The sequence below is a fragment of the Stegostoma tigrinum genome, chromosome 47 (genome assembly GCF_030684315.1).
Source record: "Stegostoma tigrinum isolate sSteTig4 chromosome 47, sSteTig4.hap1, whole genome shotgun sequence".
Classification (NCBI taxonomy): Eukaryota; Metazoa; Chordata; class Chondrichthyes; order Orectolobiformes; family Stegostomatidae; genus Stegostoma; species Stegostoma tigrinum.
In genome coordinates, this window is record NC_081400.1 from 5,592,463 (window position 1) to 5,726,160 (window position 133,698).

At 50.8% G+C, this 133,698-nt stretch overlaps 2 protein-coding genes across 2 annotated transcripts; both read left to right on the top strand.

Moving 5' to 3' along the window:
- The first annotated feature begins 20,888 nt into the window (after positions 1–20,888).
- LOC125449778 (aryl hydrocarbon receptor nuclear translocator-like) lies at positions 20,889–63,477 on the top strand. The gene is made up of 20 exons (XM_048525670.2): positions 20,889–21,264; positions 29,405–29,522; positions 30,338–30,388; positions 30,839–30,883; positions 31,441–31,654; positions 34,060–34,273; positions 35,119–35,221; positions 38,598–38,663; positions 40,137–40,222; positions 40,382–40,455; positions 42,916–43,050; positions 44,155–44,229; positions 45,606–45,757; positions 48,663–48,723; positions 49,416–49,521; positions 50,318–50,420; positions 51,461–51,602; positions 54,332–54,497; positions 55,092–55,231; positions 56,659–63,477. The coding sequence occupies exons 1-20, from the start codon at positions 21,243–21,245 to the stop codon at positions 56,746–56,748; spliced, it is 2,163 nt and encodes a 720-aa protein (XP_048381627.1). The 5' UTR covers positions 20,889–21,242; the 3' UTR covers positions 56,749–63,477.
- Positions 63,478–67,420: 3,943 nt separating this feature from the next.
- On the top strand, positions 67,421–116,749 carry hormad1 (HORMA domain containing 1). Its single transcript, XM_059643033.1, has 15 exons — positions 67,421–67,456; positions 70,060–70,127; positions 76,382–76,526; positions 79,229–79,292; positions 83,743–83,779; positions 88,766–88,786; positions 88,894–88,920; positions 90,383–90,450; positions 96,965–97,116; positions 100,754–100,998; positions 103,107–103,185; positions 103,288–103,361; positions 113,322–113,405; positions 115,250–115,351; positions 116,660–116,749. The coding sequence occupies exons 2-15, from the start codon at positions 70,095–70,097 to the stop codon at positions 116,747–116,749; spliced, it is 1,221 nt and encodes a 406-aa protein (XP_059499016.1). The 5' UTR covers positions 67,421–67,456; positions 70,060–70,094.
- The last annotated feature ends 16,949 nt before the right edge of the window (positions 116,750–133,698 follow it).

Sequence of the window (133,698 nt, forward strand, 5' to 3'; positions counted from 1 at the left end):
CCCTCATCAGTGACACACCCCGACAGTGCCCGCACCCTCATCAGTGACCCGCCCCCGACAGTGCCCGCTCCCTCATCAGTGACCCGCCCCCGACAGTGCCCGCTCCCTCATCAGTGACACACCCCGACAGTGCCCGCTCCCTCATCAGTGACACACCCCGACAGTGCCCGCACCCTCATCAGTGACACACCCCCGACAGTGCCCGCTCCCTCATCACTGACCCCACCCCGACAGTGCCCGCTCCCTCATCAGTGACACACCCCCGACAGTGCCCGCTCCCTCATCACTGACCCCCCCCCGACAGTGCCCGCTCCCTCATCACTGACCCGCCCCCGACAGTGCCCGCTCCCTCATCACTGACCCGCCCCCGACAGTGCCCGCTCCCTCATCACTGACCCGCCCCCGACAGTGCCCGCTCCCTCATCAGTGACACACCCCGACAGTGCCCGCTCCCTCATCAGTGACACACCCCGACAGTGCCCGCACCCTCATCAGTGACACACCCCCGACAGTGCCCGCTCCCTCATCACTGACCCCACCCCGACAGTGCCCGCTCCCTCATCACTGACCCCCCCCCGACAGTGCCCGCTCCCTCATCACTGACCCGCCCCCGACAGTGCCCGCTCCCTCATCAGTGACACACCCCGACAGTGCCCGCTCCCTCATCAGTGACACACCCCGACAGTGCCCGCACCCTCATCAGTGACCCGCCCCCGACAGTGCCCGCTCCCTCATCAGTGACCCGCCCCCGACAGTGCCCGCTCCCTCATCAGTGACACACCCCGACAGTGCCCGCTCCCTCATCAGTGACCCGCCCCCGACAGTGCCCGCTCCCTCATCAGTGACACACCCCGACAGTGCCCGCTCCCTCATCACTGACCCGCCCCCGACAGTGCCCGCTCCCTCATCAGTGACACACCCCCGACAGTGCCCGCTCCCTCATCAGTGACACACCCCGACAGTGCCCGCTCCCTCATCAGTGACACACCCCCGACAGTGCCCGCTCCCTCATCACTGACCCCCCCCGACAGTGCCCGCTCCCTCATCACTGACACACCCCGACAGTGCCCGCTCCCTCATCAGTGACACACCCCGACAGTGCCCGCTCCCTCATCACTGACCCCCCCCCGACAGTGCCCGCTCCCTCATCACTGACCCCCCCCCGACAGTGCCCGCTCCCTCATCACTGACCCCCCCCGACAGTGCCCGCTCCCTCATCACTGACACACCCCGACAGTGCCCGCTCCCTCATCAGTGACACACCCCGACAGTGCCCGCTCCCTCATCACTGACCCCCCCCCGACAGTGCCCGCTCCCTCATCAGTGACACACCCCCGACAGTGCCCGCTCCCTCATCACTGACCCCCCCCCGACAGTGCCCGCTCCCTCATCACTGACCCCCCCCCGACAGTGCCCGCTCCCTCATCACTGACCCACCCCTGACAGTGCCCACTCCCTCATCACTGACCCCCCCCGACAGTGCCCGCTCCCTCATCACTGACCCCCCCCGACAGTGCCCGCTCCCTCATCAGTGACACACCCCGACAGTGCCCGCTCCCTCATCAGTGACACACCCCGACAGTGCCCGCTCCCTCATCAGTGACCCCCCCCCGACAGTGCCCGCTCCCTCATCACTGACCCACCCCGACAGTGCCCGCTCCCTCATCACTGACCCCCCCCCGACAGTGCCCGCTCCCTCATCACTGACCCACCCCCGACAGTGCCCGCTCCCTCATCAGTGACACACCCCGACAGTGCCCGCTCCCTCATCACTGACACACCCCGACAGTGCCCGCTCCCTCATCACTGACCCCCCCCCGACAGTGCCCGCTCCCTCATCAGTGACACACCCCGACAGTGCCCGCTCCCTCATCACTGACCCCCCCCCGACAGTGCCCGCTCCCTCATCACTGACCCCCCCCGACAGTGCCCGCTCCCTCATCAGTGACACACCCCGACAGTGCCCGCTCCCTCATCAGTGACACACCCCGACAGTGCCCGCTCCCTCATCACTGACCCCCCCCCGACAGTGCCCGCTCCCTCATCAGTGACACACCCCGACAGTGCCCACTCCCTCATCACTGACCCCCCCCGACAGTGCCCGCTCCCTCATCACTGACCCCCCCCCGACAGTGCCCACTCCCTCATCACTGACCCCCCCACTGACAGTGCCCGCTCCCTCATCACTGACCCCCCCCACTGACAGCGCCCGCTCCCTCATCACTGACCCCCCCCCGACAGTGCCCGCTCCCTCAGCGCTGACCCCCCGACAGTGCCCGCTCCCTCAGCACTGACCCCCCGACAGTGCCCGCTCCCTCAGCACTGACCCCCCCCCGACAGTGCCCACTCCCTCATCACTGACCCCCCCCCGACAGTGCCCGCTCCCTCAGCACTGACCCCCCGACAGTGCCCGCTCCCTCATCACTGACCCCCCCCCCGACAGTGCCCACTCCCTCATCACTGACCCCCCCCCGACAGTGCCCACTCCCTCATCACTGACCCACCCCCGACAGTGCCCGCTCCCTCATCAGTGACACACCCCGACAGTGCCCGCTCCCTCATCACTGACACACCCCGACAGTGCCCGCTCCCTCATCACTGACCCCCCCCCGACAGTGCCCGCTCCCTCATCAGTGACACACCCCGACAGTGCCCGCTCCCTCATCACTGACCCCCCCCCGACAGTGCCCGCTCCCTCATCACTGACCCCCCCCGACAGTGCCCGCTCCCTCATCAGTGACACACCCCGACAGTGCCCGCTCCCTCATCAGTGACACACCCCGACAGTGCCCGCTCCCTCATCACTGACCCCCCCCCGACAGTGCCCGCTCCCTCATCAGTGACACACCCCGACAGTGCCCACTCCCTCATCACTGACCCCCCCCGACAGTGCCCGCTCCCTCATCACTGACCCCCCCCCGACAGTGCCCACTCCCTCATCACTGACCCCCCCACTGACAGTGCCCGCTCCCTCATCACTGACCCCCCCCACTGACAGCGCCCGCTCCCTCATCACTGACCCCCCCCCGACAGTGCCCGCTCCCTCAGCGCTGACCCCCCGACAGTGCCCGCTCCCTCAGCACTGACCCCCCGACAGTGCCCGCTCCCTCAGCACTGACCCCCCCCCGACAGTGCCCACTCCCTCATCACTGACCCCCCCCCGACAGTGCCCGCTCCCTCAGCACTGACCCCCCGACAGTGCCCCGCTCCCTCATCACTGACCCCCCCCCCGACAGTGCCCACTCCCTCATCACTGACCCCCCCCCGACAGTGCCCACTCCCTCATCACTGACCCCCCCCCGACAGTGCCCACTCCCTCATCACTGACCCCCCCACTGACAGTGCCCACTCCCTCATCACTGACCCCCCCCAGACAGTGCCCACTCCCTCATCACTGACCCCCCCAGACAGTGCCCACTCCCTCATCACTGACCCCCCCCCGACAGTGCCCACTCCCTCATCACTGACCCCCCCCCGACAGTGCCCACTCCCTCATCACTGACCCCCCCCCCACTGACAGCGCCCGCTCCCTCATCACTGACCCCCCCACTGACAGCGCCCGCTCCCTCATCACTGACCCCCCCCCCGACAGTGCCCGCTCCCTCAGCGCTGACCCCCCGACAGTGCCCGCTCCCTCAGCGCTGACCCTCCGACAGTGCCTGCTCCCTCGACACTGACCCTCTGACAGTGCCCGCTCCCTCAGCACTGACCACCCGACAGTGCCCGCTCCCTCATCACTGACCCTCCGACAGTGCCCACTCCCTCAGCACTGACCCTCCGACAGTGCCCACTCCCTCAGCGCTGACCCTCCGACAGCGCCCGCTCCCTCAGCACTGACCCTCCGACAGCGCCCACTCCCTCAGCACTGACCCTCCGACAGTGCCCGCTCCCTCAGCACTGACCCTCCGACAGCGCCCGCTCCCTCAGCACTGACCCTCCGACAGCGCCCGCTCCCTCAGCACTGACCCTCCGACAGCGCCCGCTCCCTCAGCACTGACCCTCCGACAGCGCCCGCTCCCTCAGCACTGACCCTCCGACAGCGCCCGCTCCCTCAGCGCTGACCCTCCGACAGCGCCCGCTCCCTCAGCACTGACCCTCCGACAGCGCCCGCTCCCTCAGCGCTGACCCTCCGACAGCGCCCGCTCCCTCAGCACTGACCCTCCGACAGCGCCCGCTCCCTCAGCGCTGACCCTCCGACAGCGCCCGCTCCCTCAGCACTGACCCTCCGACAGCGCCCGCTCCCTCCGACAGCGCCCGCTCCCTCAACACTGACCCTCCGACAGCGCCCGCTCCCTCAGCAATGCCGAGGCAAGTAGGACACGGACCTGGGGAATGGGCGCGCGCTGCGCTGTTGTCAGGCAGTGAGTACCTTGTGGTGATGCACAACCCAGTCGAATTGCCAGTTGTGCTGCTCAAGTGAGATGGAGATCACACGGAACGATAGAGGCATTGGCGGGAGCAAGGACAACGGCTAGTCAGTGGAAAAGGACTGGGCCATGCAAAATATTGTCATCGATGGGGAGAGAGAGTGTGCACAATAATCTCTGCTTCACTTGACACCCCCTGAACTCATGAAAGTCTGAATTTTGTTCGATTTAGTTTTTAAAAATTTATGGGGCTCATCTATTGTCTCCGTGTGCATTAGCCGGGAGTTCGATAAATAATTCAGCCTCACATTGTGCGGCTAAAATGTTACCGAGCACCGGATCACCATCTCCTCATTAGGAGATTAGCCTCAGATCAGATCCTTACCCTGGGCCCAGGAGGGAGAGTGGGTGTAGGGGGCTGGAGGGGGTGACAGAGATAGGGAGGGGGTGTAGGGGGCTGGAGGGGGTGACAGAGATAGGGAGGGGGTGTAGGGGGATGGAGGGGGTGACAGAGATAGGGAGGGGGTGTAGGGGGATGGAGGGGGTGACAGAGATAGGGAGGGGGTGTAGGGGGCTGGAGGGGGTGACAGAGATAGGGAGGGGGTGTAGGGGGCTGTGGGGGGTGACAGGGATAGGGAGGGGGTGTAGGGGGCTGGAGGAGGTGACAGAGATAGGGAGGGGGTGTAGGGGGCTGGGGGGGGGTGACAGAGATAGGGAGGGGGTGGAGGGGGCTGGGGGGGGTGACAGAGATAGGGAGGGGGTGGAGGGGGCTGGGGGGGGTGACACAAATAGGGAGGGGGTGTAGGGGGCTGGGGGGGGTGACAGGGATAGGGAGGGGGTGTAGGGGGCTGGGGGGGGTGACAGAGATAGGGAGGGGGTGTAGGGGGCTGGAGAGGGTGACACAGATAGGGAGGGGGTGTAGGGGGATGGAGGGGGTGACACAGATAGGGAGGGGGTGTAGGGGGCTGGAGAGGGTGACACAGATAGGGAGGGGGTGTAGGGGGCTGTGGGGGGTGACAGGGATAGGGAGGGGGCGTAGGGGGCTGGGGGGGGTGACAGAGATAGGGAGGGGGTGTAGGGGGCTGGAGAGGGTGACACAGATAGGGAGGGGGTGTAGGGGGATGGAGGGGGTGACACAGATAGGGAGGGGGTGTAGGGGGCTGGAGAGGGTGACAGAGATAGGGAGGGGGTGTAGGGGGCTGGGGGGGGTGACAGAGATAGGGAGGGGGTGTAGGGGGCTGGAGGGGGTGACAGAGATAGGGAGGGGGTGTAGGGGGCTGGAGGAGGTGACAGAGATAGGGAGGGGGTGTAGGGGGCTGGGGGGGGGTGACAGAGATAGGGAGGGGGTGTAGGGGGCTGGGGGGGGTGACAGAGATAGGGAGGGGGTGGAGGGGGCTGGGGGGGGTGACACAAATAGGGAGGGGGTGTAGGGGGCTGGGGGGGGTGACAGGGATAGGGAGGGGGTGTAGGGGGCTGGGGGGGGTGACAGAGATAGGGAGGGGGTGTAGGGGGCTGGAGAGGGTGACACAGATAGGGAGGGGGTGTAGGGGGATGGAGGGGGTGACACAGATAGGGAGGGGGTGTAGGGGGCTGGAGAGGGTGACACAGATAGGGAGGGGGTGTAGGGGGCTGTGGGGGGTGACAGGGATAGGGAGGGGGTGTAGGGGGCTGGGGGGGGTGACAGAGATAGGGAGGGGGTGTAGGGGGCTGGAGAGGGTGACACAGATAGGGAGGGGGTGTAGGGGGATGGAGGGGGTGACACAGATAGGGAGGGGGTGTAGGGGGCTGGAGAGGGTGACAGAGATAGGGAGGGGGTGTAGGGGGCTGGGGGGGGTGACACAGATAGGGAGGGGGTGTAGGGGGCTGGGGGGGGTGACACAGATAGGGAGGGGGTGGAGGGGGCTGGGGGGGGTGACACAGATAGGGAGGGGATGTAGGGGGCTGGAGAGGGTGACACAGATAGGGAGGGGGTGTAGGGGGCTGGAGAGGGTGACACAGATAGGGAGGGGGTGTAGGGGGCTGGGGGGGGTGACACAAATAGGGAGGGGGTGTAGGGGGCTGGGGGGGGTGACACAAATAGGGAGGGGGTGTAGGGGGCTGGGGGGGGTGACACAGATAGGGAGGGGGTGTAGGGGGCTGGGGGGGGTGACAGAGATAGGGAGGGGGTGTAGGGGGATGGAGGGGGTGACACAGATAGGGAGGGGGTGTAGGGGGCTGGGGGGGGGTGACAGAGATAGGGAGGGGGTGTAGGGGGATGGAGGGGGTGACAGGGATAGGGAGGGGGTGTAGGGGGATGGAGGGGGTGACACAGATAGGGAGGGGGTGTAGGGGGATGGAGGGGGTGACAGAGATAGGGAGGGGGTGTAGGGGGCTGGAGGGGGTGACAGAGATAGGGAGGGGGTGTAGGGGGATGGAGGGGGTGACAGGGATAGGGAGGGGGTGTAGGGGGCTGGAGGGGGTGACACAGATAGGGAGGGGGTGTAGGGGGCTGGAGAGGGTGACAGGTTGAGGACCTGCATTTCTTTAGCACCGGCCCGACCCCTATGTGGCACACTGTCAAAGTTGGGGGGGGTGGCACTGAGCTGGTGGGGGTACAGGCAGTGTCGGAGGGTCAGGGCTGAGGGAGCAGGCACTGTCAGAGGGTCAGTGCTGAGGGAGCGGGCGCTGTTGGAGGCTCAGGGCTGAAGGAGCAGGCGCTGTCAGAGGGTCAGTGCTGAGGGAGCGGGCATTGTCGGAGGGTCCGTGCCAAGGGAGCGGGCACTGTTGGAGGGTCAGCGCTGAGGGAGCGGGCACTGTCGGAGGGTCTGCGCCAAGGGAGCGGGCACTGTTGGAGGGTCAGCGCTGAGGGAGCAGATGCTGTCGGAGGGTCAGCGCTGAGGGGGCGGGCACTGACGGAGGGTCAGTGCTGAGGGAGTGGGCACTGTCGGAGGGTCAGTGCTGAGGGAGTGGGCACTGTCGTAGGGTCAGTGCTGAGGGAGCGGGCACTGTCAGAGGGTCAGAGCTGAAGGAGCGGGCGCTGTCGGAGGGTCAGTGCCGAGGGACCGGGGGCTGTCGGAGGGTCAGCGCTGAAGCACCGGGGGCTGTCTGAGGGTCAGCACTGAGGGAGTGGGCACTGTCAGAGGGTCAGTGCTGAAGGAGCGGGCACTGTCGGAGGGTCAGTGCTGAGGGAGCGGGCGCTGTCGGAGGGTCAGTGCTGAAGGAGCGGGCACTGTCGGAGGGTCAGTGCTGAAGGAGCGGGCACTGTCGGAGGGTCAGTGCTGAGGGACCGGGGGCTGTCGGAGGGTCAGCGCTGAAGGACCGGGGGCTGTCGGAGGGTCAGTGCTGAGGGAGTGGGCACTGTCAGAGGGTCAGTGCTGAAGGAGTGGGCACTGTCAGAGGGTCAGCTCTGAGGGAGCAGGGCACTGATGGAGGGTCAGTGCCGAGGGACTGGGCGGTGTTGGAGGGTCAGTGCCGAGGGACCGGGGGCGGTCGGAGGGTCAGCGCTGAAGGACCGGGGGCTGTCGGAGGGTCAGTGCTGAGGGAGTGGGCACTGTCAGAGGGTCAGTGCTGAAGGAGTGGGCACTGTCAGAGGGTCAGCTCTGAGGGAGCAGGGCACTGATGGAGGGTCAGTGCCGAGGGACTGGGCGGTGTTGGAGGGTCAGTGCCGAGGGATCGGGGGCGGTCGGAGGGTCAGCGCCAAGGGAGCGGGCGCTGTCGGAGGGTCAGCGCTGAGGGAGCGGGTGCTGTCGGAGGGTCAGTGCTGAGGGACTGGGTGCTGTCAGAGGGTCAGCGCTGAGGGAGCAGGGCACTGTCGGAGAGTCAGGGCTGAGGGAGCGGGCGCTGTCGGAGCGTCAGCGCTGAGGGAGCGGGCGCTGTCGGAGGGTCAGTGCTGAGGGAGCGGGCGCTGTCGGAGGGTCAGTGCTGAGGGAGCGGGCGCTGTTGGAGGGTCAGTGCTGAGGGAGCGGGCGCTGTCGGAGGGTCAATGCTGAGGGAGCGGGTGCTGTCGGAGGGTCAGGGCTGAGGGAGCGGGCGCATGGGAGCAGTGCACTTTCGCCATGAGGAGCTCACGTTTGATAATGTGCCGTGATGTGCCCTGGAAGCGTTGGCCTCTTGAGTTGCGTTGCCAATGATCCCATCGCCTGGTCCTGTGCGGGGAGCGGCAGCAAATGTGATTCACATGTGATCCAAGCCTCACGTTCCCCTGTGCTGCCTGCCACAGATAAACAGTTGTCCCTTGTGGGAGTACAGGTGGAAATGTCCCAGTCAGCGAGTGACCGAGCAAATAAACTGAGACAGAGGTGGAGCGGAAGCAGCCGCCCCACAGGAGAGTTGGCGGAACTTTCTGGAAGTTCTGCAATGATGCCTGGGGCACAAAGGGAGCTGGGCATTGCAACTGGCACTGGGAGGGGGTGGAGGGGGCTGGAGGGGGTGACAGAGATAGGGAGGGGGTGTAGGGGGATGGAGGGGGTGACACAGATAGGGAGGGGGTGTAGGGGGATTTAGGGGGTGACACAGATAGGGAGGGGGTGTAGGGGGATGGAGGGGGTGACAGAGATAGGGAGGGCGTGTAGGGGGCTGGAGGGGGTGACAGAGATAGGGAGAGGGTGTAGGGGGCTAGAGGGGGTGACGGAGATAGGCAGGGGGGTGTAGGCGGCTACAGGAGGTGACAGAGATAGGGAGGGTGTGTAAAGGGTTGGAGGGGGTGACAGAGATAGGGAGGGGGTGTAGGGGCTGGATGGGGTGACAGAGAAGGGAAGGGGGTGTAGGGGGCTGGAGGAGGTGGCAGAGATAGGGAGGGGGCGTAGGGGACTCGAGGGGGTGACGGAGATAGTGAGGGGGTGTAGGGGCTGGAGGGGGTGATAGAGATAGGGAGGGGGTGTAGGGGGGTGGAGGGGGTGACAGAGATAGGGAGGGGTGTAGGGAGCTGGAGGGGGTGACAGAGATAGGGACGGGGTTCAGTGGGCTGGAGGGGTGACCGAGATAGGGAGGGGGGGTAGGGGACTTGGGGGTGACAGAGACAGGGAGGGGGTGTAGGGGCCTGGAGGGCGTGACAGAGATTGGGAGGGGGCGTAGTGGGATGGGGTGGTGACAGAGATAGGGAGAGCTGCAGGGGGATGGGGTGGTGACAGAGATGGGGGAGTATAGAGTTCAGGATGAGGTGACAGAGATAGCGTGGGGTATAGGGGATGGAGGGGGTGATAGATATAGTGAGGGGATGTATAGGGCTGGAGCGGGTGACAGAGTTAGAGAGGGGGTGTAGGGGGCTGGAGTGGTGATGGATATTGGGAGGGAGTGCAGGGGGCGGGGAGGTGACAGAGATAGGGAGAGGGTGTAGAGGACAGGAGAGCGTTGTGGAGATGGGGAGGGGGTGTAGGCAGCTGGAGGGTGTGACAGAGTAAGGCTGGGGTTGTCAGGGACTGGAGGGGGTGACAGATAGGGAGTGGGTGTAGGGGGATGAAGGGGGTGATAGAGATAGGGAGGGAGTGTTGGCGGATGGAGGGTGTGACAGAGATGGGGAGAGGGCGTGAGTGGATGGAGGAGGTAACGGAGTTAGAGAGGGGGTGTAGGGGGCTGGAGGGGGTGACAGAGATAGGGAGGGGGTGTAGGGGGCTGGAGGGGTGACAGAGATAGGGAGGGTGTAGGGGGCTGGAAGGGGTGACAGAGATAGGGAGGGGTGCAGGGGGATGGGGTGGTGACAGAGATGGGGGAGTATAGAGTTCAGGATGAGGTGACAGAGATAGCGTGGGGTATAGGGGATGGAGGGGTGATAGATATAGTGAGGGGATGTATAGGGCTGGAGTGGGTGACGGAGTTAGAGAGGGTGTGTAGGGGGCTGGAGTGGTGACGGGTAGAGGGAGGGGGTGTAGGGGACTGGGGAGGTGTCAGAGATAGGGAGAGGGTGTAGAGGACAGGAGAGCGTTGTGGAGATGGGGAGGGGGTGAGGGTAGCTGGAGGGGAGATGGAGATAGGGAGCAGGGTGTAGTGGGCAGGAGGGGATGACAGAGATAGGGATGGGGTGTAGGGGACTGGAGGGGGTGACAGAGATAGGGAGGGGGTGTAGGGGGCTGGAGGGGGTGTAGGGGGCTGGAGGTTGTGACAGAGATAGGGAAGGGGTGCAGTGGGCTGGAGGGGGTGTCAGAGATAGGGAGGGGGTATTGGGGCTGGAGGGGGTGACAGGGATGGGGGGGTGTAGGGGGCTGGGAGGGGTGGCAGAGATTGGGAGGGGTGTCAGGGGATGGAGGGTGTGACAGAGATGGAGGTGTATAGAGGGCAGGAGGGTTTGACAGAGATAGGAAGGGGTGTAGGAGGCTGGAGGGGGTGACAGGCTTGGGAGGGGTCATAGTGGGCAGGGTGGTGACAGAGATAGGGAGGGGGTGTAGGGGGCTGGAGGTGGTGACAGAGAAAGGGAGGGGGTGACAGAGATAGGGAGGGGGTGTAGGGGGCTGGAGGTGGTGACAGAGAAAGGGAGGGGGTGTAGAGGGCTGGAGGGGATGACAGAGATAGGGAGGGGGTGTAGGGGGATGGAGGGGGTGACAGAGATAGGGAGGGGGTATAGGGGGCTGGAGGTGGTGACAGAGATAGGGAGGGGGTGTAGGGGATTGGAGGGTGTGACAGAGATAGGGAGGGGGTGTAGGGGCTGGAGGGGGTGACAGGGATAGTGGGAGGGAGTAGGGCCTGGAGATGGTGTCAGAAATAGGGAGGGGGTGTAGGGGCTGGAGGGGGTTACAGGGATAGGGAGGGGTTGTAGGGGGCTGGAGCGGGTTACAGAGATAGGGAGGGGGTGTAGGGGCTGGAGGGGGTTACAGGGATAGGGAGGGGGTGTAGGTGGCTGGAGGGTGTGACAGAGATAGGGAGGGGGTGTAGGGGCTGGAGGGGGTTACAGGGATAGGGAGGGGTTGTAGGGGGCTGGAGCGGGTTACAGAGATAGGGAGGGGGTGTAGGGGCTGGAGGGGGTTACAGAGATAGGGAGGGGGTGTAGGGGGCTGGAGGGTGTGACAGAGATAGGGAGGGGGTGTAGGGGCTGGAGGGGGTTACAGGGATAGGGAGGGGGTGTAGGTGGCTGGAGCAGGTGGCAGAGATAGGGAGGGGGTGTAGGGGGCTGGAGGGGACGACAAGGATAGGGAGGGTGTGTCAGGGGCTGGAGGGCATGCTAGAGATAGTGAGGGAGTGACCCGGAAGTTGTGTACATGTTTATTTCATTGTACATAGCATGGCTTACGTTTATAGAATTAGGGCACGACCATCCGGGAGAGACCTTGCTGTGTTCCCATGTGTCCGTGCCGATGGACACACTGGGGTGGTTTTCCTCAGAGCCGCGGGAGCTGAGGGGTGGAGGGCACATGACTGACGTGTGTAAAATGATGAGGGGAAACAGGAGGAAGCATTTCCCCCTTGTCAGGGGGACCTGTGCCTGGGGGCGTCAATTTAACAGAAGGAGCAGGAGGTGAGGATCGACTTTGGTGAAGGGGGATCTGTTTCTGCCTGTAGGCGTGGGAGAGTCAGAAACTGCCAATGCATCGAAGAGGGATTTGGATGGTCACTTGCGATGCCAAGGCTACAGGCGAAGTGCTGGGAAAATGGGAATTAAGGAACAGTTAAACAGTCACTTGTGATATGTCTGTACTCGATGGACTGCGTTCCTTTTGCCTGTGCTGCAGATCTCCATGAGTACATGTCAGAAATTGATAGTCATGGGGATTTCAATTGTGTGTGTGCCAGCCTGTGCATTGCGGGGCGAGAAATGTGCCAATTTTATTTCAAAAAATGTGGCGTCCCAGCAGAGAGAGATTGACAAAATTGTAGGAGCAGCAGAAGGCTTCGATGAGATCTTGGCTGACCTGCGGCCTAACTTCACGGGCCTGCCTTCAGGTGGATGGAGATGGGTGAGAACGACACATTCATCGAAACACACAAGATAAGAGAAAAAGGAGGCCATTCGGCCCCACTCTGCCATTCATCACGATCATGGCTGATGGTCCAACTCCATAGCCCTAATCCTGATTTCTCCCTGTAACCTTAGATCCCATTCGCCCCAAGTGCTAGCCCATAGAATAGAATTAGAAAATCCCTACAGTGTGGAAGGATTCAGCCCAACTCGTCCACACTGCCCCTCTGAAGAGCATCCAACACAGGTCCATTCCCCTAAGCTTGCATTTTCCCACATCTAACCCACGCATCCCTGGGCACTACGGGACAATTTCCCACGGCTAATCCACCCCAACCCGCACATCCCTGGGCACTACGGGACAATTTCCCACGGCCAATCCACCCCAACCCGCACATCCCTGGGCACTACGGGACAATTTAGCACGGCCAGTCTCACCCCAACCCGCACATCCCTGGGCACGAGGGGACAATTTAGCACGGCCAATCCACCCTAACCCGCACATCCCTGGGCACTACGGGACAATTTAGCACGGCCAATTCACCCTAACCCGCACATCCCTGGGCACTACGGGACAATTTAGCACGGCCAATCCACCCTAACCCACACATCCCTGGGCACTACGGGACAATTTAGCACGGCCAATCCCACCCTAACCCGCACATCCCTGGACACTACGGGACAATTTAGCACGGCCAATCCTACCCTAACCCGCACATCCCTGGGCACTAGGGGACAATTTAGCACGGCCAATCCACCCTAACCCGCACATCCCTGGGCACTACGGGACAATTTAGCACGGCCAATCCACCCTAACCCGCACATCCCTGGGCACTACGGGACAATTTAGCACGGCCAATCCACCCTAACCCGCACATCCCTGGGCACTACGGGACAATTTAGCACGGCCAATCCACCCTAACCCGCACATCCCTGGGCACTGCGGGGCAATTTAGCACGGCCAATCCACCCTAACCCGCACATCCCTGGGCACTGCAGGGCAATTTAGCACGGCCAATCCACCCTAACCCGCACATCCCTGGGCACTGCAGGGCAATTTAGCACGGCCAATCCACCCTAACCCGCACATCCCTGGGCACTGCAGGGCAATTTAGCACGGCCAATCCACCCTAACCCGCACATCCCTGGGCACTGCAGGGCAATTTAGCATGGCCAATCCTACCCTAACCCGCACATCCCTGGGCACTAGGGGACAATTTAGCACGGCCAACCCACCCTAACCCGCACATCCCTGGGCACGACAGGACAATTTAGCACGGCCAATCCACCCTAACCCGCACATCCCTGGGTACTAAGGGACAATTTAGCACGGCCAATCCACCCTAACCCGCACATCCCTGGGCACTACGGGACAATTTAGCACAGCCAATCCTACCCTAACCCGCACATCCCTGGGCACTAGGGGACAATTTAGCACGGCCAATCCACCCTAACCCGCACATCCCTGGGCACTACGGGACAATTTAGCACGGCCAATCCCACTCTAACCAGCACATCCCTAGGCACTACGGGACAATTTAGCACGGCCAATCCACCCTAACCCGCACATCCCTGGGCACTGCGGGACAATTTAGCACGGCCAGTCCACCCTAACCCGCACATCCCTGGGCCCTACGGGACAATTTAGAACGGCCAACCCACCCTAACCCGCACATCCCTGGGCACAACGGGACAATTTAGCACGGCCAATCCACCCTAACCCGCACATCCCTGGGCACTACGGGACAATTTAGCACGGCCAATCCACCCTAACCCGCACATCCCTGGGCACAACGGGACAATTTCCCACGGCCAATCCACCCAAACCCGCACATCCCTGGGCACTACGGGACACTTTAGCACGGCCAATCCACCCTAACCCGCACATCCCTGGGCACTACGGGACAATTTAGCACGGCCAATCCACCCGAACCCGCACATCCCTGGGCACTACGGGACAATTTAGCACGGCCAATCCCACCCTAACCCGCACATCCCTGGACACTACGGGACAATTTAGCACGGCCAATCCTACCCTAACCCGCACATCCCTGGGCACTAGGGGACAATTTAGCACGGCCAATCCACCCTAACCCGCACATCCCTGGGCACTACGGGACAATTTAGCACGGCCAATCCACCCTAACCCGCACATCCCTGGGCACTACGGGACAACTTAGCACGGCCAATCCACCCTAACCCGCACATCCCTGGGCACTACGGGACAATTTAGCACGGCCAATCCACCCTAACCCGCACATCCCTGCGCACTACGGGACAATTTAGCACGGCCAATCCACCCTAACCCGCACATCCCTGGGCACTACGGGACAATTTAGCACGGCCAATCCACCCTAACCCGCACATCCCTGGGCACTGCGGGGCAATTTAGCACGGCCAATCCATCCTAACCCGCACATCCCTGGGCACTGCAGGGCAATTTAGCACGGCCAATCCACCCTAACCCGCACATCCCTGGGCACTGCAGGGCAATTTAGCACGGCCAATCCACCCTAACCCGCACATCCCTGGGCACTGCAGGGCAATTTAGCACGGCCAATCCACCCTAACCCGCACATCCCTGGGCACTGCAGGGCAATTTAGCATGGCCAATCCTACCCTAACCCGCACATCCCTGGGCACTAGGGGACAATTTAGCACGGCCAACCCACCCTAACCCGCACATCCCTGGGCACGACAGGACAATTTAGCACGGCCAATCCACCCTAACCCGCACATCCCTGGGTACTACGGGACAATTTAGCACGGCCAATCCACCCTAACCCGCACATCCCTGGGCACTACGGGACAATTTAGCACGGCCAATCCCACTCTAACCCGCACATCCCTCGGCACTACGGGACAATTTATCACGGTCAATCCCACCCTAACCCGCACATCCCTGGGCACTACGGGACAACTTAGCACAGCCAATCCCACCCTAACCCACACATCCCTGGGCACTACAGGACAATTTAGCACAGCCAATCCCACCCTAACCCACACATCCCTGGGCACTACGGGACAATTTAGCACGGCCAATCCACCCTAACCCGCACATCCCTGGGCACTACGGGACAATTTAGCACGGCCACTCCACCCTAACCCGCACACCCCTGGGCACTACGGGACAATTTAGCACGGCCAATCCACCCTAACCCGCACATCCCTGGGTAGTATGGGACAATTTAACACGGCCAATCCACCCCAACCCGCACATCCCTAGGCACTGCGGGACAATTTAGCACGGCCAATCCACCCTAACCTGCACATCCCTGGGCACTACGGGATAATTTCGCACGGCCAATCCACCCTAACCCACACATCCCTAGGCACTGCGGGACAATTTAGCACGGCCAATCCACCCTAACCCGCACATCCCTGGGCACTACGGGACAATTTAGCACGGCCAATCCACCCTAACCCACACATCCCTGCGCACTATGGGACAATTTAGCACGGCCAATCCTACCCTAACCCGCACATCCCTGGGCACTAGGGGACAATTTAGCTCGGCCAATCCACCCTAACCCGCACATCCCTGGGCACTACGGGACAATTTAGTACGGCCAATCCACCCTATCCCGCACATCCCTGGGCACTACGGGACAATTTAGCACGGCCAATCCACCCTAACCCACACATTCCTAGGCACTGCGGGACAATTTAGCACGGCCAATCCACCCTAACCCGCACATCCCTGGGCACTACGGGATAATTTAGCACAGCCAATCCTACCCTAACCCGCACATCCCTGGGCACTAGGGGACAATTTAGCACGGCCAATCCACCCTAACCCGCACATCCCTGGGCACTACGGGACAATTTAGCACGGCCAATCCACCCTAACCCGCACCTCCCTGGGCGCTACGGGACAATTTAGCTCGGCCAATCCCACTCTAACCCGCACATCCCTAGGCACTACGGGACAATTTATCACGGTCAATCCCACCCTAACCCGCACATCCCTGGGCACTACGGGACAACTTAGCACAGCCAATCCCACCCTAACCCACACATCCCTGGGCACTACAGGACAATTTAGCACAGCCAATCCCACCCTAACCCGCACATCCCTGGGCACTACGGGACAATTTAGCACGGCCAATCCACCCTAACCCGCACATCCCTGGGCACTACGGGACAATTTAGCACGGCCACTCCACCCTAACCCGCACACCCCTGGGCACTACGGGACAATTTAGCACGGCCAATCCACCCTAACCCGCACATCCCTGGGTACTACGGGACAATTTAGCACGGCCAATCCACCCTAACCCGCACATCCCTGGGCACTACGGGACAATTTAGCACGGCCAGTCCACCCTAACCCGCACATCCCTGGGCACTACGGGACAATTTAGCACGGCCAATCCCACCCTAACCCGCACATCCCTGGGCACTACGGGACAATTTAGCACGGCCAATCCCACCCTAACCCTTGCAGCGTCACATCCCTGCTCCCTTTCCTATGAGTGACAATCACTTCCTGGTCCATACATGTGGACACTATGGTTAAGGAAAGCACAAAAATGCCTCTACGTCCTCATGAGGCTAAGGAAATTCAGCAGGTCCACAAAGATTCATACCAATTTTTATAAGTGCACTGTCGAAAGCATTGTATCCAGATGCAGCATGACTTGGTCCAGCTCTTACAGCTCTGTGTAAGAAACTACAGAGAGTTGTGAATGCAGCCCAGTCCATCACAGAAGCCAACCTCCAATCCATTGACTCCACCTACACCTCTCACCACCTCAGCAAGTCAGCCAACATCACCCGCTCCGGTCATAATCTCTTCCAAATTTTTCCCTCAGGCAGAAGGTACAGAAGCTTAAACACACCGACCAACAGATTGCAGAACAGCTTCTTCCCCGCTGTTATTAGACATCTGAGTGGACCGCTCAAATTTCAAATTTAATGTTGATCTTGCACTTTGTAGCTGTAAATTTGTACTCTTGCTCTGTTAGATAATGCTGATGCACTTTCTCTGTGGTGATCTGGCCATACTGCAAGCAAATTCTTCACCGCACCTCGCTGCATGTGACAATAATAAATCGAATCAAATCAGATAAGTAACAAGGGTTTATCCACATATTAGAACGGGACGAGGCCATTCAGCGCCTCAAGCCTGTTCCATCTTTCAATGAGATGTACTTTGAACTGTGGAATTTGATGGCTTTTCTTAATAAAAAATTTATCTACTGCAGATTTTAAATCAACAACCGATCCAGCATCCAACGGTGGTTGTGGAAGATAATTGCAAATTTCCACAACCATTTGTGTGTAGAAATGCTAAGAGGACATTCAGGCCCTCATCTTCCCTCTCCTTCTCCTCCCTCAGTTCCAGAATTTCCAACCATTGGAAACAGTTTATCTTTAACTCCCCAGTCTTTTCCTGTTCATATCTTGAAGGTTTTAATCTGCTCGGCCTTTAACACAGAATCACAGCGTATGGAAAGAGACCCTTCAATCCAAACACACCACGCCCACCATGTTCGCAAACTAAACCAGTCCCACCTGCCTGCTCCTGGCCCATCTCCCTCCAAACCTTTCCTGTTCATGTACTTAGCCAAATGTCTTTTAAATGTTGTAACAACACCCCCATCCATCCTCCCTCTGGCAGTTCATTCCACATATGAGCCACTCTATGTGTAAAATATTTTTCTCCTTATGTTCTTTTTAAATCTACTTCCTCTCACCTTAAAACTATGTCCCTCGGTTTCGAACTCCCCCTCCGCCCCCACTTTAGGGAAAAACATACTTGTCATTCACATTATCTATAGTCCATCACACAAGCCAACCTCCCAGTGGATGGCACGGTGGCTCATTGGTTGGCACTGCAGCCTCACAGCACCAGGGGCCCAGGTTCGATTCCAGCCTCGGGTGACTGCCTGTGTGGAGTTTACACATTCTCCCCGTGTCTGCGTGGGTTTCCTCCCACAGTCCAAAGATGTGCAGGCTAGGTGGATTAGCCATGGTAGATTGCCCGTAGTGTTCAGGGGTATGTGGGTTACAGGGGGATAGTTCTGGGTGGGATGCTCCAAGGGTCAGTGTGGACTTGTTGGGCTGAAGGGCCTGTTTCCACACTGTAGGGAATCTAATCTATGCTCCTATGATTTTGTAAGGTAACCCCTCATCTTCCTGTGAACGAAGTCCCAGCCTATCCAGCCTCTCCTTATAATTCAAGCCCTACCTTCCTGGCAACATCTGAATCCCCCATAGCTTAATAATATCCTTCCTATAGCTGGGCGACCAGAACTGGGCACACTACTGAAGGAGAGGATATAGTCTCATGGTATTATCTCTGCACTGATAACCCAGAGACTTAGGTAATGTTCTGGGGACACAGGTTCAAATCCCACCACAACAGATGGTGGAATTTGAATTCAATAGATATCTGGACCTGAGAGTCTACTGTCAATTGTTGGAAAACCCCTTCTGTTTCACTATTATCCTTTGGGGAAGGAAATCTGCCATCCTTCCTTCGTCTGGTCTACATGTGACTCCAGACGCACAGCAATGTGGTTGACTCTTAACTGCCCTGTGGGCAATTAGGGATGGGAAATAAATGCTGCCTGGCCAGTGATGCCCTCATCCCGTGAATGAATAAAGAATATGCCAGAAGAGGCCTCACCAATATCCTGTACAACCTCAACATGTCATCCCAACTGCTACACTCCAAGGTCTGAGCAAAGAAGGCAAGTGTGCCAAACGCATTCTTAACCCCTCAACGTCTACCTGTGATGCAAACTTCAAAGAATTATGTAGCTGAACCCCTAGGTCTTTCTGTTCTACAACACTACCCATTAATTGTATAAGTCCTGCTTGTGTTCATGTTCCCAAAATGCAACACCTTGAACTTAACCAAATTAAGGCCAATGCCCCTCCTCATTCCATTGGCCCAACTGATCAAGATCTCTGTCATCTGAGATAAACCATCTTCACTGCTGGCTATACGACCAATTTTTAACTGGCCCAATTCTCGTTAAAATTGGCAATTTCTAGTTCTGGTGGAGAGAAGATTAAATCTTTGGTTGGGATAAAGCAAGGAGGTTGGAGCAGAGAGGAGAGATAATGGGTTGGGATGGAGGTGAGCAGGAGACAGGCAGCAGGTCTGGTTGTGGCGTCCGGATGAGCAAGTTGGGGAGACGGAAAAAAAGGGCGTTCACCAACGGGGACGTCAATCAGATTGGGCGTAACCGCCGAACGCGTGAAGGGGTGTCTCTATCTGGATTGGTGCGCCCGGCCGTCCATCAAAAAAATAGGCCCCCGCCTCCCCTTGCAATACACCGTTGTGGGAGAAGAGGGCGGGATCCACTGCGTACGTCAATCAGACTAAGCGTCATCCCGAATGGACAGATGGCGCAAGGTAGTGGGCGGGTCTATAATTACCATTGGTCACAAGTTACGTCTATCAAACTGTACACCCGCCTATCTCCTTATAGAAACACGCTTGGAGGGATACCTGGGTAACAACGTGTGGAGCTGGATGAACACAGCAGGCCAAGCAGCTTCTCAGGAGCACAAAAGCTGACGTTTCGGGCCTAGACCCTTCATCAGAGAGAGGGATGGGGAGAGGGAACTGGAATAAATAGGGAGAGAGGGGGAGGCGGACCGAAGATGGATAGAAAAGAAGATAGGTGGAGAGAGTATAGGTGGGGAGGTAGGGAGGGGACAGGTCAGTCCAGGGGGGACAGGTCAGTCCAGGGAAGACGGACAGGTCAGGGAGGTGGGATGAGGTTAGTGGGTAGGAAATGGAGCTGCGGCTTGGGGTGGGAGGAAGAACAGGTTAGGGAGGCAGAGACAGGCTGGACTGGTTTTGCGATGCAGTGGGGAGAGGGGACGAGCTGGGCTGGTTTTGGGATGCAGTGGGGGGGGGAAGGGGAGATTTTGAAGCTTGTGAAGTCCACATTGATACCATTGGGCTGTAGGGTTCCCAGGCGGAATAGGAGTTGCTGCAATAACTGCACCTCCCAGTCGCGAACCATTTTAACTCCCCCCTCCCATTCTTTAGATGACGCGTCCATCATGGGCCTCCTGCACTGCCACAATGATGCCACCCGAAGGTTGCAGGAACAGCAACTCATATTCCGCCTGGGAACCCTGCAGCCATATGGTATCAATGTGGACTTCACCAGTTTCAAAATCTCCCCTTCCCCTACTGCATCCCTCAACCAGCCCAGTTCGTCCCCTCCCCCCACTGCACCACACAACCAGCCCAGCTCTTCCCCTCTACCCACTGCATCCCAAAACCAGTCCAACCTGTCTCTGCCTCCCTAACCGGTTCTTCCTCTCACCCATCCCTTCCTCCCACCCCAAGCCGCACCCCCAGCTACCTACTAACCTCATCCCACCTCCTTGACCTGTCCGTCTTCCCTGGACTGACCTATCCCCTCCCTACCTCCCCATCTATACTCTCCTCTCCACCTATCTTCTTTACTCTCCATCTTCGGTCCGCCTCCCCCTCTCTCCCTATTTATTCCAGTTCCCTCCCCCCATCCCCCTCTCTGATGAAGGGTCTAGGCCCGAAACGTCAGCTTTTGTGCTCCTGAGATGCTGCTTGGCCTGCTGTGTTCATCCAGCCTCACATTTTATGATCTTGTGTAGATCTTGTTTCTGATTGGAGAAGGTAGACGCAGGATGGGGCGGGCTCTTCTCCTGATCGGTTAGCGGAGGTGTCCATCGAGCGACAGCCCCGCCTCTCTTCACCGAATATGGAGGAGCGGACAGCAAGTTTGGTCGGAATGGGCGATTTAAAGAGGAGGAGGAGGGCCGCGAATTAGGTTGCATCGCGAGGGGCGGGGCGGGGGAGGAAAGAAGTTGAGGGCCGCCATCTTGTGGAGGGTTGGCGGCGCTTCCTCGGGGACCACCTTTTAAAAAACATTATCTTCTCGGCGTCATCTCACGTTATTTTATTCTTATTGCTCTGGGGAGGCCTGAGGAAAGAAAGGGGCCGTCCTCGGGTTTCGGATGCTCACCTCCGGAGCGGGGGAGCGAAGCGCACCCAACCCATGACCGCCGCCGTTAACGCAGGTGAGGTCGGCCGCCCCCGAAAATCGAGGCCCAGGCTCCGGGCAGGACGGCTAGGCCGCGCTCGCTTTGACTTTTAGGTTTTTGTTTGCCGTGATATGCGCCGGGACGCAGTGGGAAGTGTCATTTTCGCGTCCACACCGTTACCATACGAGTGAGCCAGGGTAACGAATTATATAATATTATGCTTGCAGACAGAGATGTCAACACTTGAGGAATTTGGTCATTCCTTGATTCCTTGCCCCCCTTCTCTCTTCCCTTATTTCTCCTGTTTAACTTTTACTGATGATCTCCCTGCTTTTTGTTTAATCTAGTTTGTTATAACTTTACAATTTTTTTTGGATGCCCCTCTTTCCTTAAGACAACTTAATTTGTACATAAGGATATCCTATGTCAACATGTCACGCTGCAGTCACTTCATCTACTCCTCTAGGAGGTGCTGTGGGCCCCAGGCCAACTTGCATTGTCCCCCTGACCTGTTGACATGGGTGCTGATGTGGATGGTGAAAGTGAGCATTTCACACTGGGGGGGGTGCCCCCTGTGGTTATCAAGCCCCCAGCTATTTCTGAGATAGTGGGAACTGCAGATGTCGGAGAGTCTGCGATAACAAAGTGTGGAGCTGGATGAACACAGCAGGCCAAGCAGCATCTCAAGAGCACGAAAGCTGACGTTTCGGGCCGAGACCCATCCGAGAGGGGGATCGGGAAAGGATTCTGGAATATGCCTAACCTGAAGAAATTACCCTCCTCCCTCCAGACCAACCTCGGGGAATCTCTCTCCTACTGCAACTCTCTTGTAATCTCTTCGGCCACCTATCATCTCCTCTATCCATCTTCGGTCTGCCTCCCCCTCTATCCCTATTTATTTCAGAACCCTCTCCCCATCCCCCTCTCTGAAGGGTCTAGGCCTGAAACGTCAGCTTTTGTGCTCCTGAGATGCTGCTTGGCCTGCTGTGTTCATCCAGCCCCACACTGTGTTATCCCAGCTATTTCTGATCCTGCTTTCCAGCACTTGACCCCGGTACTATTGAGATAATAGAAACTGCAGATGTTGAGAGTCTGCGATAATAACGTGTGGAGCTGGATGAACACAGCAGGCCAAGCAGCATCTCAGGAGCACAAAAGCTGACGTTTCAGGCCTAGACCCATCCGAGAGGGGGATGGGGAAAGGATTCTAGAATATGCCTAACCTGAAGAAATTACCCTCCTCCCTCCAGACCAACCTCGGGGAATCTCTCTCCTACTGCAACTCTCTTGTAATCTCTTCGGCCACCTATCATCTCCTCTATCCATCTTCGGTCTGCCTCCCCCTCTGTCCCTATTTATTTCAGAACCCTCTCCCCATCCCCCTCTCTGAAGGGTCTAGGCCTGAAACGTCAGCTTTTGTGCTCCTGAGATGCTGCTTGGCTTGCTGTGTTCATCCAGCCCCACACTGTGTTATCCCAGCTATTTCTGATCCTGCTTTCCAGCACTTGACCCCGGTACTATTGAGATAATAGAAACTGCAGATGTTGAGAGTCTGCGATAATAACGTGTGGAGCTGGATGAACACAGCAGGCCAAGCAGCATCTCAGGAGCACAAAAGCTGACGTTTCAGGCCTAGACCCTTCATCAGAAATCTGTGCTCCTAAGATGCTGCTTTGCCTGCTGTGTTCATCTATCCCTACACTTTGTTATCCCTGTACTATTGAACTGGTTTTATTGTTTCATGAGTGCAGTGAAAAGTTTATATGTTGCCTCTTACAGTGCCATTTTACCACAAAAGAATGTGGGCACAAGTTTTTTTAGTTAGATCTTGATGACTAGAGAAATAAAATGTCCAGTGTTTGCAGAAGTAAAAGTCTGGAACAGCGGTTTTCCAACCCAGACCATGCTGGCACCTAGCCTCCAGTCAGCACCAGGCCCCTGCCCCAGGCAATGTAGGACCTCACCTCGGTTCATGTGGCAGGCTGGGAGGCAGCCAGGCCAGGAGTTGCTGGGAGAGAAGTGTTTGGGGGGGGAAGGGTGGGGACATGGGAACACAAGGAAAGAAGAATGGGTGCGGTGGAGGAGCTTGGCTGAAGCATCCTATTCTGCCGCCTTGGTGTCCAGTGTCTGTTGTCTATTATGGTGTTTCAAGCATGCATCAAATGCAGCTTGATGTCTTTACGGTTTCCTGCATCTTTCAGGCAAATAAGTTTCAGGAGCTGAATGGGGTGGGGAGGATAGTGAGACTGAAATAGAGGGGTGGGGCAGGTAGGGAGTGGTGGGGATTGCTCAGTGAGGTGGGAGGGGTGGATAGATGGGAAAGAAGATAGACAGGTTGTCAGGTCAAGGTGGGTGTGAGAGTGAGGGTTGGACACAGGATGGGGCCCCGGGTGGGGAGACTTTAAAACTGGGAAAATCAATGAAGCTGTAGGCTTCTGAGGTGGAATAAGGTGTTGCTTAAATCATAGAAACTGCTGCAGTGTGGAACCAGGACACTTGGCCCAACAAGCCCATGCTGCCCGTCTGAAGAGGACCCTGCCTAGACCCATTTCCCTGCACTTCCCATGTCTAATCCACCTAACACACCCTGAGCACGATGGGCAATTTAGCCTGGCCAATCCACCTAACCTGCACATCTTTTTATTGATGGAAGGGGTAACTTTTCTCCCTCTGTGCCACTCTGAACTTTGTGCACTGCATTCAGATCCTCCTCCTCCTCCTCCTCCTCCAGCCGCAGCTAATTTAATCTGTTTTATAGGTGTACAAAGTAATGAGAGGCATGGATAGAGTCGATAGCCAGACACTTTTCCCCAGGGCAGGATTGACTGCCACGAGGGGTCATAGTTTTAAGGTGTTAAGAGGAAGGTGTAGAGGAGACGTCAGAGGGAGGTTCTTCACCCAGAGAGTTGTGAGCGCATGGAATAGTTTGCCAGTGGTAGTCGTGGAAGCAGAATCATTAGTGACATTTAAGCGACTGCTGGACATGCACATGGACAGCAGTGAATTGAGGGGAATGTAGGTTAGGTTATTTTAATTTTGGATTAGGAATATTCCACGGCACAACATCGTGGGCCGAAGGGCCTGTACTGTGCTGTGCTTTTCTATGTTCTACATTCTAATAGCTGAATCACTCCCGTCCTGGTCAAACTCGTCTGCACTCTATATTTTTCTTGTCGTTTTTAGGCCTGTGATGGCACAGCCATAGAGGCTGTTTTTGAGGTCAGTCCATCCATGAGATGGAGGAACTGGAGTCACCCATTCAGTGAGATCTAATTGCCTTAACCTACACTCTCCTCTCCACCTATCTTCTCCTCTATCCATCTTCGGTCCGCCTCCCCCTCTCTCCCTATTTATTTCAAATCCCTCTTCCCCATCCCCCTCTCTGATGAAGGGTCTCGGCCTGAAACGTCAGCTTCTGTGCTCCTGAGATGCTGTTTGGCCTGCTGTGTTCATCCAGCTCCACACTTTGTTATCTGAGATCCTGCCTGACAGTTTCAGTGGCTCCATACAATGCTGTAGCCATTAGTACCATTTGGGAAGAGTGGAGTTCTCAATCTCTTGAACAGTATTAAATCAAGCATCACAAGCATCATTACTGATGATGAGAGCAAACTACTTAAAAATCTGACTGCCGCACTTTTCTACATAATGACAGTCACTGCCTTCTCGAATATTCCATTACACATGAAGAGTATTGAAGCCTGGCCACCAAGATACCATGATATGTGCTACTATGGCCCATAAAGTCAAGAAGCCAATCAGAAAGCTTTGCTAAATTCAACCACCCTAAACATTATTCCAAAGCTGTAGCTCTCTGATGAAGGGTCTAGGCTGGAAACGTCAGCTTCTGTGCTCCTGAGATGCTGCTTGGCCTGCTGTGTTCATCCAGCTCCACACTTTGTTATCTTGGATTCTCCAGCATCTGCAGTTCCCATTATCTCTAATCGTCTTCAGTGGTATTTTCCTGCCTTTTCTCCACGGCCCTTGATTGCCTTACACTTTTTTAAAAATAAACTCCCTCCCTCCCTCCACCTTGAATAAATGCAATGACACAGCCTCCATAGCTCTGTGGTAAAGAACACCACCACTGCACTCAGGGAAGAAATTCCTGTATAGGTCTTGTAATGGGCACCCCCTTATTCTCAGATTATGCCCTCCTAGACTTGCCCACTCCCTCCCCATGTCTTCTACTTCGCAGTTACACCATTCAGTTTATCTTGTCTTTTGCTTGTTCTGCCTATATTGTCCTTCAGTCTGCCACTTTCTTCACTGCATTTTGAGTCTTGAATCATTGACAGACTTTGAAACTAGGCTTAAGTCCAGGTTAATATTGTTATAGAGATAGTAGCAACTGCCGACACTGGAGAATCTGAAGCAAAAAGGTGTACAGCTGGATGAACACAGCAGGCTAAGTAGCATGAGAGGAGCAGGAAAGCTTGATGTTTTGGGTCGGCGTTCATCTAGCGCAACACCTTTTTGTCTTAAGTCCAGGTTGTTGGTTTACTAAAGGAGTGATGGCCATAGCACTGATTGCTGGAGTGTTGTTCCCACAAAACTCTGCAGGCCATTCAGTGTGCCATTAATCACACTGATGTATGGACTTCAAACGTTGGGAGAATTTAGGGCATCGTTTGAGAACAGTACTAGGCGTAATCTCTCTGCCAGTTGAAGCAGTGATGGAGAGCTATTTCTTCCTCAGGATATTGGATCTGTGGAATACCTTCTAACAGGCTTAGAGACCTAGGTTGCTCAGTATTCTCAAGGCTGAGATAGACAGATTTGTATTCAGGAAGGGAATTGAAGTTTATTGTGGCGGGGGGAGGGGAGGGAAGAGAGCAGGAAAGTTGAATTGATGATCAGATCAGCAATGGTGGGCAGACTCAAAAGGCTGAATGGTCAACATCTAAGATTGGCCCTCATCCTTTCCTTCCCAGAGCTGAGGGGTGACTTTTTAGTTTTCTAAAGTCAGCATTGTGATTAGTTGATGTCTTTTTCCCCAAGGTAGGGGAGTCTAAAACTGGAGGACATAGGTTCCAGGTAAGAGGGGAAAAATTTTAAAAGGGGCAACTTTTTTACACAGGGTGGTGCCCGTGTGGAATAAGCTGCCAGAGGAAGTGGTGGAGGCTGGTATAGTAACATTTAAAAGGCATCCAGATAGGTAGATGGCTAGGCAGGTTTTAGAGGGATATGGGCCAAATGCTGGCAGATGGGACTGGATTAATTTAGGGTATCCACTTGGCATGGACAATTTGGACTGCAGGGTATGTTTCCATGCTGTATATGTATGATTCTCTGCTGTCAGAGCACGCCAGATCAGCCTGTCCTAACTGACTAAGCATTCAAATTCTGGTGTCATCCTTGAGTAGGTGGTAAATGGGAATGTTGTTGGACTGGTAATCCATAACCCACCCTCCCCCTGCCTGCTGGTTGATGCCTGGGGACGTGGGTTCAAAACTCACTGCAGGCCGCAGTGGAGTTTAAATTTCAGAGCAGCCATGATCTCATTGGATGGTAGAATAGGCTGAAGGGACCGAATGGCCATCTGCTGTTCCTTATGAACAAAGTAAGAAATTTAACGTTCATCTTGGTGGTGATGACCAGGACTGCCATTACCAACTGTTGTAAAAACGCTACCTCCTACATTTAGGAGAAGGCAGTCTGCCTTCCTTATCTGGTCTGGCCTGTGTGCAACTCCAGAATCTTAGCTAGCTGTCATTGGTTCTTGACTGACCCTCTAATTACATCACTGGGTTAAGGTCTGGGTAACACATGCTGGCCTTACCCATTTACCCACACTGTTTCAGAATGATAAATTTTTCATAATTTTTTGACCTGGTGTTCCTAGTTGCATGTTGCTGCTTATCCTGAGTCATTCATTTCTTATCTTGACTAACTGACATGAGTAATAACTGGAAGCAGAATTCCTTGTGCCTTCACTGTAAATGGAGATGCGAGTTAACAGTCTGTGTGGGCAGGAGGACCCGGTCATCAGAGGGACAGGTCAAAGAATCGGCTGAAGAACAGCGAAGGGAAAACTTGTTCTCTTTTATGTTGCAATCTAGCGTGTGCTGTCTGCAAGGCTGGTGGGAGTAGATTTAACAGGGACTTCCAAAGTGTGTTGATGGTAATAGTAGTAGTGCGAAGGACTGCTCAGTGGAGTGAGGAAGGGCTCAGGCTGGAGAAGCAGAATGGTGATGTCCTAAGCTGTAATGTCATATAACTTGCTTGACATATTCCCCATGGGCAGTGATTTGGTTTATATTCAGAGGGTGTTGGGAAGCTTCAGCCAGCTGCACTGCAGACCTTTTGAGTGGACTCAGATTTGTAACTGCCATGAGAGTTAATTTGGAGCAGTGAGTTTGGAATCACCAGTGATTTCATTGTGATTTATTGTCCAAAATAAATGTTGTACGGTGTTCCCACACTCCAGCCCCAGCTTAAAACACAAAAATAAATCAAAAAAAGAATATAAAAGCAGAAGAATAATGTGTCGAACTTCACAGTCCTCAAGTTCTTTGCCATGGGCCTGGTGCTGAGGCATGAGTTCCTTTGTTACACAGCTACTGCTGGCCTGGAAGCCACTACTCTTTGGCAAGGATGGCTAAAGACCTATAAAAATCAAAAAATTCTGGGCAAGATTTGTAATGTTTTGTTTTGAGCTTTAGTTGTGCATTAAAAGTAAATAGTCTCATGAGTGAGAGGATGGTTGATTGTGATGTCAAAGCATCCAGACACAGGTCTCAGACCAGTACCTATAGCGCATACTTGTCTGGTAGGTTCAGAAAGTGAACTCATCTTTCCCCTTAAGACAATTTTGTATCTGGAGCCCATGTGACCTAACCTTACTAACCAGTCTCCCATGCAGAAATTTGGTGACCACCTTGCTGAAGTTCATATCGACAACATTTACCACTTTGCCTTCCTCCATCATCTTTGTCACTTCAAAAAAAACTCAACTCATTCAAGTTGGTGAGACCTGATTTCCCACACAATGAAGCCATGTTGACTTTCCTTAATCAGTCCTTGCCTTTCCAAATGTATGTAAATACTATCTCTCAGAATCCCACACAACACCTTATTTGCCACTGTCAGTCTCACTGGTCAGTAGTTCCCTGTTTCTGCCTTACAGCCTATCTTAAGTAATGGCACCGCATTAGCTAACCTCCAGTGTTCTGGCACCTCACCTGTGGCTTTCAATGATGCAGATATCTCAACAAGGAGCCCAGTAATCACTTACCTCGCTTCCCACAAAGTTCTGGAAAAACCTGATCAGGTCTTAGGAATTATCAACCTTTTTAAGCATTTTAAGGCCTCGAGCATTTCCTGTTCTGTAATGACTTTTTTCTTTCAAACTATGACTGTTTGTTTATTTCCCCATGTTCTCTAGCTTCTGTCGTTCTCCATAGTAGATATTGACACACCATATTTGTTTCGTATCTCAGTCTCCTCCTGTGGTTCCAACATAGAGTCCCATGTTGATCTTTAAAAGGGTTTATTCTATCCATTGTTACTTTTTTGTCCTTATTGTATTTGTAGAATCTCTTTGGATTCTCCTGAATTCTTTTTGCCAAAGCTATTTCATGACCCAGTTTTTCCCTCCTGATTTCCCTCTTAAGTATACTCCAACTGCCCTCATCCTCCTGTAGGGATTTGCTCCGTACCAGCTTTCTATAGCTGATATATGTCACCTCCTTTTTCTTGACCAGAACCTTAATTTCTCTAGTTATCCAGCATTCCCTACAACTACCGTCCTTGCTCATCATATGGAGAGGAACATACCACCTCTGATCTCATTTTTAAAGGCCTCCCACTTCACAACCATCCCTTAACCTGCAAATACCTTTCTCAATCAATTTGAAAGTTCCTGCCTAATGCTCCAATTTAGAACTTTAACTTTTATTTTAATCCTTTTCCATAACTCCCTTAAAATGAATAGAATTACGCTAACTTGCCCCAAAGTGTCCCCCCCACCCCGACACCTCAATCACTTGCCCTGCCTTCTTTCCAAATAGAAGGTCAAGTCTTACCTCTTCTCTAGTAGGTGCATCCACATATTGAATAAGAAAGTTTTCTTCCTGTATATTTGGCAGACTGGGTCACTCAATAGTGCTGTTGAGTCAGTGGTTCTTTTTCTTTCTCTCTCTCTCTTTCCCCCTCTCCTGCCCAAACATTGCAGAAATGGCTTCGGACATCAGTGGACAGCTGGGCGTACCGGTGACTGGAAGAACTGGAGCAGGAACACAGCCACAGTCCAGTGGGGGCATAGTGTCCCGAGCACCGAAAAGGCATCCAGGGTAAGGATGATTGGATGTGCTGCTAGATTTAAGAGTGGGAGCTTTTATATGGGGGCATCTGGGCATGGGTTGCAGTCGGGAATCTAATTGAGGGGTTCTTGGTGGTTTATATATACAATGACATACCTAGGAGTGAATTATAGTCTGGAATCCAATCAAGGTGTTTGCAAGTGTATGTAAGTAGAATAACAGATACCTGGGAGTGAGTGCAGACTGGAATCTAATGGAGGGGTTCGGGGTAGTTTATATACAGAGTAACAGATACCTGAGAGTCATTTCTAAGCCTCCTAGCATCTAAGTGAAAGAATGGGTGCAGAGTATTACCAGGCTTTGGGAATGTTGTGTTCTGCAGCAGAAGTTTGCATTGAATACCCATCTTATTTTACTGAAAAATTTTAAAATTGGCTGTTTATTGGGGAATTTCTGTCTGAGGTGAACTGGAAGTTTTGAAAATTTGAATATTTCTTGGGATTGCATCTTGTGGCTGGTTGATCCTTGATGAGTTTGTAACAGATGCCGTGTGAGATTGAAGGTGGCAATGAGATTCATTCCCAGACATGGTTAATACAAGTGATTTTTCTGTCTGGTAGGTTGACCTGTAAAATTCTTTACTAAACAAGGTGTTAAACAGTCGATTTAAAACTCTGTTTAAATCTCGTCTTGCCTTTCTTTACTCTCTACAGCTTCTCCATCAGTGCAAGAAGGGGTTTCATGTTCTATGTCATGGTCCCCTTTCTGGAGGCCATTTTTCAGTGTGTTGGTGCGGTGTGTGCAATCTTTTGCTTACCAGTTGTTTATGCTTCATCCCTTTCTAGACTCGACTTTGATGACGATGATGACGGTGAGGGTAGCAGCAAGTTTCCAAGGTACGTGTGACCCTGCTTTGTTAGTCGTTTACAAGCTGTGATCAAGACTGGTGAGATTTAGTGTCTTTATCACTGCGCTGTTTTCTTTTAAGCCATTATCCTCTGCCATCCCATTCTCCTTAGTACTATCCCTACTGTGTCTTCCTTCTTTCCTTTTATACCCCTCATACCATGCCCATCATGCCCCTCTTCCTGTTCCGTCCCTTACTATGCCACCCCATTCCTTGCATTTCCCCCTCTACTCTTCTTTGTCCCCACTGGTAAAATAATTAATGTGACTAATATTGGGGGTCATATGCACTGTTTAAATGTCCCAAACACTCATTAAGAGAGGCTGTTGGATTGCAGGCTGGATTGGCTGGTAGGGGAGCAGACTTCCATTGTACTATATTCTGTGAATCTCCATCATGGTGGATTCATGAGACATTAACCCTTAATCTTTCTGTCTAGGTGTGATGAAGAGCAAGGGCCCAATGACAAAGAGAGATTTGCCAGGTAACAATGTTCAACTCGTGGAGTTAGTTCTTAGCAATCCTTGTGGTGTTGTCCTACTACAGACAAATTCCATCAAAGCATAGGCAGAGCTCCAACCAGCCAGACAACCTCATTTGAGTGGGTCAACCTGGTTCAGAAAGCAGCTTTCCCAGTAGGATGGGGAGAGTGGGCACGGTATCCCCATTCGTAATCAATGGCTGTGAAGAAGTGCACAGAACAAAGGAAAAGGAGATGGCTCTTTAGATGTTGCTTGGGGCCACTACATGCTGGGGTTAAAATCCAGGCCGGCAAAGGTTCACCTCATTGTCTCGGTTCCAGTGAGGTTCCTTCAAGTAGCCTTGGTGAAGGGGATGCAGTCTTGACCACGTTGGTCTGCTGGCATAGTCTTGCCTCACTTCTAGCAATGGCCGAACCTCTTTGGACATATGGCGCTTTGAGACATCCCAAGGTGATGGAAGCATAGGATCATCTTCTTTCTCACTGAGTTTGTGCTCCTCCCTTTATGATGGAAGCTGATTGTTCTTCCTCCTTCCACCCTCTCCCCCCCAACCCCCCAGAGAGAACCACAGCGAGATTGAACGGCGCCGGCGGAACAAGATGACGGCGTACATCACAGAGCTGTCAGACATGGTGCCAACCTGCAGTGCCCTGGCCCGCAAGCCGGACAAACTGACCATCCTGCGCATGGCAGTGTCTCACATGAAGTCACTTCGGGGCACGGGTAACACTTCGGCGGATGGAACATATAAACCATCCTTTTTGACTGACCAGGTGAGTGATGGAGGGGGTGATGTGACTGACAAAACACAATGGTTTCTTAATGTCATCGCTATGATTTAAGTGAAACTGGCAATGAGTGTTAAGGCGTTTGAACATAATTGAAAGCAGGGACTTGAGATTTTTGGATGAGAGCTGAGAGACTGAGCAAGTTAATAAACTTGCAGCATTGATCAGCTGGTTTGGAATTTGACACTGGGCTCGTGGATCATTGTCATGGGCTGAATAGGAAGCTGAGATGCATTTTTTTTTGGGATGCCATGGTGGCTCATTGGTTAGCACTGCTGCCTCACAGCACCAGGGACCTAGGTTCGATTGCAGCTTTGGGCAGCTGTGTCTGTGGATTTTGCACGTTCTCCCTGCATCTGCATGGGTTTCCTCCAGGTTCTCGTCTCTTCCCACATTCCGAAGGTATGCAGGTTAGGGTGGATTAGCCATGCTAACCTGCCAATAGTGCCAAGGAGTAGGCAATCTTAGGTGAATTAGCCATAGGAAAATGCAAGGTTACAGGGATAGGATAGCGGGCTGTGTCTGGATGGGATGCTTGTCGGAGGGTTGGTTTGGACTCAATGGGCTGAATAGCCTGCTCCCACACTTGTAGGTATTCTGTGAAAGATGAGCATTGTTAGCAAGGACGGCTAATTGATCCCTAATTGCCCCTCAGCAAGGTGATCCAGCAACACTGATAGAACAGCCAAATATATTTCCAAGTCACGGTGTGGCTTGGAGGGCAACTTGATGTTCTCATGTGTGCTTCACTTGTCTTTCTAGATGTTAGATATTATGGGTTTAGAAGGTGGTGTTGATGGCCTGTTGGTGGGATACAGCTGTGACCTGGAGATGGTACACACCTAGCTGTGGATATGTGTGGGTGTGATGCTCTTCAAATGGGTTGTGTTGTCTTGGATGGTCTGGAATTTTGGAACTCATCCTGATGAATGTGGCTAAGACCAGTTGATTATGTTCTTGACTTGTGTCTTTTCAATGGTGGACAGGCTTAGAACATAGCACAGTACAGGCCCTTCAGCCCACGATGTTGTGCCGAACTTTTACCCTAAACCTAAAGTCTATCTCTCCACCCCTACTTTATACTATCATCCATATGCGTATCTAATAGCCACTTAAATGCCCCAACGAGGCCGACTCCACTACCTTCTCTGACAGTGCACTCCACACACTGACCACTCTCTGAGCAAAGAACCTATCTCTGATGTCTCCCCTATATCTACCTCCACTCACTTTAAAACTATGCCCCCTTGTAATAGCTACCCCCACCCTAGGAGAAAGTCTCTGGCCGTCCACTCTATCTATACCTCTGATCATTTTGTACATCTCTATCAAGTCACCTCTCATTCTTCGTTGTTCTAAAGAGAAAAGCCCTAGTGCCTTCAACCTTTCCTTGTAAGACCTTCCCTTCATTCCCCAGGCAACATCCTGGTAAATCTCCGCTGTACCTTTTCCAACACTTCCGCATCTTTCCTGTAATGAGGTGATCAGAACTGGACACAATACTCCAGATGTGGCCAAACCAGGCTTTTGTATAGCCGGACCATAACTTCACGGCTCTTGAACTCAATCCCTCTATTAATAAAAGCTAACACACCATATGCCGCCTTAACAACTCTATCCACCTGGGTGGCAGCTTTCAGGGAACTGTGGACATGAACCCCAAGATCCTGCTGCTCCTCCACACTGCCAAGAATCTTTGTTAACGCTGTATCCTGCTTTCAGTTTGTCTTTCCAGAATGAATCACCTCACACTTTTCAGGGTTAAACTCCATCTGCCCCTTCTCAGCCCAGCTCTGTATCCTATCAATGTCCCTTTGTAACCGAGAACAGCCCCCCACACTATCCACAATGCGACCCACCTTCATATCGTCCACGAACTTACTAATTCACCCTTCCACTCCTACATCCAAATCATTTACAAAAATCACACTTAGAAGAGGACCCAGAACAGATCCTTGTGGCACACTACTCGTAACTGAACACCATGTTGAATATTTTCCATCCACTACCACCCTTTGTCTTCTAAGGGTCAGCCAATTCTTAGGTGTGGCATCGGGAGAGGAGAGGGGTCAGGCGATGAGTTACTAGCAGCAGGTTTTCCAGCTTTCAAACTGCCGCCTCAGACACAGTATTTCAGTGGCTTTGCTTCCTCTGTGCTGACGTTCCAGGTGCTAACCCCGAGAGTGTTGGCTTTGATGTTAGTGTTGATCGAGAGGTGAAAGCGCCACCCACGGGTTTGGCTGGTAAACCTACAAACAACAGCACTGCCGCTCTCGGTATTGCCTGCAGTGGGAGCTGAACCCTCGAGTGTTGGGGTGTGGGGGTTGGGGGGTGGGGTGTTGTTGTGGCGGTTAAAGGAGTTGACGGTGTTTTCTTTCTTGTGACCCAAGGAACTGAAGCACCTGATCCTAGAAGCAGCGGACGGCTTCCTCTTTGTGGTGGCCTGTGAGACAGGCAAAATAATCTACGTGTCTGACTCTGTTACTCCAGTCCTCAACCAGCCACAGACTGAGTGGTTTGGCAGCACACTGTATGACCAGGTCCATCCAGATGATGTGGACAAGCTGCGGGAGCAGCTCTCCACCTCTGAGAACGCCATGACAGGTAGAGGAGACCGTTCGGGTTTTAAGTTGCACATCTGACTCTGTTGCGGGGGTTGACCTGCCTTTGCTGGCATTGACAGAAGGGGCAGCACGGTGGCTCAGTGGTCAGCACTGCTACCCCTCGCGGCCAGAGACCCTGGTTTGATTCCAGCCTCGTGGCAACTGTCTGTTGTGTGGAGTTTGCATATTCTCCGTGTCTGCGTGGGTTTCCTCTGGGTGCTCTGATTTCCTCCCACAGTCTAGAGATGTGCAGGCTAGGGTGGATTGGCCATGCTAAATTGCCCATAGTGCCGAGGGATGTGCGGTCTACCTAACTTAGCCATGGGAAGTGCAGGATTGGGTGGGGGTACCAGCTGGGTGGGGTCTGGATGGGATGCTGTTCATAGGGTTGTTATGGGCTTGATGGACTAAACGGCCTGCTTCCAGACCATAGGGATTCTGTGACTTCTATGAGATGGTCACGTACCATGAACAAATGTCAGTCCAGCATTGACCCCTCTGAGTGTGTTGAACGGCAATTAGTCGCAAGTGCTTTGAAGGAGATGGCAGGTGGTGGTGAGGACTGCAGGACACAATAGGGAAGGAATACCAAAGAGGAGCTGGAGGTGGTGATCGAGAGATTTGAAAATGAGGATTAGAATTGTGGAACAGAAGCATAAATGGATGGGATTGGGGGTAGGTGTCGGTCAGCCGGCACAAAAGTTGGATGGAAATGACTGGAATTTGGGTACAGGAGTTGGTGGTGGGGCCACGGAGATTTGGATGACCTGTGACCTGAGGCGAAAGTGAAGTTCAAACCACCTCGGTCCTGCGTTAAATTTTATTTCTTTTCCTATTTTTGGCTAGGTCGGATTTTGGACTTGAAGACCGGGACAGTGAAGAAAGAAGGACAGCAGTCCTCGATGAGAATGTGCATGGGTTCGCGGAGGTCGTTCATCTGCAGAGTGAGGTGATTCACATAGATGTATTTGGCCCCTGAGTGCCCACCCTATTTGTACGACGTGCTGTTAATGGTTTTGCTGCCATTGCAAGTGTAGTCATTTTCTTTCTTGATCGGTGTGAATACATTGGGAAGGGCTGGATGTGTCTAGGTGGAAGAATAGTGTTTTCTTGTGAGAGAAGATGCTGCATGTGATGATGCTGTGGCTTTGAGGTCATTTTGTCCTTTATTTGGAGAGGGGTTGTGGTGACGAGCAGTCTACCAAAACCACTTGAGTAAATAACTTGCAAAGCCTTGGATTTTTCTTGGGAACAATAGAAGCAGCTTGAATGGGTGTGGTCAGCTCTCTCAGACCAGGATTTCTAGATTTCTTTTCGTTGCTATATTTTGCTTTGAAAAGTTGCTGTTTGGGGTTAAAGAAGCTACAGCTGTCTTTTCTTTCTCCCCCCCCCCTCCCCCCTGCCGATTGGTTATACCTGGGGTTTCGCTCTACTGCTGGGTTCAATGTGAGACAAATCTGTTTATTTGAATTTGTCTTTTTGCCAAGGGGTGTATTTATGGGCTGTTAACATATTGGAACAGTTCATTTGTAATAGGCACTATATCTGGTATTTGATTAAATTTTCCTATTGTTAGATTATTCTAAATTCCGTTCTTTTTAGTGGTATTTTAACTCCAGTGTATGAATTGTGTTTGGCTTAATATCGAGAACTTTGACCAGTCACATCGCATCTGGAACGTGGCACTTCACATTTGCACTTAACTTTTCCCTCGTTTTAAGGTCTAGGCTTCTTAAAATATTTTGAGAAGGGATCTGGCCTGGTCCATAACAAATATTGTTTTGTCTGAGTTAGGAGGGGTGTGCGTATTCCCTTCTGTGTCCTACTCCTCCACTGACCGTCACAAGGGTTGAATTTAAGAAGGGCAGTATGACTCAGTGCCAGAGATAAGTCAGCTAGTTTTCTTATTCTTACCAAAGTAAATATGCAAAGATAATGAGTAAAGGGTATAAACTGTGCAAATAAATGCAGCTGTTCTCTTGAAAAACTGACGTGCATCAGTCTCTGAGAGAAAGAAAATACAAAAACTTAAGTGTCACCCTAAAAGCACTATGACCAGATTGCGCTTAATGTCAGGGGGTTTAAAAAAAGGTTATTCCCGGATCGTCCAAAAGTGATCTACAGCCAAAGTCACTTCACACACAGGCTGTTGACCCTCTGGTGGCTTTCTGGATCAGTTATAGCTAGCAGAATTCCCTTGTCTGGAGACAGATGGAGATTTCAAAACCTCTTTGAGACTAAGTTGCGAAGAGATTTTATGGTGTGTTTACAACATGTAGACTTTGACGAGATTATTTTAAACCCTGAAAGTGTAAGGTATAGGTATATGTCCACTAAATGATGTTCTGAAGTGATGTTTACTTCTCTGGAAACGATGTATCTTCATAATATAAACAAATTGGCATTTTTGACCCTGACTTTTTTTGTATGCTGATAATGTGATTGATGAGTTGTTTGGTTTTAGGCCCAGATTGCTATTAATAGGAGTTTGATATACGTACGTTGGCTGGCTGCCATGTTTCCTCCATTACAACAATGTCCACCTTTCAGAAAGTGTTTATTTGACGTGTTATGGACCAGACCAAACCCTGTCAAAATATTCAGGAGAGAGTCTAGATCCTGACCTTTTATTTTCAAGGTAAATGTAAAGTGTTGCATTCCGGATGTAATTCGATTGGTCAAACTACCATATTTCAAGCAAACACACACTTTATTTGTACACTATACTAAAATTATAGGAAAAAGAAATTGGGTAACCTTAACTCTGTTGGAAAACTTAATAGTATAGTAGATTATTGAACTATTAAATAGCAACTACAGTCATTCTGCTTTAAAACGTGTTCTGGCAACGTGAATTGGCTATAACGTGACAGACAATGAGGCTAATGCTATTTCTAAAATGCAAACTTGTGTTCGCTTCTACGCAATTCCATCAGTGTACAGAGGAGTACGTGTTCACGTCACACGATTGTTTTGTGGGCTTTGTCTTGAGCCGGTGCATTGTTAGTGCCAGAAGTGTCTCCAGGCCAGCATCACATGATCCTGAGGGAAATTGAGAAGTGGTTGCAGCTCTTGGATAACAATTGCAATGCAGAACGCATCAGGGTAGCAGTTTGTGGAATAAGATCTTATTTGGCACCCTATGAACAGCTTCTTCATGAAAGAAGACAAAGGGCAAAGCAGCAAAAACTAGATTATTTTTAAGCCAAACCCCCCCGAGAAACAGTCAGAAGACAGTGAACCACAAGCATCCACTTCTGGATGAAGTATTTTTTGGCTTAACCTTGCAGCCACAATTGCACCTGAAAGTGGTGGTAATGATGATGATGAGCTTCAGCCCCTGCATTAACAACAGAGCAACCTCAAAACTATCACTTCTGAAGAAGGGTCTAGGTCCAAAATGTCAGCGTTCCTGCTCCTCTGCTGCTTGGCCTGCTGTGTTCATCCAGTTCTACACCTTGTTATCTCAGATTCTCCAGCATCTGCAGTTACCACTATCTCTCAAAACCATCAATTCATTTTGACACCTTTTCAAGTAAGGTGTTAAATTTACTTTTATTTCATTATTGGATATGAATTAAACATTTATTCAAACTGTGGTGTCCTTTATGTTCGGCTTCTAAGTGATGTTGTTTGGTGGCTTGCCTCTAACCCTGCTTTTCCCTTAGGCCCTGTTAATTCTGTAGCACAGTTTTCTCTAACATGATGTTGTCCAGGAATGCAACTAACGTATTACAGCAAAACCAACTGTTATTAATTAACTGTTCCAATATAGTAACATTCCATAAACACACACTTGGCAAATGGCAAATTCAGTAAATTGTCTCACATACAATTATAGCAGCAGGAGGAGAAACATCGAGAAAACTCTGAAAGAGTAGCAGGGAGAGATGTACTGCAGCTTCCAAACGCAGCCTCAAGATCCAGCAACAACAATGACTGAAAAACTAGAAGGCTTGGTTCTGTGGGAACTTGCCCCACCCATTCAAGCTGCTTCTATCGTTCAACCTCATTTTAAAAAAAAGCCTCAAGGTCTCTCAAACTGTTTACTGTACTGACTCTGAGTAGACAGCTTGGTACCTCTGCCTTAAAACTCTGTTCCAAAAAAAACCAGGACAAAATACATATCTTAAAGCCAGAGTATTGTCAAAGACAATTTGAGGACTGTTGAGGTTGTGGAAGGCAGTAAATTGCAGAGTTACATTTCTGGCTGGGGAAAGGTATTGTGGGAGATGATGGACAAAGTAGATTTGAGTTTTTCAGGCGAGAGAGAACTTTTTCAGGCTCCTCCTGAGTTTGCTTTCTAACAATTTCCTGTTTTCAAGGTGTGGGAATGCGACAGAAGATGCAGCATCCATAAGCAGACTCAGCTTCCTGAGGACCAGATACAGGTGATCCTGGCAGCAGCAGACTGGTCCCCGTGCTCCGTGCCTATGCTTCTACGCCACGCAAGCCTCCTGCCCCTTTTATCCCCACTTCATCTCACCCCATCACCATCTCCTTCTGTTCCTTTTTCCCTCGTGTTTATCCAGCTTCCCACTTCTCAATTCGTCACAACCTGTGGGTGGGAGGGAGTACCCCGTTCTCCTTGCACTTTCCAGACAAAGAGATTGGAATGATTAATTAGTCTTGTGCGGAATTTTTAAGCTCAAGTCTGGCTGAACTAAGATTGAGCACAACTTCTGTTTTGTTTTTCATAATGAAAGAATTAGAGACGTAGCAAAAGAAAGAGGCCACTTGATCTGTCAAGCCCATTCTGCCATTGAACTAGATTCTGTCTGATCTGATGGCAGTCATGAATACCGATCCTAAATTATTGGAAGTCCCAGCACTGGTTCCTTCGTGGTTAGTTTAGCTATCTCTCCACTGTAGTTTAGCATTCTAAGCATCATGAGCTCTTAGCTGGAGCAGTAACTTGTTTATACGGTGCCACATTAAATGCCTTTTGTGAATCTAAATATACTCCATCCACTGATTTTTTTCCTCTTTTATCCACTCAGCTTGTTCAATTTTCAGTAGAGCCCTGATAAATTAATCAAACGCTAAGTTCCTTCCACTAAACTGTGTTGACTCTGCCTGGATATCCCATGACCTTCTAGGTATCTTTGCTAGTATTTCCTTAAAAATGGATTCCAGCAATTTTCCAATTAAACCAAATGACCTAGAATTTCCCGCTTTCTGTCTCCCTTCTTTCTGCAGCCACACTGCAATATTTGTAGTTTTTCGATTCACAGGGACCTTTGCCAGAATGTATAGAATTTGTGATTCCAACAAATATGTCCAACCCCTTCTTTTAAGGGTAGAGACCATCAGGTTTTGGAAGTTTTGCCAGCCAGTTTTCCTTCCACCGCCAAACCTCAGTCACAGCAGTGTGTACCATCTACAAAATGAACCGTGGCAACTCGCCAAGGTTCCTCTTCGAACTTTTGGAGCCCATGACCTCTGACCCCCATAGAAGGGCGAGGGTGCAGCTAGACCGATACGCCACCCCCTGCGTGTTCCCCTCCGAGCCACTCACTTTCCTGACTTGTAAGTGTTGCTGGGGCCAGAATCCTCCCTAACTGCATTCTGGGTGTCCCTACAGCAGCAGTTCCAGATGATGGCTTGCCATCACCACCTCGAGGGGCAATTTATGGGAAGGGCAACATTCCCATAAGGACTTGCGTTTAAAGTTGTCACCACTGCCATCCTGGGTCGCCCTGAAGGATTTGAGAGAGCCTTCATCCCTTGGAGGTGGAATTGCCAGCTGTATCCTCGTCTTCGAGGTGTTGGATGTGCCACCCTGAAGTTGCTTGGTTTATTTTTGGTGGGGGTTTTCTACCATCCTCATTTCCTCACACTCCTGTCTTTCATCCTGTTCCCAGAAACGGACTAGGTCCAGTCAAGGAAGGAGAGACTCAGTATGTGGTCGTGCACTGCACAGGTTACATAAAAGCCTGGCCTCCCGCAGGTGAGCTTATGTTTGGCTTGTGTGGATGTTCCATTTGGCACCAAGGGAGCAGATTACGGGAGAGTGAGCTGGGGGATGGGGGTGGTTCGGGAGCAGGTTGTAGTGGGGAGCGGGTGTAGAAAGTGGATTTTGAACGTGACTGTTGTCGCCATTTCCCAGGTGTGACGCTTCCTGATGATGAACCAGACGGTCAAGGGAACAAGTTTTGCCTGGTAGCTATCGGACGTCTGCAGGTAAGACAAGAGCTGGCCTTGGACTTCTGTTGAAATTGGCTGAGGGCAATGTCTGCCAGTACTACAGAGCCATACGGCGCAGAAATAGACCTTTTGGTCCAACTCGCTCATTTGAACTGACATCCTAAATTGATCTGGACCCATTTGTCAGCTTGTGATCCACCTCCCTCTAAACCCGTCCTATTCATGTACCCGTGCGGATGCCTCTTAAATTGTACTGGTCTCTACCATTTCTTGCAGCTTGTCCCTTCTGTGCACCACTGTTTCTGTGAAAAGTTTGCCCCTCATGTCCCCTTTAAATATTTTCGTTGTCACTTTAAAACTAGTTTTGGACTCCCGTACGTAGGGGAAAAGACCTTGCCTATTCACCTTATCCATGCCCCTCATGATTTTGTAAACCTCTATACGGTCACCCCTCAGCCTCTGATGCTCCAGGGAAAATAGCACAGCCTATTCAGCCTCTCTCTGTAGCTCAAACTCTGCAAGGCCTTGTAAGATTCTTGTAAATATTCTCTGAACCCTTTCACGTTTAATAACATCTTTCCTAAGCAGTGTTTCTCGCAAACATGCAGGGAGCTGGAGTAGGTCATTTGTCTCCTTGACCCCGCTCCGCCATTCAATAAGATCACGGCTGGTTTGATTGTGACCTCTGTACTTCCGGTCGATCCTTCCTTAGACTCTTAGTAGTCAAGAACCTGTTTAATTCAGCCTTCAGGGAAGAGAATTCCACACTGTCTCAACTGGCAAAGTGAATTTCTCCTCTCCTTGCTCACCAGAAGACCCCTTTATTCTTAAACACAGTGGCGATAAGAGTCATTCCGGGACTAGGAATGCTGCAGCGAATAACTCCCCTCCTGACTCCTCCCAAATCCTGTCCACCATCAACAAGGCAAAAATCAAGAGTGTGTTGGAGTGCTCCCCACGAAGTTTGAGACTATCTAGGGCAAGGCAGCCCACTTGATTGGCACCACACCCACAAGCATCTACTCCCCTCCCCACCATTGATGCTCAGTCACAGCAGTGTGTAACGTCAACAAGACGCGCTGCAGTGACTGACCAAGGCTCCTTACACAGCACCTTCCAAACTGACAGCCTCTTATATCTAGATGGGCAACGGCAGCAGATGTGGACGACCATCCCCTGCGAAGCCCCCTCCAAGCCACTCCCTGTCCTGACTTGGAAAGATAGTGGCCATTCCTTCAGTGTTGCTGGATCAAAATCCTGGGACTCCTGCAGTCCCTGCACCTGTCAAATGGTAGCGGTTTAAGAAGGCAGCTGTTGACCACCACCTTCTCCAGGGCAGCTAAGTAGGAACAATAAATTCCAGCCCAGCCAGTAACTCTGATGAGTTGATTTAAAAAAAAATTTAAACCTGTGCCCCCGGTTCCAGATGCCCTGACGAGGGGGACCTGCCCTCTCAGCATCGACCCTGTCTTGTCATGTTCCAAAAGGATCATCTCCTCTTCATGGAAATGCCCAACCAGTCCATGCTGAACATAATCCCAAACTAAGCCAGTCCCAGCTTCCAGCTTCTGGCCTATATCCCTCCAAATGTATTTTAAATGTAACTGTAACCACAGGCATCACTTCCTCCGAACGTTCATTCCACATACAAACCACAGTGTTTTTTTTAAAAAAAATCACCCTTGTGTCTTTTTTAAATCTCTGTCCTCTCTCACCTCTTTAAAAATATGACCCATTGCCTTCAAGCCTCCCCAGATGTTTCATGGAAAAGAAACAATTGCTATTGGTTTGTTAGCACTTCTGTTTCTTTCAGGTGTTCCAATTGCTGCTGTGGCAAATTTGGTGGCTATTTTACGTGCAGTAAGATCCCATAAAATGGGGGGAAGGTGATGACCTAGTGATATTATTGCTGGACTGTCAATCCAGAATCCTAGGTAATGTTCTGGGAACCCGGATTCAAATCCCCCTGCAGAAGCTGGTGGAAGCCGAATTCAATAAAAACCTGGAATATCGAGTCTAATGATAACCATGAATCCATTACCGATTGTCAGAAAAACCCATCTGGTTCACTAATGTCTGTTTAGGGAATGAAACTGCCATCCTTACCTGGTCTGGCCATGGGACTCCAGACCCACAGCAATGTGGCAGACTCTTACCTGTCCTCTGGGAAATTAGGGATAGGCAATAAAGTGCAGGCTTGTCCAGTGATGCTGTCATCCCGTGAATGAATTTTAAAAAAAAATGTACACGGGAGTGTAGGTAGGTTTGGGGATCAACATTGGAATGTGGGATTTAGTGAGAGTTCAATGCAACGTGTCCCTCAGTAGCAACCTTCCCATAGCGCCACCTCTGCATTGATGACAGTGGGGTTGTGTTGGTTTCCAGGATTTTGGGCCTTTTGGCACTTGTGTCCAAAGTAATTATTGATGGGCAGTGCGTATGCGGGCTATGTCTAATCTCGCTTTTTGTACTTCTGCTCCCTGTCATGTTGGCAAGGTGACAAGTTCGCCCAACTGTTTGGACATGAAGAGCAACAGTGTGCCCATTGAGTTCCTCTCCAGGCACAACCCCAATGGCGTCTTCACCTTTGTCGATTGCCGGTGCCTGGGCACTGTCGGGTACCAGCCTCAGGTAGGTCCTTGCTGACCAGTAGCGCGTGCTGTTGAGGTGCTTGTTGTTGGGCAGTCTCTTGCCCCTTGGTTGAGAGGTCAGGCAGAGCAGGTGGAGGGAGGGGCACTCCTGGTAAAGATGGTAAACTGGCCTACTAATGCCAACAACACTCCCTGCCCCCACCGTCCCCTGTGGTCACTTCTGAGAGGCAGCAAGAAAGGATGGATGTGCATTACTGTAGTACCTTGCAGGTGTCTTGCAGCCAGTGAACTACAACTTGAAGTGTAGTCACTGTGTGTCAGTAAAGACTCTTCCCAGTTTTTCACTCCGGTTGCAGCATGGCTTTGTACGGCAACTGCTCTGCCCAGGAGCATGAGAAACTGTAGAGAGTTGTGAACACAGCCCAGTCCATCCATCCATTGACTCCATCTATACTTGGCACTGCCTCAGAAAGGCAGCCAACATCACCAAAGACTCCTCCGATTCTGGTTATACTCTCTTGCAAACTCTTCCTGTTGGGTAGAAGATACAGAAGCTTAAACACATGTGCCAACAGATTCCAGAACAGCTGCTACCCCGCTGTTTTCAGACTTATGAATAGGTCTCTCAGAATCTCAATTTAAATGTTCATTTTGCTATTTGTGCACATCCTTTGCAGCTGTAATGTCTCTTGACTCTGTATTGCCCTTAGGCAGTCTGTGTGTTATGATCTGCCTGTACTGCATTCAAAACACACTATTCACTATATCGAGGTACGTGTGACAATATTACATCAAATCAAATGGCAGCCAGCTTGGGCATAGGAGGATCCCGCAAACCGCAATGTTGCGATGACCCAGGGTGGATTTTTGTTTCTTTACCCCCTCTTCTTTCTCAATGTTGATAGAAGAATAAAGCTTGGCTCTACGGCAACAGGGAGAAGCCTCCTCCTCCCACCTGCAATGTCTGCCCTCCAGGCTAGCACACTGGGCTTGGCAGTGGTGGGACAGGAACTCTGCCCTCTTGGTTCTATGCCAGGAGGAATGGGAGCCCAACTCTTGCTGCCATTTCCTTTTTGTGATCACCTTGCAGTCTCATTGAACAAAAGTCCTTATGTATCTCTGTTTCCATTCCTGTATTTAAAAGGAGCTGCTGGGGAAAGATATTGTGGATTTTGCCCACCCAGAGGATAAGGGACTTCTACGAGACAGCTTTCAGCAGGTAATGTCTCCCTCTGGTTTCAAACGGTTCAGGCATGTGTCCATATGAGAACAAGTATTAAGTTGCAGAAGGAGGCTGTGTCCCCCTTCGGGTCCGTGCTGGCCAATGTATATCAATCAGTCAGCCTCATTTTCTCCTTCGCGCACGTGCTCCCTCTTGCCCCTGAGAGTTTATTACGCTAGAGTGCCTGTTTGATTTCATTGAATCTCTGTAATGCAGATAGAGGCCATTCATCCCATCGAGTCTGCACCAACCCTCAGAGCATTCCACCCAGACCCACCCTATCCCTGTAACCCTGCACATGCCATGGCTAATCTGCCTAGCCTGCACATCCCTGGATGCGGAGGGACAATTTCCACTCTAACCTGCACATCTTTGGCCTCTGGGAGGAAACCGGATAACTCAGAGGAAACCCACGCAGACAAGGAGAGAACGTGCAGTCTGTATCCTGAGGGTGGAATTCAGCCCAGGTCCCTGGTGCCGTGCGGCAGCAGTGCTAATCGCTTATTCTCTCTATCTCACTTGCCCCTGAGACTCTGCCAATGTTTGCAGAGCTGCCCCTTTGGCTGTGTTGATGGGTGGCGTGTGGTGGCATTCATAAGCATCGACTCTGAGCCCTACCAACATTTGCTTGGTCTCCTGCCGGCTGTGTTCTCTGCAGGTTTTCCTTCCAAGATCTGCGCGTGGTGACAGTTTCCAGAGCAAGAAGCCCTTCAGCCCACGGGTCAGTGGGCATGCACAGACCCTTCAAGCAGTTGAGGAAGTGTCTCCTGGTGTTTCCAGGCCAATGACTTTGACAAACTTAGTTGTTGAGGTTCATAGCATGGAAACGGGCCCATCAGCCCAACTTGTTCCTGCCACTCAGTTTTTACAATTGATCTCGTCCCAATTTGCCTGTGTTTGGCCTGTATCCCTCCGTGTGAATCCTGTCCATGTATCTGAATAAATGTTTCTTAAATGAAGAAAATATGCTATCCTTCTCCGCTACCTCTAGCAGCCCGTTCCAGAAACTCATCGCCCTCTGTGTGAGGGGGCAAAAAACATCCCTGTTGGACCCTATTGTATCTCTCTGCTCTCACCTTAAGCCTGTAATTTGACCCCTATCCTGGGGAACAGCTGTTGGTTGTCTATCTTATCTATGCCTCCCATGATTTTATAAACCTCTATAAGGCCAACCTACCATCTCCTACCCTCCAGGGGAATAAAGTCCGAGCCTCCGCTTTATGACTCAAACTCTCTAGTCCAGGTAGCATCCTGGCAAACCTTTCCTGCCTTCTTTCTAGTTTAATAATGTCCTGCCTATAGTAGGGTGACCTCCTTGCAGACCATGCCAGTACCTCTGACTGACCGGGCTGTCTCCTCTTTATGGTTTGCAGGTGGTCTCGCTGAAGGGCCAGGTGCTGTCAGTCATGTTCCGGTTCCAGACCAAGAGCCGAGAGTGGGCGGTGATCAGGACGAGCAGCTTCTCCTTCCAGAACCCGTACTCTGATGACATTGAGTATATTGTCTGCACCAACACCAATGTCAAGTACGTCCTGCTGCTTAACCTCTGAAAGCCAAGAGAATTCTCCACTTGGGTGCTAAATATCAAGTGTGAAAGCTCCAGGAGTCAGTATTTCAGCCTGAACAGCTTGTCCTTGTGATTTATCCATCTGTGAGCTGTGGGTGGAGTCTGTTTGCAAGGGCAATTTTTTTTTGCCCTTTCCTAATTGCCCTTTGAACTGAGTGCCATTTCAGAGGGTGATTGAGCTGAGCCCATTGCTTTGGGGCCTGGAGTCACATGTAGGCTTAAACCCTCCTTTTCCAGTAGTGGACCAAATGAGGGCCCCCCCCCCCCCCCCGGGTCTGGCCCTCTGTATTACCAATATATCGTTGGTCAAGTCTTTTCTGACCTGTGTCTCTGCCTGCTGGGAGGTGAGATTGGGGCATTATTCAGAAGAAGGCAGTCTGGCTAATCTTATTCGTCAAAAAACGGATGACCACTAAGAAGTGGAAGCATTTGGAAATCAGTGTGCACTGACAGAGGAACTAATTCAGCAATTGGGGTTGAACGAAAAGTAGATTAGCATTAGTTCAGATCTTCTGCCTCCTTTGCTGAACTTGCATCCCATGCTCGCTGTTTTGAAGAGTGGTGGGCACTTGAGAGTGGAAAGCAGTAGTTCTCCCTGGGGTCACTCTTCCTCAACCAACATTGCTTCAAAAAACACATGAAACGGGAACAGTAGCAAGCTGTTCAGCCCCTTGAGCCTGCGCCACCATTCAGTAGGATTATGGCTGATCAAACGTTCCTCATGTCCAGAATTTGCTGGAAAAGCCCAGCAGGCCTGGCAGCATCTGCAGGGCGAAATCCGTTAACATTTTGGGTCGAGTGACCCTTCCTCATCTGTTCTGCTGAAGGGTCACTGGACTGAATATCTTAACTCTGATTTTTCTTCACAGATGCAGCCAGATGTGCTGAGCATTTCCAGCAGTTTCTGATCTCCAGCATCTGCAGTTCTTTTGGCTCTTCATGTCCATTTGCCTCCCCTTTCCTTTGATTCCCTAACTGATCAAAAATCTATCTTGGTCCTAATAACGCGAGGACTCTGTTCCCACAGCTGTCTGTGCAAAGAGTTCCAAAGATTCTCAACCTCATCTTAGCCTTAAATTGGCATTTCTTTATTCTGAGACTGTGTGCCCTTTGGGCTCCACGAGGAGAAGCACCCCCTCAGCATTAACGCTGCCAGGTTCCTTAGGAATCCTCTCTCTTTCAATGAGAGCACTTCTCATTTTTAACTCCAGTGAGTAGAATCCCAGACTGGTTAACCTTTGCTTATAATATAGTCCCTCTGTACCAGGGATCATCCTGGTGGCCTGAGTCGTCTTGTTTATTGTTTGTTGAGCTTTCTTTGAACAAAATGGCTACTGCCTCTTCTCCATTATAATGGCGAGTACACTTCAAAAAGTTTCCTCCCTATCTAACCCTGTGCAGTCCCTGTCCCCTGGGAGTGTTTGATGGGTCTGATCCCTTTGTGGTCTCTGGCCTGAGGATATTTGATGTGGGGGACAGTGTAGAGGGAGTTTCACTCTTCACTCTGTACCCAACCCCGTGCTATCCCTGCCCTGGGCGTGCTTGATCACTTCAGTGGACAGGGAATGTGTACAGGAAGCTTATTGCAGTGAGGGGATTTAATCCTGAAGTGAGACCCATTGTGCACCCTAGCTTTCCTTCCCCAGCTCAACACAGCACAGAGGCACGGGATTGAGGGAGATTTAGCAGTTTGGATTAGAAATTGGCTTTCTGTAAGAAGGCAACGAGTGGTGGTTGATGGAAAATATTTAGCCTGGAGTCTGGTTCTAGTGGTGTGCCTCAAGGATCTGTTTTGGGATCACTGCTGTTTGTCACTTCTTATAAATGACTTGGGCGCAGGCATAGGTGGATGGGTTAGTAAGTTTGCAGATGACACTGAAGTCGGTGGAGGGATGAACAGTGTGGAAGAATGTTGCAAGTTGAAGGGAGACTTGGATAAACTGCAGAATTGGGCCGAAAGGTGGCAAATGGAGTTGAATGCGGATAAATGTGGGGTGATTCACTTCGGGAGGAATAATAGGAAGGCAGAATACCGGGTCGGTGGAAAGATCCTTGGTAGTGTGGATGTGCAGAGGGACCTTGGTGTCCATGTACATAGATCCCTGAAAGTTGCCACCCAGGTTGATAGTGACGTTAAGAAGGCTTACGGGGTGTTAGGTTTTATTGGTAGAGGGATTGAGTCCCGGAGCCATGATGTCATGCTGCAACTGTACAAAACACTAGTGCGGCCTCACTTGGAATATTGTGTGCAGTTCTGGTCGCCCCATTACAGGAAGGGTGTGGAAGCACTGGAAAAGGTGCAGAGGAGATTTACCAGAATGTTGCCTGGTCTGGAGCGCAGGCCCTATGAAGAAAGGCTGAGGGACTTGGGTCTGTTCTCATTGGAGAGAAGGAGGCTAAGAGGAGATTTAATAGAGACGTACAAGATGATCTGTGGATTAGATAGGGTGGGCAGTGAGAGTATTTTTCCGAGGATGATGACTTCAGCTTGTACGAGGGGGTATAGCTACAAATTGAGGGGTGATAGATTTAAGACAGATGTCAGAGGCAGGTTCTTTACTCAGAGTGGTAAAGGCATGGAACACCCTGCCTGCCAGTGTAGTGAACTCAGCCACATTAGGGGCATTTAAACAGTCCTTGGATAAGCATATGGATAATGATGGAATAGTGTAGGGGGAGAGGCTTAGATTAGTTCACAGTTCGGCGCAACATTGAGGGCTGAAGGGCCTGTTCTGCGCTGTATTGTTCTATGTTCTAACGCCAACTGGGAGGTTCTGGTGTTCTCGTGAATGTCCTCCACGTAAGCAATTCTGTCCTTTATTGAAGTAAGCGTTGTGTAACGGACGTGAACTTGTTCCCACAGGCATCTGCAGCAACTTCCTGCCATCACTGGGCAAGAAGACCTCTCCTATGACCATTCTCAGGTTTGTGAATACCGATGTAAATCTTAAATGTGCCATGCTGTGATTAAACCCTGGTCATCTCAGACTGCTTATTTTCCAGCTCTCCCACCTTCCCAGTGCATGCTGGTAGCTAAGTGCTCCCTCCCTTCCTGATTTGCGTGAGGTGGTAGGGTAAACCAGGCACATCGGAGCCTGGCCCACGCTCGCTTTGGGTCAGCCTCTGAACTGTTCTCTCCCCTTTGACCTGGGTAGCTGGCTGTGACTCTCGTCGTGGAATTGTAGTTGCTTGGGAAGGCCCCATTCAGCCCATCGCACCTGTGCCAGACCCCCTAGCGAGCGCTTCCCTGAGTGCGGTTCCCTATAATGTCTTCCCCGCTCCCCCAACCTCTCAAAGCAACCTTCCCTTTCTGTTCACACATTCTCTTGCTCGCTTGCGCGCTCTGAATGTTCCTAGCAGTTGACGGTGAAAAGCTGACAGGAGGGGTGGAGGTGGGGAGAGCAGGACGTGCGTTGATTTCCCCATTTCTCTCTACGGCAGATACACAAGAGGGGCGCCTGGGAGGGTTGGCATGATAAAGGCCCATCCATCTGTGTCCGACCCATCCCTAGTGACATCTCCCTCCCTCTTGTTAGCAGGTAGGTGTGTCAACCACGCTGGTATCACTTTGAGCCGGCTGTGATTTAATCTGATTCTCCATCCATTGGTGCTCTAGGTCGCTGCAGCATCGGAACACACAAAACCGATCAGCAAAGCAGAACCCCTGTACAGTCAGGAAACCGAACCGCGCTACACTGAAATCTACTCGGCCCTTCCCACAGGCAAGCAAGCTGTTCAGTGGCCTTTTCTTTTTGTCCTGTTACATTTTTTTTTAGAACAGGGCGTTGTCATTGCGGGAGGTGTATCGGTGTGGCTTTGGGAGTGAGGCATTAAACCAGGCCTGAGCCTCTGGCGATTGTTAAACCGCCTGCATTTGAGATAAGAGTGGAGTGGGCATGTGTCGGGGGCATTGGTTGTTCTCGCCAATGCACTTGGGGCAGATATTTGTCCTTGACCCATGTCAGATGATCTGCAGTTGTTTTTGCACTGCTCCTTGCAGGAGTTTCCTGTCTGCAAATTAGCTGCTGCACCGCCTTCACACAGCCAATTTCTTTTCATTCACCCTCGACTCGTGGGTGTCTGTGGCTCGGCCAGCATTAACTTAGAGGGCAGTCCAAGAGTCAACCCCATTGCTGTGGGTCTGGAGTCACGTGTAGGCCAGACCAGGTAAGGATGGCAGTTTCCCTCCCTAAAGGGGTGTTGGTGACCCAGATGGGTTTTTCCAACAGTTGGCAATGGATTCACGGTCGTCATTAGATTCCTAATTCTGGATTCTTTATTGAATTCAAGTTCCACCATCTGCCATGGCAGGATTTGAACCCGGAACCCTTGAACGTTTGCTGAGTTTCTGGATTAATAGTCTAGTGATGATACCACTAAGTCATTACTTCCCTCTTTTTATTCCACTCTGTGGAGTGCCTCAGGAAGTCAGATGGCCCTCAAAGTGCTTGTTTCCTTTCTGCTGTAGTCACTCAATCGTTGTGTGTCTTTGACGATTGTTTCCTTGCCTTGATGCAGCCGACCAGAGTAAGGTGATTCCCTCGACGCCGGGTACCGGGACTCAGCAGATCTTCCAGCAGGGCACCTCCTTCCCGTCAACACGACCGGCACAGAACTTCAGGTACCTGTTGCGCTCTGCGATAGATAGAAGTACTCTGTGGTGCTCCAGATAGAACATGCTGTCACAGAATTGTAGAATTTCTACAGTGTGGAAGCAGGCCATGTGGTGCAGCGAGTCCACGCCGACCCTCCAAAGAGCATCCCACTCAGCATCACCCTGCAACCTTGCATTTCTATGGCTAATCCCCCTAGCCTACACATTCCTGGATACTGTGGACAATTTAGGATGGCCAATCCACCCTAACCGACACATCTTTGGACTCTGGGAGGAAACCGGAGCACCAACGTAGAACAGGGAAAGTGCGCAGATGGGTAGTCATCCAAAGCTGGAATCAAACTGGGGTCCCTGGCAACAGTTAGGCCAGTGCTAACCACTATGCCCCCTGGTGTTGTCCTCAATAAGACAACTCTGCTTCTCCCTCATCAGACCTGACCTGACCTGCCCTGTCCTGCGTGCCGCGCTCTCGTCTGTTACCACTTGCCCTGTTTGACTCAGCAACAAATCCCAATGGCAGCCACATCCTTGACTTGATTCAGACAGCATTTGGAGACGAGTGCCCCCCTCCTCCGCACACCCTACTTTAGAACATCCCAGGAGTCCGACAAATGGAGAATCCAGTGGAAGAGAGTCCTTTAAAATATGTTAATGCAACGTGTTGAAACGCCAGCTGTTTAGTTTGCTGACCTTGCAATATTGCAGAAGGCCATTCAGTCCACCATATGTACCATCCCTTTCAAAGGGCAATACAGTTTTTCTGGCTCCTTCATCTGCCTTTCCCTTGTGACGGCAACTGTGTTGAATCAGTATGAATCACCCTGCTGACAAATTTTAACCGCTGATTGCATGATGTCTTCCGTGTGAACATCTCTGGTGCTTCTGGCTGATCTTGTATTTGTGTTCCTCTGCTGTCCGATCCTCCATATCCTCTCGTCCGTCCTAAAATGCGGGGCACTGGCCAACGTCGCGTTTTGCCTCGCTCGGTGCGGTGCAATGCTGTGGTGTCTCGCCCTGCTTCTGACCACTTCTTTCTTCCATGCCAGCTCTGCCATGGCTCCTCCTGTGAACATTGTCCAGCAGCCAGCGTCAGCAGGGCAGATCTTGGCTCAGATCTCACGGCAATCCGTCAACGGTCAGGTTACCGGAAATGCCTGGAGTGGAAGCCGGCCACCGTTCCCAGCACAGGTTAGGATGCCTTTTCTATTTCCCTTTCAAATTTCCTAATTGGCTTGCTTGCTGTCTTCTGCCGCGACCCCCAACCGCCCCAACAATTTGTGTTTGAATCATAGGCCATGTTCTTTTGGGATCATGGAAAGTAATCCCAAAAGGATCGATTGCAAGTTTGTTTGAAGGTGCAGGAGAGGCTGGGGCTGTTTTCCTTGGAGCGTAGGAGGCTGAAGAGACGACCATTATAGAGATTTATAAAATCCTGAGGGACATGGATAGGGTGAATAGCCAAGGTCTTTTTCTCCCAGGACGGGGGATGTCCAAAACTAAAGGGCATGCGTTTAAGGTGGGAGGAGGAGGAAGATTTAAAAGGGGCCTGAGGGGTAATTTTTTCACGCAGAGGGTGGCGCATGTGTGGAGCGAGCTGCCAGAGGAAGTGGCGGAGGCTGGTGCAATCACGAGGCATTTATAGGACATTTGGACAGGTACGTAGATAGGAAGGGTTTAGAGAGATATGGGCCAAATGCTGGCAAATGGGACTGGATTAATACAGAATATCTTGTCAGCACGGACTAGTTGGACCAAAGGGTCTGTGCTATATGTCTCGATGACTGACTCTGGGCATGACTAGTTAGACTGGCAAGTGTTGCCTGTTCCCTAGAGAACATGGTGGCGTGTTACTCCCTTGAACTGTATGAGTTGTCGATGCACCAGTCCCAACAACTGTGCAGGACTTCCTGGATTTTTCCTCAGCAACAATTGAGGAGCAGCTGATTTTATTTCCAAGTCCAGGCATGTTTGGCTGAGATGGGAACTTGCTGGGATGTATTTGTTGCCCTTGCCTTGCTCGAGGGTACAGGTCCAGGATTTGGAAGGTGCTGCCAAAGCAGTCTTGGCATGGCAGTGTGTCCTTAGACCATAAGACCATAAGACATAGGAGTGGAAGTAAGGCCCTTCAGCCCATCAAGCCCACTCCGCCATTTAAATCATGGCTGATGGGCATTTCAACACCACTTCCCTGCACTCTTCCCCATAGCCCTTGATTCCTTCTGAGATCAAGAATTTGTCGATCTCTGCCTTGAAGGCATCCAACGTCCCGGCCTCCACTGCACTCTGCGGCAATGAATTCCACAAGCCCACCACTCTCTGGCTGAAGAAATGTCGTCTCGTTTCAGTTTTAAATTTACCCCCTTCTTGTGGCGAGCACATGCCTGCTGCAGTGTCAGTGATGGAGAGAATGGATGTTGAGGGTGGCGCAGTGCACTTCCAGAGGTGTGGGCTGCTTTGCCCTGGACGGTGCAGAGCTTCTTGAGTGTTGGAGTCATATCCGTTCAGGCTCGCGGGCAGTATTCCATCACACTGGTGACTGCTGACAAGGCGAATTCTGCATCAACAAAGTCAAAGGCCTTCACTTGGTGTTGGAGCCCGAGGGAAGGGCCTAGAAACAAGAAATCTTAGAATCCATACAGTGCCGCAAGAGACTCTTCTGCCCGTCACGTCTGCACCAATCCTCTGAAGGGCATCCCAACCTGTCTGTATAATGGGTTTTAATCATGGCCAGCCCACCTGACCTGCACATCTTTGGATCGTGGGAGGAAACCAGAGCATCCGAAGGAAACCCCCTTAGATACAGGGAGAACACGCCAACTCTGCACCGACACATCGCCCGAGGCTGGAATCGAACCTGGATCCCTGCTGCTGTGAGGCAGCGGTGCTAACCTCTGAGCCACTGAAACACATCTGTTCTGTTCAGAGCCTGGTTCTGTGTCATTTGCAGTAGTTTTGCTTCTGAATTAGCCAGTTAAGGAGACACAGACATGAGTGAACAGTGAAGGAGTTTATCTAAGGTTACAAAGACACCTTGATCGATTGGGTCAATAGACTGAGGAATGGCAGATGCAGTTTAATTTGGATAAATGTGAGGTATTGCATTTTTGTTATACAAACAAGCTCCGGACTTGTACAGTTAATGAGTAGTGTTGTACAGCAGGGATACCTTGGCATGTAGGAATTAATTTTTTGAAGTTTGCATGGCAGTTAGCCAGGGTGATTAAAAAGGCATTTAGCATGGCTGCCTTTGCTCAGACCTTTCAGAATAGGAGTTGGGACGTTGTGCTGAGGTTGTACAGGATGTTGGTGAGGTCTCCTCTGAAGCACTGTATCCAGTTCTGGTTGCTCTGCTAAAGGAAGGATATTATTAAATGGAGAGGGTTCAGCAAAGATCCACCAGGATGTTGCTGGGGATGAAGGGCTTGAGTTATAAAACTTGGGCTGGAAAGGCTGGCACTTGTTTCACTGGAGTTTGAGGTTAAGGGGAGACCTTTTATAGAAGTGTAGATAAGCTGGCTGACGACGGTCTTTTCCTTAGGGTTGGGCGGGGGAGGTGGCGGGGAGTGGAGTTCAAAACTAGGGGCTGAGAGGAGAAAGATTTTAGAAAAGACATGAGGGGCAAGTTTTTTTAAGAGTGGTTTGTGTGTGGTTTGAACTTTCAGAGGAAGTGGTGGATTTGGGTACAATTACAACATTTAAAAGACATTTGGATAAGTTCATGAATAGGAAAGGTTTGGAGGGATGTGGGCCAGGAACAGGCAGGTGGGACTAGTTTTAGTTTGGGATTATGATTCCGTGCTGTGTGACTGTATGACATGAGCTGGCAGCGGTGTTTCCCATGACGACGTTGTGTGGCGTGTGACTGTCCTAGTCCTTGCTTTCCCCCTAACCTCTTCTGTTGTGTGTTCTTTGAGCAGATGGCAACCCAGGGGCCAAAGACACAGTCGCCCCAGTTTGGCATTGCAGCCAGCCGGAATTTCACGGCCAATACCGCTTCCTTCAGCCCCCTTGCCAGCCCGGTGGCCACGTCAACGGCGGGAGGCACTGCCTACCCGTCGCTCGTGAATCGAACCTCTGCTTTCGGTAGGTAGCCAACCTGTTCTTGCTCCAGTCACCGGTTCCGAGTTGCAGACAGAGGCTGAGTTCTTCCTGAATGAAAATCGCTGTCTGTATGTTTCTCCATCCTGACCAGAAAGCGTGGATTAGCCCTGACTAATTTCGTATTTCACATTCTTGCATTCTAGCCTGATGAGTTGGAGATGGAAAGCTATGCATCTTTGTCTTTACCCATCTCCCTGGTGTGTTCATGCCTGTGTCTGTCTGTGCCTCCCCAGTTCACACCATGTGGATTGTGGAATAAAGAGCCTGGAGTAGAGCATTAAGGCTGGCATGGACTCATTGGGCCGAATGGCCCATTTCTGCCCAGTCAACATGATTTGACTATGGAGTGGGCCGATAGTTTGGGATTTCTTTTACTCTTCCATTATGTTGGTATGTGCTGTTAACTCATTGTCAGTTGTCTGTCTCTAACGAGCCCTGCAGTCCTTAGGAGATTGTGTGCACGGTGACGTTGCCTTTATTTTTTTTTAAATTCTGCTGTGTGAATTGAAATGCCTTCTTTTCCTTAATAAAAAGCAAACTTTATTCCTCCCCCTCCCACCCCCAAACTTGCGGAAGCTGAAGCAGGACAGACTGGCTCGCAGTTCCAGAGTCGGCCCGCGGACGGAGGATCTGTGTGGCCTCAGTGGCAGGGTCAGCATCATTCGCAGGCCTCCAGCGAGCAGCACACGCAACAGAACCAGCCTGAGGTGTTTCCGGTGAGCAGCCCTTGCCGAGTGTAGCTGGGAGGTTGAACTGGTGTTCGAAATCGCAGGAGCGTGTTGTGGCAGGATGCGTGGTTTGATTGGAGGAGGAAACATTCCTGCCAGTCACCAGCAGGGGTGCTCTCATCCACAAGAACGGCGGCGGGGGGGGAATGCACCCTGAAAGGGTGGTGGGAGCAGATTCAGCAGGAGCTTGCAGGGGGCCGTGGGAGTGTGGACCTCTGATAAATAATTGTTGATGAGATTTGTTGAGGCTGTGGATTGATCGGAAAAGTGGTTGTGGGATGAAGCTTTTTTCATGGATGTGGGCGTTGCTGCTGAGGGCTTCTGTTGTTGCCTGTCTGCCCCTTAATTGCCCGGTGGATAATGTCTGGCTGGGGGCCATTTCAGAGGACAGTGAAGAGTCAATCTATTGGGCTGAACGGCTTGACTCTATGTAGTTGACATGCTTTAACCTTGAATTGGATTGGCCTGGAGTCACGTGTAGCTTGGACTGGGTAAAGATGGCAACTTTCTTTCCCCTGTTAGCGATGCTCCCCCACCCCTGCCACCATTAGGGTTTTTTTTACTACAGCTGATGACACCTGTTGGTGTCACCATCCTCGCCACCGCGAGACTAACTTCCAGTTCTGGTTTGATTTATTGAATTTAAATTCCACCAAGGGCCGTGGTGGGATTTGAACCTGTGTTGCCTCAATCCCTGAATGTTAACCTAACAGCTTCCATCACCAGCTCAGTGACATTACCGCACAAGTTGCGGTTTCCTCCCTGGAATTGAAGGGCTGGTACAGCTGCAGTGCGCCAAATGGACACCCGTAAGCTGAGACAGTCTGTCTACAATGTACCAGCTTGGCTGCAGCTGACCATTATCGTCAGAGCCATTGTTACAACCAATTGGTATGACAGGTCGGCACAACATCGAGGGCCAAAGGGCCTGTACTGTGCTGTAATGTTCTATGTTCTATCTAAATATAATCTATCCCTGTGTGCTTTCAAAATGCATGGGAGATTTTTCCAGCCACAGCCAGAGTTTAGGGTAGAGGGGCAGGGTGCAGCGACAAGGAGTGTCATGTCTTTAGCTGTACGCAAATCAGCTGCCATGGCTCCGAAGCAATAGCTTTGCTAGTGGAGTGCTTTGGGCTCTCCCGGTGCTATGGAAATACAGGTCCTTCTTCTCTGGTGTTGGTCAAAGTGGGAGTCTTTGGAAGGATGCCTGTGGTTGCGTGTGCAGCTATTGGAGGAGCGGGTGATAATCTGAGTGGCGCAGAATAGACTTGAGGGGCAGCATGGCTGCTTGCTCCTCTTGTTGATTCATTGAGGGGAAGTGGTGGGTACTTGAACGCAGAAGGGTTTGAGTGCATGAACGAGCAATGTGTAACATTTTCTTCCCCCCCCCCCTGTTTTTTGCTTAACCCATTTAGGACATGCTGTCAATCTACGAGGAGCAGGGAACCAGTTACAACAGCGATGAATTCTCGGAGCTCCCAATATTCCCGTCGTTCTCTGAGTAACAGAGAAAAGGAAGGCATTACCAAGTCATATCCAGTCTTCCCCCATCACATCACCCACCCCCAACCCCACCCCAAACCCCCGTGAGCATTTCATTTGTAAACTGTGCCGCGGCCGTGTTATTTCCACAACCCACCCAGACGGTGCTGAGCAGAGAAAGTGAAGGACATTTCACCAGCCGAGAGACAGCCATCCTGTCCCGTTAACTCCACCCTCTTTCTGAATTTGGGTAATCTTCATCTTTAGTGTCCAGTGCTGAGCTTGGTCAGAATTCCACTGGAGGTGGGGGCATGGTACATTTGTGTGCATCTGGGGGCCTCTACCTCCCTATGCTCAAAGCAGTGCTTGGTGCTTGCTCTATGCCTGTGATCAAAGCTTTAAGTGTGACGCTTTGGAGCACTTGTGCTGATCTAGGTATCAGTGCTCCTGCTTATTCTTCTGCTTTGATAGTGTTTTGAAGCTTTTCATTTTGTTTTTGGCGGGGTTGGGTGTTTGATTTAAGAGTAGGAAAGCAAGATCACGTCCATTTTATTTTTTAGAATGTCTGCCTGGTCTGTGCTGTTCACCATGTGCGCTGGACGACTCCTGCCGTGGCCCAGGGTGGTGACCCTGCCACCTGGCCTCTCCTCGGCTCCTGCAAAGGAGACTGCTTGTGAGACTGTAAGAGCGTGCGTCGTGCATTCTCTCGCCCTCGTCCCTGACGGGGAGTGGTCACCCGACAGTGTTTGTGTACTCTTTCCTTCTGTCAGGGTACAAGATGCCATGCTGCCCACTGACAATGTGTGTGTGTGTGTGCGCGCGCGCGCATGCCCATCAAGGTGTATTGCAGCTGAGTGACCTTCGACAGCACCTTCCAGACCCCCAGGTTTGAACTGCTCCTCCCCTGCCCAAGCACAGAGGAATGGGGATCCACTCTGCACAGTTTCCCTCTGAGCCCCACGCATCATCCTGCCATGGAACTATGCTGGCGTTTGCTTAGTTGTAGCTGGATGAAAACTCTGGCACTCTCTCCCTCCCTGGTGGTAGCACCCTGTGCAGCTTACCTCCCTCTCCACCTTCTCAACGGGGTGAGAATGAATCTTTTATAGCTCAGCATTACTTTGCAGGACCCTTGAGCTCTTGGACACTCCACAAGAGGGAGTTGACCTTTCTCTTGGGCCGAGCAGGCAGGGGCATCTGGCCTGAGCCCTGTGTTTGGGGAGAAGCCACCCTCATTAATTTGCACTGACAAAGTCTGTCTTATCTAGTGGTGGGTAGTGACTGTCACCTCGGGGATTTTGTGTGCTCGTTCATCTCTCTTCCCCCCCCCCCCCCCCCCAGCAAACCCCTCTCTCTGACAAAATACAGGCACTTCCACACTTCTCACTGGCCCGGTCAGTATGTAGTGTGCCTTCCCCTGTGGTTGTAAAGGATGGACCAGCCAACGTGTCCCTGTCTGTCTCACCTTTGGAGGTCAAGAGGTAATGTGGACCATTGGCAGCTACAGGTGGATTTCCCATCTCAGGATCCCAAGAGAGCAGAATTGGTGTAAACTATATATATTTTTTTCTCTCCCAACAAAAGAAAATGCAATACTGGGGATTTAAGGGATCCCTGAATTTTGCCCGATCCCTGACCCCAAGTGAGTGCATGACCCTTTAGAGCTGCAAGGGTCTCGAGCTGTTGAGGAGGAGTGATCGTCAGTTTTATTTTTTAAATTTCTCACGCGACGGAACTTTCTAAATAGTTTCTCTTTGTAAAAAATAATGGATGTGTAATCTGTTGTAACCTCTGTGCCAGACTCAGGTTTTCATTTATTGGAATCTGATGCGGTTTTTACAGACTGACCTGGTGCACATGTGTCTGTATTTTTTTCATGCTGTAACATAGATTTGTATCAAACTCATGACTAGTTCAGGAGCAATCATGTTAATTGTCTGTCTCAAACAAAACATTGTGTCTCTCACCGTTTCTTCGTTTGTAAATATGTAAAATCAGTTTTTGGGGGGTTGGGTTAGGAAATGGACAGTTTAAATATTTCTGTGAAAATATGCAAAAAAGATATAGTTAAGGGGTTGCAGCAGCAAAGAAGGAACTGATGCTGGTGTATGCAAATACTGCTCTCTCTCGCGCGCTCTCTCTCTCCCTCTCCCCCAACATCGAGACCCGTTTATGCTGGCCTACTGACCTCTCTACAGTATTGTCTGCCCTGCCAAGCTTGCTACAGTCCTTCTGTTGCTGCATATCCTTGACTGAGAGAAAATCTGTTTTTGAGAAAATGGTGCAGGCACAGCTATTGCCTGGAGCAAGGTGACATGGAAAAGTTGGATTGGATGATCTATGACCCTGTTTAGTTGGTGGAATTTTTGACATCTAAGGAGAGAGGTGCCATTTTAATTAAGTCTCCCCTCACCCTGCCCCATCGGTTAGTTTTTTTCCCCAGAAGTGCATGCTCCTGTTATCTCTCAAACCTATGCCTGTTGCAGGGGGGAGCAGCCCCTCTGTTTACCTTGAGGCCGTGGCCTACAGTGGGCAGCATGGTGGCTCTGTGGTTGGGCGAGCTGCCTCACAGCACCAGGGACCAGGGTTCGATTCCACCCTCTGGCACCTGTCTGTGTGGAGTTTGCAAATTGTTCCCGTGTCTGTGTGTGTTTCCTCTGGGTGCTTCGATTTCCTCCCAGACTCCAAAGATTTGCAGGTTAGGGTGGGATTGGCCGTGCTAAATTTACCCTACTGCCCAGGGATGTGTGGGTTAGGGTGGATGGGCCATGCTAAATTGCCCTGTTGCGCCTAGGCAAGTGCGGATTAGGGTGGATTGGCCGTGCTAAATTGTCTCGTAGTGCCCAGGGATAGAACATAGAACAGTACAGCACAGAACAGGCCCTTCGGCCCACGATGTCGTGCCGACCATTGATCCTCATGTATGCACCCTCAAATTTCTGTGACCATATGCATGTCCAGCAGTCTCTTAAATGACCCCAATGACCTTGCTTCCACAACTGCTGCTGGCAACGCATTCCATGCTCTCTCAACTCTCTGTGTAAAGAACCCGCCTCTGACATCCCCTCTATACTTTCCTCCAACCAACTTCAAACTATGACCCCTCATGTTAGCCATTTCTGCCTGGGAAATAGTCTCTGGCTATCAACTCTATCTATGCCTCTCATTATCCTGTATATCTCAATAGGTCCACTCTCCTCCTCCTTTTCTCCAATGAAAAAAGTCCAAGCTCAGTCAACCTCTCTTCGTAAGATAAGCCCTCCAGGCAGCATCCTGGTAAACCTCCTCTGAACCCTCTCCAAAGCATCCACATCTTTCCTATAATAGGGCGACCAGAACTGGACGCAGTATTCCAAGTGCGGTCTAACCAAAGTTTTATAGAGCTGCAACAAGATCTCACGACTCTTAAACTCAATCCCCCTGTTAATGAAAGCCAAAACACCATATGCTTTCTTAACAACCCTGTCCACTTGGGTGGCCATTTTAAGGGATCTATGTATCTGCGCACAAAGATGCCTCTGTTCCTCCACGCTGCCAAGAATCCTATCCTTAATCCTGTACTCAGCTTTCAAATTCGACCTTCCAAAATGCATCACCTTGCATTTATCCAGGTTGAACTCCATCTGCCACCTCTCAGCCCATCTCTGCATCCTGTCAATGTCCCGCTGCAGCCTACAACAGCCCTCAATACTGTCAACGACACCTCTGACCTTCATGTCGTCTGCAAACTTGCTGACCCATCCTTCAATCCCCTCATCCAAGTCATTAATGAAAATTACAAACAGTAGAGGCTCAAGGACAGAGCCCTGTGGAACACCACTCACCACTGACTTCCAGGCAGAATATTTTCCTTCTACTATCACTCGCTGTCTTCTGTTGGCCAGCCAATTCTGTATCCAGACAGCTAAGTTCTCCTGTATCCCATTCCTCCTAACCTTCTGAATGAGCCTACCATGGGGAACCTTATCAAATGCCTTACTGAAGTCCATATACACCACATCCACAGCTCGACCCTCATCAACTTTTCTAGTCACATCCTGCGGGTTAGGGTGGATTGGCCGTGCTAAATTGTCCCCTACTGCCCAGGGCTGTGCAGGTTAGGGTGGATTGGCCATGGGAACTACAGGGTTACAGGGATAGCGTAAGTGGGTGTGTCTGGTTGGGATGCTCTTCATAGGGGTCAGTGTGGACTCAATGGGCTAAATGGCCTGTTTTCACACTAGGGATTTTTATAAATATTTGAGCCTTTCGCAGTGTTTAGAGCTGAAAAATTTGTCGGCAGAATAGATGTTATGGTTAAAGCGACCACAATCTGTTGGTGTGCCGTTTTCTAAAAGAAGACAAACAAACTGGCTCTCTCACACCTTTCTGTTTTAAAAAGGTAAAGACTAAGGAATTTTGGGGATGCTGGTGGCAATTCTGAACAGCAGCTTGATGTGAAGGATGTATAGTTAGAGTTGTACAGTGTGGAAACAGACCCTTTGGTCCAACCAGTCCACGCCATGTTCCCAAACCAAACTAGTCCAATTTACCTGTATTTGGTCCATATCGCCCAAACCTTTCCTATTCGCTTATTTATCCAAATGTCTTTTTAAACATTGTAACTGTGCTGCCATCCGCCACTTCCTCTGGAAGTTCATTCCACAGACGAACCATCTTCTGTGTTTTTTTTAAAAAAAAAGTTGCCCCTCATGTCCTTGCGAAGGTGAGAGGAGGGAAAAAAAATTAAAAATATGCCCCCCAGTCTTGAAAAGCCCTAGGAAAAAGACCTGCTATTCGCCTTACCCTTGCCCCTCATGATTTTATAGACCTCTGTAACGTCATCCCTCAACCTCCTACTCTTCGGGGGAAATGTGGTAAATCTTTTCAGAACCCTGGCCAATTTTAATAATATCCTTCCTATGGCAATGAAAGTTGGTTTTCTGTCTCTGTTTTAATCGTGGGGTCATCAGTGAGAAATGTGTTGCCAGGGAAGAGGCCATTCAGCACCTGAGCCATTCTACTGTCCAAATTGCCAGTCGCTCCCATTTATCCACCTTGGTTCCATATCCTTTCATCCTCTTCCCCCAACAAAAGAAATACATCAATCATAAAATTAAACCCTTAAAACATCTATTCATCTTGGTCTTGCCATTTTTAAAAAATTGATCTCCAGCATCTGCAGTATTTTTAAGAGTTGGCCAGGTCTCCACTCAACTCCTTTATATTTTGTGTGGGGAAGTTGTCATGACATTACCCCCTTTTGAAAGCCACCACCCCTTGTTCTGGACTCCATCCGAGCAAGTGTCCCTCTTTTGGCCTGCCAAATCCTTTCCTCACCCCTTTTACTGGCACCTCAATCACATCACCTATTCATCTACGTATCAGGGAAGAGCCAGCCTGATCCTTTTCTCCTCCTCTTTGTGCCTGCAAACAGGGTCTGTATAACTCCTCAGTGAATGGTCTGTCCTAGCTCGGAGCCAGACCCTCAAGAGGAGATTCTCTCAGTCTCTGATTTATTTTTTTTAAACGAATTCCCCCACGCTAAGCCTGCCCCCAAAGGCAGGAGCGGTTACAGATAACAAAGTGTGGCGCTGGATGAAGTCAACAGGCCAAGCAGCATCTTCGGAGCAGGAAGGCTTCCATTTCGGGCCTCGACCCTGCACTAGTGGTTAATCACTTGGGGTTGGGGGCGTGTGTGTGTGTCCCCACAGTAAAAAGACACCATTGTGCTAAAAGTTCATACTTTCCACCATCAGGAAAGTACCCCTGTGGCTGGTGAAACATTAACAAAGCCTGATGAGGAATAAAAACAGAAGTTACTCAAAGTTCAACAGGTCAGGCAGCATCTGTGGAGAGAAATCAGTGTTATCGTTTTGGGTCCGGCAGTGGTAGCTTGGAATTTCCACATGCAATTTCTGGTTCAGAGCATCTGCAGTTGTTTAGGTTTTTATAAACCCTGATGAGGACAATGTTTACTTGATAAATGTGAAAGGGGGGGTGTTAGGGAGAGAGGGACGGGGACTAAATCAAAATAGAGTTGGAAGGAGAAAATCATAGTTTTTTCATCTGCCTCAGTGGGATTTAATTCTGTGGCCCCCACGATTACTCTTTCAGTGACGTTACCACTAGGCTGGTGCCTCCCCCAACCTGATCTATGCAACCCATCCCCAACCCCATCCCTTTTGTAGCTCCTGGCATTTTGAATACTGGCAAATCCTCCACCTTGACCTTCCAATCTGCCGGTGTTGCAGGTCAATAAGTACGAAGGAAGTGTGCAGCTCCGTTTTGGATGTGGGGGTGTGCAGTGTGAGGTGTCATGCGACAGGCAGGCTGGGCAGCCATCTCTGAAGTCAGGTCAAAGGCCTCTGTCACATTCGTCCCCTGCTGAGCCCAGGCCATTCCTGTCGATCTGTCCTTGCGGATATTTGGCGGTGACACCCCTGTAATTACGGGACAAGCCCCTCGCCGAATCCCCCCCTCAGGCACACAGAGTCTTAATATTTTGGACAATTCTGGAAGTGTACGTTCATGGTACGGGGGTAGCTGTCTGAATCTTTGTTTGGGCATCATTTAAAGTTTCACATCAAGGGTTCAAAGTTGATTATTTGGATGTTGCTCTTGTTAGGAACAAAATGAACTTCTGTTTCCTCCTTTAACGTTTATGTATTGTCTCCCCTTACTACCTGCACATGTTTTTAATTTCATTTTTATTTATTCAGATTAACGTTGTTAATCTCTCCATCGTGTATTAATAAAGAAGCGAGATCTTCCTTTGCTTGTGTTTCCCATTTTGTGAATTTTGAAGCATACTGGTCTGCCCCAGGACGTAGCAATGGTGGTCTTGGATTCAGAGAATCGTGGGCTTTATCCCCTATTCCGTAGATGTGAGCTTGTAAATGTGGGGAGGTGCTGCACTGCCAGGAATATGAGATGTTGAATGAAATGGGACACAGAGTGTGCAGGCAGTGGTGTGATATTAATGGCTTGCGCAACACGTGACTATTCTGTTCACCTGTCCTTAGAAGAAACAAATGATGTGTATGCTGTAATGACTTCCAGTTACATAGAAGAATGGGGTCAGTAGAAGACCATTTGGCCCTGTTTTTGGACGCAACTCTGCCCACAGCCAATGCCACGTGGCCCATCACCAACGCCGACCTTGCTCTGCACGTCGCTTCCATAGCCAGCAGCTCTAAAGGAGACAGTAACACCCAACCCTGCTGAGTCTTTACCATCCCCCCCGCCCCCTGACCTCCCCCTTACTGAGGACGAACGGTCAGTCCTCAGTAAAAGGCTCACCTTTGTTCCCCCTCCACCCACATAGCAATGAATACCACTCATGCTAGGCCGCTGAGCAGATTTTCTGCCGCTTCCACCTCTGCACTTTCTACTTTAATTGTGAGTCTAACCCTCCCTCTACTGACCCCTTCTGCCTCCAACACACCACCTCCTCCTGGACACCACCCCAAGGTCTCCTACCCTCCCTCGAACTCTTCATCTCCAACTGCCGTCGTGACATCAAAAGCCGCAACCTCTCCACCCCTCCTACCCACTCCGTCCTCTTCCCCCGCAGAACGTGCAGCCCTCCGCTCTAATCCCAACCTCACCATAATACCGACGGCCAAGGGACGTGCAGTTGTAGTATGGCACGCTGACCTCTACATCACTGAGGTCAGGTGCCAACTCTCTGACATCACCTCCTCCTGCCCCCTTGATCGTGACCCCCAACCACAAAACCATCATCTCCCAAACCATCCACAACCTCATCACCTCAGGTGACCTCCCACCCACAGCCTCCAACCTCATCGTTGCCCAACCCCGCACGGCCCGCTTCTATCTCCTTCCCAAAATCCACAAACCTGACTGCCCCGGTTGACCCATTATCTCCACCTACTCCTGCCCCACAAAACCTATCTCCACCTATCTGGACTCATTTTCTCCCCCTTGGTCCAGGAACTCCCTACCTACCTCTGTGACACCACCCACGCTCTCCACCTCCTCCAGAACTTCCAATTCCCCAGTCCCCAACACCATCTTTACCATGGACGTGCAGTCCCTGTACACCTGAATTCCCCATGCAGATGGCCTAAAGCCCTCCGCTTCTTCCTGTCCCGCAGTTCTGACCAGTCCCCCTCCACCAACACCCTCATCCGCCTAGCCGAACTCGTCCTCACCCTCAACAACACTTTCAATTTCTCCCACTTCCTACAGACAGAGGGGGTGGCCATGGGTACCCGCATGGGCCCAAGCTATGCCTGCCTCTTTGTAGGGTACATAGAACAGTCCCTCTTCCGTACTTACGCTGGCCCTAAACCCCACCTCTTCCTCCGTTACATTGATGACAGTATCGGTGCCGCCTCGTGCTCCCACAAGGAGCTCAAACAGTTCATCCACATCACCAACACCTTCCAGCCCAACCTTAAGTTCACCTCGACCATCTCTAATACCTCTCTCCTTCCTGGACCTCCCTGTCTCCATCTCAGGCAATCGCCTAGAAACCGAAATCCATTTCAAGCCCACCAATTCCCACAGTTACCTAAACACCTCCTCCCACCCACTTCCTGCAAAAAATGTCATCCCCTATTCCCAATTCCTTTGCCTATGCTCCCAGGATGAGGCATTCCACTCCCGTACATCTCAGACGTCCTCGTTTTTCAAGGACTGCTACCTCCCCCTCCCCGGCAGTGGTCGCGAACGCCCTCCCCTGTGTCTCCTGCATTTCCCCCAACTCATCCCTCATGCTCCCCTCCCCGCAATAACAACCAAAACAGAATTCCCCCTCATCCTCTCGTACCTCTCGTACCACCCCACCAACCTGCGGATCCAACGCATCATCCTCCAACACTTCTGCCGTCTGCAATCCGACCCCACCACCAAAGACATTTTTCCCTCCCCACCTTTATCTGCCTTCTGGAGAGACCACTCTCTCCATGACTCCCTTGCCCGTTCCACACTCCCCTCCAACCCCACCACACCTGGCACTTTTCCCTGCAACTGCAGGAAGTGCTACACTTGCCCCTACACCACCTCCCTCATCCTCATCCCAGGCTCCAAGAAGACCTTCCACATCAAGCAGATGTTCACCTGCACATCTGCCAATGTGGTATACTGCATCTGCTGTACCCGGTGTGGTCTCCTCTACATCGGGGAAACCAAGCGGAGGCTTGGGGACCACTTTGCAGAACACCTCTGCTTGGTTCACAATAAGCAACTGCACCTCTCAGTTGCGAACCATTCCTTAGATGACATGTCCATCCTGGTCCTCCTGCAGTGCCGCAACGATGCCACCCGAAGATTGTAGGAACAGCAACTCATATTCTGCTTGGGACCCCTGCAGCCCAAGGGTATCAATGTGGATTTCACAAGCTTCAAAATCTCCCGTCCCCCTACTGCATCCCAAAACCAGCCCAGCTCGTCCCTGCCTCCCTAACCTGTCCTTCCTTCCACCTCAAGCAGCAGCACCATCTCCTGCCTACTAACCTCACCATGCCCCCTTGACCTGTCCGTCCTTCCTGGACTGCCCTATCCCCTCCCTAACTCCCCACTTACACTCACCTTTGGCTCCATCCGCATCTCTTTGACCTGTCTGTCTCCTCTCCACCTATCTTCTCCTCTGTCCATCTTCTATCCGCCTCTCCCTGTTTATTTCAGAACCCCCTTTCCCCTGCCCCATTTCTGAAGAAGGGTCTAGGCCCGAAACGTCAGCCTTCCTGCTCCTCTGATGCTGCTTGGCCTGCTGTGTTCATCCAGCTCTACGCCTTGTTATCCCAGTCTATCCAAACTTTTTCCATCGTTAAAACCTTTCCTACAGCCTGCTGTTTGCATGGAGTTCCACAGGTTTGCCATTCTCTGGCTGAGATATTTCTCCCTATATCACTTAAATAAATTATTTCGTATGTTTAGTTTTTTAAAAGATTGATGGCTAATCGTTGGACATATTTTCTAACGTATCGCACTTGATTTTCTCCGACGCCTCCTTGGAACCAACACTGCAAGAGGGAGTGAGCCCTGAAAGGAGCAACATGTATCAGTCAGTTGTTGTTGTTTTGCCAGTCACAAAGATGGCGGCCCTCTATTGGTCACAGCGAGCGGTAACTGACCGCTTGGGAGGTTGTCTCGTGACTTCACTGTAAAAGCGCGCGGCGCGTCGACCACTCGTGGCGGCCGCTGAGGCGGAGCTGGTTAAACTAGTTACTGGTTAACGAGTCGTTAATAACCAGTTTGGGGGTCAGTGACCACAGGCAAACTTCAGCTCATTTCTGTCGCCGTTAAGGAAGGAAGCTAGCAATGAATGCCGAGCAATAACCGTTAACCGATTTAACCAATACTGAGGAATTAATAAGGAATTCCCTGTCACAATCTGGTAATTAACCACCTTAACCAATACTGAGGAATTAATAAGCAACTCTCTGTCACAATCTGGTAATTAACTGGCTTAACCAATACTGAGGAATTAATAAGGAATTCCCTGTCACAATCTGGTAAGTAACCAGCTTAACCAATAACCAGCTTAACCAATACTGAGGAATTAATAAGCAATTCCCTGTCACAATCTGGTAATTAACTGGCTTAACCAATACTGAGGAATTAATAAGGAATTCCCTGTCACAATCTGGTAAGTAACCAGCTTAACCAATAACCAGCTTAACCAATACTGAGGAATTAATAAGCAATTCCCTGTCACAATCTGGTAAGTAACCGGCTTAACCAATACTGAGGAATTAATAAGCAACTCTCTGTCACAATCTGGTAAGTAACCAGCTTAACCAATATTGAGAAATTATTAAGGAATTCTCAGCCATAATCTGGTAATTAATTAGTTTAACCAATACTGAGGAATTGTAAAAGAACTCTCAGCCAAAATCTGGTAATTAATTAGTTTAACCAATACTGAAGAATCCTTAAGGAACTCTATCACGATCTGGTAATTAACCAGTTCACCCAATACTGAGAAATTATTACGGAATTCCCTGTCACAATCTGGTATTTAACCAGCTTCACCATTACTGAGGAATTTTAAGGAATTCTCTGTCACAATCTGGTATTTAATCAGCTTCACCAATACTGAGGAATTATTAAGGAATTCTCTGTCACAATCTGGTATTTAACCAGCTTCACCAATACTGAGAAGTTATTAAGGAATTCTCTGTCACAATCTGGTATTTAACCTGCTTAACCAATACTGAGAAATTATTAAGGAATTCTCTGTCACAATCTGGTATTTAATCAGCTTCACCATTACTGAGGAATTGTTAAGGAACTCTCTGTCACAATCTGGTAATTAATTGTCTTAACTAATTCTGAGGAATTGTTAAGGAATTCTCAGCCATAATCTGGTAATTAATTAGTTTAACTGATACTGTGAAATTATTAAGGAACTCTGTCATGATCTGGTAATTAACCTGTTTAGCCAATTTTACTGATGATATTAATAAAGAACTCTATCATAATCTGAAAATTTCACCCCATTTAACCAATACTGAGAAATTAATACTTTCTCATTGAAAGTCTGGTATCTATTAACTAATTTAATCAATACAGAGGAACTAAGAAAGAACGCTGTCATAATCTGATAATTGCATCCAATTTAACCAACATTGAGGAATTAGTAACACATTCTCAGTGAATGTCTAGTAACTATTAACTAATGTAACCAAAACTGACGAACTACAAGAATTAATAATCAGCCCTTAATAATAGGATATTTATTAATTAAGTTAGAAGAAAAATCAATAAGGAGTCCTCACTAATGACCTGTTAAATCTTAACCAGTGCTGAAGAATTAATGACAAACTCATGAGTAACTTGATCATTTTCATCAATTAAACCAATGCTGAAGAATTAATAGGAAATATTTAGTAATAACGCTGGAAATTATTGGCCAATTTAAAAAATAACAAATTAAAAAAGAATGTTCTATAACAACCTAGTAACGATTAACCAATTTACCAAATTTTAAGAAATTAGTAAGCATGCTCAGTAATAATTCTAGTAAGTGTTAACCAATTTATAAAATACTGAGGAAGTAATAAGGAAAATTTAGTCATAACCTGGTAAGTGTTAATCAGTTTAACAAATATTGAGTAATTGAAAAGGAACAATCAGAAATAGGGAGGTTTTATTGCTCCTGAACAAATAATTCAGAATACTTGGTCATTAGTGGCAGTAATTACTCAGCATTTATTATGAATTAATGAAGTAACAATTATTAATCAATAATTACCAAATACACAAATAACAAAGTAATTATCATTTACCTTGTGGTAGTAAAATGAGATCCAGTTGTTAGTCAGTTTCACACATCTGTAACTCTTAAGGCTATGAGTTCAGATGGAGTCCAGCAATCCAGGCTAACATTGGCAGTGTCAGTGCTGTGGGAGTGCGTACTGTCGGAGGGTCAGTGCTGAAGAAGCAGGCACTGTCGGTGGGTCAGCGCTGAGGGAGCACCACACTCTCAGAGGGTCAGTGCTGAAGGAGTGGGCAGTGTCGAAGGGTCAGTGCTGAGGGAGCGGGCGCTGTCGGAGGGTCAGTGCTGAAGGAACAGGCACTGTTGGAGGGTCAGCGCTGAAGGAACAGGCACTGTCAGAGGGTCAGTGCTGAGGGAGCGGGCGCTGTCGGAGGGTCAGTGCTGAAGGAACAGGCACTGTTGGAGGGTCAGCGCTGAAGGAACAGGCACTGTCGGAGGGTCAGCGCTGAGGGAGCGGGCACTGTCAGAGGGTCAATGCTGAAGGAACGGGCACTGTCAGGGTCAGCGCTGAGGGAGCGGGCACTGTTGGAGGGTCAGCGCTGAGGGAGTGGGCACTGTCCAGATCAATGCTGAAGTAATGCCATCTTGTCAAGCATGCCATCTTTATGATGGTATGTTAGGCTGATCAGTGGGCAGTTCCCTCAGCGCTGACCACCTCCAACCTTCTTGGGTTAAGTCACTGGCGTGGAGCATTGATTCCAAGATTTCAGAATTAGACTGGAATGGAAGATGCCCGTTCCTTTACAGAGTACTGGCAATCCAGCAGCTGGTGGAGGTTTGTTTATGAATGATTGACCTTTGAATGTATTGTTAATATTCTTTCTGGAAATACACCTAGAACACATTGCACCTGTTGACAGTGCTCTGTTATTCTTCTGTCTTGAGAGCGACTGGCAGGTGGTCAGGCTGTTTGACTACAGGTACCATCGTAGCAGTTGAAGGTCCGTCCGTGGATAGGTGTGCTCACCGCCTTCCAACCCTACCACAGAGGCCGGCACCCAGTTTTCGTTGTGTGGCTTCTGCCAGCCTTGGTTTGACAAGGCTAGGGACCGGCGTCTAGATTCTCGCTAGCTGTTCACCGCCATGACCTTTTCTGTATTTGCAGGTTACGCAGGTCATCCTCACAGGACCAGCCCAGATATGGCAGTCGTCCAGATGCAGAAAAACACAATGGTACTGTTTGCCGTTTGCCAATTCAGCATCTACTGTGTGTGTGTGTGCGTGCGTGTGCGTGCGTTGGGGGGGGCAAGGAATGTAGCGTGAACGGAGTGTGTTGTAATGTGTTAATTGTCTCACATAAGAACGAGGACTATGAGCAGGCAATTCAACCCCTCTAGCCTGCTCCTGCATTTTCGAAAGGCAGCTAGGGGCAGGACTTACACAGTTAATGGTAAGGCCCTGGGGAGGTTTGCTGAATGAAGAGACCTTGGGATGCAGGCGCATAGTTCCTTGAAAGTGGAGTCGCAGGTGGACAGATATGATTGTGGCTGAACTTATCTTGGCCTCAGCTCCACTCTCCTGTCCAGCTGAACCTGTTACTTAGTAAAATGCTGCCTACCTCTTCCTTAAAGCGGGTACATTTAACAACATTTAAAAAGCATCTGGATGGGTGCGAATAGCAAGGGTTTGGAGGAGTACGGGCAAAATGCTGGCAAACGCTACTAGGTCAGGCTGGGATATCCGTTAGCTGCGGATGAGCTGGACCAAAGGGTCTGTTTCCGTGCTGTATGAATCTATGACCTTAAACCAGCTCATTGCTCTAGAATACACTACACTCTCAGGGAGTGAATTCCACAGATTCACAACCCTTTGTGAGAAGTAATTTCTCCTCATCTCTGTTTTAAATCTGCCACCCGTTAGCCTAAAACTATGACCTCTTGATCTAGATTTTCCCTACATGAGGAAACATTTTTTTCTACTCGGGAGACAATAAGGACTGCAGATCTGGAAGCCAGAGTCTGTAGGCGTGAGATGGGAAAAGCACAGCAGGTATGTCAACCCGAAGCCTGCTCCTCGGATTTTGTCTAACCTGCTGTGCTTTTCCGACAACTTTTCTACATCTACTTTATCAATCCTCTTTAGCATCTTCTGCATCTCAGTGAGATCTCATTCTGCTAAACTCCGTAGAGTATAAGCTTAAACTGCTCAATCCTGCTTCGTAAGACAGACTCCTCACCTCTAAACTCAACCTTTTGATAGAAAAATACAATTATCTTTAAACCTTTCCTCTTCGTCATTCACCCTTCTTTCTCCTTTTGCATCAAGTCCGTCCTTCAGAATGACTCCTTTCCCCGGAGATGAGCCCTTTCCAACCAGCACTTCGAATTGTTGTCCGTGTGGATCTCACCTTTCAGTCAAGGCAGAGGTGGTTCTTAATTCGAGACATTTAGATAAATACACGAACAATAACGATTTGGAGCTGTAGGGTCAAGCGCAGGCAGGTGGGACTAGTTTAGGTTGCAAATTATTGTTGGCATGAATGGGTTGGACCAAAGGGTCTGTTTCCATGCTGTATGACTCTACGCTCGTTGCCATTAAAATAGAACTGGAGATAAATTTTCGCTATGGATAAGAGATTATTAGAGACTGTGCAATCACACTGGTAATGCTGCACTCATTTCCTCGTCTTTAATTTCTCTTTAATCAACCTGTGACATACCTCCATGGGACATCACACCCCAAGATGAGATGTGAACTTGGAGCTACAGCCCCAGAATTAGGGACAGTACCCACTCTGTCACAAGACCCTCTTGTTGCCCCTTTACACTTACTTAATTAATCAGTTAACAGCAATCAGTAAAATGCGAGGTGTGGCATTTTGGAAAGGCAAATCAGGGCAGGACTTATACACTCAATGGTAAGGTCCTGGGTAGTGTAGCCGAACGAAGAGACCTTGGGATGCAGGCACATAGTTGCTTGAGAGTGGAGTCGCAGGTGGACAGGGCGGTGAGGAAGGTGTTCGGCACGCTTGCCTTTATTGGTCAGTTGGGAGGGTCATGTTGTGGCTGTACAGCACATTGGTCAGGGCCACTTTGGGAATACTGCGTTCAATCCTGGTCTCCCTGCTACAGGAAGGATGTTGTGAAACCTGAAAGGGTGCAGTCAAGATTTACAAGGCTTTTGGAGTGTTTGAGCCACAGGGAGAAGCTGAAGAGGCTGGGCTGTTTTGATTGATTGATTGATTGATATTTTTTCACATGTAACAAAATAGAGTGAAGAGCTTTGCTTAAGAACAGTACAGGCAGATCACAGCAAGCATGGGAGGTACAGATCAAAAAGCCTTAGAGGCATACAGGTTACACTGTTTGAGGCTAGAGCCTCTTTAGCAGTCTGACAACAGCTGGAAAGAAGCTGTTCCTGAACCTACTCGTGCATATGTTCAGGCTTCCGTATCTTCTGCCTGACAGAAGAGGTTGTAGGAGATTATTACCAGGGTGTGATGGGTCTTTGATGATGTTGGCAGCGAGCTGATAAATGGAGTCTGTGGATGGAAGGTTGGCTTCCGTGATGGCCTGGGCTGTGTACACACCTTCTGTAGTTTCTAATGGTCCTGGGTAGAGCAGTTGCCGTACCAGGCTGTTTTGCACCCAGACAATATGCTTTCAGTGGTGCATCTGTAGAAGATGGTGAGAGACCTTTTCGACATGCCCCAGAGCATCAGAGGCTGAGGGGTGACCCTGCAGAGGTTTAAAAAATCATGAGGGGCATGGATAGGGGGAATATCCAAGGTCTTTTCCCTTGGGAAGGGGAGGCCAAAACTAGAGGGGCATAGGTTCAAGGTGAGAGGGGAAATATTTAAAGGGGATCTGAGGGGGCAACTTTTTCATGCAGAGGATGGTACATGTATGGAACAAGCTGCCAGAGGAAGTGGTGGAGTTTGGGTACATTTACAACATTTAAAAGGCATCTGATTGAAGACATGGATAAGAAGGGTTTAGAGCAATAGGGGCCAAATGCTGGCAAATGGGACTGAATTAATTTAGGACATCTGGTTGACGCGGACGAGTTGGACTGAAAGGTCTGTTTCCATGCTGGACATCTCCAGAGGTCAGCATCTTAATGACTTGGATGATGGCATTGCAATTTAGATACCCACATTTGCTGATGACAACAAAGTTGGGCACTATCGCAGTCAGTGTAGATAGCATGAAATTAAAAAGGCACATTCATAGACTAGGTGAATGGGCAAAACTGTGGCAGATAGTTTTCAGTGTAATCAAAGGTGAGGTTATCTGTTTTGGACTGACAGACAACAGATCAGGGTACCTTCTATATGGTATGAAGTTAATTACTACGTATGTCCAAAGAGACTTTGGGGTTCATGTGAATAGATCTAAAAAATGCCAAAAACAGGTGCAGAAAAAAGTCAGGAAAGCTAATGGAATGCTGGCCGTTAAATGTAAGGGGCTGGAGTGTAAAAATGCAGAAGAAATGCTGTCGTTTTGTATAAGGATGAACAGGTCGGGGCACACTCCTCAGGAATGATGGATTGGCCTCAGAGGGAGCACAATATAGGTTTACAAGAATGATACCTGGACTTCAGAGGTTATGTTATGAAGAGAGATTGCAGACCTGTTTTCACTAGAATTTAAGAAGTTAAATGGTGATCTGGCTGAAGCCTTCAAGATATTAACAGGAAAGGACTGGGAACTGTTTCTGTAGGGAACATAGTCCAAAGCTAGGGCCAGACCATTGAAGAGAGAAATGTTAGGAAGCACTTCTACACACAAAGTGTGGAGAGATTTAGAACTGTCTTTCACAAACTGCTGTTGATGTTAGATTGATTGTTAATTTTAAATCTGAGATACGTAAACTTTGCTAAGCAATGGTCTTAAGGGATATGAGCCAAAGACAAGTTGGAATTAGACCATAGATCACTGAATGGCGTAACAGGCTGATTGGCCTCCTCCTGTTCCTATAACTCCTGCTACACTGACAGTGGTAATGTTGTGGGATTGTCATTTAGGGGCGGAATCCAGTGGTTGCCAGGCTAATGCTGTCGGGATACACTCAACAGCTGGTGAAAATTAAATTCTTTGAGCACAGAAACAGACCCTTCGGTCTAACCAGCCCATGCTGACCATAATCTTAAACTAAACCAGTCTCACCTGCTGGCTCCTGGCCTATATCCCTCCAGACCTTTCCTATTCACGTATTTATCCAAATGTCTTTTAAATGTTGTAACTGTGCTTGCCTTCACCACTTCCTCAGGAAGTTCATTCCACAAACGAACCGCTCTCTAAGTAAAAAAAAAGTTGCCCTTCGTGATCTTTAATAATCTTTCTCCTCTCCCCTCCAAAATATGCCTCCTAGTTTTGAAATCCCTGATGCTAGGGAATAGACACCTGACATTCACCTTATCCCTGCCCCCTTATGCCTTTATAAACCTCTATAAAGGTCAGCCCCTCAGCCTCCTACACTCCTGTGAAAAACATTCCAGCCTCTCCTTATAACGCAAACCCTCCATTCCTGGCAACATCCTGGTAAATCTCTTCTGAATTCTCTACTGCATAATAATATCCCTCCCGTAACAAGGCACCCAGAAGTGGACACGGTTAATGAATCCAATTAATAAATCTGGGATGTAAAGCTAATCTCTCTGATGGTTGCCCCTGTGGTTGTTGTCTGTCATTATGAAGACTCATCTGGTTCATGAATGCTATTTCGGGAAGGAAATCTGCCGTACTTACACAGTGTGGCCTACCTGTCATGGCAGACCACAGCAAAGTGTTTGACTTCACCGATGTTCCCTAGAGATTGTGCATTCGCTGGGAGCCCTGACACATGCCCCAGTCAAAGCCCCAACACTTAGCTTTCACTTTTGGAATGCACTGTCGCTTGAAGGTTCCCAGGAGAAATTAGAGAGAATGTCGCTCTCAACTATCGTCTGAAATGGCACTAATGAGCCAATAATGTCGCAATGCCCACATCCCATTGAAAGAATGGAGAATGTGACCTTATCAATCACCAAATCCCTTCTCCCTCCCTACCTCAGCGACAAGAGGCTCACGTTCAGGCCACAACTCATCCAGAGCAATGTAATGACTCAAATAAAACAAACAACTGCAGAGGCTGAAGCAAAACCCAAAGTTAGTTGGGAAACCCAGCAGGCTGGGTGCTGTATGGGGGATGCGCAGTGGCTTGCTGGTTAGCCCTGCTGCCTCACAATGCCAGGGACCCGGTTTCAATTCCATCCTGTGTGTGGAATTTGCATATTCTCCCTGTGTCTATGTGGATTTCCTCCCAAGGTCGATTGGCCGTGCTAAATTGTCCCGTAGTGCCCAGGGATGTGCGGGTTAGGGTGGATTGGCCGTGCTAAATTGTCCCGTTGTGCCCAGGGATGTGCGGGTTAGGGTGGATTGGCCATGCTAAATTGTCCCGCAGTGCCCAGGGATGTGCGGGTGAGGGTGGATTGGCCGTGCTAAATTGCCCCATAGTGCCCAGGAATGTGCAAACCGGGTGGGTTAGCTGTGAGAAATGCAGTGTAACAGGAATTGGGAGAGCTAGTAGGAACTGGAGAATCCAAGATAACAAGGTGAAGAGCTGGATGAACACAGCAGGCCAGGCAGCATCAGGGTCTAGGCCCGAAACGTCAGCTGTCCTGCTCCTATGATGCTGCTTGGCCTGCTGTGTTCATCCAACTCTTCACCTTGTTATCAGGAATTGGGAGAGGGTAGGTCTAGGTGGGATGATGTCAGAGGGTCATTGTGGACTCAATAGGCTGAATAGCCTGCTTCCACCCAGTCAGGACTCTGTGTTCTGTGGAGAAAAAGCAGAGTGAACGTTTTGGATCCAGTGAACCTTCTTGGTCCTAGTTAGACATTGTCTTAATTTTTGTTTTCATGTCTTTTAGTTTTGTGGAAGGACTATTATTCTGAACTCTATATTTCTTTATTTTGCTAATATATTACAATGATTTTTGTACATATGTAGGTCTGTAAACTTTTAAAATTCCTTTTTCCCCCAAGTCTTTGTACTCACGAATCTGTACCTAACCTTTGTAGCTGAGATGGTGCCATAAGTGGAGACTTGTAAACTTTGCATTGTGAGTACATGTGACAGCAAAGCTAATTCAATTCAGTTCTTCAGACTCAAAACGCTGACTCTGCTTTCCCTCTCCAAAGCTGCCGCCGGACCTGCTGAGTTTCTCCTGACGATTTCTGTGTGCGACAACTCCTCTGAGCAGGTTGATAAAATTTCCTCCTTGGAAGAGTCCGGGGTTGGCTTGCACAAGGGACTGTCAGATCAGTGTCTGCGGCTGTTTCAGCTGGCATCTTCCGAGGCAGCAGCAGTTCAGGGCTGGGGAAAACGGCTATGCTTTGCCCTGCTCTCTGATGTTGTGTCTGGAAACTGCGTGAAGGACTGAGGAGGTTTGGGGCATAGTGAGACCGTCGCGTTTGATGCTGTTTCTTCTATCTGCTTCGCAGGGTACGACCATGTTCCCTAGCAAGGTTACCACCGAGCAGCAGTCGTTGGTCCTGGTAAAACGGCTGCTAGCAGTGGCCATCTCCTGCATCACGTATCTCCGAGGCCTCTTCCCTGAGCATGCCTATGGCACACGATACCTGCAGGGTAACCTTTCTTTATGGTCTGGTACGGTAGGGGGCTGGGATGCTCTTTGGAGGTCTTCAGTCCAGACTCTGTTGGGCCAAAAGGCATCCTTCCTCGGTTCTGTGCAAGTGAGGGAGAGGGGCTGGGGAGCGAGGGAAGCAACATCATTCACCTCCCTCTGAAGTGCGCCTTTGGCAGTCTGAAATGGAGGTCTCCCTGACATGTGCAGCGATGACGAGAGCAGGGGAGGCCGAGCCAGCGTGGGGAAAGCTTGACAAAGCAGAAGATGTTGAGGTGTTGGAGGAAGTTCCAGCAAGGCTATGCACTTAAGAAAGTCTCTGCAGGCTGGAGCTGGAGGAACACAGCAGGCTGTATCAGAGGAGCAGGAAAGCTGACATTATGGGCTAGGCCCGAAATAGCAACTTTCCTGCTTCTCTGATGCTGCCTTCCTCCGGCTTCACTCTGTGTTGACTCTGACTCCAGCATCTGCAGTTCTTGCTGTCTCCACTGAAGGAAGTCTACAACGGTTGACCTTTATTTCTCTTTTTTTTACGCCATTCTCAGAGTAAAAAATATTTACATGAATCTCACCAGGATTGGAGGTTGTGAGCTACAAGGAGAGGCTGAATAGGCTGGGGCTGTTTTCCCTGGAGCATTGGAGGCTGAGGGGGTGACCTTACAGAGGTTTTTAAATCATGAGGGGCAAGGATAGGATGAATAGCCAAGGTCTTTTCCCCCCAGGGTAAGGGGGAGTCCAAAACTAGAGGGCACCCACCCCCACCTTATCCTTGTAATCCTGAATTTCCCATTACTAACCCTCCTAACCTACACATGCCTGGCACGACAAGGCAATTTAGCACGGCCAATCCACCCTAATCTGTACATTCCTGGGCACTACGGGACAATTTAGCACGGCCAATCCACCCTAACCCGCACATCCCTGGGCACTACGGGACAATTTAGCACGGCCAATCCACCCTAACCTGCACATCCCTGGGCACTACGGGACAATTTAGCACAGCCAATCCCACCCTAATCTGGACATCCCTGGCCACTACGGGGCAGACTAGACTACGAGGGCCAAAGGGCCTGTTGTGTGCTGTATTGTTCCATGTTCTATGTTCTATCACAGTCAGGTGCAGGAGGAAGCCATCTGGCCCTCTGAGCTGGTTCTACCATTCAGTGAGGACAGATCTGATCTGTAGCTTACCTGAATCTACTAATGTTGACTCCGCGACCCTTCATGCCTCGAAATTCTGAAAATCTCAGTTGTCAGATGATCACCTATCAGCAAAAAAAACCGTAAACAGCACGGCGGCTCAGTGGTTAGCGCTGCAGCCTTTATTCCACCCTCGGGTCACTGTCTGTGTGGAGTCTGCATGTTCTCTCCCATGACTGCACGGGTTCTTTCCAGGTGCTCCGGTTTCTACCCATAGTCCAAAGGTCTGCATGGTAGGGTGTATTGGCCGTGCTAAATTGTTCCATAGTGCCCAGGGATGTGCGGGTTAGGGTGGATTGGCCGTGCTAAATTGTCCCGTAGTGCCCAGGGATGTGCGGGTTAGGGTGGGATTGACTGTGCTAAATTGTCCAGTAGTGCCCAGGGATGTGCAGGTTAGGGTGGATTGGCCGTGCTAAATTGTCCCATAGTGCCCAGGGATATGCGGGTGAGGGTGGATTGGCCGTGCTGAATTGTCCCATAGTGCCCAGGGATGTGCGGGTGAGGGTGGATTGGCCGTGCTAAATTGTCCTGTAGTGCCCAGGGATGTGTGGGTTAGGGTGGATTGGCCGTGCTAAATTGTCCTGTAGTGCCCAGGGATGTGCGGGTTGGGGTGGATTGGCCGTGCTAAATTGTCCTGTAGTGCCCAGGGATGTGCGGGTGAGGGTGGATTGGCCGTGCTAAATTGTCCTGTAGTGCCCAGGGATGTGCGGGTGAGGGTGGATTGGCCGTGCTAAATTGTCCTGTAGTGCCCAGGGATGTGCGGGTGAGGGTGGATTGGCCGTGCTAAATTGTCCTGTAGTGCCCAGGGATGTGCGGGTGAGGGTGGATTGGCCGTGCTAAATTGTCCTGTAGTGCCCAGGGATGTGCGGGTTGGGGTGGATTGGCCGTGCTAAATTGTCCTGTAGTGCCCAGGGATGTGTGGGTTAGGGTGGGTTGGCCGTGCTAAATTGTCCCGTAGTGCCCAGGGATGTGCGGGTTAGGGTGGATTGGCCGTGCTAAATTGCCCCGTAGTGCCCAGGGATGTGTGGGTTAGGGTGGGTTGGCCGTGCTAAATTGTCCCGTAGTGCCCAGGGATGTGCGGGTTAGGGTGGATTGGCCGTGCTAAATTGCCCCGTAGTGCCCAGGGATGTGCGGGTTAGGGTGGATTAGCTGTGCTAAATTGTCCCGTAGTGCCCAGGGATGTGCGGGTGAGGGTGGATTGGCCGTGCTAAATTGTCCCATAGTGCCCAGGGATGTGCGGGTGAGGGTGGATTGGCCGTGCTAAATTGTCCCATAGTGCCCAGGGATGTGTGGGTTAGGGTTGATTGGCTGTGGTAAATGTGGTGTCACGGATAGGGTAGAGCAGTGGGATGCTTCTTGGAGGTTCATGTGGACTTAATGGGCTGAATGGATTGCTTCTACACTGTAGGGATTCTGTGATTTTCTGCGTTGATTTCTGGTGAGTTTTCCCAGGTGGTGCTGTTTGTGCTGAAGAAATCCAATCTTAAATTTGTCATTTCCTCAGATCTTTGCGTCAAGATTCTAAGGGAGGATGACAACTGCCCGGGATCCTCTCAAATTGTCAAATGGTTTGTGGCAATTCTACTTTATTCTTCAGAATTTTTAAAGAAACTGTGTGATCTATCAACTACTTGCATTGTGTGCAAAGCTCCTGGGTTGATAGGTAAGAGTGAAGCAGCTGGAGATGGTGACAGATATAGGGAGGGGGTGTGCAGGCCAGAGGAGGTGACAGAAATGGGAGACTGTATGAAGGCCAGATGGGGTGACAGTGATAGGGAGGGGTTTTGGAAGCCGGAGGAGGTGACAGAGTTAGGGAGCAGGTGTAGGGGGCTGGAGAAGGTAACTGAGATAGGGAAGGGGTGTTGGTTGCTGGAGGAGGTGACAGAGATAGGGGGTGTAGGGGGCTGGAGGAGGTGACAGAGATGGGAGGAAGTTTCCGGGATGTACTTCTGAGGGTCTATAAGGCTGTGGTCAGGCCACTTTTGGAGTATTGTGCGCAGTTTTGGGCCCTATATCTCAGGAAAGATATACTGGCCCTGGAGCGGGTTCAGAGGATATTCACAAGAATGGTCCCAGGAATGAAAAGTTGAACATTTTGAGGAACGTTTGAGGTCTCTAGGTCTATCCTCGATGGAGTTTAGAAGGATGGGGGGGGGGGGTCTAAGTGAAACTTACAGAATATTGAATGGCCTGGACAGAGTGGATGTTGGGAAGATGCTTCCATTGGTAGGAGAGACTAGGACCTGAGGGCGCAAACTCAGAGTAAAGGGAAGAGAGATAATGGGAACTGCAGATGCTGGAGAGTCCGAAATAACACAGTGTGCAGCTGGATGAACACAGCAAGCCAAGCAGCATCTCAGGAGCACAAAACTGGCGTTTCGGGCCGAGACCCTTCATCAGAGAGGCTCTCTGAAGGGTCTAGGCCCGAAACGCCAGCTTTTGTGCTCCTGAGATGCTGCTTGGCTTGCTGTGTTCATCCAGCTCCACACTGTGTTATCTTAGAGTAAAGGGAAGACCTTTTAAAACAGAGATAGGAGAAACTAATTCATCCAGAGAGTGGTGAATCTATGGAATTCCGTGCCACAGACATTTCAGACTGAGATAGACAGGTTTTGATTATCAAGGAGATCAAGGGTTATGGGGAGAAAGCAGGAGAATGGGGTTGAGAAAATTATCAGCCGTGATTTAATGGCAGAAGACTCGATGGGCCGAATGACCTTATTTATGCTTCTATGTCTTATGGTCGAAGTGTCTGAAACAATTCCACAGACAACAGTGTCCCATCACCAAGCTATCTTTGTTTCTCATGTGGAAACACCTTGATATTGATCCAGCTCCTGCAGATTCAGCTCTCAGAGTGAATAAAAGCTCTGACTGACCCTGCTGTTTATATCTGCCAGCCAGGGCTCCCTGATTGGACAAGATTAACAGCCCCATCAGGGAACTCTTATTCTGTGGGGTTCACCTGGCAGAATTTGTTACAATCACTATGGTGTCAGGGCTAGAGGGGGTGACAGAGATAGGGAGGGGGTGTAGGGGGCTGGAGGGGGTGACAGAGATAGGAAGGGGATGTAGGGGGCTGGAGGGGGTGACAGAGATAGGGAGGGGGTGTTGGGGGCTGGAGGGGGTGACAGAGATAGGGAGGGGATGTAGGGGGCTGGAGGGGGTGACAGAGATAGGGAGGGGGTGTAGGGGGCTGGAGGGGGTGACAGAGATAGGGAGGGGGTGTAGGGGGCTGGAGGGGGTGACAGAAATAGGGAGGGGATGTAGGGGGATGGAGGGGGTGACATAGGGAGGGGGTGTATGGGGATGGAGGGGGTGACAGATAGGGAGGGGATGGAGGGGGTGCAGGGGTCTGGAGGGGGTAGCAGGGAGGGGGTGTAGAGGGATGGAGGGGGTGACAGAGATAGGGAACAAGTGTAGGGGAATGGAGGGAGAGACAGATAGGGAGGGGATGTAGGGGGCTGGAGGGGGTGACAGAGATAGGGAGGGGGTGTAGGGGGCTGGAGGGGGTGACAGAGATAGGGAGGGGGTGTAGGGGGCTGGAGGGGGTGTAGGGGGCTGGAGGGGGTGACAGAGATAGGGAGGGGGTGTAGGGGGCTGGAGGGGGTGACAGAGATAGGGAGGGGGTGTAGGGGGTGACAGAGATAGGGAGGGGGTGTAGGGGGCTGGAGGGGGTGACAGAAATAGGGAGGGGATGTAGGGGGATGGAGGGGGTGACAGATAGGGAGGGGGTGTATGGGGATGGAGGGGGTGACAGATAGGGAGGGGATGGAGGGGGTGCAGGGGTCTGGAGGGGGTAGCAGGGAGGGGGTGTAGAGGGATGGAGGGGGTGACAGAGATAGGGAACAAGTGTAGGGGAATGGAGGGAGAGACAGATAGGGAGGGGATGTAGGGGGCTGGAGGGGGTGACAGAGATAGGGAGGGGGTGTAGGGGGCTGGAGGGGGTGACAGAGATAGGGAGGGGGTGTAGGGGGCTGGAGGGGGTGTAGGGGGCTGGAGGGGGTGACAGAGATAGGGAGGGGGTGTAGGGGGCTGGAGGGGGTGACAGAGATAGGGAGGGGGTGTAGGGGGCTGGAGGGGGGTGACAGAGATAGGGAGGGGGTGTAGGGGGCTGGAGGGGGTGACAGAGATAGGGAGGGGGTGTAGGGGGATGGAGGGGGTGACAGAGATAGGGAGGGGGATAGGGGGATGGAAGGAGTGACAGATAGGGAGGGATGGAGGGGGTGCAGGGGGCTGGAGGGGCTAACAGGGAGGGGTTTAGAGGGATGGAGGGGGTGACAGAGATAGGGAACAAGCGTAGGGGAATGGAGGGAGAGACAGATAGGGAGGGGATGTAGCGGGGTGGAGAGGGTGACAGAGATAGGGAGGGAGTGTAGGGGGCTGGAGGGGGTGACAGAGATAGGGAGGGAGTGTAGGGGGCTGGAGGGGTGATAGGGATAGGGAGGGGGTGCAGGTGGGTGGGGGAGATGAGGCTGGAAGAGGTTACAGAGATGGTGTCAGGGGACTGGAGGCACTTACAGCAGTAGTGCAGGATGCAGGACATGGGGAAGTTATAGAAACATGGTGAGATAATAGGAGCTGGAGACCATTTTCGAGATAGGAAGAAATATGAAAAGTGACCCAGTTATTGGCCACCTGTCCCACCTAGTGAAAAGAGATGCAAGTTGTTGAAAATTTTCTCCTTGCAGTCCTAAGGAGAATGCAAGAATGTAAAAAATTTATATAATTGCAACAAATTAAACTGCAGGAGAGAAGGATGATTGGTGAAATGACAGTGATTGGTCAAACCGTCGTCATGGAGAAACCAATGGGGAACTCTTGACTCTGCAGTCTCCTGGGTAATCCCAATAAATTGCAGGGCCTGGACATATTACTTCAGTTATGCAGAGAGTGGGATCCCTTGGGTTATGAATGCATATCGCGTCTGGTGAACATTAATGAGCTCCATTCTGAGCTCAATCGATTATCTGAAATTGGTTGTTAATGTCACCACGGAAACCTGTCTCTCTTCAGCAAGCTTGTTTCTTGCAGTACCAAGTGACTGACCTATTTGCATTGCTGTCAAATGCAGTTAGATGACAGCAGTGAGTTGGGGACATCAAACTGAAGGTGCTATGTAAATAGAAATTGTTGTAATGCGGGAGTTAGGCATGTAGAGGGCCCGAACATCATGTAGCAGGGATTTGTAATTCCACTTCACTTTCCAAATGTGAAGGTTCACAGCCCCGACTGCTCTCTGAGCAAAGAACCTACCTCTGATGTCTCCCCATATCTACCTCCACTCATTTTAAAACTATGCCACCTCGTAATAGCTACCCCCACCCTCGGAGAAAGTCTCTGGCCGTCCACTCTATCTGTACCTCTGATCATTTCGTACACCTCTGTCAACTCACCTGTCATCCTCCATCCTTCGAAAGAGAAAAGCCCTAGCTGTCTCATCTTTTCCTCGTAAGATCTTCCCTTCATTCCAGGCAACATCCTGGTAAATCTCCTCTGCACCTTTTCCAACGCTTCCACATCTTTCCTGTAATGAGGCAACCAGAACTGGACACGATACTCTAGATGTGGCCGAACCAGGCTTTTGTATAGCCGGACCATAACTTCACGGCTCTTGAACTCAATCCCTCTGTTTCTGGAAACAGGCGATTCACGTGGAATTAAGCATGTCGTTCACGTCTGGTTGAGTGGTTGCTTTGTCTGCCTCCCCGTTCTCCCCACTGGGCCTTTTTCTGCCAGAGACGCCCTTTCCTCCAGGAAGGGTCAGCTCGCCTGCTTGAACTCCCCTGCTCGATGCCCTACCAACTCTCTGTGCCTCATTCCCAGGGGCACCACCAGCTGTTGGAGGTCCCACTACTTTGTCAGCATCTTGTGCGTAAATATTGCTGGTGTTGAGCAGAAATGGGGAGGTGGTCTTGAGTAAAATAAATGCGTGACTCCAGGAGATAGCCACCGAGTAACAGTTGGTTATTGTGACAGTGTGCAATATATATCTCATGATTGTTCTGTTTTGTGTAGGATGATGGGATGCTACGACGCTCTCCAGAAGAAGTATGTAAGTCATTCATGAATACTAGCTTTCTTGGGCCGAGGAAAAAGCCAGGGGAGCGACAGTAGAAATGATTGAGCTAGAAACTCCCCTTGCCATGCTTTGAAACACATGTACATGCTGTTCAGCGCACGCGCTAACGCACACTCAAAACAACAACAAAAGCACAAATTTACATTATGCCTTTCACGCAATAAAGCAACAATTTGAGCCCCAGCCACATGAAGACAGTTTTGGCATACTGACCATAAGCTTAAACAAAGGGATTAGTTTTAGGTGGCTTAGGGACGGAGAGGGAGAGATTTATAGCACTTAGCTCTCGAGGACAACCGTCAGTGCTTGGTTTGAGATAGTGTGCAAGAAACCAGGATTGGAAGAGAGCAGAGATCTGAAAGGGCTGGAAGCTGGTGGAGGTAGAGAGATTGGAAGAGATGCAGGGCCTGGAGGCGGTGATAGAGATAGGGATGAGGTACGGGGCCAGAGTATGTGACAGAGGTAGGGATGGGGTATAGGGGCCAGATGATGTGACACAGATAGGAGGTGTATGGGTTGCAGGAGGTGATAGAGGAGAGGGTGTAAGGGCTGGAGGAGGTGACAGCTAGGGAGGGTGAAGGAGGTAACTTGAGATAGGGAGGAGTGTAGGGACTGGAAAAGGTGACAGAGTTAGGGAAGGGGTGTAGGGGTTGGAGAAGGCCACAGAGATAGGTAGAGGGTGCAGGGGCCAGAGGATGTGACAGAGATAGGAGGTGTATGGGCTGGTGGAGGTGACAGAAGGAGAGGGTGAAAGGGCTGTAAAGAGGTGACAGATAGGGAGGGTGTAGGTGACTGAGGTAGAGAGGTATTATAGGGGGCCGGAAGAGGCGACAGAGATGGTGAGGGGTTGTAGGGGGCTGGAGGAGGTGACAGAGATGGGGGTATGGGCATGCCAGATTGAGAGCAAGAGTGAGAATTGTAACACTGAGCTGTTGCTGAAGTGGGAGCCGAAGAGGTGAGTGAGCACAGAATGGTGAGGTGGGACCAGTTACCTCAGACATAGGGTAAGATAGTTTGAGATGGCTTCAAGGTTAGAGACGCTGAGCAACCAGCCAGGAATGGTTCAGAATGGCCAAGTGTCGAGCTGACAAAGACATGGATGAGGTGTTTAGCAGTGGATGAGATGGGAAAGGGACTGTGCTATCCTGTGTATGGTGTGAGAAATCCTGGTAAAAGCAAACCAAACCCTTCCCTCACACGCAATGCAGTCACCCTGCTAAAGTGGTAAGAGCAAAACAGGGGAGGCAGAGAATACCTAGAGTATGGAAGCAGGCCATTCAGCTCACTGAGTCCACACCAACCCTCTGAAAAGCATCCCACTGAGGCCCACCCCACATTTCCCATGGCCTAATCCATCGAGCATGCACATCCCAGGCACTATGGGCCAATTTATCATGGCTAATCCAATTCATCTGCACATCTTTAGGCTGTGGAAAGAAACTGGAGATCCCAGAGGAAACCCATGCAAACATTCACCTGAACGTGGAATTGAACCTTGGTCCCTGGCGCTACGAGGCAGTCGTGCCAACCGCTGAGGCACTGTGCCACCCGTTAAGGCATGAGGCATTGGTTTGATTAGGGCAGTGTGAAGAGGAATGCCTCACTGTCCCACAAGAGGTGCCCTTATCAGAACACAAAATATTCTTGGGTGACTTGGCAGCTTCAGCGCTGAAGGGACATTCCCCCTCAAAAGGGAGATGGGACAAAGGGACTCAGTTTAAAAATAGCAGATCAATCATTTCGGACAGAGACGATGAGAGTTTCTTTCTCATGAATCTGTGGAACTCTCTTCCCCGGAGAGCTGGGTCATCAAATATGTTTAAGACAGGACTTGGTAGATTCTTGACCTGCTCCCAGTGTTCTGTCAGGGAAATGGGTGGAGGCCACATTCCATTTAGCAGTTGATCGTATCGAATGGCTGGAGTTGGCCCCAGTGGATGAATGACTCTTCCTACACCTCGTCGTAATTCAAGGAGGATCTTTTCAGGCAGTCCTAATCCAGGTAGGGTATTCCTACAGGCGCAGGAATATGAAGAGGCCATTCAGTCTCTGCTGAACAGCCATTGTATCTGACGGTAGCTTTTCATGGTCTTAAACTGCCAAATACCATGTGTGGTAAAATAATATGCATATGCGCCTCACTTTTCCTGACCTCAGGACATCGTCAGAGCTGACAAAGTGGGGCATTTATTTTCACTAACGTCCACTCAATGTTACAGTGTGTGCAGTAGTGAGATCCTACAAACAGCAATACGACAGTGACCCAGATTTAATTTTGTTTAATTTATTATTGTCACGTGCACAGAGATACGGTGGAAAATGTTATTTTATGTGCTAGCCAGACAAATCCTACCTTACATAAGTTCCTCGGGGTGATAGAACAGAATACAGCGTTATGGCTACAGAGGAGGCACAGAGAAAGATCAGCTCCAAAAATAAGAGGTCCATTCATAAATCTGATAACAGCAGGGAAGAAGCTGTTCTTGAATCTGTAGGTACGTATTCTGTCTGTTGCATCGTTTGCCTGAAGGAAGACGGTGGAAGAGATTATAACCAGGGTGGGAGGGATATTTGATTATGTTGGCTGCTTTCCTGAGGCAGCTTGAAGTGTAGACAGAGTCACTGGAAGGGAGGCTAGTTTGCATGGTGGACCGTGTTGTGTTCTCTGTAATTTCACGCGGGAGGGCAGAGCAATTGTCCTACCCAGCTGCGATGCATCCAGATAGGATGTTTTCTATGGCACGTCTGTAAAAATTGGTGAGAGTTTTTGTGGACATGCTGAACTTCCTTCGCCTCCTGAGGAGGTAGAGGCGTTGCTGTGCTCTCTTGACTGTAGCATTGATGTGGATGGACCAGGACAGTTTGTTGGTGATATTTACTCCTAGCTGTTGCCCATCTTCATCTCGGTTCCATTGATACAGGCAGAGTGCCCTCCGTCTGCTTCCTGAAGTCGGTGACCAGCTTCTTTATTTTGCTGATGTTGAGGGAGAGATTTAGTCTTAACACCGTGCCACTAAGCTGTCTATCTCTTTCCCATACGCTGTCTCGGCGTTGTTTCAGATCCGACGCACAACAACAGTGTCATCAGCAAATTTGTAAATTGAGTTAGAGCTGAATTTGGCCACAGTCATGAGTGTATAAGGAGTACAGTAAGGGGGCTGAGCATGCAGCCTCACAGTACACCAGCTTTGAGGATTACTGTGGAGAAGATGTTGTTCTACACCCTTTCTGATTATAGCCTGTGGGTCAGGAAATCAAGGATACAGAGGGGGGAGCAGAGCTCTAGATCTCCAGTTTGGAGATGAGTTTTTTTGGAATTATGGTGTTGAAGGCTGAACTAAAATCAATAAAGAGGAACCTGACATAGGCATCCTTGTCACCCAGATGTTCCAGGGATGAGTGTACGACCAGGGAAATGGCGCCTGCCATGGATCTGTTGTGACAGTAGGTGAATTGTTGTGGTTCAGGGCAATCTGAGAGGCTGGAGTTGATGTGTGCCATGACTTACTTCTCGAAGTACTTCATAACGATGGATGTCAGAGCCACTGGGTGGTAGCCATTAAGGCACGCTGCCTGCTTTTTCTTTGGCACCGGGATAGTGGTCATTTTCTCGAAGCAAGTGGGACCCTCACATCGTAGTAAGGAGAGATTGAAGATGTCTGCAGATGCTCATCAGCTGGTCTGTACAGGATCAGAGTGCACGGTCGGGGATTCATTTGGGCCGCTCACTTTCCAAGGGTTCATCCTGAAGAAGGCCGATTTGACAACTGCGGTGGTGACTGTGGGTACCTGGCATCATTTCACTGATCTTCTGTTCAAAATGAGCATGGAATGCATTGAGGTGATCGGGGAGCCATGCATTGTTGTCAGCAATTGTACTAGACTTTGCTTCGTAGCCCGTTATATTGTGTAAGCCTTGTCACAGTCAGCATGTGTCTGTGTGGTTAGTCTGGGACTCTAGTTCAGTCTGGTATTGTTTCTTGGTCTCCCTGATGGCTTTGCGAAGATTGTACCTAGATTTCCTGTGAAGCTCAGGGCCCCCCAACTTGAACCCCTCAGACCTGGACTTCAGTAGGGAGTGTGTTAGTGACTGGAATGAGGTCAATCAGTGGGACCTCTTAGAATCTGAGTTCCCTGGTTGGACCAGATTAACAGCCCCAATCAGGAAGCCCTGGCAGACAGACTATAAAGGAGAGGAGTGCCACAGATGCTGACAGTCTGGTAGCTGACTCTGAAGAGGTATAACCAAAGTCAAGGACTGTTCATGAGGAAATAAAGAGTGAGTTGATGTTAGGATATCAGCCTCTGTGGAGTTATTTCAGATCGGATCTCGTGGTTCATCTGTGGTTTCTGGTTAGGGACCATTCGGATTAATTTCTTTGGCACGCAGCCCTCTGCACCCTTACCAATGAAGTCTCTGGCATGCTCGCGGTGGTTAGCCGCTGAGTTCTTGAATATGGATCAGTTCACCAAGACTGAGCGGTCACGCAGGAGCTTGTCCGTTACTTCAGATCAGCACTTTACGACTGTCTGTACTAGACCCTCTTTGCCTCAGTTTCGGCTTTTCAACCTGGGGAAGGAGCATGGCCTCACGGCCTGTGGACTGATTCCAGTTGGGGAGTTAAATCTTGGCGTGCTCCTTTGCTGTGAGCGTTTGTGACCCTTGGGAGCATTTTGAACCATCTAAGAGGACCGCCACGGAAGCTGTTTTCAAACAAGACAACAATTCCCTCAATCCGGGCGCTGGGAATGCCAGGCTTCGGAAGTCAGGCTCCCACTGTCTGAAGCTAGGGCTCTACCTGCTGGGCTGTAGGACTGACACATTGAAACAAAGGCATTTGGCGTGAGTGAGGCAAAATATATTAAATTAAAAGTTTAATTTTTATGTAATAATGCATTATTAGCAGCTACGGAAATATTTACTCCGATTAAAACTATGTTCTACCTTCCTTTTAACAGCTGCGAATGCTGATTTTAGCCGTGAGTATTTTGTTGGCATTATCTTTGTTTCGAAACACCTGACTTCCACTCGCTGGTCTGTGACCAAGGGTTTGCTTATGCCTTTGCGTGTTTGCTTTGATCCACAGATCTACACAAATGAGGAAGATCCTCAGGTAATTTCGGAATACTATTCGTTAGCGTATTCACAGTGGGGAAACCAAACCTATATTGAAGATCTGGCTCCAGTACACAATTTCACTTGTACATTCATTTTTGGTGTCCACTGCTAAAGGGTTTCCAGTGTTTTCCATCTTCTTCCTTCTCACTTTTCCTATTTGACTTGAGCTTCCCTTCTGTGGTTTTCTGTCTCTACTTCCATTCACTCACTGCAACCCTTCTCCTTCTCTATGTTTCATGTTCTTCTTCCTTTTTGCATCCTCCTCTCATTTCCTCCCCCTTTCTGCTTGCATTTCTCATCCCGTCTGCCTGCAGTTTCCCGCCTTCTCTTGCTCACGCCCTCGTTGCTTGATTCCCTCCCCCATCCTTCTCTTTCTTTCGAGTAAATTCATCTTCTGCTCAGTTTAGGACTCAAACGTGGCTGCAGGGTTTCTATAAGGTCTGTGCGAGGTGTTCCAGGCCTCAAGGAGTTCCCGCTCCGGCTACGGCAACATTGACTCAGAGGATTCCTTATTTCAGGCTCAGCTGCCTTACTGCCCGGGTCGAGAGTCCAGGCTCCAGGCCTACCGTGCTTTAGGCACGGAAGAGTCCCAATCCATACTGCTGCCTCCGCCCCACCGACACCACTCAGACCTTGAAGATCAAGGAAGAAAGAAAGATGAAATGGAGACAGAGAAAAGAATGCCACTAACCTAGAGCGAAGACGCTCAAAAGCCCAAATACTGCCCACTGTGCCAGTGCTACCATGTTGAACTATCTTTCCTTTCTCCGTGTCTGAACGCATTTATTTGTACTACGTTTCTCTGCCGTTCTCACCTGCACAGTTGTTCCTTTGTTGTCATAGAAATTCAGAGCATGGGGAGGCCATTTAGCCAATTGTGTCTGCTGGAACATTAGAACAGACCGTGGCTTGTGATATGCCTAAGCACCATTTCTCCCCATTGTCCCCACATCCCATTGTTTCCCTTGGAGCAGCACAAGTTGAGAGGGGACCTGATAAAGGTAGATAAGGTCTTGAGAGGCATAGGAGGGCGCTGTTTCTCTTGGTTGAGGGGTTACTAAGTGGAGGCATGGATTTAAGGTAACGTTCAGAGAAGTATTTTCCCTCAGAGGCTGGTGGAATTTTGAATCTCATTGCCTGGCTGAGTCAGAAACCCTCCTAACATTGAAGCACTAGTTAGGTATTCACTTGCGTTACCGTAACTTCTAAGGTTATAAGCCAAAAAGAGGATTAATGTCGTCAGATAGCTGGTGCGGACACGATGGGCTGAATACCCTCCTCTGTGCTGTACCGCCACTGTCAGTCTATGAGATGTCACGTTCCCAAACGGCTGGCGTTTCTTCCATTCTGAACTGGCAGGGCGCTGGGGGAAGATAAATTTGCATCTTCAGTTGCACCACACTCCGTGGAGGGGAACGTGAATGCCTATTGTTTACCACCCAGTGCTTTCGTTCCAGACAATCACGGAGTGTTACCAGTTTAAGTTCAAGTACCTGACGAGTGGGCCCACCATGGACTTCGCAAGGTAGGCTTCCACCTCCAGCTTCCTGTCTCTGGTTAACGGGGCGGGTTGTTTTGCTTTGTCTATGCGCGAGTGTTTAGTTACGTAATGGGACGTCGTGTTGAAGTTGTGTGGGGCATTAGCGAGGCCTCTTCAAAGTCCAGTTCTGGTCGCACACTTATAGGAAGGATATCATTAAGCTGGAGTGTTTCAGAACAGATTTACCAGGATGTTGCCGGGTGAGGGAAGGTTTGAGTTGTAAAGAAAGTCTGGATAGGCTGGGATTTTTTTCACTGGAGCGTCGGAGGGTGACAGGCAATCTGGTTGAAGTTTATAAAATAATGAAGGGTATAGATAGGGTTAATGGTAGATGTCTTTCCCCTAGGGTGGGGAATTTCAAGACTAGGGGGAACATTTTCAAGGTAAGAGGAGAGATATTTAAAAAAAACTCGAGGCAAATATTTTACACCGAGGATGGTTTATGTGTGGAACAAACTCCCTGAGGAAGTGGTCGGTATGGGAGAATTACGACTTAGAAAAGACATTTGGATATTTACATGAATAGGAAAATTTTGGAGGAATATGAGCCGGGAGTAGGCAGGTGGGACTAGTTTAGTTTGGGATTATGTTTGACTTGGACTGATGGACTGAAGGGTCTGTCTCGGTGCTGTATGACTCCAAGACTCCAAGATGTGCTGATACTACTGCTCCCTCAGGCAGTCTGAGTCACTCAGGTAAATATATGCTTTTGACGTATTGAGGAAGCAGCATGTCACTTTGCCTAAGTGGGCAAGTTCACATTTTTTCCATTCCATGCCAAGACTTTGGCCCCTTTACTGCACCCCTTTGCAGGCTGTCTCTTCCTCTTGCCTTTCCAACCTATCTTTGGCAAATTTAGCTGTGATGCATTTAGCCCTTGCATCTGTGTCATTGACGTGACTGGAAATAGTGGAGGCCCCTACACTGATCCATGTGGTATTGATGGTCGGTCCCTGATGTGCAAATGTCCAACTTACGAATATGATTCCATACATGGTGGTCATCTTAGAGACCTGACCTTTGGACATTTCCTGTACTCCTTTTCACTTCCCTGCATTGTGTTCCGACTTGCGTACAATTCAACTTGCATAATGCAACCCACTCACAATCCGGGATCTGCCTCTGTTATGATCCCAGCTGACATTGTTAAGGGACGAGACGGATCCCCGACTAAAATCTGGCTTGATTGCTCACGTTTTGTTTTGTTCTTTTTAAATTTGTTCCTGAGATGCGGGTGATGTTGGCCAAAATGTCCATCCCCAATTGCCCCGAGTTAAGATTTTAAAAACATTGCTAGAGGTTAGAGCCACTTGTAAACCAGGCTTTTCCAAAGGTTGTTATTTAATGAGATGACAATCAGCAACATGGTTCAGTGTTTGCACGTGGCTCGCTTTTATTCCAGATTTTTATTGAATCCCCCGAATTTTGCCAGAGTGGGATTGAACCCATGACCCCAGAACATTAACCAGGGATTCTGGATTCCTATTCAATGAGGTTACCACAACACTGCCACCTCCCCATGATTTAGTGAGGGGTCCTTCACTGCACTCATTTTGTTTTAACAATAAAGCAGATGTTTATGGCACGAAAGAAATCAAAGATAAATCCTTTACATGTTACACAGCTTGAAAGGTTTTGAAACATGATAGAACCCAATCTATCCAAACACCATTAGTTTTGTTACAAAGCGGAGGTCAATCCACCCACCCCCAGCTCCCCGTAACTAAAACCAAAACACCCAGAGAGGCTCAGTCTACTCTGTAATCTGTTAAAAGAAACGTGAAAAATGGCATGACCTACTTCTCACCCTCAAGCTGCTATAAAGGAGAAGTTAAATGAAATGAGCTCCTGACAGTCACTCTATAATCAACAAGTAACAATTTATTTATCTAACTCTAACAGTGAACAAATTAACAGAACTACTGACAAACCGAACATTTTCCCCTCAACTACTCACTGTTCTCAAATGAAACAGAAGTCTAATGGTAATCTGTTCCAATGAGTACGACTCCCACTTATATAAACCAAATTAATAAATAAAACATGGAACTTCCTGTCTCAAAATTACAGCCAGGATAAGCCTGCTAGCATGTTGTGTTCCTTCTCTGTTGTTCTTCAGTCAGGAACACATTTCTTCATCAAATTCCTGTGTCAGGAATATTAGCTAAGAGTACTGCTGCACCTTGAACCAAATGTTGGTTTTCTGAGCACTTAGAGAATTCTAAGAGAGCCAGTGGGGTTGTTAACTCTAACAGATGGTAGTTGCTGTCTTACCAATTTTCAAATACCCTGTTCTTCTATACCCTTGATGACTTATCAGTTTCTTACAATAGGATTGGCCCTAGGTGGTCAAAACCATCAGATTTAAATTTGATGAATTTATTTAAATCATTTAAATCTGATGAAGGGTCTAGGCCCGAAACGTCAGCTTTTGTGCTCCTGAGATGCTGCTTGGCCTGCTGTGTTCATCCAGCCTCACATTTTATTATCTTAGATTTAAATTTGATTGGTTTTTAGTTTTTAAATTCCTGTTTTAAATTAATTAGTTGATTCAAACTGGTTGCCTTAGTAACAAAACAAGACGACTGCCTGGGTTGCTAACCATACAGCCTTTTGATACAAATGTTTCGTTCAGGAATTCTCTGTTCCTACTGCTGCTCGCAGACTTTTTTAAAATCTCTAAGCCTAGAAAAAGCACATCATTTCTTAAAGGGACCACACACACTTCCCCCTATCATTTTGCAAACAAATTCTAAAGTCCTACCTTCTAATCCACAAGTACTCTACCCAACTTCGCAACAGTTTCTAGTACTATATTACCTGAGAGAGTTCATTTCTCTATCACTTCTATAGCGGACCGGAGACTCCCGAGTAGAGTGGGACAGTAGTTGGACTGGGGACCAGTGCAGGCACTCAGCACCTTGTTAGCCCAGGCAGACCATATGTGGAAGCCTCCCGCGCTGATCTGCTGCGGGCCCTTTATGGACAGTCTGCAGTGCTTATCTTTTTAAGCATGTTCTCATTTTTCTAACTTATACTATGAACAAATGTAAGGTAATGCAGAGATAACACTGTGGAGCTGGCCAGGCAGCATCAGAGGAGCAGGAAAGCTGACGTTTTGGATCAGGACCCTGCTTCAGAAATCGGGGAGGATGAAGGGAGCTCCAAAATAAATAGCGAGAGGAGGGGCATGGCTGGTGAAGGTAGGTGGGATGGTGATAGGTGATTGCAGGTAGGCAGTGGTGGGGATTGGTCAGTGAGGTCGGAGGGGTGGGTAGGTGGGAGAGAAGATAGACAGGTTGTGTCAGGTCAAGGAGGCTGGGATGAAAGGGAGGGGTGGTCACGGGATGAGGCCGGGCGTAGGGAGTTTTTGAAACTGGTAAAGTCCACATTGAGACCATTGGGTTGTGGGCTCCCAAAGTAATGTAACTCTTTTTTGTCTTTGTTTCTCCCCTTTGTTTCTACATTTTGTATCTAAGAATTGTACCTAGGTATTTTGTACATAAGATGGCGCCATATGGAGTGACATTTAAACTCTTCACTCCTGTACACCTGTACTTCGGTACTTGTGTACCTGTGACAATGAAAGATATTCTATATTCTAGCTGTTAACAAAAAGTGCTGGCGATCACAGCGGGTTAGGGCAGCATGCGTGGAGGGAGAGCAAGCCAACATTTCGAGTCTAGATTACTCTTCTTTTGAGCTGCTGCGTCTGCAGTAATTTTCTCCTACCTTAATTTAAGATTTTTGTTCAGCTCCTCCTTTGAGACCTTGATAGCCTTGATTATTCGCACAGCTAAGAGCTCAGACTTTCTGATCTTGGAAGAACCACTTCAGGGTTCTAACCAAACACTATGTAATCTATTTCTTAACCTTTCAAAACTAACTCTTTTTTTTCTCTGGGAGAAACTGTTTTGTACATGTTACCTCAAGCAGGGCTTCTGTGGATTCAAAACAGCAACTTTCCAAGCTATGGGTTTCCCTTAAACAAAAAAAAACTATTTGAAACACTTTGGTGTTTGCTGGAAAAGTACCCAGTATCAGCCATGGATCAATCGCTATCTCATGCTGGTTCAAAGAGAATCATGGCTCCAGCAAGTTAATCATTAAACCCCTCACACATATAGACTAAAACCCAAATGTCGCGGCTTCCAAATGCAGACTCTGAAATAAATGATAGTTTATACACAACACACCTTAGATTGTACACTCTACTAATGATAGCCTGCTAAATGAAAAAGACCATTTACCCCTACTCTCTGCTGACTATTAGCCTACCCAGTCCTTTAACCATGCCAATGTATTCCCTGTCGCATCTTGTGCCGTGATCATCAAATGCCTTTGCAAATCCAAGGCAAGTACATCAGGTAGTGAGGAAAGCAAATGGCATGATCTCCTTCAAAGCGAGAGGATTTGAGTATTGGAGTAGGGATGTCTTGTTGCAGTTATCCAGGGCCTTGATGAGGCCACAGGTTGAGTATTGTGTGCAGTTTTTGATCTGAGGAAGGACATTCTTGCTGTTGAGGGAGTCCAGCAAACGTTCACCAGACTGATTCCTGGGATGGCAGGACTGACACCTGAGGAAAGACTGGATCGACTGGGCTTGTACTCGCTGTAATTTAGAAGAATAGGTGCACAGGCGGATTTCGTAGAAACATATAAAATCCTGATGGGACTGCATAGGCTAGATGTGGGAAGAACAGTCCCACTGTTGGGGAACTCCAGAACTAGATGGTCACAGTCTAAGAATAAGGGGTAAACCATTCAAGACTGAGATGAGGAATTTCCTCACTCGGAGAGCTGTGAACCTGTGGGATTCTCTCCCACAAGAAGCTGCTGGGGCCAGATCGTTAGTAAATTCAAGAGGGTGCTGGACCTGGCCCTGCAGCTAAAGGGATCGAGGGGTGTGGAGAGAAAGCAGGAGCGGGATACTGAGATTATATGATCAGCTGTGATCATATTGAATAGTAGCACAAGTTCAAAGGGCTGAATGGCCTACTTCTTCATCAATTTTCTATGTTTGACCCTTCTTGATCACATGATTTAGCCTACTATAACCTCTGTAACAATGGACTCCAGTGATTACTCTATATCAGACTTTAGGCTAGCTATCCTATAGTTTCCTGTTTCCTCTCCCTCCCTACTTGAATAAAGATGTTATATTGACTCTCTTACAATCCGTTGATTCCTGACTGCTGTCTGAAATGGCCTTCGCTGATGTATTCCAGAAGGTAACTCAAATAGAGACAGGGATGAGCAGCATAGCGTTTCTCACAGCAATGCCCACGTCCCGTAAAAGAAGAAAAACAACTTGTGACTTGTCTGATTTGCTTCTCGCTTAACAACCATAAATTGATGTTGAAGAACCCAAATTCTAATAACATTGACGGCAGGTCTTTTCTGATTGAGCAGGAAGCTTGAACCGTCAGAGTTATTGGAGAGGGCTCCCACATTGTTGGAACTTCAGTGGTTTCTACAGGCCACTTCAGTGAGTGAAGAGGGCATTGATAGGCAGTGTCTTTACAGGGTTGGTTTTGCAGTCTAGCTTTGTGGATTCACCCCTACACACACACACACACACACACACACACACACACACACACACAGTCTCTCTCATGCACATTCTCACATACACACACAGTCTCTCTCATACACATTCTCACATGCACACACACAGACACACACAACACACACACACACACACACACACAGTCTCTCTCATGCACATTCTCACATGCACACACACACACACACACAAAAGAAACACACACATGAAACACAGTCTCCTCTCACAATCAATATCAAACAAAACCTTACCCTGAATCCCAGAAAGAGATGTTGTGGATAGGTGACCATGAGCTCAGTCCAAGGTGCCATTTTTTTAATAGTAAGATCTTAAGGAAGGAATAAGAGACATGGAGAAGTTTAGGGAGGGATTTCCAGAACTCAGAGCGCCAGGCATCTGAAGACATAGCTGAAAATGACACGATGGAAATCATAGGTACTCCAGCTAAGAATGAAATGGTGCAAATGCCTGTATTCCTGATGTTGAAGATGATAGCCTTGTTTGACACAATCCCTGCGAGTTCCCGCCCCCGCCCCTGCCCAGCTCACCAGCTTAGTGTGTGGTGTAAATCTCACAGTCTCGCCTTTAGGTTTCCTGCTTTGTGTGAAACTGTCATTTTTAACTCCAATCAATTCACCACACACAATTTTATTTTCACCAAACCATGGCGACTCTGCCTGATTCCAGTGAGATTTTCTAAGGGCCCCTACATGCGAGGTCACCTGCTTAAGACAGGGATGAAGAGAAGTTTTTCTGTCAGTGATTCTGTGAAATCCTGCTCCCAAGCGAGCGGTCATTGCTTATTTCTCAGGCTGAGGCAGATGATCGAGTCAAAGGGGCCTCGGGGCAGTAGGGGGAGAATGCAGAGCAGGCTTCGAGGGGCTGAACAGCCTGCTCCACTTTCATCGTATTACCTTGTATGTGTTTCTGCAGCAACAACAAGAAGATCAGCACCACCATGAGCTGTTCAGACACGAAGAAAGCCAGCATCTTGCTCATTCGCAAGCTCTACGTTCTGATGCAGAGCCTGGGGCCCCTTCCTAATGATATCTGCCTCAAAATGAAGCTGTCTTATTATGACGAAGGTAACACTGTGTCGCCGTGTGCATGTTTACCTCTTTCCTCCATCACCCCCACGCACCCCCCCCCCACCAAAAAACCAGTGGCTTGCCTTGTGATGTTAGTAATGATGAGACTTTCTAATCTCCTATCAGCATCACTACAGCAACAGCGCCCATGAACAGGAATGCAGTCCGCCTTTTCAGACTGGTGGCTGTGACCCAATGCTGTGCCACAAGGATCGGTGCTAGGTCCCGTACTTTCTGTCATTTATTTAAAAGATTTGGATGTAAGCATAAGAGGTGCGGTTAGTAAGTTTTCAGATAACACCAAAATTGGGGGTGTAGTGGGCAGCAAAGAAGGGTACCTCAGAGTAAAATGGGACCTTGATCAGATGGGCCAATGGGCCGAGGTGTGGCAGATGGGGTTTAATTTAAATAAATGTGAGGTGCTGCACTGTGGGGAAAGGCAAACCAGGGCAGGACTTATACACTTTATCGTAATGCCCTGGGGAGTGTTGCTGATCAAAGAGACCTTGGGCGGCAGGTTCAAAGTTCCTTGAAAGTGGAGTCGCAGGCAGAAGGTGTTTGGTACACTTGCCTTTATTGGTCAGTGCGTTGAGTCTCGGAGTTGGGAGGGTCATGTTGTGGCTGTACAGGCCACTTTTGGAATAATGTGTGCAATTCTGGTCTCCCTGCTATAAGAAGGATGTTGTGAAACTTGAAAGGGTCAGAAAAGATTAAGAGGATGTTGAAGGGTTTGAGCCACAGGGCGAGGCTGAGTAGGATGGGGCTATTTTCCTTGGAGTGTCGGAGGCTGAGGGGTGACCTTATAGAGGTTTATAAAATTAGAAGGGGCATGGGTAGGGTGAATAGACAAGGTCTTTTCCCTCCAGGGTGGGAGAGTCCAAAACTGGAGGGGCATAGGTTTAAGATGAGAGGGTAAAGATTTAAAAGGGACCTGAGGGGAAACTTTTTCGCACAGAGGGTGGTGCGTGTATGGAACAAGTACCAGAGGAAGTGGTGGAGGCTGGTACAATTACAGCATTTAAAAGGCATCGGGATGGGTACGCGAATAGGAAGGGTTTAGAGGGATATGGGCCAAGTGCTGACAAGTGGGACAAGATTAATTTAGGATGTCTGGCACGGATGAGTTATACTAAAGTTGTTTCCGCGCTGTATAGCTCTAAGTGTACACAATAACAATTTATCATGGCTGATTGGCAGTAGCATAGTGTATTGCAACAATAATCTCCAGAATACGCAGAATAAACACAGCAAGGCTGCGTGCCAGCATTACTCACTGTGGTTCAGTTTTTTTGTTGATGCCCTGCACTCTCAAGGGTAGCTGCAAAACCCTTCATGAATCATGAGATAACACGGTGTGGAGCTGGAGAAACACAGCAGGCCAAGCAGCATCAGAGGAGCAGGAAAGCTGACATTTCTGAAGAAGGGATCTGACCTGAAATGTCAGCGTTCCTGCTCCACTGCTGCTGGGCCTGTTCGTCCAGCTCTACACCTTGTTATCTCAGATTCTCCAGCATCTGCAGTTCCCACTCTCTCATGAATCATGAGTTCTGCTGCCGGCCACAGCATTGTGTCCATATCGCTTTAGGAAGGTTGCCAAGGCCTCCATTGTAATAGGGTGCACAACGTGAGATAGAGGTGAAACTAGGAACGGGAGAGGCCATTCAGCCCCATCAAGCATGTCCTGCCATTCAGACTGTCGAGCCCGTTCTGCCATTCACTTGGTTCATGGCCATTCTGGGGCCTATCTGCATAGACTCTCCTTTAGTTCAAACCCTTTAATACCTGTGCCCAACAGAAATGTCACAATGTAGACTGGGGTGGACACAAGTCAAAACTCACAGAACACCAGGTTATGGTCCAACAGATTTATTGTCTGGAGCAATGTATCTCTCAAGACCCCGCAGACTCCTTGACCAGTGTTCACAATATTAGTTTACCCAGGCACCTTAGCATGTATCAGGGAAGGAAAACACAGCACGTGTCTGCAGTCAGTGAACCAGCTCGCAACTGTATTTGAAGACGACAAATGTTAAGAGTTAAATGTTACACTTGTAACAACTCTATTGCTAACTCTCTGATTCTTTAGAAGCTTGAAATGCATCCCAGATACTGGTAACTTTGCTGATCTGACAAATTGTTCAGTCCATTCCTGTCCTTACAGGTTGATTCTTTCTCTCTCTCTCTCTCTCTCTCTGGTCAGAAGGCGAGCTGATCCAGTCATTGCTGTACCATGACATCCCTCTCAGTAGTGCTGGAGAGTAGGTGGGTCCTGCATCCTGCCAGGCCGGGTTCTTATACCCTTCTGTTTACCTTCTGGAACTTTCCAAGGACTTGACAAAATCAGAGGTATCGAACGAATCGGCGTTATCACCTCGGAATGCTGCTAATAGCTCCGGATGGCTTGCTTGATAGTGACTGCTTTGGCACTTCTGCTGTTGGGGCCTGGATGTCTGCCCCAAGCACCTAGTGTTGTTTATTTGTCATGAAGGGTTAAATTGCCCGTTCACACTTCCTGATGTGTTCTGGTGCTTATCTGGCTTCAGTTGTCAGAGCTTGGTTCTTGCAAGGACTTGCCTCTGTGTCTATCTTGGCTCAGGCATTCCCAGCATACATTGCATTTTGGCCAATTTTGATGCCTGGTTTATTTCAGTTGCTGTACCTGTATTTCTAGCCTCCCTTCTTAATGATTTTTATTTCACCTGAGCAGTCACAGGCTGCTACAGCTTTATTTGGAATCACAAGCTTTTGGACCTTGACGAAGGAGCAACACTGTTGGACTATAATAAAAACAGAAGTTGCTGGAAAAGCTCAGCAGGTCTGGCAGCTTCTGTGAAGAAAAGAATCAGAGTTAACATTTCGGGTCTGGTGACCCTTCCTCAGAACTGGAAGTATAAATGTCGGACTATAATCTGGTGTTTTGTGACTTCTAACAAAAATGTATCTATCTCAGATTTAAAATTAATAAGTGATCCAGCATCTACTGCCACTTGTAGAACAGAATTCCAAACATGGACCAGCCAATGCTTCCTGATATTGGTCTGGCTCTATTTCTCAGAATGTGTCCCCGAGTTCTAGAATCAGCCAACCCATGAAAATAATTTCTGTGCTCTGCTTTTTCCGGTTAAAGATCTTGGAAGACTTCAATCAGGTCACTGTTAACCTTCCAAGTTCTAGAGAAAACAGGCCTAATTTGTATAATCTCTTCTCTTTTTAACCTAACCCTCACATGGCGCTTCTTTGTGTTGGGAGTTTATTGACTTGCTGAGTCTCACAGCTCTCGTCCAGCAATCCCAGGCTGCTCCCTATTTGAGCGCGCTCCAGGACAACCTATTTCTCATAATGTCGCCAATCTCCATAATGACTGCTAATCCAGTCTGGGGTCCTGGGTTCAAATCCCACATGGCAATAGGACCACCTGTTTCTCATAATGTCACCAACGACATGAGGTCACCTCAGTTCAAGGGGAAGGATTCAACTGAGGTGTTCAAAATCATGAGGGGGTTTCGATCGAGTGAGTAAGGGGAGACTGATTCCACTGGCAGGAAGGGACACGGATTGAAGAGAATCAGCAAAAGAGCTGGCATTACAGAGATGTGACGATTGCTCGTTTTCACCCATTGTGTTCTTTGTCCAGTGACTCCGCCAGACTACCAGCCTCCTGGCTTTAAAGAGGGCACCATGGATAACATGATGTTCGAGGGGGAGCCCGTCTTCCTGAGCGTGGGTGAGGTAGCCACTCCATTCCATGTCCTGAGGGTAAAGGTCACAACAGACAGTGATCGCATGGAGCAAATTGACAAAGAACCACTGAAGGAGGATGAGGACAGCCCTGCTGGCCAGGCCGTGGAATTGGATCCCAACGAGCAAGTGGAAATTAACGTAAGAGATGCCTGGCTCTGTAGTTACTCTCTCCTCACGGGTGGATCTCCAGGTGACAGAGTTTCTGTCAAATGTAAGGTGGGGGAGGCGATGGACTAGTGGTATTATCACTGGACTGCTAATCCAGTCTGGGGTCCTGGGTTCAAATCCCACATGGCAGATGGTGGAATTTGAATTCAATAAAATATCTGAAATTAAGACACTAATGATGACCACAAATCCATTGTTGGAAAAACCCATCTGGTTCACTAATGTCCTTTAGGGAAGGAAAGTGCCATCCTTAACTGGTCTGGCCTACGTGTGACTCCAGTCCCACAGCAATGTATCAGAGATAATGGGAACTGCAGATGCTGGAGATTCCAAGATAATAAAATGTGAGGCTGGATGAACACAGCAGGCCAAGCAGCATCTCAAGATGCTGCTTGGCCTGCTGTGTTCATCCAGCCTCACATTTTATTACCCACAGCAATGTGGTTGACTCTCAACTGCCCTCTGGGCAATTGGGGATGGGAAATAAATATTGCAGAGCCAGGATCACCCCTCATTCCATGAATAAGTTTTGTTTTAAAATGCCTCAGCTTTCCTCCAGCATGTATGAGTCTCTGGTCTGAAACCTCCCAGACATGACCAACATAGAACAGTACAGTAATTAAATTAAACTAATCCCTTCTCCCTGCCCTTGGCACATATCCCTGCAGTCCTTGCAAATCCATGTGCTTATCTAAATGCCCCTTAAACACCCCTGTCCTATCAGCCTCCACCACCACCCCTGGCAGTGCGTTCCAGACTATTACAACTCCCTGTGTAAAATAACGTGCCCCTCATTTCTCCTTTGAACCTTCTCCCTCCCAACTTAAATCCTTGCCCCCTAGTATTAGACATTTCAACTCTCTGCCTCTCATAATTTTATACACTTCTGTCAGGTCTTCCCCTCAGCCTCCAGAGAAAACAGTCCATGTTTTTCTAGCCTCCCCTTATAGCTCACCCCCTCTAATCCAGGTTGCATCCTGGTAAACCTCTTCTGCACCCTCTCCAAAGCTTCCGCATCCTTCCTGTAGTAGGATATCCAGAATTGAATGCAACACACAATGAACATTAGCTCATCCCAGATTCTGCTGGCTCCATATCCACACTTCCAAGTGAGCCCCTTTCACTTCTCACCCGGGTAAAGGGGCAGTTACTATGAACTTATCATTCTTCTGTTGCTCTCTCCTATTTGTTTACTCAGCTCTTTCCTTAAATGCATCTTTACAATGTGCCTTGACCGCTCCCTGCCAGAGTGAGTCGTGTATTCTCTCCCATTCTTTATGGGACCAAGTCCCCCATTCTCCCGCACTCCCCGTGGGACAGAATCCCACAATCTACCCCCACTCCCCGAGGAAGTGAGTCCCCCAATCTTGCCCCCCCCCAACTCCCTGCAGGAGCAAGACCCCCATCAGTCCCCGTGGGAGTGAGTCCCCCATTCTCCCCCCCTACCCCACACCACTACCCACAGGAGCGAGTTCCCCCATTCTCCCCCCCCCACCCCACACCACTACCCACAGGAGCGAATCCCCCATTCTCCACCCCCCCCCACACCACTACCCACAGGAGCGAGTTCCCCCATTCTCCCCCCCCACCCCATGCCACTACCCACAGGAGCGAATCCCCCATTCTCCACCCCCCCCCACACCACACCCCACAGGAGCGAGTCCCCCATTCTCCCCCCCCACCACCACACCACTCCCTGCAGGAGCAAGTCCCCACCATTCTTCCCGCCACCCCCACACTCCCCATGGGAATGCATTCCCCCTTCTCCCCCTGTTGCCATGGGAGCGAGTCTCAAATTCTCCCCACAACTCCCCTCAAGTCTTCCAACCTGCCCAGTTCCAACCCGGAGGAGACCCACGCAGACACGGGGAGAATGTGCAAATCCCACACTGATAGTTTCCCCAAGATGGATTGGAACCTGGGTCCCTGGCCCCATGGGGCTGTAGTGCTAACCACTGAGCCGCTGTAACCATCAATATTTGAGGTCGTGTTCAATGTCGTTCATTGCTGTCTGCACTTGGCTTGTACGTTGCCTTCTCTCTCCATTTGATACTATTCCTGTTGCGCTTTGATCACAGGACTCTTTGCCGGCCGAAAGTCCGACCATTTCCCAGGTGATTGTTCCCGGAAATGGTAAGGCCGATGGGCAAAATGCAGGTAGGCCCTGTCCTTAAGCAAGCCGCAAGGCTCAGATGTGTACGTTTCTCCCCACACACCCCATGGAGTGATTGCTCAGACACTTTCCCACTGTGTTTGCAGAAGCAAAGAAATCGCCAGAAGTTGAGAAGACTGTGGACAAGTCAAGCCCCAAGAACAACAGCCCTGCTTCAGCGGTAAGTGTTGTTGCCTCCCGCGGCTGCAGGAGCCAGATCGAGGACCACTGTCTTTGATCATGTTTTTCTGCTTTCCTGTTCACACACCTCTTCTCCCTGATCACTGCATCAGCCCTGTTACACCACTGCCAGATGCCCCACTTGCCTCCTACCCCACTCTGCAACATCTTCATTAAGCGCCCTGCAGGCATCGTGCCTCATTACGCAGAACCAAGAGAGTCATGAGGCCATCCCTTACTTTTCACCACTCCTGGTGAGCCATGGCGGCGACTGTCTAGGTGAAGTTTGCACATTCCCCCATCGTGTCTGCATGGGGTTCCCTCTGGGTGCTCTGGTTTCCTCCCACAGTCCAAAGATATGCAGGTTAGGGTGGATTGGCCGTGCTAAATTGCCCTGTAGTGCCCAGGGATGTGCGGGTTAGGGTGGATTGGCTGTGATAAATTATCCCGTAGTGCCCAGGGATGTGCGGGTTAGGGTGGATTGGCCATGAGAAATGCAGGGTTACAAGGATAAGGTAGGGGTGGGACTGGTTGGGATGCTGTTTATAGGATCACTGTGGTCTTGACTTTATCTGAATGGCCTGCTTCCACATTGTGGGGATTCTCTGAATCTGGTGACTGTGGATGGCAGCCTAGGAAGTGAAAACCCCATGTTATTGGCACACCGCACTCCTCCTTGATTTGGAGGACAGCCAACATTGTTTCATCACCTTTCCCTGGCACCCTGCCAACCTGAACTGGGCTGACCATAGGGATCGGGTCCAGGGCTTACTTGGTTAATGTAGCTGAATCGTGCTGACTTACAGAGCCAAATGCCTAGGATGCCTTTTGACTCTGGTGACAGGACCAGTGAGGTGTGGAGCCAGGTTTAGCCTGGAGGATCCCACCCCTCCCATGGTGTCAAAATGATATAGGCTCAAGACTCCAGAGACCTAGGGAAGAAAAGTCCAGGCTGATCCTCCCGGTGATGGAACAGATCAGGTCAGCGAGGTTAATTGATGACGCTTTGTCATTTCAGTGCGTTTTATTCACGCTTCGGAGGGACTGCTGTATTGTCCACAATCTGTCTCCTGAAAGGGCGACAAATGGATGGACACGATTGGGCAGGAGAGCAACTCAGCAACCCTTACTCTCTCAAAGATTGTCCATGTCCACTTCGGGGCTTGTCCATAAAGATTCTTACCAAGTTTTATAGATAGAACATAGAACAATACAGCGCAGAACAGGCCCTTTGGCCCTCAATGTTGCGCCAAACTGTGAACTAATCTAAGCCCCTCCCCCTACACTATCCCATCATTATCCATATGCTTATCCAAGGACTGTTTAAATGCTCCTAATGTGGCTGAGTTCACTACATTGGCAGGCAGGGCGTTCCACGCCCTTACCACTCTCTGAGTAAAGAACCTGCCTCTGACATCTGTCTTAAATCTATCACCCCTCAATTTGTAGCTATACCCCCTCGTACAAGCCGACGTCATCATCCTCGGAAAAATACTCTCACTGTCCACCCTATCTAATCCACAGATCGTCTTGTATGTCTGTATTAAATCCCCTCTTAGCCTTCTTCTCTCCAATGAGAACAGACCCAAGTCCCTCAGCCTTTCTTCATAGGGCCTGCGCTCCAGACCAGGCAACATCCTGGTAAATCTTCTCTGCACCTTTTCCAGTGCTTCCACACCCTTCCTTGTAATGGGGCGACCAGAACTGCACGCAATATTCCAAGTGAGGCTGCACTAGTGTTTTGTACAGTTGCAGCATGACATCATGGCTCCGGGACTCAATCCCTCTACCAATAAAACCTAACACCCCGTAAGCCTTCTTAACAGCACTATCAGCCTGGGTGGCACCTTTCAGGGATCTATGTAAATGGACACCAAGATCCCTCTGCACATCTACACTACCAAGGATCTTTCCATTGACCCGGTATTCTGCCTTCCTATTATTCCTCCCTAAGTGAATCACCTCACATTTATCCGCATTCAACTCCATTTGCCACCTTTCGGCCCAATTCTGCAGTTTATCCAAGTCTCCCTGTAACCTGCTACATTCTCCCACACTCTCCACCACTCCACCGACTTTAGTGTCATCTGCAAACTTACTAACCCATCCACCTATGCCTGCGTCCAAGTCATTTATAAAAATGACAAACAGCAGTGGTCCCAAAACAGATCCTTGAGGCACACCACGAGTAACCAGACTCCAGGCTAAATATTTTCTATCAACCACGACTCGTTGCCTTCTTACAGAAAGCCAGTTTCCAATCCAAACTGCTAAATCTCCCTCAATCCTGTGCCTCCGTATTTTCTCCAATAGCCTACCATGTGGAACCTTATCGAAGGCTTTACTGAAGTCCACGTACACCACGTCAACTGCCCGACCCTCATCCACATGCTTGGTCACCTTCTCAAAAAACTCAATGAGGTTTGTGAGACACGACCTGCCCTTGACGAATCCATGCTGACTGTCTCCAATCAAATTGTTGCTTGTTGGATGATTATAAATCTTATCTCTTATAATCCTTTCCAAAACTTTTCCTGCAACAGAATAAGGCTCACTGGTCTATAATTACCTGGCTCATTCCTACTGCCCCTCTTGGACAAGGGCACAACATTTGCAACCCTCCATTCCTCTGGTACTAAACCTGTAGACAATGACGACTCAAAGATCAAAGCTAAAGGCTCCGCCACCTCCTCCCTAGCTTCCCAGAGAATCCCCGGAAAAATCATATCCGGCCCAGGGGATTTATCTACCTTTACACCTTCTAGAATTGATAACACCTCCTCCTTACTAACCTCAATCCTTTTAATTCTAGAAGCCCGTAACTCAGTTTTCTCCTCTACAATATTCTCCTTTTCCTGAGTGAAAACAGAAGTGAAATATTTGTTTAGGACCTCTACAATCTCCACAGTGTCCCCACACAACTTCCCACTTCTGTCTTTGACTGGCCCTATTCCTACCCTAGTCATCCTCTTATTCCTCACATACCTATAGAAAGCTTTAGGGTTCTCCTTTATTCTACCTGCTAATATCTGTTCATGTCCCCTCCTTGCTTTCCTTAGCTCACTCTTTAAATCCTTCCTAGCTAATCTGTAACTCTCCATCGCCTCATCTGAACCATCTCGTCTCATCGTCACATAAGCCTCCCTCTTCCGCTTATCAAGAGATACAATTTCTTACGGTTCCCATACCTTATCACTTCCTCCCTGCCTGACAGGGACATACCTATCGAGGACTATCGATACCTATTGATGCAGCAGAGAAAGCATCCCGTCTGGATGTACCATGGCTTGGTACGGCAACTGCTTTGCCCAGGATTGTAAGAAACTACGGACAGGTGTGAACACAGCCCAGTCCATCACAGAAGCCAACCTTCCACCCATTGATAATAAAATGTGAGGCTGGATGAACACAGCAGGCCCAGCAGCATCTCAGGAGCACAAAAGCTGACGTTTCGGGCCTAGACCCTTCATCAGAGAGGGGGATGGGGTGAGGGTTCTGGAATAAATAGGGAGAGAGGGGGAGGCGGACTGAAGATGGAGTGAAAAGAAGATAGGTGGAGAGGAGAGTATAGCTGGGGAGGTAGGGAGGGGATAGGTCAGTCCAGGGAAGACGGACAGTTCAAGGAGGTGGGATGAGATTAGTAGGTAGGAGATGGAGGTGCGGCTTGAGGTGGGAGGAAGGGATGGGTGAGAGGAAGAACAGGTTAGGGAGGCAGAGACAGGTTGGACTGGTTTTGGGATGCAGTGGGTGGAGGGGAAGAGCTGGGCTGGTTGTGTGGTGCAGTGGGGGGAGGGGACGAACTGGGCTGGTTTTGGGATGCGGTGGGGGAAGGGGAGATTTTGAAGCTGGTGAAGTCCACATTGATACCATTGGGCTGCAGGGTTCCCAAGCAGAATATGAGTTGCTGTTCCTGCAACCTTCGGGTGGCATCATTGTGGCACTGCAGGAGGCCCATGATGGACGTGTCATCTAAAGAATGGGAGGGGGAGTGGAAATGGTTTGCGACTGGGAGGTGCAGTTGTTTATTGCGAACCGAGCGGAGGTGTTCTGCAAAGCGGTCCCCAAGCCTCCACTTGGTTTCCCCAATGTAGAGGAAGCCACACCGGGTACAGTGGATGCAGTATACCACATTGGCAGATGTGCAGGTGAACCTCTGCTTAATATGGAAAGTCATCTTGGGGCCTGGGATAGGGTTGAGGGAGGAGGTGTGGGTGCAAGTGTAGCATTTCCTGCGGTTGCAGGGGAAGGTGCCGGGTGTGGTGGGGTTGGAGGGCAGTGTGGAGCGAACAAGGGAGTCACGGAGAGAGTGGTCTCTCCGGAAAGCAGACAGGGGTGGGGATGGAAAAATGTCTTGGGTGGTGGGGTTGGATTGTAGATGGCGGAAGTGTCGGAGGATGATGCGTTGTATCCGGAGGTTGGTAGGGTGGTGTGTGAGCACGAGGGGGATCCTCTAGGGGCGGTTGTGGTGGGGGTGGGGTGTGAGGGATGTGTTGCGGGAAATACAGGAGACGCGATCAAGGGCGTTCTCGACCACTGCGGAGGGTAAGTTGCGGTCCTTGAAGAACTTGGACATCTGGGATGTGCGGGAGTGGAATGCCTCATCGTGGGAGCAGATGCGGCGGAGGCGGAGGAATTGGGAATAGGGGATGGAATTTTTGCAGGAGGGTGGGTGGGAGGAGGTGTATTCTAGGTAGCTGTGGGAGTCGGTGGGCTTGAAATAGACATCAGTTACATGCTGGTTGCCTGAGATGGAGACTGAGAGGTCCAGGAAGGTGAGGGATGTGCTGGAGATGGCCCAGGTGAACTGAAGGTTGGGGTGGAAGGTGTTGGTGAAGTGGATGAACTGTTTGAGCTCCTCTGGGGAGCAAGAGGCGGCGCCGATACAGTCATCAATGTACCGGAGGAAGAGGTGGGGTTTGGGGCCTGTGTAGGTGCGGAAGAGGGACTGTTCCACGTAACCTACAAAGAGGCAGGCATAGCTGGGGCCCATGCGGGTGCCCATGGCCACCCCCTTAGTCTGTAGGAAGTGGGAGGAATTGAAAGAGAAGTTGTTGAGTGTGAGGACGAGTTCGGCTAGGTGGATGAGAGTGTCGGTGGAGGGGGACTGGTCGGGCCTGCGGGACAGGAAGAAGCAGAGGGCCTTGAGGCCATCTGCATGCGGAATGCAGGTGTACCAACCCCACCACACCCGGCACCTTCCCCTGCAACCGCAGGAAATGCTACACTTGCCCCCACACCTCCTCCCTCACCCCTATCCCAGGCCCCAAGATGACATTCCACATTAAGCAGAGGTTCACCTGCACATCTGCCAATGTGGTATACTGCATCCACTGTACCCGGTGTGGCTTCCTCTACATTGGGGAAACCAAGTGGAGGCTTGGGGACCGCTTTGCAGAACACCTCCGCTCAGTTCGCAATAAACAACTGCACCTCCCAGTCGCAAACCATTTCCACTCCCCCTCCCATTCTCTAGATGACATGTCCATCATGGGCCTCCTGCACTGCCACAATGATGCCACCCGAAGGTTGCAGGAACAGCAACTCATATTCCGCCTGGGAACCCTGCAGCCCAATGGTATCAATGTGGACTTCACCAGCTTCAAAATCTTCCCTTCCCCCCACTGCATCCCTAAACCAGCCCAACCTGTCTCTGCCTCCCTAACCTGTTCTTCCTCTCACCCATCCCTTCCTCCTACCTCAAGCCACACCTCCATTTCCTACCTACTAACCTCATCCCACCTCCTTGACCTGTCCGTCTCCCCTGAACTGACCTATCCCCTCCCTACCACCCCAGCTATACTCTCCTCTCCACCTATCTTCTTTACTCTCCATCTTCGGTCCGCCTCCCCCTCTCTCCCTATTTATTCCAGAACCCTCACCCCATCCCCCTCTCTGATGAAGGGTCTAGGCCCGAAACGTCAGCTTTTGTGCTCCTGAGATGCTGCTGGGCCTGCTGTGTTCATCCAGCCTCACATTTTATTATCTTGGATTCTCCAGCATCTGCAGTTCCCATTATCACTTCCATCCATTGACTCCATCTACACTTCTCCCTGCCTCAGAACCGCAGCCAACGTCACCAAAGACCCCTCCCACCCCAGTTATACTCTCTTCTAACCTCTTCCATTGGGCAGAAGGTACAGAAGCTTAAACACACCGACCAACAGATTGCAGAACAGCTTCTACCCTGCTGTTTTTAGACTTCTGAGTGGACCGCTCAAATTTTAAATTTAATGTTGATCTTGCACTTTGTGCTCCTTCACTGTAGCTGTCACACTGTTTTCCTCGCTCTGTCCTATTATGCTAATGCACATTGTATGGTGTGATCTACCGGTACTGCATGCAAAACAAAGCTTTTTGCTGAACAGAGGTACATGTGAAACTAATACATCAAATTAAATTTAAAAACTATCTGCAAGGCAGGAGAGTGAGGGAGCACTCCCCCACTTTCCCTGGATGAGGGCAGCTCCACCAAACACTCGAGAAGCTCGATACCGCCCAGGGACAAAGCAGCCCCCACTTGGATTGGCACCACATCCACAAGCCCCCGCTCCCTCCGCCACCGACGCTCAGTCACAGCAGAGTGTCCCGTCTACAGAACACATTTCACTGTGGCTCTCTACACAGCATGACCCCCCCCCCCCCCCCCGCCAAACAGCAGATACATGGAAACACCAACCCCCTGCAAGATCCCCTCTGAGACCCCCCCGCCCCCTCACTCTCTCTCTCTCACACACACACACACACACACACACACACACACACAGTCCCGACCTGGAAATATACCAACCGTTCCTTCAGGGTCAAAATCCCAGAACTCCCTCCTTAAGGGCACTGTGCCCCGACACCACACGGAGCAGGAGGGCTGCAGCAGTTCAAGATGGCGGCTCACCCCCACCTTCTCGAGGTGGTGGGTGGAATTAGGAACTGGGATTTCACACAGTGCAATGACACAACAGTCGGAGTGAAGTCACCACCTTTTGGGATTCCGATCCGGCCAGCTTCCCTGACACAAATGCCACCATCTCACCCTGACACCCACCCTGTAACTGCTGGATAGGCTGACCAAGATCCACTCCCCAGCGCAATGCCAGTGGAGGTGACGCCAAACCCAGTTGGCCACCTCCTCCCTGGACTGTGTGACCGTACAAACCCCAGGCTGCTTGCCTGAGCCCGGCCATCCCTGATCAGTCGGGGCAGATGGCCCATGCTGAGCAAGTGAAAGGAAGCACATCAACATAACTGCCCTCCATGCTCCCTGGTTCTGAAGGGAGGCCTGGTCTAACCTCCCACCTCCTTGGGAGGGGTTTAGTATTTCTGATAGCTGCTGTGTAGCAGGTTTCGTAGACTCCCTACAGTGTGGAAACAGGCCATTCGGACCATCAGGTCCACACTGACCCTCCAAACAGCATTCCACCCAAACGCACCTTCCTACCCCATCCCTGTAACCCTGCATTTCTCACAGCCAATCCACCCTAACCTGCACATCCCTGGGCACTACGGGACAATTTAGCACGGCCAATCCCACCCTAACCCGCACATCCCTGGGCACTACGGGACAATTTAGCATGGCCAACCCATCCTAATCTGCACATCCCTGGGCGCTACAGGACAATTTAGCACGGTCAATCCACCCTAACCCGCACATTCCTGGGCACTACGGGACAATTTAGCATGGCCAATGCACCCTAACCCACACATCCCTGGGCACTACAGGACAATTTACTACGGCCAATCCACCCTAACCCGCACATCTCTGGGCACTACGGGACAATTTAGCACGGCCAATCCACCCTAACCCGCACATCCCTGGGCACTACGGGACAATTTAACACGGCCAATCCACCCTAACCCGCACATCCCTGGGCACTACAGGACAATTTAGCACGGCCAACCCACCCTAACCCGCACATCCCTGGGCACTACGGGACAATTTAGCACGGCCAATCCACCCTAACCCGCACATCCCTGGGCACTACGGGACAATTTAGCACGGCCAATCCACCCTAACCCACACATCCCTGGGCACTACGGGACAATTTAGCACGGCCAACCCACCCTAACCCGCACATCTCTGGGCACTACAGGTCAATTTAGCATGGCCAAGCCACCCTAACCCGCACATCCCTGGGCACTACGGGACAATTTAGCATGGCCAATCCTCCCTAACCCGCACATCCCTGGGCACTACGGGACAATTTAGCACGGCCAATCCTCCCTAACCCGCACATCCCTGGGCACTACGGAACAATTTAGCACGGCCAACCCACCCTAACCCGCACATCTTTGGACTGTGGGAGGAAACCACGCAGACGCAAGGAGAATGTGCAAACTCCACACAGACAGCCACCCGAGGGTGGGATTGAACCCGGAATTCTATGAGCACTGTGACACTGGGTATGGGAAACAGCGAGGGCATTTTTTAACTGAGTACGTAGAGCCTTTGACAGGGAGACTGCTGAGAAACACACTTGCAAAGCAGCAAACAAATATGTGGGAGTGTAATAAGATGTGCTTTTATATTGGAACTGGTAATGAATAGTAACTAAAAGGCGTAGTGTTTTGTTAAGTACGTCGATAGACTTAAAATTATTGCCAATTGTTTTTCAGTTTATATTGTAACTGTGTTGCACAAATGAAGTGAGTTTTGCTTAAAGCCTAGCAGTTTGACCAATCAAGTCACACAGAGTCATACAGCACCAAAACAGACCCTTCGGTCCAACCATTCCATAATCCCAAACTAAACCTGTCCTACCTGCCTGCTCCTGGCCCATACCCCTCCAAACCTTTCCCATTCATGTACTGATCCAAAGTTCTTTTAAACGTTGTAATTGTACTTGCATCCATCGCTTCTTCTGGAAGTTCATTCCACGCACAAACCTCCCTGTGTGTGAAAAATTTGCCCCTCATGTATTTTTTCAATTTCCCTCCTCCCCTTAAAGAAGGTCAAACTTCTATAAGGTCGTCTCCCACCTCCAACACTGCAGTGAAAAAGTCCCCGGCCATCCAGCCTTTCTTTATAACCGAAACCTTCCATTCCCGGCCATATCTCGGTAAATCTCTTCTGAGCCCTTTCCACTTTAATCATGTCGTTCCTATAATAGGGTGACCAAAACGGGACACAGTGCTCCAGAAGAGGCCTCACCAACGTCCTCTACAACCTCAATGGCCCCAACTTCTAGACTCAAAGGTCTGAGCAATGAAGGCAAATGTGCTAAACACCTTCTTAACCTCCCCCTGTCTACCTGTGACACAAACTTCAAAGAATTATGTACTTGAACCCCTAGATCTCTCTGTTCTACAACACTACCCAAGGCCCTACCATTAATTATACGTCTGGAACGCAGTGCAGTTAAATAAGTTAAAAGTTAGGGTGTAGGCTATCTCCTTGATGCATTTTGAGGGGATTTGGTCTGGTCCATAACAGTAAGGTCATTCTTTTATTAGTTTGTCCCATAAAAACTTCATAGTGCCCTGAAAGTGGAGTCGCAGGTAGACAGGGCAGTGAAGAACGTATTTGGTACGCTGGCCTTTATTGGTCAGTGTATTGAGTATAGGGAGTTGGGAGGGCCATGTTGCGGCTGTTAGGCCACTATTGGAATACTGTGTTCAATTCTGGTCTCACTCCTGTGGGAAAGATGTTGTGAAACTTGAAAGGGTTCGGAAAAGATGTTACTGGGGTTGGAGGTCTCAACCTATAGGGACAGCTAGGGCTGTTTTCCCTGGAGCGTCAGGGAACAGGAGTGCCAGGTTGAACATAGCTATTTGTATTGCTGCATACTATGAATTAATCTATAACTGGGAAAGCTACTAATATCTAGTTTTTTTGATTGAACATGTATCTCTCTCCCTCTCTCAGTGTACAACTTGCTGTCTCTCTCTCTCTCTCTCTCTCTCTCTCTCTCTAATTTAAAGTGATTTCAAAAAAATATTCAAACTGTCAATGCTTTCTCCCCTCTGGCAGATGGAGAATTTGGTGAACAGGACGTCGGATATGAAGTTATCAGGAAAGAGAACACGAAGTGGGAGGCTTTTCGAAATGAAGTCTGTGAGTACCTGGAGCTTTAGAAGTTCTTAATAACTTTGTCCCAGGGTGTAGACATCCCTGGCAAGGCCAGCATTTGTTGCACACCCCTAATTGCCCCTGAGAAGTTGGTTGTGAGCTGGCCTCTAGGACTACCCCAGTCCTTGTGAGTAAAGATTACCTGCAGTACCATGAAGGAGAGGGTTCCAGCATTTCACCCAGTGACACTGAAGGAATGCCTGTCATCGCTTCAGGTTGGGGTGCTGTATGCGCATGTGGCTCCAAGGCGGATTTGCAGCGTTGCTGTGTGTCTGCTGCCCTTCAGTTTACAGATGGTAGTGATTGCGGATTGGAAAGTGCTGCTGGTGGAGCTTTGGGGAGTCATACAGCACAGAAATAGACTTTTAAGTCCAGTTTTATCCGCGCCAACCAGACATACCATTCTGACCTAGTCCCATTTGGCCCCTATCCCTCTAAATTCTTCCTGTCCATGTCCCCATCCAGATGCCTTTTAAATGTTGTAGCTGTACCAGCTCCCACCCACTTCCTCTGCCAGCTCATTCCATACACACACCACCCTCTGCGTGAAAAAGTTGACCCTTAGGTTCTTTTCAACCCTGTCCCCTCTCAACTTAAACCTATGCCCCTCTAGTTTTGGACTCCCCAAACCCTAGGAAAAAGACCTTGTCTATCCCTCCTACCCCACGCCCCTCATGATTTTATAAACTTCTAAAAAGTCACCCCCTCAGCCTCCAATGCTCCAGGGAAAACAGCCCCAGCCTCTCCCTGTAGTTCAAACCATCTGACCCCGGCAACATCTTTTCTGAACCCTTTCGAGTTTCTCAACACCTTTCCTAAAGCAGGGAACACAGAATTAAACGCAGTATTCCAAAAGTGGCCTCACCAATAGGAGTCGTCTACACGCGAAACATTAACTTATTCTCTCTCTCCAGGGACGCCGCTGTGACCCGCTGTGATCTCATGTACAGCTACAAAATGGTCTCCCAACTCCTGTACTCAGTGTTATGACCGATGAACATAAAACATAGAACAGTACAGCACAGTACAGGCCCTTCGGCCCACGATTTTGTGTCAACCTATTATCCCACTAAGATAAATCTACCCTGCGCACGCTACATTTTACTATCCACCATGCGCCTATCCAAGAGTCGCTTAAAAGTCACTAAAGTATCTGACTCCACTACCACTGCCGGCAGCGCATTCCACATGCCCACCACTCTCTGTGTGAAGCATATCTGCCCGTTTCATGCTGGCCTCAGTAATGTCAAAGTCGTAATGTGAAGACAAGCATGCCAAACATCATCTTTACCACCTTGTCTATCAGTGACTCCAATTCCGAGCAACTATGCACCTACACCCATGGGTCTCTTTGTTCGGCTACACTCCCCAGGGCCCTACCATTGAGTGTATAGGCCTCGAATGGCCTCTTCCTGCCCTGGAGGGATTCAATGATAATACCCCACTAGGCCACTGCCTCCCCCGAGAACTTTCTCAGTGGTACTGAAGGCAGTCCTTAACCCTTTCAGTCAACAGCAGGCAAAAGGGCCAGAAGGTGAGGGTGGAGAGAGGAGGGGAATTAGTTTGTTGACGCAGTGAGCCTGAAAGGAACCAGATTCGACATGAGCTTTCAAAAGGGGGTAGGGCTCCGTGTTTTTGGTGGGGCACGAGGGTGAGCGAGAGAGCACCTTCAAAGAGCCGGCACAGGCACCAGCGGGCCGAACAGCCTCCTCCTCGTCCTCTGCTCCCGGAGGCTACAGGAGAGGGAGGGCGAGCAAAAGGAAGGGACCGTGACGGTATGGCGGGGAAGAATGTTCCTACAGCATACTGGTTCTCTGATTCGATTCAAGGAAGGAGCAGTGCTGGTGGGTAGCGAAGAGAAGAAACCATGCGAGAGCTCCCAGAGAAAGGCAGCAGGCAAGAAGAGAAGCTGTTCAGAACGGGATAAACCGGTGAGTTAGACCCCCAACTGGGAAACCATTGTGTTCCCATGGGCTTTGGGGGAGCAGCTCTCTGGCTCCAAGAGGCCGCTGATGTGAAACTGCTCCGAGATAGTAGAAACTGCCCAGTGCTGGAGTCCAAGATAACACAGTGTCGAGCTGGAGGGACACAGCAGGCCAGGCAGCATCAGAGGAAGCAGGAGAGCTCATGTTTCTGAAGAAGGGACCCCACCCGAAATGTCAGCTTTCCTACTTCCTCTGATGCTGCCCAGCCTGCTGTGTTCCTCCAACTCTACACTGTGTGAGAGGAGATAATGGGAACTGCAGATGCTGGAGACTCTGAGATAACAAAGTGTGAAGCTGGATGAACACAGCAGGCCAAGCAGCACCTTAGGAGCACAAAAGCTGACGTTTCAGGCCTCGACCCTTCATCAGCCTTCATCTCCGATGAAGAGTCTAGGCCCGAAACGTCAGCTTTTGTGCTCCTAAGATGCTGCTTGGCCTGCTGTGTTCACCCAGCTTCACATTTTGTTATCTCTACACTGTGTGAAACTACTGACCGAGACTGTTTCTGACCTACCTCCTGCTCTGTCACTGTTTGGTTCCCTCCTATCCAAATCCTGGCTCCCCAGAGCTCTACCATGAAATATATAGACCTCTTCCTGCCCTGGACGGATTCAATGATAACCAGACTAGGGCCACTGCCTCCCCCTGAGAATGTATTCGGTGGCACTGACAGCAGTCCTTAACCCTTTCAGTCACACAAACAGTCAAAAGGACCAGAAGGTGTGAGGGAGAGAGGAGGGGAATTAGTTTGTTGACAGAGTGAGCCTGAAAGGAACCAGATTCGACATGAGCTTTCAAAAGGGGGTAAGATTTGCAGGCTCCATGTTTTTAGTGGGGCATGAGAAAGCGACAGCAGCAGCGATCCGTCCCCTCCGACCCCCTTGGCCCGACCTTTCATGCTTCTGGCAGAAAGGTGAGTTTTGTTGCGCGGGGAGTGCAGTGATCGGACTCGACCCTTACCCCTTGGCCCTCTGCTTTGGTGGGCCGGCTGCCATGGCCCCTCCCTCGGACCAGCAGAAAACGTGGGCGTTATGGCTAGGCGAGGAGGGCGCTACACAAATGGCAGGCCTTCCCTGGACAGACCTTTTGGCCTCCGTTTGCAGGATCTCGCCTGCGCACGCGCCATTGGCTCCCGCGAGTCCCGGGGTCTCTGACTTTCGGGGAAGTGGCGAGGTGGGAAGAGGTGGATGTCACCAATCCTCTGTAACGTTCCTCCCCACTTCTGCACCCCCCCCCCCCCCCACCACCGACTAGATTTACCAATTCGAGGTTCCCTGCAGCCAGGATGAAATCTCCAGCCGGAAACGCAAGAAATTCAGCGAGCCGAAGGACCGGTTCCGTTAAGAGTATAAGTCACGGCCTTCTGCGGTGATATGGCTTTCTTACATCTCCTCGCACCCCCTACCCCTGTGGCTTTCAGTCCTTGGATCCTCTGTTTTTGGTTCCGCGCAGGCAGCAGCCTCTTGAAAGTTTCCATCTGTTGTCACCCTGGAGCTGCCTTCCCCCGCACTCCTGCCAATGTCGGGACATTCGGATCTTGCACAAGCGGGCTCTACCCTTGCCCGCACTGCCCCGCTTCCCGGAGGGCTCCCTCACAAGGCACTGCCAGAGCCCAGAGCTTTCGGAGATCGATCAGCCCCTATCCACCCCCCCCATCCGCCAGACCGACACTGTTCACATCCGTCGTGGAGCGTGAGAAATTACTGATCTTCCTACCCCTGCCCTTTAATAGTTTTCCCGTTAGAATCAAGTGTCTCAGGAACCTCACACAGAAGCGAGTCGTTCGGCCCATCGTGCCTTGGCTAGCTGTTGAAGATTTGCATCTAATGGGTCCTAACCCTATCCCCTTCCATCCCTCCACCCGCCTTGTTTTTCTTCCCCCATTGATCCACGAGGTTCTCATTTTCAAGTAGCTAACTCAAGGGGAATGATGGCATGGAATGGTGCACACACACACACACACATGCAACACATACACACACACGACACACATCGTACACACAACACATATCCATATGCATAACACAAGCACATACATAACACACATACACATATGCATAACACAAACACATACACACAACACAGATTCACACACAGACATACATGCACACAGACAGGCGTACACACATGCACACAGACACAAAACAGACAAGCACACAGACACATGCACACAACACACACATATACACACAGACACACTCTCATACACATATACTCACAGACACACTCTTACATACATGCGCATATACACACAGACACACACACACACACATGCACATATACACAGACACTCTCACACACATGCAAACAGGCACAAGCACAGAGACGCACAGAAACAGGCACATACCCACACAGGAATATGGGAAACAGGCAGCCCGCTCTGATGATCATTCAGATCAGGGCTGCTCTTCGATCTCACCTGTGTTTTCCTGCGCTATCCTACAGTTCCCGCAGTGCCCAAGAATGCACCAATCCCGTTCCTGAGCATCCAAACCGCTCCGGGGCAGCGAATTCTGAAAACTCCTAGCCCCTCCATGTGAAGCAACGTCTCATCACTTCGGTCTGAAATGGCTGTCTGTGAATCCCTAACACCTCACCCCTTACCCTGAAATTGTCCTGCTCCCTCCCAGTTGTAGACCCTCCAGCCTGGCTCGAGGGAACAGCCTGTTGCCATCATGCTCATCCAGCCCTGTCTGCATCCGATACATTTCAATGGGTTTCCCTCTCATTCTTCCAAACTTGGGAGGGGGTTAAATCTGTACTGTTCCCAGCTCTGATTTCTGTACTGTTTTATTTCTTGATCTGTAGTGTCATGGACCAAATCCCCTCAAAGTAGCACAGACTGGACCCTAAATTTTTAAAGGCAAGTGTTGCGTCCTGGGCACAATTCAGTTGGCCAAACTACCAGCCTTGAAGTAAAACACACTTTATTAATGCAGTATAGTTAACACACGCAAAGGAAAGAATTGGAATAACTTAACAGAATAATGGATTATTTAACCACTAAATAGTTATTATCCCAATACATAAACACACCCTTGGCAAAGACAAATTCAGTAAAACGGATTCTCTCACACACATTCCAGCAGCAGGAAGAGAATCACAGTTTTTGGCCATAACAGAGAGAGGAATAAGAGCTTCCACACCCAGCTTTGAGCAAGTGCCGAAAGCTAAAACAGAAGGTTTCCCCTTGCTGCTGTTGTAGGTAGTGGTAAGGTTGTGTGTGAGAGAGTGAGTGTGTGTGACTCTGTGTGAGAGTGAGTGTGTGTGTCTGTATGAGCAAGTGAGTGTGTTTGTGTGTGTGAGCATTTGTGTGTGTGAGTGTGAGCAATTGAGTGTGTGTGTGAGCAATTGAGTGTGTGTATGAGTGAGTGTGAGCAATTGTGTGAGTGTGAGAGAGAGTGTGTGTGCATGTATGTGAGTGTCAGAGAGTGTATGTGTGTGTGTGAGTGTAAGTGTGTGACTTCTGTGTGTGTTTGAGTGTGTGTCAGTTGGTGAGTGAGTACGTGAGTGGGTTAACATAAATCAGAGTTAACACTTCAGGTCCAGTGACCCTTCTGCAGAATGTGAAACGCTAACTCTCTCCGTGGATGCTGCCAGACCTGCTGAAGCTTTTCAGCAACTACTGTTCGGTTTTTACGTTTGAAGTTCTGCTTTTTAATCAGCACCTGGTTTCTTGCCAGGATGTGCAGAACCTGTTCCTCTGTCCTGATGCTGCTGCGGACCACGCAACTGGATACTCTCCCTCCCACAGCAAGTTCCTCCCCAGGCCTCAGCTGATATCCCAAAGCCTGGCACCTGGCAGGCAGTGCCATGGCCGGGGTACCGCCCCTGCCCGATATGACCCTGACTAACACTCCACTCCTCATCTGTCCCCACCTGCAACTCAGATTCGGGCAGTTAGCTTGTGCACCCTGCTCACAGCCAACTCGGCAAAGAAAAACCTCATTTCTGTTCGACAGTTGCAAAGGAAGAGGCTCTCTACAATGGGCTGAATGGCCTACACTGCAGTAATTTGTGAGCTGCTACACCAGTCACCTTTCCCCATGAGTCTATTCTTCCACTCTCAGCCTTCGGGGAGACCAGTTCTAAATATTTTGTGACTTCAGACTTTAATAAATTCTGTTAAAATCTCACCTCTTCGGGTCATCACTCAGAACTTCCAGCCAAGGGATGTCACAGCTTTTCCTGGATGTTTCCTCTCATCATGTTTGTTGCCTCGCGGCTTGGTGGATATAACTCACTCGTGTCCCGTGAGTGAGAGGGTTCTGTATTCAGGCCCCCTGCAGAGAGCTGAGCTTATTGTCCAGTGTGGAGGGAGTGGGCACTGTCGGAGGGTCAGTGCTGAGGGAGCAGGCACTGTCGGAGGGTCAGGGCCGAGGGAGCGGTCGCTGTCGGAGGGTCAGGGCTGAGGGAGCGGGCGCTGTCGGAGGGTCAGTGCTGAGGGAGCGGGCGCTGTCAGAGGGTCAGGGCCAAGGGAGCAGGCGCTGGTGGACGGTTGGCACCGAGGGAGCAGGCACTGTCGGAGGGTCAGCGCCGAGGGAGCGGGCACTGTCGGAGGGTCAGTGCTGAAGGAGCAGGCAGTGTCAGAGGGTCAGTGCTGAGTGAACGGGTGCTGTCAGAGGGTCAGTGCTAGGGAGCGGGCACTGTCGCAGGCTCAGTGCCAAGGGAGCGGGCACTGTCAGAGGGTCAGCGCCGAGGGAGCGGGCACTTTCGGAACGTCAGTGCCGAGGGAGTGGGCGCTTTCGGAAGGTCAGGGCTGATGGAGCGGGCGCTGTCGGAGGGTCAGTGCTGAGGGAGTGGGCGCTCTCGGAGGGTCAGTGCTGAGGGAGTGGGCACTGTCGCAGCCTCAGTGCCGAGGGAGCGGGCGCTGTCGGAGGGTCAGCGTCGAGGGAGTGGGCACTTTCGGAAGGTCAGGGCTGAGGGAGTGGGCACTGTCTGTGGTGCCATGTTTCAGATGAGATGTTACATTGAGGCCCGGTCTGCCCTCTCAGGTGATTATTGGAGATTCCATGGTCTCTGTTGTTTGCCAGCAAACTGAGACGTATCATTGAACATGATGTGGAAGAGATGATCCAGGTCCTTAAGACGTTGCTGTTATGGGAGCTTGCTGTACGCAGATGTCTGCAGTTTTTCCTGTGACTGTACCTCAACATGTTACTGGTTGTGAGGATGTCCTCAGGTGGCAAGAGGCACTACTGTCTCTTTTCACGTGAACACAAGGGATGAGTGCTAAAGTGGCAACCCTGGCATGTACATACCCTGTTTGGTACAGACACTGGGTCTATTTGTGCCAGGACCGGAGATAGGTAAAGCCGGTCGCCTTGTCACTTTTGGAAGTTCTGCGAGGAGAATTAAAGCTTGCGCAGAAAATTTGTTTTCCAACCACTGGGCACTTTGCTTGCTTCCTAATCAATATTAGAGGGATCTAACCCTACGAGGTAGAGAGAAGTGCAGATGCTGGAGTCAGAGACAACACAACCCTTTCTTTCAGCAGTGAACATGATGGTTTCCAATGCCCATAAGTTCAATCAACGTGTTCTACTTGTCTGATGGATGGATCCCAAATGGCCTTTCTCTTCCCAGCATTGAACTAAAGCCTGAGCAAATTTTCTATCCGGCTGCAGTATCAACAACAACAGGGTCGATTGGGGAGCATCCCCCCCGATTGAGAATGTGATTGAATTTCAGCCCCCAGAGATGTGAAGGACCATGCGTTGAATGGCCTGGTCAAGGAGACTGGTTTTAAGGAGCCTCTTCGAGGGGGTTTGGGGTGGGGCGGGGTGCGGGAGAGCTGGACAGGTTTAGGAGAGGAATTCCAGACCTCAGAACCCCCTCCCACAGCAACAGAAAGGACGGGCCCCCAACAGCACAGCGATGGGAACCCAGGGGGTGGGGGCGAGATGCTCAAGGACGGGAGGAGAGCAGAGAACTCTTGGACGTGACAGAGATAGGGAGGGAGTGTAGGGGCTGGGGGTGACAGAGACAAGGAGGGGGTGTAGGGGCTGGAAGTGACATAAGGAGGGGGTGTAGGGGCTGACAGATAGGGACGGGGTGTAGGGGCTGGAGGTGACAGAGATAAGGAGGGGGTGTAGGGGCTGGAAGTGACATAAGGAGGGGGTGTAGGGGCTGACAGATAGGGACGGGGTGTAGGGGCTGGAGGTGACAGATAAGGAGGGGGTGTAGGGGCTGGAGGTGACAGAGATAAGGAGGGGGTGTAGGGGCTGACAGATAGGGACGGGGTGTAGGGGCTGGAGGTGACAGAGATAAGGAGGGGGTGTAGGGGCTGACAGATAGGGACGGGGTGTAGGGGCTGGAGGTGACAGAGATAAGGAGGGGGTGTAGGGGCTGACAGATAGGGAGGGGGCTGGAGGGGGTGACAGAGATAGGGAGGGGTGTAGGGGGCTGGAGGGGGTGACAGGGATAGGGAGGGGGTGACAGAGGTAGGGGGCTGGAGGGGGTGACAGAGATAGGGAGGGGGTGACAGAAATAGGGAGGGGGTGTAGGGGGATGGAGGAGGTGACAGAGATAGGGAGGGGGCTGGAGGGGGTGACAGAGATAGGGAGGGGGCTGGAGGGGGTGACAGAGATAGGGAGGGGGTGTAGGGGGCTGGAGGGGGTGACAGAGATAGGGAGGGGTAACAGAGATGGGGAGGAGGTGGGAATTAAAAATACGTTCTAATGTGGTTAACGTTTCGGGACCAGGAACAGAAAAGTTCTGCGTTAACTCTGATTTATTTTGTTGTTCACAGATGCTGCTGAGCTTCTCTGTGTCCCTGACTGACAGCATCGGCAGACCTCTCCGGTTTTTTGTTCCAATGTGGTCGGTGGTGACAAGTTTAGCATAAATTCAGAGGTCTGTGTGTCAGTGCTGAGCAGATCTGTCCGTTCTGACATTGCTCCCACAGAGTACTCTGTCCTGAACATTACAAATTAGCAATCAGAAGGTTACCGACCACCCTAACCTGGGCCACAGAGATACAAGACCAGTTTGTGCCCAGCAACATGGTCAGGGTCACCCTGGGGAGGACAGACTCTCCTCAGAGAACACGCCTTTGGGACAACGCCAAGAATCAGAATTTACAATCACATCTGGGCCAGGTTTCAGCCCCCTTTCAAATTCAGGGATCTCCCATTCAGGACGGAAATGAGGAGCAATTACTTGCCTCCGGAGTCTGTGGAATTCTCTCGTCCGGAGAGCAGTGAGGGTCAGTGTAGGAACTGGGGCTGAACGGCCTCCTGTTCCTGTGTAACAGGCTCAGGGAGTGGGGCTGAACGGCCCCCTGTTCCTGTGTAACAGGCTCAGGGAGTGGGGCTGAACGGCCCCCTGTTCCTGTGTAACAGGCTCAGGGAGTGGGGCTGAACGGCCCCCTGTTCCTGTGTAACAGGCTCAGGGAGTGGGGCTGAACGGCCTCCTGTTCCTGTGTAACAGGCTCAGGGATTTGGGCTGAACGGCCCCCTGTTCCTGTGTAACAGGCTCAGGGAGTGGGGCTGAACGGCCCCCTGTTCCTGTGTAACAGGCTCAGGGAGTGGGGCTGAACGGCCCCCTGTTCCTGTGTAACAGGCTCAGGGAGTGGGGCTGAACGGCCCCCTGTTCCTGTGTAACAGGCTCAGGGAGTGGGGCTGAACGGCCCCCTGTTCCTGTGTAACAGGCTCAGGGAGTGGGGCTGAACGGCCCCCTGTTCCTGTGTAACAGGCTCAGGGAGTGGGGCTGAACGGCCCCCTGTTCCTGTGTAACAGGCTCAGGGAGTGGGGCTGAACGGCCCCCTGTTCCTGTGTAATAGGCTCAGGGAGTGGGGCTGAACGGCCCCCTGTTCCTGTGTAACAGGCTCAGGGAGTGGGGCTGAACGGCCTCCTGTTCCTGTGTAACAGGCTCAGGGATTTGGGCTGAACGGCCCCCTGTTCCTGTGTAACAGGCTCAGGGAGTCGGGCTGAACGGCCTCCTGTTCCTGTGTAGAAATACGAGGCGCCGAATGGCCTCCAGTTCCTGTGCTATAGGTAGAATGGCCAGCTGTTCGTGTGGGACAGGTAATGAGCCGATGGGCCGAATGGCCAGGTCGCCAACTTCCCTTAATCACGAGCTCCTGAGCCGATTAGCTGGTTACGCGGAAATGATCCGGCAGTTGATTGGTGAACGTGGACATCGGTCAGCCCCGTCTGTCCTGTACGATTGGTTCGTAAACCCGTCGATCGCAGAACTCTGCAATCTGATAGGCCGGGAACCTGTCGGTTTGCACTCAAAACGTGTCGTTTCGCCATGAGGTCCCGCCTACCCAGCGATTCCGATTGGTTACTATCCCTATTGGACGGCCCTGGTGTGAGCGGGCTGTGTTCTCGTTGGATCACGGTGTTTCCGTCATCGCTGAGACGCCCTCCTACGCAGCTTATTGGTGAGCGCTCACGCCAGTCATATACAAGCCCCGCGAATTCCCATCCCACCACGGACAACAGCGCTTAGTGATTGGACTGAACGTCCGTCACTGAACGTTAAGCCCGCCCCACGAGCTGTTTGAAGCCTTTGATTCGTGGGCACTGCCTGCTAAAAAAAGGCTGTGTTGTGATTGGTTGGAATCAACATCTGTCAAATTGCAGCCGGGTTTACGAACGGGTTGTTAGCAATGGCTGTCAGTCACGGGGTGGGTGGGATTAGTTTGGGGCAATTTGTGCTGGTTGGTTCGCCTTGTTGTCAGTCAGCATTGGGGGCGGGACGTAGTTGACGGATACTGGGCTTGATTGGCCGATAGTTCGCGGATGAAAAGTGGATGGCAAGCGTGGTTAATTAGGTCGATGTCGTTGTCAGCCAGGAAAGGGGTGGGCGCATAGTGCGTACGTGTGATTGGATTGGTCACCGTTTGATGGTCGTCGATAATTGGCCGTATCATCTGTCAATCCGCGAATGTTTGAATTTTATTGGCGCGGTTTGACACGGATCCGCCAATCAAGAAAGAAGGTGAGGATTGGAAGGCGGGAACACGTAGTGTTTTTACGTAACCGCTGACTAGAGCGGTGACCGAGGAAGCTGTTTGGACAGTAAACATGCCAATCATTGGAGAGGCGGGGATTGCGGCGCGTGGCTGAGAGATCATTGGTCAAACCATCAGCTATCTTGCGGGTCGATTAGTTAGATGCCTTATCAATCAATGAACGAGGCGGTGTAGTGCAAATGACCGGAAGATGATTGGTTATCGCTACAGTCAATCAGCCAAGGAGGCGGGGCCGCGATGTGCGACCGTCAACCAGTGAAGGCGGCGGGTAACGTGGTTTGGGAAGGAAAAGAGATTGATGAACGCCTCCGCCAGTCAACAAATAGGGTGGGTGCAGTGTGAAACAACAGCATGTGATTGGTTAGTGCGACCAACCATTGGCCAAAGGGCGTGGTCCGCTTTCAACATTCGATTGGTCACTGCGTCCATCCATCAGATGGCGGCGTTGTTCATAGGTCCTATTGGATATAATCTCCGTCCGTTGTTAGTGGGCGGGGTCATTTGTCAGGAACCCGGTGTCGATTGGTCGGCCCCGTGGCCAATGGCGGATCTGGTTGGAGGTGGGTCGGTAGTTGGTTTTGGAGCGGGGGGGGGTAGGATTTCGGGGTGTAAAGGGCTGAGCGGTCACATCCGGGAGCGGGAGAGAGAGAGCCCGATGTCGACCCTGACCCACAGGGTCCGTAGGCCCGAGGGGGCCCGGGGCCGGCAGGAGCCGGGCGGAGAGTCTCCCGAGCGGGACCGGGACCGGGACGAGGAGGCGGACGGAGACGCCAAGGAGCTGAGGCTGACCCTGATGGAGGAGGTGCTGCTGCTGGGCATCAAGGATCGAGAGGTCAGACCCTGGGGATCTATAGATCACTGGGCGGGTGGTGGTCAGTGGATCCCCGCGTCACTGCGATGGGGGGGGAGTGAGTGGATCCCCGCAACACTGCGATTGGGGGGGAGTGAGTGGATCCCCGCATCACTGCGATTGGGGGGGTGAGTGGATCCCCGCGTCACTGCGATTGAGTGGGAGTGAGTGGACCCCCGCGTCACTGCGATTGAGGGGGAGTGAGTGGATCCCCGCGTCACTGCGATTGGGGGGAGTGAGTGGATCCCCGCGTCACTGCGATTGAGTGGGAGTGAGTGGATCCCCGCGTCACTGCGATTGAGTGGGAGTGAGTGGACCCCCGCGTCACTGCGATTGAGGGGGAGTGAGTGGACCCCCGCGTCACTGCGATTGGGGGGAGTGAGTGGATCCCTGCGTCACTGCGATTGAGTGGGAGTGAGTGGATCCCCGCGTCACTGCGATTGGGGGGAGTGAGTGGATCCCCGCGTCACTGCGATTGGGGGGGTGAGTGGATCCCCGCGTCACTGCGATTGGGGGGTGTGAGTGGACCCCTGCGTCTCTGCGATTGGGGGGGGTGAGCGGATCCCCGCGCCACTGCGAGGGGGTGGTGAGCGGATCATTGAAAGGGGGTGGTGAGCGGATCCCCGCGCCACTGCGAGGGGGTGGTGAGCGGATCATTGCGAGGGGGTGGTGAGCGGATCCCCGCGCCACTGCGAGGGGGTGGTGAGCGGATCATTGCGAGGGGGTGGTGAGCGGATCCCCGCGCCACTGCGAGGGGGTGGTGAGCGGATCATTGCGAGGGGGTGGTGAGCGGATCCCCTCGCCACTGCGAGGGGGTGAGCGGATCCCTGCGAGGGGGTGGTGAGCAGATCCCCGCGCTACTGCGGGGGGGGGGTGAGCCAATCATTGCGAGGGGGTTGTGAGCGGATTCCCGCGCCACTGCGAGGGAGGAATCGGTGCGTCCTGGTGTCAGTGGATCTCCCTCACACCGTGAGGGTGTCAGTATCCCGATCCCTCAGCGCCGATCCTCCGACAGCTCCCACTCCCCTCAGCATTGAACTGATTCCAGCCTGGTTTTGCAAAGGTGGAATTATTGTGGGTGGATGAGGGATGCGAGGTTGGCTTACGCACATGAAAGAGGACGTAACCCTTAAGAACCAGTTTAACCTGAAGCTCAACAGTCTTTCTGTGCTTTTTCTTCACCTTAAGCTCTTTGTGACTCTCTGAGACCCATAAGAATCTTAGGAGACTTGACAGCGGAGATGTGGAAAGGTTGTTACCCCCCCCGCCCCGATCAGTGGTGCATCATCTCAGAGTAAGGGGCCACCCATTTTCTTCTCTCTACTGCAAAGAGGCTGCACCATTAAATATGTCCGAGGCTGAGACCTTCCATCAGTGAGGGAGTCGAGGGAAAAGGCAAGAGAGTGGGGTCGAGCCCTAATGAGATCCGCCACATTCTCACTGAATGGTGGGGCAGAACCCGACGGCTGCCTCACAAGCTTCGGAAGCTCCTTGAACACCAATGGCCTCGGTTCCTGGCAATGTGGGGGAAGAGAGGCAGAGAAGGTTAGGGATTGTATACACTGGGGCACAGAGGAATGAGGAGGGGAATCTCACAGAAACTTGCAAAACTCTAACAGGATGAGACAGGCTAAGCACAAGGAATGTTCCGGATGATGATGGGGTACTGGGGGACCATGGTCACGGTCTGAGAATAATATTTAAACCTTTTGAGCGCTCCCAACGAGGAGAAATTTCACCCAAATTGTGGTGAGGTTTCATCACAATTGAAGGTGGTTGAGGCCAAACTATTGTTTTCCAGAAGAAGGTGAACACACCTGTTGGACCTAAAGGGGTGAGGGGTGGGCCATGGTGAGACTAGGGCATGGAGTCCAGAGATCAGCTTGTGATCCATTGTTTCGGGACACTTTGGGAATACTGCGTTCAATCCTGGTCTCCCTGCTACAGGAAGGATGTTGTGAAAGGGTCAGGAAAGATTTACAGGGATGTCGGAGGGTTTGTGCTACAGGGAGAGGCTGGGGCTGTTTTCCCCGGAGCGTCGGAGGCTGAGGGGGACACCTTATAGAGGTTTATAAAACCATGAGGGGCATGGGTAGGGGGATAGACAAGGTCTTTTCTCCCCAGGGGTAGGGGGAGTCCAAAACTAGAGGGGCATAGGTTTAAGGTGAGAGGGGAAAGGGACCTGAAGGGCAACTTTTTCACAGAGGGTGGTGCGTGTATGGAAGGAGGAAGTGGGTGGGGGCTGGTACAGTTACAGCATTTAAAGGGAATCGGGATGGGGACGTGGATAGGAAGGGTTTAGAGGGATAGGGGGCTGAATGCTGGCAAATGGGACTGGATTAGTTTAGACACAAAAAATAGAAATAGCTGGAAGAGCTCAGCAGGTCTGGCAGCATCCATGGACAGTAATCAGAGTTATCATTTTGGGTTGAGTGACCCTTCGTTGGAACTATATTAGTTTAGGATACCTGGTAGGCATGGCTGTGTTGGACCGAAAGGCCTGTTTCCATGCTGGATATCTTTTTGATTCAGTGATAGGTGGAGAGGCTCACAGAACTGAATGGCCTCCCTCCTGTTTTGTTCAGAAACTGAGTGTCTCCTGTATTTTTCTCTGCAGACATTTGTCACTGTTCTCCTTGTGGTTGTCTGACATGCTGGCTGGGTAAATACACACACCCAACCTTGCACCCAGTTCCCGATTATCCTCCCGTATACCATCAGCAGGTTATTGTAAGCTGGCCCAACTATCGGTTACCAGGCAACCCTGTGGACTCGCTCCCACGACATGTGCTTAAACTGAGAGAGTCCTGTGCTCCTCACATTTAAGACAAAAAGAATCTGACCTCTTTTTGTTTCAGAGACAGGAGGAGCTGCGGACGCTGGAGAATCTAGCTGACGTTTCAGGCCTACACCCTTCATCAGAAATGGGGGGGAGGGTTGAGGAGCTCTGAAATAAATAGGGAGAGAGGGGTAGAGGTGGATAGAAGATCGATAGACCTCCTTTTGTAATGTTTTAATTTTTGAACTGAAACGTCATCTGGGTTTTCAGATACTTTACAGGGTTAGGAGCAGTTACCAGAATGACAGGACCGGTGGGGGACGGGGTCTGTCGCTGTGTAACACTGCGGCACGGTACCGGTGGGGGACGGGGTCTGTCGCGGTGTAACACTGGGGCACGGTACCGGTGGGAGACGGGGTCTCTTGCGGTGTAACACTGGGGCACGGTACCGGTGGGGGACAGGGTCTGTCGCGGTGTAACACTGGGGCACGGGGTCTGTCGCGGTGTAACACTGCGGCACGGTACTGGTGGGACGGGGTCTGTCGCGGTGTAACACGGGCTCGGTACCGGTGGGGGACGGGGTCTGTCGCGGTGTAACACTGGGGTACAGTACCGGTGGGGGACAGGGTCTGTCGCGGTGTAACACTGGGGCACAGCCTGCTCTCACAACCTTTATAACTAACATTAGCTGTTTCCCTGCTCGTTAGTATTGGAAGCCTGCAGAATGGGTCTAGGCCCGAAACATCAGCTTTTGTGCTCCTTTAGACGCTGCTTGGCTGGCTGTGTTCATCCAGCCCCACGCCTTGTTATCTCGGTGCCTCCCTGAAGTTTGCCGGTCACTGTAACCAGTCAAACCAGTTCCCGAGTGATCCACCTGTAACCGGTTTCAGGAACTTGGCTGATCCCTCCCTCCATCCCCGCCTCCTTCACCTGACACTATCCCATTTATCATTCCCACTGACTAATCCCCACCACCCCAACCTGCACCTATCTACCACCGTCCCACCTACCTACCCCCCCAAGCCCACCCTTCTTCATCCCCTCCCCAGTCCTGATGAAGGGTCGAGGCCAGAAACATTGACTCTCCTGCTTCCTTTGATGCTGCCTGACCTGCTGGGAGGGGGGGAGAGAGAGCAGGAGGGTGGGAGAGAAAGTTGAGAAAGTTGATCCTCCAGATCCACACCTTGTTATCTTAAGCAGTGAAATCCTCTGCTTCAGGCAGAAAGGAGCAGCTGGATTAAACTCTGCAGCCCCCACCCACAGGCATTGAGGGCTTCTGGGGGTGGGGTGGGGCTGAGGGTGAGGTGGGGGCATAGTGGGGAGCTGGCAGCCAAGGATTCACAACACTCATCACACACTGGGAATTCTCACTCCCCCCGACTTCATCTACCCCTCCCCCGTCACTCACCTTTTGCCCCCACCTTCTCGCCCCTTTCTTTCCCTCCACACCACCTGCTTGCTGTCTCTCCACCCGCCGTACTATCTCTCTCTCTGACCACCCCCTCCCATGCGCGCTCTCTTCTTTCCCCCCCCATACCCTCCCTCTCAATCCCACTTCCCCCCCCCAACTTACTCTCCCACCCTCCTTCTCTCTCTCTCTCTCTCTCTCTCTCTCTCTCTCTCTCTCTCTCTCTCTCTCTCTCTCCTCCCCCTCTCCCTCTCTCTCTCTCCCCCCTCCCCCCTCCAACTTTCTCTCTTCACCCCCCCGCATTATCTCTCTCTCCCTCTAGCCACCCCCTTGCGTGCGTGCTCTCTCTCCCCCCCCTCCCCTCCCCCCCCCAACTTTCTCTCTTCACCCCCCCACATTATCTCTCTCTCCCTCTAGCCCACCCCCTTGCGTGCGTGCGCTCTGTCCCCCTCCCCCTCTCCCTCTCTCTTGATCCGTCCTCCTGTTATTGCCTGACTGTGATGTTGTTTCTGGTAACCTGGGCTGTGCCCACTGGGTGGGAATGACCCAGGAGAGGAGCAAAATAGACTGAGGATACAGGAAGAGCTGTATCTCTCCCAGCAAGACCCTATGTTGTGTGTTCGGGCAGCTCCCTTCACACATCACCGTGCTTTCGTCAGTAACGATCTGTTAGCTTTCCCTGTGCAATGGGCACTGAGCTGTGCTTAAAAAAAGGCTCACACCCACCCAGTAGAAGTTTAGCAAATATTTCCCAGGCTGGTAAGGTCAGTTCAAAGGAATTTAAACAGTGCAAGAGATAAGACCTTTGAACAACACCTAGGGACTGTGGAATAGAGCATGTGGTTGGAATCACAGTGTTTTTATGATCTCTTCACTTGACAAACATCTGCTCTTGTTATTTCTTTAACACTTAATCACCAACTCAGTTTGAATCTAAACTGTCACTTCCTTTTGTGTTGCAACTCTTGCCCCAGGCTCGTCGCTGTCACGAGAATTTAGGCATTTAGGATAAAAATTACCGTGAATCCATCTCTCTCTTCCACAGGGGATGTGTTCCTCTGAGGTGCCTTTTTTCTCAGCAATCCCACTCCCCTGCAAACCATACTGGGCTTCATCCTCAATGTTTAGGTTTGAGGGCCCCTGCAGCGCCGAGGGAGCGTGCGCTGTCGGGGGGTCAGCGCCGAGGGAGCGTGCGCTGTCGGGGGGTCAGCGCCGAGGGAGCGGGCGCTGTCGGGGGGACCACCATTCAAATGATATTAAACAGGATTCTGTCTGAGCCACCATGCTGGCTCAAGACTTGGAAGCCTTTGCAAAGATTCTTGATGTTCAAAAAGTAAACATGCATAATGATCTTAAAACAGTCTCCATCGCCAGAGAAAAGAAGATGACACAACTATTAGACTGGCTGTTAGGGTGTCTCAGTGGTTAGCGCTGATGCCTCACAGCGCCAGGGAGCCGGGTTCGATCCCACCCTTGGGCGACTGTGTGGAATTTGCACGTTCTCCCCGTGTCTGCGTGAGTTTGCTCTGGGTGCTCCGGTTTCCTCCCACAGTCCAAAGGTGTGCGGGTCAGGGTGGATTGACCGTGCTAAATTGTCCCAGAGCGCCCAGGGATGTGCGGGTTAGGGTGGATTGGCCGTGCTAAATTGTCCCGTAGTGCCTGGGGATGTGCGGGTTAGGGTGGGATTGGCCGTGCTAAATTGTCCCGTAGTACCCAGGGATGTGCGGGTTAGGGTGGATTGGCCGTGCTAAATTGTCCCGTAGTGCCCAGGAATGTGCGGGTTAGGGTGGATTGGCCGTGCTAAATTGTCCCATAGTGCCTGGGGATGTGCGGGTTAGGGTGGATTGGCCGTGCTAAATTGCCCCGTAGTGCCTGGAGATGTGCGGGTTAGGGTGGATTGGCCGTGCTAAATTGCCCCGTAGTGCCCAGGGATGTGCGGGTTAGGGTGGGATTGGCCGTGCTAAATTGTCCCGTAGTGCCCAGGGATGTGCGGGTTAGGGTGGATTGGCCGTGCTAAATTGTCCCATAGTGCCTGGGGATGTGCGGGTTAGGGTGGGATTGGCCGTGCTAAATTGTCCCGTAGTGCCCAGGGATGTGAGGGTTAGGGTGGCTTGGCCGTGCTAAATTGTCCCGTAGTGCCCAGGGATGTGCGGGTTAGGGTGGATTGGCCGTGCTAAATTGTCCCATAGTGCCTGGGGATGTGCGGGTTAGGGTGGGATTGGCCGTGCTAAATTGTCCCGTAGTGCCCAGGGATGTGAGGGTTAGGGTGGCTTGGCCGTGCTAAATTGTCCCGTAGTGTCCAGGGATGTGCGGGTTAGGGTGGATTGGCCGTGCTAAATTGCCCCGTAGTGCCCAGGGATGTGCGGGTTAGGGTGGGATTGGCCGTGCTAAATTGTCCCGTAGTACCCAGGGATGTGTGGGTTAGGGTGGATTGGCCGTGCTAAATTGTCCCATAGTGCCTGGGGATGTGCGGGTTAGGGTGGATTGGCCGTGCTAAATTGTCCCGTAGTGCCCAGGATGTGCGGGTTAGGGTGGATTGGCCGTGCTAAATTGTCCCGTAGTGCCCAGGGATGTGCGGGTTAGGGTGGATTGGCCGTGCTAAATTGTCCCGTAGTGCCCAGGGATGTGCGGGTTAGGGTGGATTGGCCGTGCTAAATTGTCCTGTAGTGCCCAGAGATGTGCAGGTTAGGGTGGGATTGGCCGTGCTAAATTGTCCCGTAGTGCCCAGGATGTGCGGGTTAGGGTGGATTGGCTGTGCTAAATTGTCCTGTAGTGCCCAGGGATGTGCGGGTTAGGGTGGGATTGGCCGTGCTAAATTGCCCCGTAGTGGGAAATGCGATGTTATAACCTAGGGGAGTGAATCTGGGTGGGACGCCTTTTGGAGGGTTGGTGTGGTCCTAATGGACCGAATGGCCTGCTTCCACACTGTAGGGATTGTATGATGATAAAAAGAATTGGTGGTAGTGATAGAGATGACGGTCTTTTCGAGTTCCCTTGACCCTGGAATGGATTGGAAAATAGCTAAACCTTTAATGCAGCAAGCTCAAACATTGTCTTTTACAAAAGCAAACTGAACACATCAGAGATTTTAAAAAGAAAACACCCTTTTAAATCCTCTCTCTTCCTCCCGTCTGTGCATTGCAATAACTTTCAAAGTATGTGCTTGGACCGTTGGATACTATGCTAAGCAGTGTAAATAGGATGTGTGAGGTGGGTAAACATTTGACAGATGGGACTCAGTGTAGGAGGATATGAACGTGGCCATTTTTGACTGGCAGCAGGTTACTTAAACAGAGAGAGAGATCACAGAGGCGTGCAGTGCAGTGGGACCTGGGTGAGCTGATCCGCGAATCACCAGGCGTTCAAAGCAAGTGCTCAGGAACGCTCGTGCAACATTGATGCTTGAAGCAGGAAGGTTCACCCAGTTGGTTCCTAGTATGAGCCACTGTTGGACAGGTTGGGCCCATTGCAGCTCGGAAGAGTGAGAGGTGATCTTAGAGCCATGCAACACAGTAACAGGTCCGACTTGTCAATGCTGATCAAGTTTCCCAACCTAAACTCATCTCATTTGCCCGCATTTGGCCTGTATCCCGCTAAATCTTTACAATCCACGTCCTGTCTAAACGTCTTATAAATGTTGTTGCTGTACCCACATCTACCACTTTCCTGGCAGCTCGGTACATGTACAAACCACCCCTCTGCGTGAAAACATTGGCCCTCCGGTCTCTCTTCAACCTTACCCCTCTCACTTTAAACCTATGTCCCTCTCGTTTTGGACTCCCCTGCCGCTGGGGAAAAAGATCTCAGCTATCCCCCCTATTCATGCCCCTCATGGTTTCATAAACCTCTATAAGGCCACACCCTCAGCCTCCGATGCTCCAGGGAAAACGTCCAGGCCTATCCAGCTTCTCCCTCTATTCCCAGTAGCATTCCACTGAAGCTTTTCTGAACCCTCTCCACTTTAATAATATTCTTCCTTTTAGCAGGGAGACCAGTATTGTATGTAGTATTCCAAAAGTGGCCTCACCAACATCTTGTACAACTGCAAGATGACATCCCAACTCCTATACTCAATCATAGAGTATGGAAGCAGGGGAATTCGGACTATCGAGTTTATACTGACCCTCCGAGTCCTCCCTACCTATCCCTGTAACCCAGCATTTCCCATGGCACCCTAACCTGCACGTCCCTGGGCACTACGGGACAATTTATCACGGCCAATCCACCCTAACCCGCACATCCCTGGGCACTATGGGACAATTTAGCACGGCCA

Excerpts from the sequence above, each read along its gene's own strand:
- LOC125449778 (XM_048525670.2), top strand. The coding sequence starts at position 21,243 with ATGACCGCCGCCGTTAACGCAG. Across the intron at positions 29,523-30,337 it reads GCACCGAAAAGGCATCCAGG|ACTCGACTTTGATGACGATG; the intron begins GTAAGGATGATT and ends ATCCCTTTCTAG. Across the intron at positions 44,230-45,605 it reads TACGAGACAGCTTTCAGCAG|GTGGTCTCGCTGAAGGGCCA; the intron begins GTAATGTCTCCC and ends TATGGTTTGCAG.
- hormad1 (XM_059643033.1), top strand. The coding sequence starts at position 70,095 with ATGGCAGTCGTCCAGATGCAGAAAAACACAATG. Across the intron at positions 76,527-79,228 it reads TGGCACACGATACCTGCAGG|ATCTTTGCGTCAAGATTCTA; the intron begins GTAACCTTTCTT and ends TCATTTCCTCAG. Across the intron at positions 113,406-115,249 it reads GGCTTTTCGAAATGAAGTCT|GAAGGAGCAGTGCTGGTGGG; the intron begins GTGAGTACCTGG and ends ATTCGATTCAAG.